This window comes from Eretmochelys imbricata, chromosome 14 (genome assembly GCF_965152235.1).
Source record: "Eretmochelys imbricata isolate rEreImb1 chromosome 14, rEreImb1.hap1, whole genome shotgun sequence".
In the NCBI taxonomy this organism is placed as follows: Eukaryota; Metazoa; Chordata; order Testudines; family Cheloniidae; genus Eretmochelys; species Eretmochelys imbricata.
Window position 1 is genome coordinate 23,118,449 of NC_135585.1, and position 144,179 is coordinate 23,262,627.

General features: G+C 46.9%; 1 protein-coding gene across 3 annotated transcripts; it reads left to right on the plus strand.

The window, feature by feature from the left end:
• The first annotated feature begins 16,835 nt into the window (after positions 1-16,835).
• Positions 16,836-115,150, plus strand: PIK3R5 (phosphoinositide-3-kinase regulatory subunit 5). 3 transcript variants are annotated; one of them, XM_077833833.1, is made up of 19 exons: positions 16,836-16,955; positions 60,384-60,496; positions 77,039-77,139; positions 79,705-79,773; positions 81,284-81,422; positions 88,030-88,099; positions 90,587-90,761; positions 91,629-91,782; positions 93,006-93,089; positions 95,149-95,890; positions 96,458-96,611; positions 97,181-97,306; positions 97,979-98,107; positions 99,595-99,688; positions 101,544-101,620; positions 103,333-103,426; positions 107,583-107,665; positions 109,251-109,363; positions 114,686-115,150. In XM_077833833.1, the coding sequence occupies exons 2-19, from the start codon at positions 60,397-60,399 to the stop codon at positions 114,741-114,743; spliced, it is 2,562 nt and encodes an 853-aa protein (XP_077689959.1). In that variant the 5' UTR covers positions 16,836-16,955; positions 60,384-60,396; the 3' UTR covers positions 114,744-115,150. The 3 variants fall into 3 exon arrangements, with proteins under 3 accessions (XP_077689959.1, XP_077689957.1, XP_077689958.1); XM_077833831.1 differs by lacking the exon at positions 114,686-115,150 and adding an exon at positions 110,872-113,015; XM_077833832.1 differs by lacking the exons at positions 16,836-16,955; positions 114,686-115,150 and adding exons at positions 58,615-58,722; positions 110,872-113,015.
• Positions 115,151-144,179: the final 29,029 nt, after the last annotated feature.

Genomic DNA, 144,179 nt, shown 5'->3' on the forward strand with positions numbered 1-144,179 from the left:
AATTCAGTTCAATGCTAGTTCATTTGAATTTGAGACACTGATTGGGAGTTGAAAAGCAGGGAAGCTTGTTTTCTTCTTCCAATCTATTAATAAATATTAGGTGTGAGAGGATAAGATCTACTAGTTCTTAAACCTTCAAAGACATGTTTACCAGAAATAATCCATTAAACTCACTTAAATTCACTAACTACAGATAATACCTACAGATAATTCCTCCTTTGTTTAATACATCAGTTGGTTTTAAATACAAAACATTTTGATAAACTTTTTTTCCCTTGTGCATCCAGCACATTTAAGGTGGTTTTATTTAATAACAAAATTGAAATGATGTTTTTGCGCATTTTTAATTGGACTTGAATTTCCATTCAAATATAACTTGACACACATCACAAGTAAAAAATTAATCATCATGTAGTAAATACAAAATGCATCATTCACCATTTTCTAACATTAGAAAAATATAAAAAATAAGAATTTGAATACATTAAAGCTAAGCTATATAATTGCTTAAATAAAAGTTATTGGGATAGTTCACCCTCCTGGTTAACAAAAAGAAGCGCCAAATTTTAGTGTAAAGGCTGTGTATTTTGTTGCAAACCAACATGTGTTAATTGTTACCAATCAATTAAAACCACCTTTCTTTAGGAAAATAATTAAAAGGAAAGAATAAACAAACCAATTAAAATTGATGATATAAATCAAAGTTTCCTAATTGCTGATTTAAATGGCTTTGATTTAAATCAAACCATCCTGGTGATGGATCTCTATCTATGGTATTTATCTGGCTGCCACCACCATAGCTTTTGAGCACCTCACATTCTTTAATGTCTTTATCCTCACAGCACCCCTGGAAGTTCTGTACTCACCATCATACAGATGGGCAACTCAGCCACAGAGAGGCTAAGTAACTTGCCCAGGGCCATACAGGAAGTCTGTGATGGAGCAAGGACTTGAACTCAGGGCTTCCAAGTCTAGCTCCCTAACCACTAAGCTGTCCTGCCTCTCTTGAGTCAAGGGCTAGAGTAGACCTGAGCAATTAATAGATTTCCCCTAACTCATGGCTGAACTTGCTGAGTGTGTCCTGCATGTGATGGTGGCTGTGACTGTGACTCTAGCCAGGACCCTCACGGGTCACATGTTCTCACTGATATGCCAGCATGTGACGGTCTCCTGGCCAAGTCAGTCGGAAATGTGCTGGGCTTGCGGATGTCACTCTGCAGATCATACTGCAGGATGCTTCGCTGGGAGAATTACCTGTTTAGGGCCTGATCTTGTATGATGCTGAGCACCTTCCACTCTTGCTGAAGAAAACAGGAGTAGGGGCACTCAGAGACCCACAAGCAACTTTGCAGGATTGGATTCCTAAAGGGACATCTCATATTTTAGTCTACTGTATCTTTATAATGGTGTGGAATAAGATCTGGGGTGAAATCCTGGCCTCATTAAAGTCCATTGCAAAATTCTCATGGATTTCAGTGGGGCCAGGATTTCACGCCAGGATCCAATTATCCATTTAATCTTTTAAATTTCATCACTGAGAAATATAAAATTCAATGGAAACTCCCCAGTAAGAAAGAACAGCCACTGTTTAGGTCATATGCTGGAACCAGGCAGGCAGGCAGGCAGCTGTCTGTCTAGCAGAGCACACAGGTTACCAAAGAAACCTTCCCAGGGCTGGAATGATCAATCATTATGCAGTACACAAAGAAGGAATTAAGAAACATATCTAGAAGGAGCTGTGTTAACTGATCCATTGAAGCCACAGCAGGAGCAAAAAAACAAGTAAAAACTCGGCCAGATGGAAAAGGACAAAGTTAGTAATCTTATTTTCAAGCCTCTTTGGGTTTTTATAAGCTAGACAGTAAAAAGTAGGGCTGTCAAGTGATTAAAAACATTAATCACGATTAATCGCACTGTTAAACAATAATAGAATACCATTTATTTAAATATTTTGGATGTTTTCTACATTTTCAAATATATTGATTTTTGAATTGAATTGATATTTGAAATATATTGATCAAATATATTGATAATTACAGCACAGAATACAAAGTGTACAGTTCTCACTTTATATTTCTTTTTGATTACAAGTATTTGTACTGTAAAGAAACAAAACAAATAATATTTTTCAATTCACCTAATACAAGTACTGTAGTGAAATCTCTTTATCTGGAAAGTTGAACTTACAAATGTAGAATTATGTAAAAAAAATGCATTCAAAAATAAAACAATGTAAAACTTTAGAGCCTGCAAGTCCACTCAGTCCTACTTCTTGTTCAGCTACTTGCTCAGACAAACAAGATTCATATGTCCCTTCATGCTTCAACCACCATTCCAGGGGACATGTGTCCATGCTGATGACGGGTTCTGCTCAATAACAATCCAAAGCAGTGCGGACCGACACATGTTCATTTTCATCATCTGGGTCAGATGCCACCAGAAAAGGTTGATTTTATTTTTTGGTGGTTTGGATTCTGTAGTTTTCACATTGGAGCGTTGCTCTTTTAAGACCTCTGAAAGCATTTGCCACACTTCATCCCTCTCAGATTTTGGAAGGCACTTCAGATTTTTAAACCTTAGGTCAAGTGCTGTAGCTATCTTTTTAGAAATCTCACATTGGTACCTTTTTTGTGTTTTATCAAATCTGCAGTGAAAGTGTTCTTAAAATGAACAATATGTGCTGGGTCACCATCTGAGACAGCTATACTTGAAATATATGTCAGAAGATGGTTAAAATGCAGAGCAGAACACATGCAATTCTTCCCCAAGGAGTTCGGTCACAAATTTAATTAACGCATTATTTTTTTGACAAGAGCCATCAGGATGGACGCATGTCCTCTGGAATGGTGGCTGAAGCATGAAGGGGCATACGAATGTTTAGCATATCTGGCATGCAAATACCTTGCAATGCCAGCTACAAAAGTGCCATGCAAATGCCTGTTCTCATTTTCTGGTGACATTGTAACTAAGAAGAGGGCAGTATTTTGTCCCATAAATGTAAACAAACATGTTTGTCTTAGCAATTGGCTGAACAAGAAATAGGACTGAGTTGACTTGTAGGCTTTGAAGTTTTACATTGTTTTGTTTTTGAGTGCAGTTATGTAACAAAAAAATTCTACATTTGTAAGTTGCACTTTCGTGACAAAGAGATTGCACTACAGTTCTTATATGGGGTGAATTGAAAAATACTATTTCTTTTGTTTATCATTTTTACTGTGCAAATATTTGTAATCAAAAATAGTATACAAGTTGATTTCAGGTTTCAGAGTAACAGCCGTGTTAGTCTGTATTTGCAAAAAAGAAAAGGAGTACTTGTGGCACCTTAGAGACTAACCAATTTATTTGAGCATAAGCTTTCGTGAGCTACAACTCACTTCATCGGAAAGTGAGCTGTACTCACGAAAGCTTATGCTCAAATAAATTGGTTAGTCTCTAAGGTGCCACAAGTACTCCTTTTCTTTTTTTTAAGTTGATTTCAATTACAACACAGATTACAATATATATGAAAATGTAGAAAGACATACAAAATATTTTAAAAATTTCAATTAGTATTCTATGGTTTTACAGTGCACTTAAAACTGCGATTAATCGCGATTAATTTTTTTAACCTTGATAAATTTTTATGAGTTAATCGCATGAGTTAACTGTGATTGACAGCCCTAGTAAAAAGCATAGCCCTTAATTGTTAAATTCCCAGCATACACACAGAGAAGTTAGCTGAAAACATAAAACCCTCTAGCTGAAAGGGTGCAACATAACACAACTTTATTTCTGGAAATTCAATACAATAACATACAAGAACCCCAAAACAGAAAGAGACAAAGCAGGCTGCTCCCGAAGGCAGAGGGGCACAATTCACCTAATGTTGTTCTAGGCTGGGTGAAGCAGATTGACACTGATCATTGAACACTTTCCTCAGGGTCCCCTAGCCTGCAGGCAAGACCAGGGCACGCCTTGGAATTTAAAGTGGTAGCTTTTAACTCAGTTTACAACTCATCACATTAACAACTGTTTTAAGGAGTACACAGAGTTCTGTTTTGCTCAGAACTTCAGCACAAGGCAGCTCTTGTGATTTTTTTAAAAAATTTCTCCAATAAAACTGGGCTGTAATTGTTTTGTGAATTACATTATTACAGTGAGACAGCTTCCAGCGGGGATGGTGGGCCTAAGAGCCACCATGATACCCCACCTGTCAGCCACATTAGTATGTATTATTAATCGTGTTTACTATGGTAGCACCTAAGAACCAACCAAGATTGCAGCCCCACTTTGCTAGCGGTGTATAAAGTCACAGTAGCAGACAGACCCAGGACAGGGGAAGGGGTCGAACACACCAGCAGAAAGAACAATGTGATGGCAGCAAACAGCATGTTAGTGCCGCAGTTATTTGTTTGTTTTGGGTGGTTTAGTTCAGAGGGGCTCAACTATAAAATAAAAGGGCAGGGGAGGGATCGGGGAGGAGAAGGTAAGAGTGCAGTGATGCTAAGGTGAAGATGTGGGGGAGGGAAGGCACTACTTGGGTACAATTTCCTCAGAGCTGGGAAGGCCTCCCCTGCAGTTCTGGATCCTGAAGATGCTGGGGAGAGGAGCGGGTCCCATTTCAACCTCTCCCCACCAGTGCAGCACTCCCGACTGCTTCTGAAGCTGTTCCCACAATAAGAGGCATGATTACATTCCCTGATCCTTAATGCTCCCTGGATAATGTACAACAAACTCACATGTCTCAGCAACCTGCATTACTGGCTACATCTGGCCTCTGCTATCTATAGTCTCTCATCTCCTTTCCATCCCACCATCAACCTCAGCCTGGACCAGTCCACTCAAGAGATTCACTTCCTGGGCACTACAGTGCAAATAAGTGATGGTCACATAAACACTACCCTATACCGGAAACCTACTGACCACTATACTTACCTACATGCCTCCAGCTTCTATCCAGGACACATCACACAATCCACTGTCTACAGCCAAGCCCTAAGATACAACTGAATTTGCTCCAATCCCTCAGACAGAAACAAACAGCTACAAGATCTTTATCAAGCATTCTTAAAACTACAATACCACCTGGGGAATGAGGAAACAGATTGACAAAGCGAGATGGGTACCCAGAAGTCACCTACTACAGGACAGACCCAACAAGGAAAATAACAGAACACCACTGGCCATCATGTACAGCCCGCAGCTAAAACCTCTCCAGCACATCAACGATCTACAACCTATCCTGGAAAATGATCCCTCACTCTGCCAGACCTTGGGAGGCAGGCCAGTCCTCGCTTACAGACAGTCCCCCAACCTGAAGCAAATACTCACCAGCAACTGCACACCACACCACAGAAACACTAACCCAGGAACCAATCTCTGTAACAAACTTCGTTGCCTACTCTGTCCCCATATCTACTCTAGTGACACCATCAGAGGACCCAGCCACATCAGCCACACCATCAGAGGCTCATTCACCTGCACATCTACTAATGTTATATATGCCATCGTGTGCAAGCAATTCCCCTCTGCCATGTACATTGGCCAAACCACACAGTCCCTACATAAAAGAATAAATGGACACAAATTGGACATCAGGAATGGTAGCATACAATAGCCAGTCAGAGAACACTTCAATCTTCCCGGACATTCTATAATAGATTTAAAAGTAGCCATACTTGAACAAAAAAACTTCAGAAACAGACTTCAAAGAGAAACAGCAGAACTAAAATTCATTTGCCAATTTAACACCATTAATTTGGGCTTGAATAGGGACTGGGAGTGGCTGGCTCACTAAAAAAGCAGCTTTGCCTCTTCTGGACTTGACATCTCCTCATCAGTTATTGGGAGTGGACTACATCCACCCTGATCGAATTGGCCCTGTCAACACTGGTTCTCCACTTGTGAGGTAACTCCCCTCTCTTCATGTGTCAGTATATAATGCCTGCATATGTAATTTTCATTCCATGCATCTGAAGAAGTGGTGTTTTACCTATGAAAGCTTATGCCCAAATAAATCTGTTAGTCTTTAAAGTGCCACCAGACTCCTTGTTGTTTTTGTGAATACAGACTAACACAGCTACCCCCTGATATAGTCTCTAGTGCAGGGGCGGGCAAACTTTTTGGCCTGAGGGCCACGTCGGGTTTAGGAAATTGTACGGAGGGCTGGTTAGGGGAGGCGGTCGTGGCCCGGCCCTCACCTCCTATCCACCTGCCCCCGCCCTGGGACTTCTGCCCTATCCAACCCCCCCTGTTTCCCGATGGCCCCCCCGGGACCTCTGCCCCATCCACACACCTCCGCTCCCTGTCCCCTGACTGCCCCCGGATCCCCACCCCATCCAACCCCCCCTCTCCTTCCTGACTGTCCCCCCCGGGACCCCTGCCCCATCCAACCGCCCCTTCTCCCTGTCCCCTGACTGCCCCCGGAACCCCTGCCCCTGACTGCCCCCTGCCACTCCATCCAACCCCCTGCTCCTTCCTGACTGCCCCCCCGGGACCCCTGCCCCCATTCAACCCCCTGTTCCCGCCACACCCGCGCCCTCTGACCACCACCCCGAACTCCCCTGCCCTCTATCCAACCCCCCACCCCCACGGCTCCCTGCCCCCAACCGCGCTGCCGGGAGCACCGGTGGCTGGTGGCTCTACAACCACACCGCCCGGCTGGAGCCGGGCCACCCCCCCACGGCCACCACGCAGCACAGAGACCGGGTCCGGCTGGGCTCTGCACCTGCGCTGCCCCAGGAGCTCCCAGCCCCGCCGCCCAGAGCATTGCGCCGGCGGCGAGGTGAGGTGAGGCTTCAGGGGAAGGGGGACAGCGGGGTAGGAGCTGGGGACTAGCCTCCCCAGCCAGGAGCTCAGGGGCTGGGCCAGATGGGGCCCATGGGCTGTAGTTTGCCCACCTCTGCTCTAGTGTGAGCTCTGTACTGCAAGGTGCAGTACCACCCTCTGCCACATGGGGGACACCTGGTCTCTGGAGAAGGCAGTTGCAGTAGGAGCAGGCTCAGAGCAAGGATTCCAAACGAATCCAGATTAACTCCTCCAAGGCAGGCATGGGACCCCTTCCCTTCCGTGCTCCTGCTTCTTTAGGTCCATCAGCAAGCAGGGGCAGTTCTGAGCTCTGTGTCGCCTGGCAGGGCCCTTGAGTGGAAGGGGAGATATTTCTCAGCCTTAGGGAGATGTCAACATGTGGTGTGGGTGTGGGTTTGAGCAGGGGGTGGGGTTCCGGCCAGCCCTGGCACCCTGCACACACACTCAGCTGCGATGACGGCCAGGGAGCAGGCTGGTGCAATGACTAGACAGCAGGTCTGAGAGCACCTGTGGGGTGGTCTGCAAGCCTAACCCTGGTCTGACCTGGACGGTGCTTGACCATATCAGCTCTATGCCTGCAGCTCCTCATACTCTGCTGGCTGCTTCTCCACATGAGTCTGGAGTCAGTCCTTAATATGCTGTTTTATGCATTTGGGTGCTTCTGCTATACTTGCTTTCATAACACTGACATAGCAGTACCTGTCTCCCAGGACCATGTGTTTCCCTCCAGGAGAATAATAATACTGACACTATAGCACTTCCATTAATAGCCCCCAGAGTGCTTTACAAAGGAGAGGCAGGGGTCTCCATTTTACAGATGGGGAAAGTGAAGCACAGAGCAGTGAAATGACTCATCCAAAGCCTTCGCCACAGAAGGTCAGTGGCGGAGCCAGGAATAGGATGCAGGTTTCCTGTCGTCTGGTTCACTGTGCAGAAGACTGGGCCCATTGCTTGGTCCGTTTTACTACCCATCGGGAGTGGGCCAAGGTAGTGGATTAGATCATGTAAAAAAAGCCGTGGGAGGGGGAAGGACATACAACAATTATTGCAGTTGTTCCCAGCTCCTGGTGCACACATCAGTGCAGGCTCAGGCTTTATTGCTACCTTGAAGTTGAATCTCTGGGCTGGGCATCATGCTGCATGTTGCCCACTTCCCATTTGGCTGTGCACACTGTTTTCCTGATTGCAAGATAGGTGAGCTCACTCTTCATTACAGTGCAGAAGGTGCATAGCTGAATTGGAGGTGGGCACTGGCTGGTGCAGTCAAGTTCTTAATCTGGTGACAGGTGCAGTTACATATAAGAGTCAGGAACCTACTGGATAGCTGAGCTATAACTTGGCCTGGCTACTCTGCTGCTTAGCTTCCTCCCCACGATGGATGGCATCATACACACACAGCATGTAAAAGGTCCTAGTACTGCAACAACAGGCTCTTATGCAAATCCTCCAAGAGGGTGGTGGTTGTGAAATGAGCTTCCTCCTTACAGTTTGTAACATCGTCCGAAGTGAGCAGTGGAGGGACAGACTGGTAGTTGTGTTTATACCCCCCACCCTTCGCTTCTCCCACACCTACCCTGTCACCATCCAACTGATCCTGTAGGAGAGGATCTGCCGACTCTGCCATTGTAAATCCAGAGATACAGGAAAGGGGCTTGTGCCCTTTTTGATTCCGTTAGGGTATATAAAGAAGGCCTGAAAGCGATTTCTATAAAGAGTTTTTCTGTCTGCTTGTTTTTTGACCCCAGGAAAATCAAGTCTTTCCTTCCCTGTTTTTGCAGCAAGTATCCCTTGGAGGACACGGAGATGCGGATCTGGAGCCTCACAGCTCTTCATGGACCAGGCCGGGGTGAGCGTCTTTTAGTTAAATGGATGTTCAAAAAACCTCAAACCAAAGAACTCTAAACAGTCTGAATACAAAAGTCTCACTCACCTTGTGTCTATGATACCACCATCTTGCCACTTCTCCAGTTGTCCATAGAGTACTCTAGGGAAAATGACGTTGACAAGACCTGAATTCTAATGTTAATAAAACAACTAGACAAAACCCCTTTTTATTCCCCATAAAGAAAAAAAAACAGTTTCTTTTCATTTGGAAGGACTGAGGGCCTGATCCAATGCCTATTGAAATCGATGGTAGCCAGTCCATTGACATCAATGGGCTATGAAGCTGTCACTTATACCTTGATTGTAACCACTGTGCTCTCAGCTGAAACCTAGGTTACAAACGCTGTGGTACAGGATCAAATTTAATTTATTGTGCAAATTTGCAAACACTCTACTCAGTCATTCAGGCCCTGATTCAGGAGTCCATCCCTGTTCATCAAAGTACTTAAGCATGGGCTTTAGTGATTTGCGGAATAGGGAGGGATGTAAGCCTGCAGAATAACATCTTCAAAAGCAACTGTGAGATTTAGGAGCTTAAATCCCATTTGCAAAAGTCACGTTATCAATTTTACTGGTGCTAAATGGGGCCTGCTTAACTTGGAGGATGAGAAACTACAAATAGAAGGTGGGGCAATTGGAGTAGATGGATTTTTGTTAATGTTCCTTTAACTGGAAAAGAACTTTTATTTAAGCTCAAATGAAGGTCACTTTAAGGGAAATGTTTACAGCCTGCTTGTCTGTCATGCAGCTCGGTCCCTTTGCATATTCCAGAATGATTTGTTTAGATAAGGAAAATGTTGTTTATGCAAATCCCTTTCTGCAACTAAAGGTTGCTTAGGGTCTTTGAGGTCTTTGTGTGGGTGGCAAGTGTATTGAAGCAAATGATCTGTCCTAGCTCATTCTGTATTGCAGAATCCCTACGAACGTATGTTATATAGATGAGAGGCAACATTTTCAAAAGATCCTAAGTAAAAATATTGCTCGGGCATGCAGGAGTGAAATCAGGAAGGCCAAATCACACCTGGAGTTGCAGCTAGCAAGAGATGTTAAGAGTAACAAGAAGGGTTTCTTCAGGTATGTTAGCAACAAGAAGAAAGTCAAGGAAAGTATGGGCCCCTTACTGAATGAGGGAGGCAACCTAGTGACAGAGGATGTGGAAAAAGCTAATGTACTCAATGCTTTTTTTGCCTCTGTCTTCACAAACAAGGTCAGCTCCCAGACTACTGCACTGGGCAGCACAGCATGGGGAGGAGGTGACCAGCCCTCTGTGGAGAAAGAAGTGGTTCAGGACTATTTAGAAAAGCTGGACGTGCACAAGTCCATGGGGCCAGATGCGCTGCATCCGAGAGTGCTAAAGGAGTTGGCGGATGTGATTGCAGAGCTATTGGCCATTATCTTTGAAAACTCATGGCGATCGGGGGAGGTCCCAGACGACTGGAAAAAGGCTAATGTAGTGCCCATCTTTAAAAAGGGAAGAAGGAGGATCCTGGGAACTACAGGCCAGTCCGCCTCACCTCAGTCCCTGGAAAAATCATGGAGCAGGTCCTCAAGGAATCAATTCTGAAGCACTTAGGGGAGAGGAAAGTGATCAGGAACAGTCAGCATGGATTCACCAAGGGCAAGTCACGCCTGACTAATCTAATTGCCTTCTATGATGAGATAACTGGCTCTGTGGATGAAGGGAAAGCAGTGGACTTGTTGTTCCTTGACTTTAGCAAAGCTTTTGACACGGTCTCCCACAGTATTCTTGCCAGCAAGTTAAAGAAGTATGGGCTGGATGAATGGACTATAAGGTGGATAGAAAGCTGGCTAGATTGTCGGGCTCAACGGGTAGTGATCAATGGCTCCATGTCTAGTTGGCAGCTGGTATCAAGTGGAGTGCCCCAAGGGTCGGTCCTGGGGCCGGTTTTGTTCAATATCTTCATAAATGATCTGGAGGATGGCATGGATTGCACCCTCAGCAAGTTTGCAGATGACACTAAACTGGGAGGAGAGGTAAATACGCTGGAGGGTAGGGATAGGATGCAGAGGGACCTAGACAAATTGGAGGATTGGGCCAAAAGAAATCTGATGAAGTTCGACAAGGACAAGTGCAGAGTCCTGCACTTAGGACGGAAGAATCCCATGCACCACTACAGACTAGGGACCGAATGGCTCGGCAGCAGTTCTGCAGAAAAGGACCTTAGGGTTACAGTGGATGAGAAGCTGGATATGAGTCAACAGTGTGCCCTTGTTGCCAAGAAGGCCAATGGCATTTTGGGCTGTATAAGTAGGGGCATTGCCAGCAGATGGAGGGGCGTGATCGTTCTCCTCTATTCGACACTGGTGAGGCCTCATCTGGAGTACTGTGTCCAGTTTTGGGCCCCACACTACAAGAAGGATGTGGAAAAATTGGGAAGAGTCCAGCGGAGGGCAACAAAATGATTAGGGGACTGGAACACATGACTTATGAGGAGAGGCTGAGAGAATTGCGATTGTTTAGTCTACGAAAGAGAAGAATGAGGGGGGATTTGATAGCTGCTTTCAACTACCTGAAAGGGGGTTCCAAAGAGGATGGCTCTAGACTGTTCTCAGTGGTAGCAGATGACAGAACAAGGAGTAATGGTCTCAAGTTGCATTGGGGGAGATTTAGGTTGGATATTAGGAAAAACTTTTTCACTAGGAGGGTGGTGAAACACTGGAATGAGTTACCTAGGGAGGTGGTGGAATCTCCTTCCTTAGAAGTTTTTAAGGTCAGGCTTGACAAAGCCCTGGCTGGGATGATTTAGTTGGGGATTGGTCCTGCTTTGAGCAGGGGTTTGGACTAGATGACCTCCTGAGGTCCCTTCCAACTCTGATATTCTATGATTCAGGAGCCTAAGTACCATTTTCAAAAGCGACTTAAGAGCCTGAGTTCAGTGAAACTTAGTCCAATGAGATTTAGGCTTCTAAGTGTCGAAGTCACTTCTGAAAATTGGATCTAGGCTCCTGGGTCACTTAGGACCTTACCCCAGTCTTAATTACTTTCTGCCAAGCCTCGGATCTTTTACTTCCATGTCCCTCACTGTAGGGGAGATGTTACCCTCTGTGGCTGACAGTTCTGCAAATACCCACTTGCATGAGGAACAGCACAATCCTATGGCCATAGCCCCAGAGTGGGAGATGGTGAGACTTTGAACAAGTGTCTGCATCTTAGCTTCCCTCTCAAGAAAACTGGGCTAAAGCTGTTTACTCTCCACTGTCAGGTTCTTTGCTGTCTGCAGAGCAGAAGCCCTCTACAGGTGTTCGGTCTGAGCAGGGTAGCTCCTTATCGCTGGGATGGGTCACATAAGACCAGCCAGAGTTGGACACGATATGGTCACCAGGTTCAGCCTAGTTCTCCATCTTACTCAGTGTCCATTCAAAGCTCACAGTGGATTTCCCCGAGTGGGGGAATTTGAAAAAGGAAGCAGACAGCAGCCTGCAGTCGTGATTCTGGCTGTCCCCTCCCCTCACAGTCCTGTTGTCTCCAAAGGCTGCATTTGTGTCACTGGTAGAGCTGGGCAGGAAATAGCTTTCACGTCCCAAGAACATTTTTGAGATTTTAAGAAAATCCCCTTCCACGGTAAGACCTTTGGCTATTTTCACAGGGCCCTCACCTGAGCTGTGGGGGAAATCGCTGCTCCATTGCCTACTTCATTATGTGTACAAAGCTCCAACAGAGAGATTGAGAGTTTTGAGACCCAGCCCACAATAGCCCCGTGGTTAGGGGACTCACCTTGGAGAGTGAGACCTGGCTTCAAGGCGCTGCTGCAGATCAGGCAGAGCAGGGATGTGAGTCTAGGTCTCCCACAGCCCAAGTGACTGCCCTGACTACGGGGTTATTGGCTATCAAAACTGGTCCGTTCCTGTGAAAAGTTTCCATTTGACCATATCAGCTTTTTCTGATAGAAAAAAATGTTTCATAGAAAAATTCCTGAGCAGCTCTAATCATTCCCCTGTGATTCAGCTTTCTCTAGAAGGGAAGGAGCTAGCCACCAGCAGCCTCCTCCTCTGAGATCTCTGCTACAGTCAAGCCAGATGGGAGATGCCACCTTGTGTGTGTCTTCTTTATAATTCTTGTCAGTGCACACCGCAGCAGACTCCCCAGCCGTACATGTGCTATGGTATTATACCTCCCTGCTCTTTCTCCACATCCTTCCTTCAGATCTGAGCCCCTTGAACCAATACCCATGTTTGGTAATTTCCTCAAGCTCACATACACACAAGGAAGCAAAACACACAGGTTAAAATACATATAGTATGTCGGGTTGGGAGGTTGGAGTGTATTCAGAGATCATTTTGCAATGCACACAAATGGTACGTGATCGCAATTCTTTGCAGATTCAAAGCTATTCCCTAGACATTGCCTGATCGGTTTTGATTAGAGATGGGCCTGAACTGAAACCTCAGATCCAGATCCCTCTGAATTCAGGAGTAGGGGGAGGTCAGATTTGAATTCCTAGATCTGAACCTGGCCCCATGGTTTTGGTCACTGACCACACCCCAAACCAAAAAGGCCCTGGGTAACAGTTCCAGTTTGGATGTGGCTTAAGACGGCAGAAATCTTAGGGGAATGAATGATGAGATTTCAGCATCATTGAATTGTCCCCAAGTCCTGGCCTGACCCTCTTCCATATCTGGACAAGCCCTCCCGCCACCTCCCAGCCCCTAGCTAGCTTTTCCAATCTGTTTCTAAAGAGCCAAGTCAAAAAGGCAGTTACACTCTCAGGGTATGTCTACACTGCAATTAAAAACCTGCTGCTGGCCCGTGCCAGTTGACTCAGGCTTGTGGGGCTCAGCTATTTAACTGTGGTGTAGACATGTAGGCTTGGGCTGGAGTCTGTGTGGTGAGAGGGTCCCAGAGCTCAGGCTGCAGCCTGAGCCAGAACAAATGTCTACACTGCAATTAAACAGCCCCTTAGCACGAGCTCCGCGAACCTCAGTCAGCTGGCATGGGCCAGCCATGGGTATCTAATTGCAGAAAAGATATACCCCCAGACTCCGATCCTGCAATGAGCTCAGTGCAAGCAAACCTCTGCACCCATTCCATGCAGCGCTGACATCAACAAAGCTCTGCTCAGTCTCAGGGATTTGCCCCCTTGGAGCACATTACATGACCGGGGCTTTAGCTTTTGAAAACAGCCTGGTAGACCTTTGTCACCAAGGTTTCAAATAAGTGTATTTGTATGCACTGTTGTTCATGCAGAATCATCACAGGATGTCGCCTGGCTCTGCAGAGTTGCATGGGGCCAGATTTTTAAAGCACTCCATGCTGGTCCAATCTGCTCTCATTGCAGTTTTGCCCATGATTCCAGTGAGCGCAAAGCTAGGCCAGTGCTGACCATGGTGGTAAACACACCAGCACCCTGTATACACTAGAGTTTCCACTGTTGTTTTCACTGGTGGAGATTTCTTGCAAATTGCCATGTAGACTCAGCCTTAGGGCTAGAGCACCCCTCCCCACACATCACTCCTTCAGTGTTCCATGGGGTAAAGTTTTTCCCTACATGAACTGTAGCAATCATTTGCCGTTGTACTGTTCTGGAGACTGCATGAACCAGAGGTGGCAGAACCCAAGGGCTCCAGAATCCCATTTCATTGACACATCACTGTCTGGAAGTTGAAGCTAGGTAAATTCGGACTGGAAAGTACCGATTTTGAATAGCAAGGGTAATTAATCATTGGAACAATTTACCAATGGCTGAGGTGGAGTCTCCATCATTTTAAAACCAGATTGGATGTTTCTCTGAAAGATCTGGTCTAGTTCAAACAGGAATTAACTCAGGGAAGTCTTATGGCCTGTGTTATGCTGGAGGTCAGACTAGATGACCGCAATGGTCTCTTCTGGCCTTAGAATCTATGACTATGAGTCACATGTGTTTATTTCAAGTGTAATCAATGTGTAATCAATGAAGGGGGGATTTTTTTCTCTCTCCCTTTCGGCTTCTTTTGAAATTCACTGGAATCTCACACAGAAACTAGCGTCTATTTCAGCCTTCGAGTTTCTTTCGGATCTTGCCACACGAACGACCTGCGGTCGCTTTCTTAAGAAAAACCAAAACCGCAAGGAAACCCAATGCAAAATCCCTAGTTATTAAACACCTTGCTAGCTGTGGCCTCCTATGACCCAGTCACTGTGCAGCAGCAACAGGAACATGTTTCTTGCATGATGGCAGAGAGGGGGGGGAAATAGGACGTATGCCCCTTTCCTCCACTCCTAATGCCCCTGTTTGTAGTTGAGAGGATGGCAGCGGTCTCTGAAGACTGAAGATCATAGAATCATACAATCGTAGGACTGGAAGGGACCCTGAGAGGTCATCTAGTCCAGCCGTCTGCACTCATGGCAGGACTATGTAATAACTAGACCATCCCTGACAGGTGTTTGTCTAACCTGTTCTTAAAAACCTCCAATGACGGAGATGGGGGAGGTGGTCAATTGGCTGCTTAAGACGCTGGACAGGAGATAAGAAGAAGGCTCCTGGCCCGCCACTCCAGAGAAAGGGCTTAAAGCAACCTGGGTGTGGGAAGGATTGGAACTGGGGAGCAAGAGAGGTCTGCAGAGTAGGCCTAGGCTGATCCCTGATGATATTTTTCAATGTGGGGGTCTGAAAGTTAAGCTTCCCGAATATGAATATTGTCTGAATCAGAATAATGCAGCATCTGCCCATCTCTGTCATGCAGCATTTCTATATCAATGACATAGACAGTGGCCTTGTACAGTGTGGCACAGCTGGCCTCTCCAGCATGATGTCAGCAGGTGATGGTGCATCTGCTCAGCCCTCCAGTGTGAAAATCCCTCACCACAGAAACCCACTTAACTTCATCTCTGCACTGTTTGGGGAGTGCCTGTAAAGTTCTTCAGTGTTTCTTCAATAACCTGGATTGGCCATTTATCCCTCTACTCTTTCAATCCCTCTCCTGGACCGGGCCCATCCTGTGTTCATGCATTCAGAGCTTGGCATTTCAAGGTGGGCTAATTCTAGTGCACTTGTTTCTATTAGGTTGTACAGTACTCCAGGCACTTTGACCAGGGGCAAGATTGGCTGTATGCCTACAATTAATGATGAACTGAAATATACATTAATTATTATTATTATTATTATATGTGTTTGTAGTGGGTGAGAGGTATGAAATATGGCCACTGCAAGAACCAGACATTTGCTTTTTTTGGATTTGTGGTGCTTTTATATTAATAGCCAAAGAGTTGCAGAGTCCGAAAGAAACAATTAGCCAGAGAGACCAGCATTCTAGGATCTAGGGAGGAGAAAAAGAGATTATATGAAATGCTGAACAAGGCAGGAAAAATAGATACATGGATGTGTATGGAGATAGACAAACACAAAGAAAGAGGGGGCTGTATGGGATAGACAAACAGACAGGATAGATAGATGCGTATGGGGACACACAGATGTGTATATGAACAATTAGATAAAGTATGAGGACAGACAGAGTGGTGTGTATGGGGATAAACAGATGTGTGTGTGGACAGAAGACAGAGCGGGGTGTATGGGGACGGACAGACAGAGCTGTGTGTATGAGGACAGACAGATGTGTGTGTGGACAGACAGAGTGGTGTGTATGAGGATAGACAGCAAGAGGTGTCTGGGGACAGACAGAAGGAGCTGTGTGTATGAGGATAGATGTGTATGGGGAAGGACAGACAGAGCTGTGTGTATGAGGACAGACAGATGTGTGTGTGGACAGACAGAGCGGTGTATATGAGGACAGACAGCTAGAGGTGTCTGGGGACAGACAGAAGGAGCAGCATGTATGGGGGTAGATGGGTCTGGGGAGAGACAGACAGAGCGGTGTGTATGAGGACAGATGTGTCTGGGGACAGACAGACAGCGGTGTGTATGAGGATAGATGTGTATGAAGACAGACAGAAGGAGCAGCGTGTATGGGGGTAGATGGGTCTGGGGACAGACAGACAGAGCGGTGTGTATGAGGACAGATGTGGCTGGGGACAGCCAGACACGGGTGTTCTCTCTCCCCAGCGCTGGCTCCTTGACGCCCCGTGCCGTGCCGTGCCGGTCCGGGCTCGGCTGCGCTGCAGGGCAGAGGCAGAGGCAGAGGCAGCCGCTCAGCCCCGCCCCGCCCGCGGCCCGCCCCCGCCCAGCGCGTCCCGGTCCCTCGCTGGTGCAGCCCAGCGGCGGCTACGTTGCCTCGGCTCCATCCCGGCCATGGAAGCGGCTCGCTGCGGAGACCCAGCCCGGCGCCGCGGGCTGTAGCGCTGCCGCGGGACCCAGGATGGGCAGTGAGCCCCGGCGGGAGCTGCCCTGCAGGTGGGTGAGCGGAGCCGGGCTGGGGCTGGACGCCGGGGGGCGAGCGGAGGCCGGCTGGCGGAGCCGGGCTGCAGGGGGGCGGCTGGGGCATCGGTGGGGCTGGCGTCCCGGCAGGGCGGCGGGAGCCGGGGGAGGGGGGCCCCGAGCGGGGAGGCAGCAGCTGCCCCTGCCCGGGCATTTCCCCTCAGCCCGGATGCGGATGGGTGCTGCCCACCCCCGAGCCTGTTAGCACCCTGCAGCCGGGCCGAGGGCGCCGTGCGTGGGGTGGGGTCTGACTCCCAGGCTGGGTGAGGTCTCGCCTGTTGACAGGAGCGATGGGGAAAGGCCCCGGGTGGTGCGATACAGAGGTGAGTCATTTCTGAAGCTTGTTTTTCTACCGGAGCCTGGGTGGGTGTGAAAAGTTCCTGGGCTGTTTATGGGCCATCCCAGGTGTGGGACCCGGTTTGGGGGGGATGTCCCAGCTCAGCCCTGCCGGCGGGCGGGGAAATTCCAGGGGCTCTCCAGCCTGTCATTGCAGTGGCTGGATTTTTGAGCCTGTGTCTCTGCTGCCCCAGGTGGGAGAGCAAGCAGTGACCTGCTCCCCCCACTGCAGGAGGATGTTAAACAGTGGCCTGTTATGGCAGGATTGAATGCACTGGCTCTCCCAGGCCTGGAGTCCTGGAAATAACTGGAGAGGATTTGGGACCACATGCTTTTGATCAGTCCTAATCCATGTGTGATTTGTGAGAGGGGAGCCGCCTTCCCCTCCGAAGCAGCAGGGATTGAGAGGAGATGGGGGTAGGCACTAACGTGGAGACAGAATCCATCAAAAAACGCCACATAGGGAATGGAATGTGGTTCTGGACTCTGCCCAGATGGACACAGGAGTAAATCATACTCCTAGGAACATAGAATCTAGAAGCAGACAAGACCCACCAGGTCTTTTACATCCACGTGGCTCTCAGTTTGGGATTGTTCCCTGAGGAGCTTCATCCAATCTAGTGTAAATCTGGGCACCGTCCCTTCACCTTTCTCAGCGGCAGGAATTCCCCCAGTCGAATGGAGACTAATGAGCCACTCTCCTTTAGTGCGTCAGTCTCCCGTCCCTAGTTAAACTTCACCGCAAGGATCATTTTGCTATGCAGCTGCAACTGGCTGGAGCTTGGATCCAGGCTGGTGCCCGTTTTGCTCTCGCTTGTCCTGACCACCTCCGAGAAAGGCTTAATGCAGATGTTATAAAGGAGGGAAAAGACTCAGTTGATTGAACTAGCTGCAGCGTACGAGATATACAGAAACAACCTCTCAGGCGTTATCTGCACTAGCATGTTTGTTCAAATTGCACACTATTACTAGCACTTGTTCAGCTTCACTGGCTGATTGTCTGTAGCACTGTGTCCCACTGTCACTACCAACAGTCATGGTGCAACAGCAAGAGATGAAAGTTGGGGTTGCCTGCATTGCTGTGTCATGGTATCTCTGGTAGTGCTAAGCAGCAACAGTGTTATTGTTCAGTAGTGAGTTTTTTAAATAATATGTTTGTATATTCTGCAAGCTTCTATTTAGGAAAATGAAAAATGCCATAAAAAACATTTTGGGGGGAAAAGACACTATTTCAGTCTTTCACTTTTTTATAGTAATACTGAGGTGGCTCTGAAAACTGGTGCAGAAATTTGAATACTAACAATTCCAGAGCATGAAGCAGATGTGTGAATTTCAGATCAGAGTTTGTAATGAGAAATTTGGAAGGGAGGAGGATAAAAGGTAAAAATATAAAGGAGATTTATATTTGGCGCCTTCCGAGCCACATATGATAATCTTCAGAAGTTTGAGAGCTGGGCACACCTGCCAGGTCTCAGAGCTTCTGAAGCCACGAGCCCTGACAGGTGCCTCCTATGGGGCTGAAGCCCCCTAGACTCCCCTCCCTGATGGGCAGAAGCCCCTCTCCCCTCCATCCCCCCTTGCCCAGGAGTGCTCAAATTACAGCCAGCTGGATAAGTATAGCTCCTGGATCTGTGCTATACAATCCATAGGTGCCCTGCTCTTTATGACGGAGGAGAAGTGGTGTGGAATCACAACAGGTCCAAGCGTGCAATGCTCTATCTTGGTCCAAGTGTTCAGGCCCCTTTGTATGCCTGGCTACGCAGCCTCCATGGATTGTGCCTGTGAATTAAAGATGAAGGCAGCTGCTATCTGCGTCACTTCATGTAAACTTGATGCAGCCTTTGGGCTCCTGGTGAGATGCCAACGCAGCCTGTCAGTTGGGCAGAGTTTGGACATCCCTGATGTGATGGGAGGGGACAGCAAACACGTTGGAGCAGGGTCCTGAAGTTCTTAGCAAGCAACCAAAGAGAGAGGCTACATGGGAGGCAGGGACAGAAGCAAAACGAAACTATGTTGTGGCTTCTTCTACTTAACTTTATAAATAAAAATTCATGTTATGTGATGAAAAAGAAGAACTGAATCTAGATGAAAGCGTCAGAGGAAAATTACCACACTCTGCTCTCAGAAGAGCCTGGCTTTAACAAGTGCAGCGGAGTGCTTGCGGCTTTGAATAAACGAGCAAACTCTGTAGCTGTAATTGCACCACCGGTGTAGCTCCGCTAGTGGAAGAAACACTGTGGACACTAGCGTAGACAAGACTGGGTCATCTTTGTCGTTGTGTCAGCTCAGTGACAGGAGTGCTTGCAGCGTTTGTATGGTACAGCCACAGATCAAGTGGGGCTAGGTTTCAACTTCTATATTTATTTAATAAAGTGGACATTTACCCACCCCTAATGTGTGGGGTGCATAATTTATATCTTGGGGTTTTCCTTGTAAACTTTCAAGTGGATGCCCAGACGTGGGACGATGTGCAAGGCATATTGGGGCAAGCCCTGCAAGAGCATTTTCAAGTGTGTGCCTGGAGCAGTGTAAATTCTGTTGACTTTTAAGCTCTGGTCCTCTTCAAATGCTTCAGAGCTCTGTTTTTCCATTATCTGGAATAGGTGCGAGGATTGGATCAGGTTCCTTTAGAAACAGGGGCTCCCCCACTGGCTTAGCTCCACGGGTTGATGTGTGTTTTTCATCGCTAGCTGAAACTTTGATGCCCAGTTGTGTGGTTTATAGAGCTGTTTAGCTGGGGAGATTTCAGGGTTGGACATTTCGTCCTGATGGTTCTGGTAAATAGTACTGCTCATTGATACAGTTGCTGATCTCCTGCTTTTTCTTCTCTCTTAAAGAAGATTACCTCTCCCCTTCCTCAGGAGGCCCTGGATGGTGGTGATCTTCCATTGCCAAACAGAGTCCATCAATGCCACTCTTAGCTTGATGTGCAGCGCTCCTTCCCCATCCAGGAACTGAGAAAACTCTCTTTGCAGCCCTGACATCCTTTACTAGTCCAGTGACTGAGGGGGCTGGGCCTGGGGCTCTTAAATGTACGAAAGTGTGATGAGTTAGCTCTAGAATCCCCAGGCTGCTCTACTAGCTACTTCCTGAAACCACACCAAATAACATGCACTTCATGGTTGCTGCAGGGCTGTGTGTTTTTGGTCAGTATGCTTCTGCATTGCGCACTGAGCTGCTGCTCAGGTGAATGGGCGGTAGTTAGCAGCATTCTTGCCTTGCGTACTGTGCACGCCACGCAATAGTGAAATGCTTAAAGATACACAAGGGCTGTTGCACGGGCAACTTGGTGTCATCATCGTGCTGTGCTGTTGCCCCCTCTGTGAGGTGTCCCAGTAGGGTGGACACGACCTTCCCTCTCCTGGTCACGGGCCTAGTTGGTGGGGAAAAATCCATTTTTATTGTCCTTCTGGGGAGGAGAGCAAATGCAGTTTCCAAACTCACTTCCCGTTATAGACACCAAAAGGGGGCTTTTGTGTGTTGATGATCTTGTCTTTGGCTGCCAATTAACCCAGCATGAGAACTTGTCTCCCTAATGATGCTTCCATGGGACTCCTCGGGTGTTTTAATTGCAAAGATTTGAGCAGCTAGCAAGCGATGAACATGGAACGTACGCTGTGCAGTAGCTAAAAGACACAGTTCTTTGGCAAGCCTTCATTAGGAAATAAGGACGCTGGCAGGAATGCTTCCGAGATGCAATTTTCTTAATGAAAGCTACTGAATAGGGAGCCTCATGGGGAAGAACAGGCTCTTGCAGGGCGCTGCCAATTGCGCCTCTGTAGTGTTAATTTTGTATTTCCTCTTCATTGTTTCTAATACCCTCTTGGAAGCTTGCAGATAAACACTTTGTTTTCCTACTAATTGTGTCCTGTTTGGCAAGTAGTGGTTATAACACATGTTTTTTGGACTACATGAACTCCTAGGTTGTTAGTCTTTGATTTCAGGCTTTGCCATTTAAAAGGCAGCTTACATTTGCAGTAAGATGATCCCTATCATTAATATCACCATCTCTCAATGATCTCCCCATAGAGATTCGACAGGCAAAAGCATGGCTGACTTTTAAAATATATTTATGAGAACTGTAGCTGGAGCTTTCATGTGTGAAATTGATGCAGTACCCCTGTGAAAAGTGGTTTTGTAAAAAATGGATGGTCATGTTTGTGTCTTGATTGTTTTTGTGCCCAGTGTGCTACATTTTCAAGAAAGGTGGCTTATCTAAATGACAGCCCTGAAATCTCTCCCAGAATCTGAGAGTTAAGCTGGGTTCTGCCTTTCATGCCTCATGACCTGTAATAAAGATTCAAATTCTTCTCTGGGGCAGTTGGGCAACCTCACTGTTTGCATTGCATGCACACCTGTAACTAATTGGTTAGCTATGCTCCAGTTACAGGGATGATCAATTTATGCACAAGAAGGAATAAACTCCAGCATGGTCTTTCTTTCCCAGTTGTGCTGGTTCTGCAGGGGAACAAGGGGTAAAAGCAGAACACGTGTATTTTTGCCACTAACGAGGGCATATGTCATATTTTTGAGTTAAATAGGAAAATAGCATATGTTACTTGGCTAACTACTTATAGGCTATCCTCACTGTAGATCCACAGAGGGAAAGCTCTGTTGAGATGCTGCTGTCTGTTTGACACAGTTCTCAGCTGTCCTTGTATTAGGAAGGATGTAACTTTCTTCCAGTTTTCCGTATCTTTTTTTTAATTTTTATTTTTTGATCAAACATGCTTCTCCCAAAGTTCTTTCTTTCTAACTGGTATCTTGATGAGTTTGTACATCCCTTAACCTATTCCTTCAGCCACTGATGGTGTGTCTATTTAAACCATATCCTTGAGTCAGAGGCTATGCCACAAACAAGTTCTCATCCTTTCAGGTGGCATTTCCTTTTTCTCATTGTTTCTGGCAATCTGTATAAGTGAACCTGCACATGTGTTTCTTCACTAGCAGTGCCTTTGTGTTGCTAAACTTGGCAAATAATGGCTCAGTGTGAACTGAGGAAGACTGAGCTCCTTAATACAAGAGGGAGCATGATCTATTTAGGTAATGAAGTTGCAGTTCTTGGGTTAAGATAGGACTGCAATTCTGATTGAACATATTATAGCACTATAAATCTTGCCTTTTTAACACAAGGAGGCTGCCATCCTGCATTGGATCTGTGCAAATGGACCCCGCACAGAATGCTCTAGACATTATGTAGGGCTCTCCTTGGGACTGGCCACGTAGATCCAGTTGAAAGATCGGGCTTAAATTGCTGCTGAGACACTCGAGAGTCCATAGGAGATTCTCTACCAGGTTAAATTCATTTTAAGGTGGGTACAGTCTGGGTCGCTATTGTTGCTGGGTGAAAGGCAAAAGAAACAGTAGTCTGAAGAAACCACAGAGGCACAGTGGGCTCCAAATAACTCGTTGAACGCAGCATGCGGGGCCCAGTTACTCAGACACACGGCAGCTCTGGCTGAGTTTTTTTTTTTAGTAGAAGATAGTGGGCTCACTAAGTATCGATATCAGTTTGGAGTAGGTGGTAACCCTTTAAATAAAGTACCTTTTATAAAAGTTTTGGGAGTGCTGGTGGTGATTGCAAAAATAGGTAACATCGCAGTCCCTAAAATTCCTCCCCTACAGTGAACTATTTAGTGAGCCTATTCAGCCTCCCATCACCCCTGTGAGATAGGGAAATGCTGTTATCCCCACTGTACAGATGAGGGACTTTGGCAAAAGAGAGACTTAAGGGTATCTCTATGCTGCAATCAGAGGTGTGACTGCAGCACGCGTGCGTGTACCTGAGCCAGCTTGGCTCTAGCTAGCTCCACTGACCATAGCAAGGAAGCTGCGGCCGCATGGGCTGCATAAGCCCATCCAGGACTCTGGGTGTGTACTCAAGCAGCTGGCTCGTGTTGCTACAGCTTCGCGGCTGTTGTTACTTGAGCTAGCTAGCTGGGTATGTCTACATGTGCTGCAGTCACACCTCTGGCTGCAGTGGAGACAGAACCGAAGTGGCTTGGCCAGGTCACGCAGGAAGCCTGTAACAGAAGAGGGACCTGAACCCAGGTCTGGCAAGTCCTAGCACCCTGGGACATCCTTCCTCTCTTCAAGTGTGTGCTGGGATCTGCTCGTCTAGAAGACATTGCAGGACTGGAGCTTTGGTGGATAAATATGTTTCATTCCCTAGCTGCTCCTTGTATTATGATAATGTACAATCCAAGAAAGCAGACCTGGGCTTGTGTAGACTCCTTTTATTCTTGTATTCTCTTGTTCCAGAGAATGCTGAAGGTGAGACACAGAGAATTCCTTGATTCTTTTGGTATTGTGGAACTGGCTTGCATGGGTGGGTAACTGGATGGATGCTGGACATTAAAACCCATCCCATCTTTAGAAATTAGCAAGACCATGCTAACCCTAGCCCAGCTCCAGGTCAGAAGGTGGAGTGGTCTTCAGCTGCAGCCTGGAGAGATGTTGCTGTCAGATCCATAGTTGCATGCAATTTTGCAGGATAAATTGGGTTTAAACCCCTTTGTGAGCCATGAAAACAAATGTGGATCAGAATCACACTTTTACTCTGTGCTGGGGGAACTTCTGAAAAATGTCTCACTGTTGCTAACAGTGGCTTAGCCAAAGGTCAGAAGTGATAGGAACCCTAGCATAGATGAGGTTTCGGCTTTTGACATGGCTTTCAGTACCACTCAGTTTAACCTTGCTAGGAGTAAATCTAAATGATTGAGAACAATGAGGTCAGCAGCTGAAACAGTGTCCGTATTACCAATTAGGGCTCCCTCTCAGTGGGAAATGTTTACGCAAAGGGAGTTTTAGAAACAGGGCCTTAGGGTAAAGATTTAATTTGTTTTTTGTTTGTTTTTTTGGTTTTCTATTCCGTTTCAAGCAAATCTGTTTAGTACCTTAGGAGTTAAAAAACAACATTCAGGAACATTAGGGCTGGGGTTTTTTCCTGACCCTTCTGTCCTGCAGTGTCTTTGTTTCACCACTAGAAAACTTAAGCAGACACAAATTGTATGTGTAAGCTAGTTTTTAAAAATAACTCTATTGGGCAAAGTCATCACTCCATATTCATATATGGACTTCACCAAAAAGAGGCAATGCAGAGTAGTGGGTAGAGCACTGGCACATGGGAGACATGGGTTCTATTCCCCACCCCACTATGTGATGTTGGGCAAGTCATTTAACCGTCCTCTGTTTTTTACCATCTGACCTCCTTGTCTGTCTTGTCCTTTTAGACTGTAGTCTCTTTGGGACAGGGAATGTCTCTTATTATACATATGTACAGCACCCAGCACAATGGGGCCCTGATCTCAACTGGGTCTCGAGGTGCAAACAGTACAGCCAATTGGCAGGAAGGGAAATGACTTACCATGTTATCTTTTATGTGCAAATCTCTGGGGCTTTTAAGACAGGAGCACTTTGGAGAGAGAAATGAAGCTGGATGGCCAGTGGAGCAGTGAGATAATGGGAGGGGGGTGATTACATGGTATTGCAGTATCACTGTATTCACTTATTCCTGGTACAAACCTACATGATGGGACCACCCACATGTACCTTTCACATGTTAAAACTCTGGTTTTCCCTTAATGCTCTGTCCTGGTGGAGCTGTTGCCATGTGTCCTTTCTTCTGCCCTCTCCTTTTATCTTTCCTTTGTGGCTGCTGTGGGTATCCATTCATGACTCCTTGAAGCTGGGCAGAACTTGGGCATGTGGCTGGGCACAGTGCCACAAGTGCAGGGAAGCAAAGCTTGATCCGGGGAGCTTGCTTTCTGAGCCTGTCCCCCAGGGGAGCTGCTTCTGGGCTGGATGTTTTGAGGCCATCATGGGAAGTAGCTTCATGGGCAGTGGGTTATAATAGGACAGGGAAGGCTAAGCCTTCCCGAGTGCAACCACCGCCAGACACCTGGGCCGTGTGGCCACGCCTCTTCCCCTCCCTGCTCTGCCCCTTCCACAAGTCCCCCAGGACCCGCTTCTGCTGCCTGCCTGCCTGGTAACTTTTCCTCCACTACACCACCCCTCCTGCCCAGAGATCACCGCTGCATTCCTCCTTTCCCCGCTGGGGCAGGGTGTGTGAAGGGGGACGCAGCGAGCCAGTGGTGGATGGGGGTGCCTGGTGGGGGAATGAGGAGGTGGGTGGGAGAGGGGTCTCACGGTGGCTGGGGGGGTGAGGAGGGACCAGGCGAGTGCGGGGGTCTCTTGGTGGGACATGGCAAGTGGGGAGGGGACAGGGGTAGAGACGAGGTTGGAAGAGGTGGGGCAGGGAGCTAGCCTTCCCTAGGGGAAGCTTCACCTACCACCAATGAGTAGCTTGTTGGTATAGGCATATAATTCTTACCCAGTATTTGAGAGTGGTTCTGGGTTCAAATCCCCGACAAGCCTTTTCAAATGCCAGTTATTGTCTTGTGCCTTCAAGATAGGCTCTAGTTCGAACAAGAGTTATTTCAGAGAAGGTCTGTTGCCTGTGTTTAAACAGGAGCTCAGGCTAGATGGTTGCAGTGGTCCCTTAGACTCTGTGGGTAGTGCTTCTGGATTTAGACTTCATGAATGGGTTTGGGTCACTTTTTAAACATTTTCCCAGTAGGTCTGGGGCAGGCTCGGGGTCCTGCAGTGTTCCCCATTCCCGCTGCTCATGCTCCCCAGGTTAGGGAGTGTTGCTTTAGCAGGATAAGAAGGTAGGTTTTACAAAAGTGTCCAGGTGCTTTATATCAGGGGGTAGCCGTGTTAGCCTTTATCCATAAAAACAACAAGGAGTCTCGTGGCACCTTAAAGACTGACAGATTTATTTGAGCATAAGCTTTTGTGGGTAAAAACTCCACTTCTTCAGATGCATGGAGTGAAAATTACAGATGCAGGCATAAATATACTGGCACATGAAGAGAAGGGAGTTACCTCACAAGTGGAGAACCAGTGTTGACAGGGCCAATTCGATCAGGGTGCTTTATAACTTCCTTAACAATTCTTCCCTTTCCTCTGCCCTGTGAATAGCAATGGTGGAGTTTCCATTGCGTGCCAGTGACGGAATGCTCAATCCTACAAGTGAAACTATCAAACCCCACCACTATCTCAAGTTAAATCTTCCTCAGGCTTGATACTGAAGTTGTAGTTGAGAGTATCATACCAAATGAAACTAAGCTTCACTGTTATGATAAAGGCTGAGGTGGGTTTCTTTTTTTGTAATTGATGCCAGGAACATGTGCATTTTCTCTCTGAAAAGTGACTATGTACTGACCTTTATGTAATCATCGAGTCAGATACGTGTTTGTGTTTGGAGTCATTTCTGCTGTGAGGAAAACAAGCTGCCGCCCTCCCCAGTTAGCCTGGCATATCACACACCGCAATGGAGGAGTGAACTGGATTGTGTTCAGCAGGATGGTTACTGAGTTCAGTTATATCTGTGCAACTCCATAAAAGGCAGTGGGACTGCTCAGGTATTACTGAGAGCAATCTTTGTGAAGACAGGTGTTGCCAAGGACACATCTTATACTATGTGACTTTTTATTACCAGTGAAGATGCTTGAGAAAGGAAGAAATCAGCTTGAATCTCCGATCCTAGGCTTAATCTGCAGGACTGACCGTTAAAACATCTTTTGATTTGTAAATTGAGCACAGTTGATATAGAATTACTGGGCAATGAGAAACAAGGAGCACCATGATGTTGTTTTTAGAAAGTTAATTTTCAGAGTTGAGCTGCACTTCAGAAAGAAGAATTCCCAGCATATAGTGGTAGCTTTTAAGTAACCATAGATGAGACCTGTTAGGTCATAGTTTTTAAATTTCTTGAGCAATAGGGCTTCCATAGTTTCCTTTGGGAACTTATTTCAGAGACTAATAGATCTCCTTATTAAGATGTTAGAATGTTATGTCTATGCTATGAATCAATCTAAAGAGCTGAGATGTCTTTTTCTGACTGCCCTAAATTTTTGACACTTGTAACAGTTGGAAGGAATCCTCTAATAAAGTAACATGGGAGGGAATACCTTTTTCCTAGAAATGATAACTCGAATACAGAGCTGGGGAGAAAAACATATGTCCATTCTGCATTTAGCTGCTTTCTGACAAGATGCATGTTTTTTTCTTTTTGTTTTTATAAACAGTGAGTGCGTCTCCCATTTGAAGACTGCTCTGCGTTGCCTGTCTGGGAGATTAGCATGTGACATATCTTGATTTTTAGTAAGGCTTTTGACACAGTCCCACAAGACATTCTCATAAGCAAACAAGGGAAATGTGATCTAGATGAAATTACTGTAATGTGGGAGCAACACTAGTTGGAAAAAAAAACTTACTTGAGGAGTAGTTATCAATAGCTTGCTGTCAAACAGGGAGGATGTATCTTGTGAGGTCCAACAGGGGTCAGTCTTGGGCTCAATATTTTCATTTCCACTTATAAAATGTATGGATGACACCAAGCTGGGAGAGGTTGGAAGCTCTTTGGAGGACAAGATTAGGACTCAAAACAGGCTGGATATATTGGAGAGTTGGTTTGAAATGAACAAGAAGAAATTCAGTAAAGACAAATGCAAAGTACTACTTTTAGGAAGTGCAAAGAACTACATATAGGAAGGAAAAATCAAGTCCCCAAATACGAAATAGGGAATAACTGGCTGGACGGAGTAGCACTGCTGAAGAGGATCTGGAGGTTATAGTGGATCACAAATGTATTATGGTATGATGCAGTTGCGAAAAAAGCTAATGTTCTGGGGTATATTAATAGGCGTGTCGTATGTAAGACATGGGAGGTAATTGTCCCTCTCCTCTTGGCACTAGTGAGGGCTTAGCTGGAGTACTGTATCTAGGATTGGGCACACACTTTAGGAAAGATGAGGACAAATTGAAGAGAGTCCAGGGGAGAGCAACAAAAAATGATAAAAGGTTTAGAAACCCTGACATCTGAGGAAAAGTTAAAACAACTGGGCATGTTTAGTCTGGAGAAAAGAAGACTGAGAAGGGAACCTGACAAGTCTTCAGATATGTTCTGGGCTGTTATAAAGAGGATGATGTTCTCCATGTCCACAGAAGGTAGGAGAAGAAGTAATGGGTTTAATCTGCAGCAAGGAAGATTTTGGTTAAATATTAGGAAAAACTGTCTATCTCTAAGGGTAGCTAAGCTCTGGAATAGGCTCTGAGGGAGGCTGTGGAACCCCCATCACTGGAGGTTTTTAAGAACAGGCTGGACAAGCACCTGTCAGGGATGCTCTAGGTTTACATGTTCTTGCCTCAGTGCAGATGGACAGACTAGAGCAGGGGTTCTCCATCTTTTTTTTCTCCCTGTGCCCCCCCCCCCCCAACATGCTTTAAAAGCTCCAGGGCCTGGCAGAGGAGCCTCAGGGGATTCAGGGCTCTGATTTTTCTGCCTGAAACCAGCTGGGGGCTGTGGACCCCCGGTTGAGAACTACTGGACAAGATGACCCCTCCAGGTTCCTTCCAGACCAACATTTCTATGCTTCTATGTGGGATAGTTTACGCGGAGGAGAGTCTTGGAGGAGGATTTGGTCTGGTGGGCAAAGTACAGATTTGTTGCAGTCTGTGCTGGAGATGACTTGGTGGGGCAAAATTAGCATCATTCTTTCTCAGCATGATCAAAATCCTCCTTCGTCATTTTAGAGGGGTTGGGAGTGGAATTCCCCCCTATCTTTCTGTACATCAAAAACAAAAATAGAGCTTGCCCTGTGACAGTGCTAATACCAAGAAAGATGTTTTAAAAATAAGCCTGGAGGAAGTGATAGTTTGCACATCTCCTTTCCAACCATTCTGCAAACAGTTCTGTCCTGTCAGTACCACATTGTGTTGATTCCCCAAAGACTGCATGCAGATGTAGTCGCCCCATCTCAAAAAAGATATATTGGAAAAGGATCGGAAAAGGGCAACAAAAATGATTAGGGGTATGGAATGGCTTTTGTATGAGGGGAGATTAATAAGACGGACTTTTCAGCTTGGAAAAGAGACGACTAAGGGGGCATATGATAGAGGTCTATAAAATCATGACTGGTATGGAGAAAGTAAATAAGGAAGTGTTATTTGATCCTTCTTATAACACAAGAACTAGGGGTCACCAAATGAAATTAATAGGCAGCAGGTTTAAAACAAACAAAAGGAAGTATTTCTTCACACAACGCACAGTCAACCTGTGGAACTCATTGCCAGAGGATGTTGTGAAGGCCAAGACTATAACAGGGTTAAAAAAAGAACTAGATAAATTCAAGGAGGATAGGTCCATCAATGGCTGTTAACCAGGATGGGCAGGGGTGGTGTCCCTAGCCTCTGTTTGCCAGAAGCTGGGAGTGGGCGACAGGGGGTGGATCACTTGATGATTACCTGTTCTGTTCATTTCCTCTGGGGCACCTGGCATTGGCCACTGTCAGAAGACAGGACACTAGGCTAGAGAGACCTTTGGTCTGATCCAGTATGGCTGTTCTTATGTTCTTGCTGCTGGCATCTAAAGCTAGACCTGCTCTCTGTGAAATCTCATCATTCATGCTGCTTAGTTACTGTGGGGAGGATGTCTGCAGATACAGCTCCCCCCTGTGTTCCTATGTGCCCCTCCCAGGGGGCTGTGAGGTGGGGATCGAGCATTAATACCAAGTGCTCCGTGCATCCAGGTCACTTTCCCGACCTGGGCTGTGCTGTGAGGCGAAAATCAGGAGCTGCTGCTCTCTGCCCTCCCCTTACACAGTCAGGTGGAGAAAGTGACTGGGATGCAGGGAGCCCTGATATGGCTCCTCACTCCCCGCTCCCTCACAGCCCCTAGTGGGGACTTGGAGGAGCAGCATTGGAGAGGGTGAATGAGCAACAATGCTAGCTGCTCCATGCATCCAGGTTTGTTTCCCCAAGTGGGCACGGGGGTGCAGGGGTTCAGGGCAAAGGGGGCACAGTGCAGGGGATGGAACACAGGATGGGGCAGAGGTTAGGGGCGCAGGGGACACAGTGTAGGAGTTAGGGGTGAAGGGGGGCAGGGATTGGGGTGAATGGGGACAGGTGGGAGGGGGTTGGGGGCAGATGGGGAGTGCAGGAATTAGGGGTGGAGGGGGCAGAGTGCAGTGGTTAGGGGCACAGGAAGGGAGTGCAGGGAGCATAGTGTAGAGGTGAGGGGGCAGGGATTAGGGGCACAGTGCAGGGGCTAGGAATGCAGAAGGGGTGACCAGAGTTAGGGGTGCAGTAGGGGGGCACAGGGGTTGGGGAACCTGAGGAGTCCACGGGTGGCAGGGGCAATGGGGGGGAACCACACCCATGGGGGCGAGGGGCACAAAAATACAAGTTTACCCAGGACACCGTTTTCCCTAAGGCTGGCCCTGAGGGATAATACTGAGCAAGTCCGAAGAGTTGTAACGTAAATTACCATCACTGGGGAAAACATGCCTTGACACAGAGAGGTGGGGACAAATTGTGAGAGCAGCAAGGACCTCCGTGGCCTATAGAGCCAGGGGGCAAGTCATACGTATCACTAGATTTCTGAAAGTGATTTTTTTAAAAGATCTGAGTTTAACTCATTGTATTCCCATAAAACTGCTCTCATTTTATCTGCAGCGAATTCAAACATATCTGTTCAATAATTAGAGAGATTTATGCCACACTCTCTAGATCGTTGTGATAACATCACGTAAGTTCCTGTGTTTCACAACCTGCTCTATCAATTGACTCTGTGGGTAAGCTCCGCCCATCAGCATGATTTCTGCGTCTGTAGTAACTTGCCAAGTTGGAGTAGGGGGAGGAGATCAAAGGAGGGCAAAGCTGAATTGACCGGCGTAAACATGTGATTCGGGTGGGTGGGCAGAGGGCTGGGGAGGTTGGGCCCAGTAAAACTGTAACTGCCCTGCGTTTGGGGTGTTAGTTATGAATGGTGGAAAGGGCTTTAAGGGGGTGGAAAGGGCTTTCAGAACAGCTTTGTGCTGTTCTAAGGGGTGTGAGCGAGCATGCCCGAAACCAAAAGCAGAAGTCTAGAGTGGGAAGCTGTCTTGGGGGGATAAGAGGGGGAAAGTCACAGACCATACACAGCTCCCAACCCCTGCTCATGTTAAATGCCGTCCTGGTTTGTTCACTGCTTGATTTGCCCCTTCTCCTCCCACCATTTGCACACATCGTGAAAGGGAAAACCTGTCCCTGATGACTAGCGACCTGCCAGGACCAATGCCACACAGTGCATTGCTGGCCTAGCATGTTACAAGTACAAGGATCTCCTAGACACCACCAATTACCCCTTCATCCACTGCTCCCACCGTGTGGTTCTGTCACGCACCAATTCCCCATCAATTTAATATTGGGTACCCTGACGGTACCTAGCACCTGGGCATCTGGGTGCCAGGCAACCAGTGAGAAGCACTGATCCCACAAAGGGCTGGGCTTTTGTAGCATCCCCTTTCCCCAGGGATGTTTTCATGTATCCTTCCCTTGAGAGGAGAGATCCTCCCCCTCTTATGGTGTTTCCTCTCTTCTCTCCTGTTTGTCCCCACGTGGGTCTGTCGGAAGGAGATGTTGTTTCGAGAGAGGGGGGAATGTCTCTGTCAGACAGTTGTGTCAGTTTAATCTCCTCTGGAGGGGGTTCTGTAGCTAGGGGCCCTCTGCTGAGAATACAGCTGTTGCATCTCCAGCTCCCCTCCTCCAAAATGTGGGGGATCTAGCCCCATTCCCTCCTTCACACATGTAGGGTTCCAGCCCCACTTCCCCTGCCCTCCAGCCCCTCTTGGCCCCTTCCAATTTCTTCCTCCAAAATGAAAAATATACACTGGTGGCCCAAAGGCTCTGTCTGCAAGGAGGGCACCACGACCCCTGGAGCAGCTCTGCAGGTAAGAAACCCCACGGTGAGGTGCCAGCCCCACTACCCAGCTCTGCTACACAGACTGTTCACTTTGGAAAGGCTCGTGCTACTGTGATAGCACCTCTTGCATCAGCTGTGCCATGCGGCTATGAAAGGCACCAGGGGCCAGTCTCTGCTTTTTGATGTCTGGTGCAAACCCAGAGCTATTCCATGGAAGTAAAATCCCTTTGTTATTAAAGCAGGGGATTATCCCAGGTGTAACTGAGAGCAGAGTCTGGCCCCAGAACTGGAGTAGGATGCACTTTTCTTCTGACCCTTCCAGCTCAGTAGCTCCATTGCAAACAGAAATCTTTATCTCTGACTTTCAGTTCAGTCTTTAGGGGAGGCATCCTGTCCCACTTCTGAAGGGACTAAAAGCCCGAGAGCAAACTTCAGTGACTACTGAGTCTAATCAGCAGAATTATAATGCGAATGCTTCTGTCCATTTTATACTAGTGGTTTTTCTCTGAAATAACTAAAATGGTGCTGTGGTCACATTTTGCTAACTTTTGGTGCAACCCCACCTGCCTATCTCTAAACTTTCCCACCAAGAAGCAAATGTAAGCTGTTCTGTGAGGTCAGGGTTATAGTCTTAATAGCTTGGAGAGGTACTTAAAACAAGAGCAAAGAAGTACCCTGTTGCCCGTACAACCCTTGGGGAACTGAGTGAATTAGAGGGTTGCGGTATATTGAGCCTCTCTTTTTGATTCAGACCCTGCTTGTCATTGGCAATCTTAATGGTAGCCTCAATGGAGGTGTCAAGGATCGAATTAAAGATTGGACTACCTTTCTTTTCTAGAGAGGCTGGGTTGGGTGCTTAATAGCAGTAGATTGGTGTAACTTCATTGGGTTATATTGATTTATATCCATTGAAGATATGGGGTGAAATTCTGGTCTTATTGAAGTCTACAGGAGTTTGCCATTGAGTTCAGTGGAGCTAGGATTTCACCTATGGCCTGATGTCTCCAGGGTATACATCTATGATGGGGCCCATGGGGAGATGAAGTCCGTGCTGCCTGTTCTGCATCTGTTGGACTTTGTCAACCAGGATTGTCAATCCAGAACCTTTCATCAGCCCTAACGTCATATTTAATTTGGAATTTACTCACTCTTTAGTTTTGGCTACACTGTCAATCATCTAATGTAAGTTGTCCATGAAATGTCTATTAAAAATTGACTCTGAGTGATTATGAAGTACACATTCTTTATGATGAAAGTGGGAACAAGCTTGTTTTTTTTTTATGGTAGGAATCTGCATGTCGTACGCATCTTACTACCTGCCCGGTTCTTCGATTTCTAGACTGCTCTTCATTACAGGAGCTGGATGCGTCTTTACAAAGTTTACGCCTCACTTGCCCAAAAGTGAAGGTACAGTGGTACCCTTGGAGAACTCTAGCTGCTGTGGCCACCTACGGAAAGGTTGACTTCTGTTGTCATTTTTCACAAATCAAATTTTGCAGACAAAACAAGTTAAAGCCAAACCAGATGAATCTATCTTGCACTCTTGTGTTGTAGTGTTGGAGCGCCTCCCAATCTTTAATGTGTTTTATCCTCACAGCACCTCTGTGAGGTAGAGAAGTGCTGTTATTCCCTTTTTGCAGATCCAGACTTGAAGCACCGAGAGACTAAGGGCGGAATCCATGAAGGGACTTAGGCGAGGCAATGCGGGGTATTGCAGCACCTAACTTTTAGGTACCTAGAAAATCGTAGGAACAACACTGTGATCCGCCAAGCTGAGTTAAGTGCCTAGGCTCCCTGTAGGATGAATTGGGAGAGATAGGAGCCTAAGAATGCAATCCACAAAAGCCAGCATGCTGGGCAGGGAGCTGCCTAAGCCAGCCAATAAGAGATGCTGACAAGAGGGACCCCACCTAGGCCTTGCCCCTCTCTTGGAAACAGGTGCCTAAATCTGGGCTACCGGGAAACGTCTATCTCTGCTTGTGATTCATGAACTGGTGGAGAAGTGGAGGAGGAGGGATGCCTGGCTGCCTAAGTTACATGCAAGGCCTAAACCAAATGGGGCTGCAGCAGGAGAAGGAAGATCTCTCTTATAACCTTTAGCCTAGTGGATAGGGTACTCACCCAGGATGTGGGAGACCCCCCCATTCAAGTTCCCGCAACTGAGGGAGGGAAAAGGGATTTGAACATGGACTTCTCAGTTGAGTTCCCCAGACACGAGGCTATAGAGTCATTCCAACTCTTTCTCTGGCCTAAGTAATATTTAGATGTGCTATTGTTTAATTAAAATGGAACAACTTCAATAGGAGAGCTTGAGGGAGCCCCACATCAGAATTATTTTGTAGCCTCGTGGCTGGGGCACTCACCTGAGAGGTGGCAGATCCCTGATTAAATCCCTTCTCCCCTTCAGGTGCTGTTGGGACTTGAACCTGGGGTCTCCTCCAGCCTGATGAGTACCCTGTCCACTAGGCTAAAGGTTATAAGGGAGGGCCTCCCCAATCCTCCCCAGCTTTTTTGTGTGTACTCGTCTGAGGGGCTGGATCGGGTAGCCGTGCTCACAGGCTGCCTGCTGGATGGGGCCTCCACATGCAACTTAGGCAGCCGAACGCCTGTCTATCTGAGCGTGTGAAGTACTGTGGGGATTAGTTGGGAGACAGGTGCCCAGGTGCCTAGAGGGAGGCTGCTGTGTGCCTGTCGAGGGGAAAAACTTAGGTGCTGAGTGAGTGTAGGCACCTACAGGTTTAGCTGGCAGCTGAGAGGAGTTTGTGGTTTGCAGTGTTGATGTACCTTCATGGATCCCACCCTAAGTGATTTGCCAGAGGTCCCAGAGAGAGCCTGTAACAGAGCAGGAAATCGAACCTGGGTCTCCCAAGACCTAGGGTGACTCCCTGAGCACTGGACCATCTTTGCTCCCTAAATATCTTGCATCATATCCTTACACTTCGCTATGTTCTGGCTGTGGTGGGATGGCAGGTGCCCTTATGTAGCCGTACCACCAGTCCTGGAGAACTCAGAACAGATGTTAACAGCTTCCCAACCAATTTTAACTGCACTCATGGGGCATTGGGTGACAATATATGATGCATAGTGTATATTAGATAACTGGCTCCCAGGACATTCAGGGCTTTAAAGATTTTTCACCAGCACCTTGACTGGTGCCCAGAAATGAACAGGAAGCCTTTGCAGAGACTTTAGCATAGATGGTGAGAATCTAGGGGCATTCATGGGTCCAGAAGAAGACGAAAGCTGTAAATCACTGTGGTAAAAGGTGTATGTATATGCCCACAATAGATAATGTAGATGCAGCCGTGACCCTTCAAACTGACTCCCTACCAACAAGCAGTACTCCTTAAACAATCTGGGTTGAGCTGTAAAGAGTTCACTTACATCTGGATTCTTATCTTGGTCAGGCACTCAGTGAGTGAGTAGTGACACCAGAGCCTGGGTAGCCGAAAAAGATGCATAAAGCTGGCTGTCAGCACATGGGTGACCATGCAGTCCACAGTTATTTATCATCTCCCGTAATGGCTTCACGTACACATTGAACAGAGGGGAGGTCACAAAATGGAACCCTGCAGAACCTCAAATTGGGGGCTTCTTGGGGTGGAAAGAGCCCGCTGGGGAGCCACTCGGTCCATCTTGGAAGATCCATCTTATTCAGTGGGAACAAATGTTTCAAAAGAGGCTCCTCAGAATATCAGACAAAGGTGTAACAGGATCCAATGGCTGGAAGTTGAGGCTAGACCATTTCAGACTGGAACTAAGGCATACATTTTTAACGGTGGGTGGAACTAACCATTGGAACAATTTACAAAGGGCTGGGTGGATTCTCCATCACTGGCAATTTTAAAATCTAGATGGGATGTTTTTCTAAAAGAGCTGCTCAAGAATGATTATGGGGGACTTCTATGGCCTATGTCATACAGGAGGTCAGACTAGATGATCACTTGGCCTTGGAATCTCTGAATCTGTCTATGAATCAAAAGCTAATAAAAGCTGCATATATCCTTACCTTTGTCTGCTGTTGGTAGCTCATAAGCAGTTATTGATATCAATGCCATCTACCCTCCTGATACTGATATGGGTCAAGAAAATGCCTCTCAAACTTTACCCAAAGAAGGGAGTGTCAAGACAGGGCATTGGCATCATGGCAGGGTCATTAAAGATGGCTTCTTGAGCAAGGGTCTTACTGTAGCTTATGTAAGTGGGACTGGCCGTCACAGGGACACACTTATCAGTAATAGACACCTAATATCTCCACTGGCCTTAATCAGCCATGAAGAACTGGCTCCATTACCCAGGGGGTCAGATGCACACTTTCAATTCTGAGAGACTACATGTATCAGTCGTCAGAGTATGTGGAGCCATTGCAACTGAAATACAGATTAATACTAATACGTAACACTAGCAATTTCATGTACAGGCACAGAAGCCTTCGGATGTTAACAAGACCATTTTGGCCTTTTCCTTCAGCAGCCCTCAGATCCACAATTAGATTTGTTTCAGAAGTGCCAGATGATTGTTCTGAAAAGCTGGAAGTGTGTTTCCAGTGATAATGGAGGTGAAGCAGACTGTGTTCTCAGCATGTTCCTTGGGCATCCCGAACTCAGTGATAAAACCTTTGTTCCGCACCATGTATTCTGTACAGGTGGCAGGGACAGAAAATAAGTGTGCTGTGGGGAGGTGAGGGATCTGCCTGACTTAAGGCATTTTTTATGAGAACTCCTAACTTTCTAGCATCTTCAGTCCACGGGCAGATTCTCACACTTCCCAATTATGCAGTAGACTAAACGGTGTGAATTACAGGCATAGGTCTTTTGGCCTGTTGCTTGCTAATTAATACACTGTAATTCCCACACTGAAGAGTCATAGGGTGATTAGGAAATATTACCTCTAAAAATATTTAGACATGTTAATCTGGTGATGAAGCTACAACAGTAAATTCAAAGCAGGGAATATTTTGTGAATCAAACCTGACACAAAGCTCTTCTATAAAAAGGTTTCTTCTTGACGAATCCCCTTAGCAGGTTGGAGAGCAAGAAATTTTCCCTAGTAGGTACAGGGAATCTACCCATCTGTCTTTTTCGGACCTAAGCGATTCTGGTTGTGACGAAAGCCTTCTCAGTGTAACTGAGGCAGTGATACCTGCCTGAGTCTGCAGATAGCCTGAAACAGCAGCGAGACCTGAACTCTCTGCAAATCCTGGCCTCAGTGCATAGGCTGAGCAGAAGGACTGTGTCCTGGGGAATTCCTCTGGGTGTGGAGATAGAAAGAGTCTTTTCTTTAGGACCACCTTATGGCAGCCAATCTGCAACTGCTACTCTGATGTCAAGGTTGTAATAGCCTCTGCAGGGAAGGTGGTGGATCCCCCTGTCCCCAGTCCCCACTGCAACATGCAGGGAGCAAGGGGAAGCTGGATTTCTCTTAGTGCAAGGAGGGGATGTCCTTTGACTTCTTGGCTCTCCAAAACGTGCCCTATCTCTGTATGGTGCAACTACACTGATTCTATAAGGGTGGGAGTATCAATGGCTGTGGAGGAGGGATGGCATTTGTGTACATCGGGTGTTGGCTGTGAATCTCCTCTCCCCCTGTTTCTGTATCGGTTTCATTCTCCAAGCTTCTGCCAACCTTTGACAGGTTCCCTTGCCCCCCTTAAATCCTGCATCCCCTTTGGTAGCGAGTTGGATAATTCTCTTGGTGAGTAACCAGCTGGGTGATTTGCCTTTGCGATAATGTGGTTATTTCTTGGCTCTGAATAACTTGTGTGTGGTTTATTTTTCTCTCGAGTACTCACACACGCACTCTCTCTACATTTCCTGGTACTGTACAGACTAGACCAAAGTCCTTAGCTGTCAGTGACCACACGGATCAGCTGCGTAGTGCGAAGGGATGCCATACGTGCGTCTCAGCACTGGGAGGAGGGTGAAGTCATAGCTCAGAATAGGAAACTGCAGCAAAACTTCCTTCTGAATCCAGAGCGCTTCCCCTTTGGGGTGATCATACGAGAAGGTGAAGTAAGAGGATCTCTTCAGAAAATGCAGAAGTGTAGGATGCTGGTGGAAACCATCTTTAGCTAATGGGAGCTTCCTCTTCAGGCCCCAAAGCATTTGGGCCTTGGTACATGTGTTTATGAGGATGGATTCAGCCACACAGCTTGTGGCTTCCTCTTCAGACAGGAAGTCTATCGGTGTAAAATGAAAGATGCTGAGAGGAACTGGCTGTTTTCTCTGAAGAGTCTCTTTCCATCATGCTGTTGTGGCGACTGCTGGGAATTATTGGGAAAGCTCCTCACCTGCCACTTAACTGTGTCCTGAGTTGAAGTCTAGTCTGCTGTAGAGCGTAAACTCTTCAAGTTTATTCTGGACCCAAAATGGCAGCTCAGGTTGTGTCCATTGTTTCTCTTCTCCCTTGTCAAGGGGAGAGGGAGCGAATTGGCAGACCGCTGTTGCGCTACTTAGGATGTCAACAATTTGTTCATTATTGTTGCAACGGGGGAAAAGGCTGACATGTCAGGATTTCTTTTGTTGGAGTTTTCTTTGATGTAATTTGATTACTCAACTCTACGTTTTCTGAGCAGCAGATAAAAACAACACAGGGAAGTAGCATATGCAAATACATATCTGAAGCCAGAACATTCCAGATATGTGAGTGACATACCCAAAGTCACACAGCCAGTCATTGTCAAAACCAAGATTAGAATTTGGGTTTACTGATTCTGTAAGGTTTTTGTATGGTTTCCCACCCCAGCACAATGGAGCCGATGTGGTGCATAAGGTACATAGAAATGTAGGGCTGGAAGGGACCTCAAGAAGTCATCAAGTCCGGCCTATTGTACTGAGGCAGAACGAGGTAAACCTAGGCCATCACTGAGAGGTATTTGGCCAACCTGTCCTTAAATCTCCAGTGACAGGGATTCCACAACCTCCCTTGGAAGCCTGGTCCAGAGTTTACCTGCTCTTATTGTTAGAAAGTTTTACCTAGTCTCTAATCTAAGGCTTTGTCTACACTAGAATTTTTTTGGTCAGGATGTGAAACCCACTTCCCCCTCCCCATCTCCAACTGGACACAAATTTCACTGACAAAAGCACCGATGTGGACAGTGCTATGTTGGCGGGTGAGTGTCATGTAGTGTCATGCTTTGCCCTTATCTTTATTGAATTTCATCTTGTTGAATTCAGACCAGTTCTCCGATTTGTCAAAGTCACTTTGAATCCTGTCCTCCAAAGTGCTTGCAACCCCCCGCCCAGCTTTGTATCATCATCAAATTTTATAAGCATGCTCTCCATCCCATTATCCCAGTCATTAATGAAAATATTGAATAGTACCAGATGCAGAAAAGACCCTTGTGGGACCCCACTAGACACATCCTCCCAGTTTGGCAGTGAACAATGGATAACTAGTCATTAATACAGTCTTTCAACAGTTGTGCACCCGCTTTATAGTAATTTCATCCAGACCACATTTCCCTAGTTTCATTATGAGAATGTCATGTGGGACAGTGTCAAAAGCCTTACTAAAATCAAGATATATCACATCATTTGCTTTCCCCATCTGCTAGGCCGGTAAGCCTGTCAAAGAAGCAAATTAGGTTTGTTTGGCATGATTTGTTCTTGATTAATCCATGCTGGTTATTCCTGATAACCCAATTATCCTCTAGGTGCTTACAAATTGATAATTAATAATTTGGTCCAGTATCTTTCTAGGTACTGAAGGTAGGCTGACTAGACTATAATTGCCTGGGTCCTCTTTGTTCCCCTTTTTAAAGACAGGTACTATGTTTGCCCTTCTCCAGTCCTCTGGAACCTCACCCATCCTCCGTGAGTTCGCAAAGATAATTGCAAATAGTTCCGAGATTGCTTCAGTTGTTCCTTATGTACCCTACAATGAATTTCATCAGGCCCTGCTGACTCGAATACATCTAACTTATCTAAATATTCTTTAACCTGTTCTTTCCCTATGTTGGCTTCATTCCTTGCCCCTTGTTGTTGATATTAATTGTGTTTAGTGTGAGTCACCACTAACCTTTTTAGTGAAGACTGAAGCAAAATAGGCATTAACCACCTTAGCCTTTTTATGCCATCAGTCATTAGCTCTCCTTCCCTGCCAAGGAGGGACCTCCACTTTCCTTCATCTTTCTCTTGCTCCTAATGTATTTAAAGAACCTCGTCTTATTGTCTTTTATGTCCCTTCCTAGGTGTAACTCATTTTGTACCTTAGGTTTTCTGCTTTTGTCCCTACATGCTTGGGCTACTCGTTTGTACTCCTCCTTAGCAATTTGGCCATGGTTCCTCCTTTTGTAGGATTCCTTTTTATTTTCAGGTCATTAAAGAGCTCCTGATGGAGCCATATTGGCCTCTTACTAGTCTTCCTGTCTTTCCTTTCCATCTGGATAGTTGGTAGTTCTGCATTTAATATTGTCTCCTTGAGAAACTGCCAGCTCTCCTGAACACCTTTTTCCCTTTGATTTTCTTCCCATGGGACCTTACCTGCCCGCTGTCTGAGGCCATTGAAGCCTGCTTTATTTGAAGTCCATTTTCCTTATTCTGCTCCTCATTCCTTCCTTTCCTAAGAATCATGAAATGTATCTTCATCAAAACTGCCTTCCATCTTCAGATTCACAAGCAGTTACTGACCATTGGCCAGAATCAAGTCTAAAATGGCTGTTAGCCTGGTTACTTCCTCGACCTTCAGAACCCAACGGTTGTCCCCAACTTTTTGTCATGGGAAAATTGAGACACAGATGCAGTAAATGAGCTCCCTCAGGGTGAGCCTGAGGATTAGATTTGGCCTTGGAGTCCGGAGTTCCAGGTTTGCTAGTGACTTGTTGCGTCAATTGTGGGATGACAATGCTTACCTGCCCAGCAGCACCCTGTGTGCAAACATTGTCTTTAGAGCACCAAGGATTAAATTTAAGAGCCTTCTTTTTTGTTATATTAAGTGCCTCCTGCAGCTTGGAGGAAGAGAGCATGTCCCTGCCTAGTCATCAGTCATCCCTTCTTGTATCCTGGCTCTGTCTCCATCCGCAGAGCCGGGAGGGGTGTGACATACTATGGGTGTGTACAAAGGGGAAGAGAGACCTGGAGGGCCTGGGGAGGAGGAAGCATTTCCTAGAACTAGCAGGTGCAATCACAAAGGAACCTTTAGCTAGGCAGGGTGGTGTGGGGACCAGGAGATCCAGGTTCTATTCACAGTTCTGCCACTGTCCTGTTGTGAGGCCCTGGGCAAGTCACTTCCCCACTCTGTGCCTCTGTTTCCTCTTCCAGCCTTCATCTTGCTCTATTGCGACTGTAAGCACTTTGGGGTAGAGAGTCTCTCCCTGTGGCCAGGTTCATACTGAAAACTTTTGCTGGCCCATCCACACCAGTCGGGGCTGTGATGAGCTGCAGCTACATTGCTGTTCCAGCCTCCTGTGTTAAACTGGCAAAATTGCACTTTTGCTGGTATAGTTTATTTCACTTGAGGGAGCTGACATAAGCGATACCACTATCAACTGTGTCCCCAGTAGCAGCAGTTGGCCAGTATAGTGTACTGGCATAGTTATACCAGCAAAGCCTTCCAAACAAGTCTTCCAAGTCCTGATGTCTGTACACTGCCTAGCACAATGGGGCCCTGATCTCGGCTGGAACCTCCAGAGACTGCTGTAATCCATATAATAGTAATAGATTTCAAGGTATCAGTTCTCTCACTGCTGAATAGTCTCAGCTCAGTCGATGTTAAAACACTCTAGATTGGAGCCAATCCAGAAGAATTTTCAGCTTGATTTTTCCAAGTTCCTAATTTCAAAGCCATTGGTTTACTTTTGTTCAGTTGCTCCTCTTGTAGATTTCATGAGGTTTAAATACCAAGCCAAGACTTCAGGTTACAGCCCCTGAATCTCGCTGTCTGTGATAAACTCCAGTATGGTACTGTTGTATCAACTGACAGACTATCCCTCCACTTGAATTCGGGACTCCATCCCACTGTGTTTGTAAAGTTCAGCCTAATATTACCATGTCCTGTCTCTTGAGGGCTTAATTTCCCAGCCATATTGTTGTGTTAATTATAATGTTTTGTGCGGATCACAGACAGAGTTCCTGTAGAGGATGATGAGGGTTGCAAAGTGGCAGAGTAAGGATCTGTCTCTGTCTATCTAGGTTAGGGATCTCAAATTTGAATCACCAGGAGGGCCACATGAAGACTAGTCCATTGGCCTGAGGACGGCATCACTGACACCCTTTGCCCCCGGCCCTGCCCCCACTCCACCCCTTCCATGAGGCCCTGCCTCTTCCCAGCCCTTCCATGCCCCTATTCCAACCCCTTTCCCAAATCCCTGTCCCTGCCCCGCCTCTTCTCCGCCTCCTCCCCTGAGCACGTGGCTCCCCACTCCTCCCCCCTGGAAAGCGCTAAGCGCCTGGAGGTAGGCAGAGGAGCAGGGATGCGGTGTGCTGCGGGGAGTGGGGGGAGGGGAGCTTGGCGGCCTGCAGGAAATAACTCCGGGAAGGCAGGGGCACGGGGAGCTTGGCGGGCCGCAGGAAATAACCCAGCGGGCCGCGTGTTTGAGACCCTTGATCTAGGTACTTATATGGGCCCTATCACTACAGTATCTGAGCATCTAACAAACACTGAATTTAGCCTCATATGCTCCCAGGAAAGTATCTTTGACATTAATGTTCAGATGAGGAGTCGGGGCCAAGGGAAGTAAGTAACTCACCCAAGGTCAAACAGGTAGTCCAAGGCAGAGCTAGATTTGAACCCGGATCTTCTGAGTCCCAGCCCAGAGCAATAACCACACCACACCACCATCCTTTCCCTTGAAGAAGGCATTGTAACCATAATGCTGCATTCCGGTATTTTCAAACTTTAAGAGCAATTGTGAATGTCCTGCCTTTGGTGTTTTCTACTCCATACATCTGATGAAGTGGTTTATAGCCCACAAAAGCTTATGCCCAAATAAATTTGTTAGTCTCTAAGGTGCCACAAGGACTCCTTGTTGTTTTTGCTGATACAGACTAACACGGCTACCACTCTGAAACCTGCCTTTGGCAGGCTTTCTTTAACCAACAACTTTCTGTACAAAACTAGGATCTTAATGCTACTTTTAAAACAAGTCCTTTTTTCCCGTCACAGTTTGCATTTTGTTCGCTCCCCAGCCACAAGCAAAATGCAGCTGAACTGGGGTGCTGTGCCTATGATCTTGCCCACTTTAGCACAGCTTTATATAAGAGATAAGCAGATTTATGTGCTTGTGTTTTTAAAACACTAATCTGTTTTGTTTTTTCTAATTTTTTGCTGTTCCTGCGTGCTCTGTGCCAGGTTCCTAGCTCCCTTGGCTGGAGTTGAGGCCAGCCCATTGCCACAGCTAAATCTTTTATTTATCTATTTGGCAATAGTGGGCAAAATAGCTAGCAAACGAATTAAACTTTTCATTGCTCGTGAATTAGATTTCCCAAGCGGAAATGCGCAATCTCCAGGGGCAGGATCCTCAGCTGTTCCAAGTTGGGATAGCTCTGTGGACTTCAGGGGACCTGCTCTGTTTTACACCAGCTCAGGATCTGACCTTAGATAGCTTTGCATAGCTCTGCTTTCTTGGTTGAAGTGATCTGAGCTCTTTTGTGCATTTGAGTGTTTAACCTAATTATGCTACTTTAAAGCTTCAGTCACTGGTGTATACTGCTTCTGAGGTACCCCTGACAGGATGTCTTGGTTAAAACAAGTGGTTCTTGTGGGTTAGAAAAAACCTCTATGAAATATAGTTTGTTTGTCTTTTTTAAAAGAAGCTTTCAACAGATGCACCCTGCTCCTGTTAAGGTCAAAGCAGGGTCTTTATTCTCACTAAAAACAAGGTGGTATAAGAAAAAATAACGCTTCTCATCTGCTATTCTTGCACTGCTTTGCAAACCTTAACTATCAGAGCCTCCTAGCACCCCTGTGAGGCATGTAGGACATCACCATTTCACAGAGCAGTAAACTGAGGCACAGGGACATCACCTTAGGTTGTACAATGACTCACTAGCAGAGTCAGAAGTAGAAGCTAGGACTCTTGACTTTCAGTTCCCCCTTCTAGCCACTAGGCAACACCGTCTTACTGTAGTTATGACATCTGGACTGTACACTAGGTTGTTGGGGAGACAGGGTTTGGATTTTTGGTGGCTTTATCTCTCTCTCTGTGTCTTAGGTACTTATCTGGCCCCCATTACCATAGTCTTGGAGCACCTCAGTTTTTAATGTTTATTTTCCCAACACCCCTGAGAGCTATTGAAGCTCTGTTATTACCATTACCCCCACCCATTTTCCCAGATGGGGAACTGAGGCACAGAGACTCAGTGACTTGCCACTGACTTCTTGGGTGACCTTGAGCTGAGTGGTGAATTAAACTACATCTCCGGAGTCCCAGCCTAGAGCCCAAACCATTGGACCATGCTTCCTCTTTGATGAGCCACCAAGTCCAGTTGATCTCTCTTCGTGAGTGTCTTACAACATAACACTTTGGAGGATGAAAGAGAGAGCTGCTGTTCCATATGGTTGCCCAGGATTTCTCTGTAAGGGTTACATCTAAGCGCAGGCTAGATTCGCAAGGCGCTGTGTGTTGCCTTTGGACAAGTGGGCAGACAGGTCGCAGTATTCAACCCGGATCATTTTTGTAGTATCTGAACTTGATTGCCGTATTGTAACCCGGGACTGGAATTTCCTTGTAATGGCTGGCTGGTAATTGATCACAATAACAGGGAGAGCCTTTTCTTGCAGCTGAGATGTTGAGATTCACTCTTCACTTGCCTCAGGGATAAAACTGGAAGGAGCTTCCAAAGAGAGTAAGGGTAGCAATTCTTAAAAAACCAAACCAAGTTTAAATTTTAACTTTGCAGAAATGTCAGCAGTATAACAACAAGCAAGTGTGGTCTGCTATCTGCGTGAAGCATAATGAGTGTTAGATGCTCACAAGAAAGTGCACAATCCCTGGGCGGAGAGGTTAGTTAGGGGTGAAAGAGCAGTAGGAAGCCGGAGGACATATGTAGTAGAAGGTCTATGTAACAGAGAGGGGATGTGGCACATGGTGAGCATGTTGTATAGCCTTATAGGGGTTTTTGAGTAAGGTGATGCCCACCTGTGCTATTCTTCTGGAAGGTGTGTAGTGTTCCACTAACTTAGATAAGTCAGGCCAGATCCTGGGGCTGGTTTGCAGCCGTTTGATTTCCCAGGCTGCTAGTCTGGTTCTACCAAGGAGCAGCTTAGAGCAGCCTCAGGACTATGCTAAATTGTGCCAGCAAGAGTGGCCCCCATGGGTCTGGAGAGCAAAGGGGCTCCTGTCCTTGCCCCCTTTTCCAGGATTGTCTCTTCTGTGCCAGGAGCTGCAAGGTTGAGGATTGCATAGGCCTGGTTCTGTGCCACTAAAGGACTCCTCTATGTAGGGGGAATCCTTAGCTGGCCATTTACAGGAGCTTTAAGTCTGCTCTGCACTGCTGGGGTGTCTGAAAGGGGCTGAGGATCAAGCCTATAGGCTGAGATCCAAGACACCCTTAAAGGACCCTGATTTTCATAGGGTTGGGTCTCAGCACCCATAATCATTCGACCCTTGTGGAAACTTTTAGAGATAGACCCTAAAATGTGGCCTGGCCTGCTGTTGGGCCAGCCAGGCAGGATCTTCCAAGGAAATGACCACTCTGATATGTCCCCAAGGCTCTGTACGCAGCTTTGCCACCAGAGCAGATCAGGGACTTAGGGTAGTTGCTGTATGCAAGATTATTTATCAATAGTTGTTGTCCCCGTTTCCCCCCCCCCCCCCCCCAAAAAAAAAAAAAAATCCTGTAGTCACATTGTTCCTGCTGCTGACTCATTTTGAGGCATGTTTCTCTCTTCTCTGGCTGATACCAAGAACAATACCTTTGGTGATTAGAGGATAGTTAAATTTGTACTCATTAAGGATGACAGATGGGGACATTCTCCTAGCTGGTACCGCTACTGGAATGAGTTTTGCAGATGAATGGTTAGAAACTTACAAAAGATGTGGCAAAAGAAATTTACATGTAGCATAACATTTATCCTCTCAGAAAATGAAAGATCAGTTTTCTGCTGTAAGAGTAAACTGCTGTTTGATGCAAACTGCAGGTACTAAGGAGTTTCTTTGCTAAAAGGATTGGGAATTGTAGTAGCTAATTAGTTCAATCCCTATGCAATCTCATGGCTATTTGAAAAGTAGGGCGTGGGGCACACTAAGAACCCCAGGGTGGCTAGCTTTGTCGATTTCACTGAATTTTGTGATATTTGGTGTCTTTCTGGTAGCTCCAGCTCTTATCAGCCCCATGAATATGTGAGAATCTGACTTTTTTTCTTTTTAATGGAAGTTGAGATTCTAACCCTCCTGGCTGCAGAGAAAAGTTGGAAAACGTGACCCCTGAAGGTGCAAACACCAGAAGGCAAATCAGAAGACTAAATGTTGTTTGGCTTAAAATCTTTTTTTTTTTTTTTTTTTTCTTTTTGGAGTGGGGGCACACGGCAGTCACACGGCAGGCCCATTCTCCGACTCTCCTAGATGTTGTGTTACAAGACACGGTGGTGCTGGGATGCAGCACCTGAGCTCTTTAGCTTCTTTTGAGCACCCAAAAGTGTGTCTAGATGTGTCACTGAAATAAGAAACAGTCCCCGCTCCAAAGAGCGACCAGCTGAATTCAGACATGACCTGAGGAGGGAGGGTCATAGATCAATAAAAGAGGAGGAGGAGGAGGGGTAAGAGGAAGAACAAGAACCCGAAATCATGGTTTTATACCCTTATTGAAGCAGGAAGGATAGCCCAACAGGGCACTAGCCTGCGACGTGGTAGCCCCAGACTCTCTGAGTGGTCTGGAGCAGTTCCCCATCAATAAACTGGGGATACGAGCACTCCCCGACTTCCTACAAGGATAAATTTATTAAAGACTGAGAGGTGCTCAGATTATACAGTCTTAAAAAATGTCCCGTGATGTCCCTTTCCTATGTAAGTGGTTACAATGGCTAATTACCTTCACTAATGAAAATGTGCACCTTATTTCTGTCTGAATTTATCTAACCTCATCTGCCAGCCATTCGTCTGTTTACACCTTTGTCTGCTAGATTGAAGAGCCCTCTCTTAACGAATACAGGGGAGACCCCAGAGACATAGGGTCTTGCAAACAAGGGTGGGGAGTTGAAACATGGCTGCAGAAGAGGGACAGGACTGAGGCGATATCGGTATGTAGCTCCCAACAATTCTCAGGGTCTGGCACCCAACTGTGAGTTCTCAGAGTCCTACTCCTCTTCAGCAAGCTCATGTGAGAGACAGCTGGTGCGTAACTTAGCCCCATCTGTGTTTGTGGCGTGGTGTTTGTGGAAAGGTTTGCTTTTTCAGCAACTGGGTTACAGTTCTTGACGTGAAGGGCGGGCTCAGTCTGTAGCCCTTATTTGACCTGCCTGGAAAGGATTCTAAATGGTAGTCTGTCTGTCTGTCAGGGTATGGATTGGGTGGTGAGGGGGGTGGGACCATACACAAGAAGGACCTGGGGAAGAACACAAGTGACCTTTGATAGTACAGCATGTCTGTGGGAGTGAATAAAGGAGAAACCCTGCTGAACTGGGTCTGCCAGGGTGCTTCCAGCTTTCTCCAAACTGCTGGCTGTGCTCTAGGGGTAAGGCCCTTGGCACGGCCGACCTGACTGTGAAGATCCTGCCCCCAGGTGCCAATCAGGGTGTTTGCCTGTGCTCCTGCCTACAGAGGGAAGGTCCCAGTGATGGGCCCCCACAAATGGAACAAACAAAGCTCTTTTTGCCAGCAGCATCTTGCTGCAGCCTCTACGCTTGGCTGAAGTAACTGTAGTTTCCACCATTTCAGATCTGCCAAATTAGACACCAGGACTGGTTTGCATGTGTTGTCAGCAGTGCATCACCTGACAGCGCTGCAATGTTAAACTGAGAGCCTGGTGCAATGGAAGCTCTTGAGACAACAACAGAAGCATGTGATGGGCAAGAACAATAATAGCTGGCTGTTACAGTCTCTCTCTAGGGCATTTATTGTCACCGCACCCCTATGTTGTTATCCACATTTCACATGATAGCTGCAGTTGTAAGGATGGGTTGCTTTCCAGTAATGGGGGTGAAAAATCCTACAAACTCAGACATAGGAGAGCTGAACTGACGCGTCCCTAGTGAGACCCTCTTGCCTCATTGCTGATCTAGGGCCATGTTCATCCCTGGTGTAACTTCATGGACTTTTAATGGAGGCACATCAGAAGTGAATATGTCCCTTCAAATCCAAACGCTCCAGAGCAGCTGTTGTCTGCTCCAACACATTAAAAAAAACCCACACCTGTATGGTATTATGGCTTTTAGTTTTGATTTGAACTTAGTTTGTTTGAATGTCAAGGCTTCAGTTCTCTTATTAGTGAAGGGAAGTTGAAAACTCAGATGCATAATCTCTTCACCCTCTTCCATGCAAACCATGTATCACCATCACAACAATTCAATTTTTGGAACAAAGACAGAAAAAAGAGACAAAGCTAAAAACAGGAACTATTAGATAAACACTACTATGGGCTCTCTGCTTGTGAGGCGAGCTTCTTCCTGCCCTGAAACATCTGTCGAGGTAGCAGTAGCTCTCTTGGGAGCTGACAGGCTTGCGGAGTCCAGTTCTTCAGGTCTGCTGGCGTTCATTCTTGTAGTTACATCTTTCCCTCCAGCCACAAAGCCAGGTGGTTAAATGACTGAAAAGTTCTTCCATTCATGAGAAGTTTTAGGAGCATTATCTTAAGTATAGGCTTAAATATAACCCTTCAGCCTGTGTATAGGAGATGGTTAGGGTGCTAGCGGGGGACACCAGAGACCCAGGTCAGTTCCCTGCTCCTCTGCAGGCTTTTTGTGTGACCTTGGGCAAATCAATTAATCTCTTGCTGCCTCAGTTCCCCATCTGTACAGTTGGGATACTGCCCTACCTTGAAGGGATGTGATGAGGATCAGTCCATTAAAGACTGTGAGGCTCTCAGGTATGGGGCATCAGGTAAATACCAGAGACAGACATTCAGCTGTGACGTCTTGAATTCACTGTTACAAAAGAATTCTATGAAGTCTTCAGGCTTATGAGCCTGGTTTCTTTGTTAAGAGGAAGATAGGAAGATTAAGAAAGCAATCCTGGAGAAGAAAGAGACTTAAGAAACCAAGTGGGGGGGGGGAAGTACAACCATTATTATTTGTGTTACAGTAATGGCTAGAGACCCCAACCAAGATCGGTGGCAGCTAGGCACAGTACAAACAAAATGTGAGGCAGTCTCTGCCTCAAAGAATTTACAAACTAAACAGAGAAAGGAAATATCCCCAGTTTACAGATGGGGGACTTGAGGCACAAAGGGCCAGATGTCAGAGGCATTTAGGCACCTAATGGGATTTTCCAAAGCGTGTAGGTGCCAAACACCCATTGATTTCATTGCATCTTTAGATGCCTAAATACCTTTAAAAATCTGGCCCAGAGGCTAGAGTAAAAATTTCAAAATTGCATGTAGTGTACATACCCATGTAGCCCCCCAGCATGGGTATAAGTACCAGTGTAGACAGTGAGACATGGTTTCAGTAAGTAAAGACACGCATGAAGGATGTGGGTATGTACCTGAGTGCATACCCCACATGGCTCTCTGCTCGCCGAAGCTCTGCCTGTGTTTACGCTGCTGTTTCTATCAGTGTTGTGTCCCACTGCTGGAGCCTTTCCCTGCCTCAGGAATAGTCTCCGGCAGTGGGCAAAGGCTTGGGCAGCTCCCTGCTACTGGAGACTCTCGCAGTCTCCCCTTTGCCAGAGCCGTTCACTGCCACATGCAGCTATACAGCACAGTGTGGACACAGCGTGCTTTCACTGTGGCATGTAGCTGCACATATGCTACACGCCACCGCCAGTTGTGTGTAGGATAGACGTAGACTGAGTCTCATTGAAAGTCAATAAGATTTAGGCTCCTGCGTCACTTAGGTGCTTTTGAAGATATTACTCTACGTTATTTGCCCACGGCACTGGTTTGAGGCTCGCATAGCAATGCAGTGTGGACGTTCCAGCACAAGCTTGAAAAGAACAGGGCTGCAGGCACATGTCCCACAGGGCCGGGTTTACTATGCAATGTGGACATACCCACAGGGAGCCTGTAGCAGAGCTGGGAACTGAACTCGGTCTCTGTGCTTTATTGCTCACCCTGTCTAGTGTCACACAGGGAAACTGGCAAAGTCAGCCACTAAACCCAGATCTTCTGGGTCCCTGGAAACCACGTCAACTTCTTGGATATTTAATGTTGATAAGTATGTCTAGTTTTGGTTTTGCAGGTTGTGGTCCCTCCAATGCACAAACTCTAGCATTAAGCGACTGCTGCTGATGCAATTAATCTCCAGGGTGGAATTAGCGAAATCCTGTTAAATAATTCCTATTTTCAGCAGCGTGAAAAGCTTGGAGAGAGAAATTTATGTGGTGATGACATTTCTTAAGCAGCTCTCAGCTTCCTGTTGGCTTTCTCTTTTGATCCCCTTATCTGTAGGCACTTAGTGAAAGCTAAGCAGAAGAAGCTGGACCAGAGGGAGTTGGAGGAATAAACCACACATGACTAACACATTAAAAAGGGCCAGCACTTTGGTATCCAGAGCTGGAAAATTAGTCACCCAGGTTCAATGGTGTGTGTTTTTAAAATATTTATCTCCATCAGCTACTAACACTTCAGGAAGTTGCTCTTTCTTCTGTATTTCTGCTTAATAGGGAATATTTGCACTAGAATGTTCCGGCTCTTTTGCAGGTCAGTGCACTTGGCCAACCCTCTCTTTCACGATCACAATACGTGCCCCTCCTATGGAAGGGCATCGTTGATTTTTACTTCCAGGATACCTAGTGCTGAGCTCCAATATGTCCATAATGTTGAGTTTGAGACAATTCATAGTCCCTCCCTTTCCTTGTTCTTATACTGCAGTAATCCACATAGTGGTGCAACTTTCTGCCTTTACACTTCTACAGCACATTTCATCTAGATAGGTAGCAATGCTCTCTGCAGTTTGATGTAGAGTGTTCTATGGGGCTTAACTGTGGCTGGAAAAGTAATATGAAGTAGTAAAATCTAATACACCACTAGCTAAAAAGACATCCCATTGTCAGTATTCATGACAAACTGGAGAAGAGTAGAAGCATGGGTCTCTGTTTTGGATAATAGAAAGCAAGAATTATTGCAGGGTTATTCCATACTGTGCATGTGTGTGCGTGCTTTGTCCAGTTCAATCTTAAATGTCCCCAGTGATGGGACTTGGATTGCTTCCTTGGGGAGCATAATCACTAGCTGAAGAGCTGTTGCTGTTGGAAAGTTTTGCTTGTATTCTAAATGATTCATTTCTTTAAGATCTGTCCCATTATCCCCATATATATGTACACCCGCATCCCCTCACCCTGAACTACGTCATTCCTTTCCATACTTGGAATGGGATTCTTGTAGATGGCCACCCATGTTCCATTTTCTTAGGTGTTGCTTAACCAAGCCATACATCCTTGGCTCACTAAGGCCTGAGAGATGTTTAGCAGCCTAAATGTTCAACTGAAGTTAAGATATAGGCTTCATGCTCCATTTAGGAAGAAAGCATGAGTGAGTGGCACCTGCTGGCCTAATTGGGATGGAGATAGCAACCTGCTCTTAAACATCTCCTGTGGCCCTTGAAGTATGAAGTAGAATAGTAGTATGGAGATGTGTGATGCAGTGTGGTCTTGTGGCTAAGGCACTAGACTCTGGCTCAGGGTAGCTGGGTTCAATTCTTGGCTCTGCTGCAGAGTCCTGTGTGACCTTGACCAAGTCCATTAATCTCTCTGTGCCTCATTTTCCCCATCTGTAAAATGGGGATAATGATCCTTCCTTTTTGTCTCTCATCCATTTGGATCCTAACCTCTTTGGGGTAGGGACTTTCTTTTACTATGTGTATGTACAGCATCTGGTGCCATAGGGACCTCCTCTTGTGGATCGATAGGCACTACTCTGTTCAAATAATCATATCATCCTTGGTGTACAGATAGGAAAAGTGGAGCAGAGACGGTCACACAGTGAGGGCCCAGTACTGCTCCCACTGACTTCAGCAGGAGACGGGTGAAGTCCTGAAGAAGACCCAGGAGCTACTGATTTTCAGGCTTAGGCCCATGCTTCCTCTCCATGTCTGTGCTATTATTAGGGTTGCCAATTTTGGCTGATTGTATTCTTGGAGATTTCATCATGTGACATAATCTTTAATTCCTGGAGACTCCAGGCCACTCCTGGAGGATTGGCAACCCTAGCTATTATAAACAGACCAACTGGGGCCACACAGCCACTTGCGCACTTGGTTTTTACATGGTGAATCAAAACAAGTTCACACTTCTCTTATTTCTAGAGGGACTGTCACATGAGGCCGCCCGTGACCACTGTGACCTCACTCCTAGGCTATGTTAAGGGCTCGGTTTGTGACTGAGGCAATCCCTCCCCCTTTGGCTGTGGGCAAAGATCCTCTGATTCTGCGTCAGATGCTGGTTTCCCCCTTGAGGCCAGTGGTGATTCTCAGATCAGTGATGGATTTGAATACCCCATGTCCCCAGTGGGACTTGGCTTCCACCTGTCTGAGTGGAGAGAGTTGCTCCCAGTCGCATGCTTGGGCTTATATGCTGTTGTCTTCCAGCAGCCCCGCTGTGCAATCAGCTCACTTCCTACCCCAGCAGGCCAGGAACCGGTGACCCAATAAGGAAATAATGTTTACCGCCTGGGTGTTTGGATGGTTCACTTGCCTTTTGTGAGCGGATGTTTGTCAAACCTGTTGCCTTCTGGATCCTTTGATAAGCCACCTTCGCAGGGTTTGAACGAACTTCTTATCTTAGTCATCTCCCTGCCCTTTGATGCTCTGTGCGTACTTGAGCATAAACACAGAGGGTGACTGTGCCTGAGCTGTGAGGATCGTAAGAAATTGTGGGTTGCTCCCTGCTGTGCCCCGGATCCCACAAGAAACATCCTATGGCTCCTCAGTCTTTCTGCTCCGGGGCTCCACCCTTTGACACTGGTACTTAGGAACTGTGTGCACAGGAGGAGGAGGAGACCTTAGAAGCTGGGGGGCTAAGAATGGCAGAAACTAGGACTTCCTCTGTGATCTAAGGAAATACGTGGATTTCATAGAAGGAGTAAGTACCAGCTGTGCAGGGCTAGCTGCTTGTAGCATACATGTACACACACACATGGATGCTCTCCTTGCTTTCTAGACCTGTGCTCATGACACAAGGGACTGTGCTTATTCCCAAGAAGCCCACTGGAACTCCTCAGCGTCAGAAGAATTCGGGGCTGAAGTCAATACAGGCTTCAATCAAGGGAGGCTTTAGGGTTTTGTGTCTCTTAAGGAGTGATCACCAGCAATAGCTCTTACTAGGACATGACCTGCTCAGGCTGCAGTGAGCTGAGCTCATGACACCTTCCTGTGGACGGCTTGGTTTCTGATCCCTGAAGGCTGGCGCATGTGATGCCAGAGATGTGCCGCTATACTCACTTGCTTCTCTGCTGGTGCTGAGCTTCCAGATCTCTTTGTGGAAGGGGGCTTGGGTGAAGAGGATGATTTGTTGCACTACGTCTGCTTTTGTGCCACTCGGAGTGAGTGATCTGCTTGGACCTTTGTTCTGGTGACATTGGTTTATTCCTGCACCTGACCCCTGCCATCAGAGTGAAATGGGGAAGGCGGAGAGATGAGATGATGTCAAAGGGAAAAAACAAATTCCCTGTAGGGTCTAAATCACATGTGCCTGGTCCTGGCAAACCATTAGATATGATCTGGATGCTTTTGATTTCAAATTAAGTGATTGCCGCTGCAGCTCTTCTCCCACCCAGCACACCTGCATGGATTCCCCTGTATCCATGGTTTGGTTTGGTTTAGTTTCCGTCCTTTGGCTCAGATGACCCGAGCCCTTCCTCTCTCACTTGAGTTGAGGGCTGGGTGAGGAGTGACAGCACTGGAGGAGTGGAGTCCATGAATGAGACACAGGGCAGAGTAGCATTTGTAATCATGCCAGCACGTAGGTCTCCGCCCATCCGACTTCCCAGTGAAAGCGAGTATGTTTGCAAACCAGGCCTCTGGGCTGGGTGGGTTTTTTTCCATTTCCTGCTTTGGCATTGCAGCCAGCAGCCTCTGAACTAGCAGGGCAGGAAGAGCTACCGTCTTGCCTTGAATGTGCCCTGGGGGCTTTCTTGTGTGTCCTGGATGCTTGTATTAAAGACCTTGTTCCATGCCGTGGGTTTCCCCTCCACTGAAGGAGATGAAGGCACTCAGCGGGCCAGTTGCTTTTTGCACATGTGTCTTGGGGAGCTGTCGCTGGTTGTAACGGAAGGTGAAATCTCAGATTGTGACATGGCTGTTTGGGTTTCTTCTCTTGGCCTTTTGGTGGAAATGGAAGAGAGAGAGCATGAATGTAGCCAGGATGCGTAGGGCTGTACCCTCTCCAGATGTCTCGCTGGAATGGTCTGATCTGAAGAAGTGTGGGTTTGGGAATTGCCCCTTGTGGGACAGAAGTCTCTGTAGCCTAAGCAAAAGCAGCTGTGCTAACGGCTGCCGCTCCATTCGCTGCAGTGGAGTTGCTCTCATTCACAGCAGCTGAGGATCTGACCCTTAGGCTTGATTTCCTTCTTGCTTACACTTATCCAGTGGAGCAACTCCTAACCTCCCGACCCCACCACAGTGGAGGGGCTGAATCAGGCCCTGTGTATGTAGGACATGCTGTACATATCAGACACCTCTGAGTTAGTATAGGCTCTTTTCCTATAGTAAAGCCCACACGCATTTCAGTTACGTAGCATACCAGGTCCTATTCATGTAGGCTCTGTTTTGAACTGCTAGAGTGAGATTTCCAGAGTTTAAGCCTCCTTTCCATCCTTCCAATTCTGGGCCGCTCCAGGGACCAATGAGGCCTCTGGCATAACTTACACACCCCAAGGGGAGTGCCCAAGCTATGGCAGCCTTCCTGGCTTCCTCTGGGTAGCAGTGCCACCAGAATGCCCTCAGTGCTATGCATAGTAACTCTGCCCTGCCCTGTCAGCAGGCTGGTAGGGCTGCATAAATTGCCCTTACCCAAAGCCTGTGGCAGGGGGAATTCTCCCTTCACTGACCCTTCAACATTGCCGCAGTATAAAAGGGCTATAGCAAAGGGGTGAAGCCCTCGCCTAATGTTTAACCTGCGCGATCCCACCTAACTATTTCTGCAGGGCTTTCTGGCCTGGCTAATGCAGCTGAAACCCTCCGCTAATAACCTAAAGATGACCTCAAATTGCATGGTTTAGATCTAGAATTGGGTAGGAAATTGTTTTCCTAGCCCATGAGAATTTTCAAGATTTTGAGAATTTATCTGCCCTGCACCTGGGACAAAAAGTCGAAATCTCAGATTCTGTTTTGTGAACAGCTAGTCCAAAAATAATTTTGGAATGGGTCAGTCAATTTTCCTTTCAATTTTGGCCTTTTAAAAAAAATACACTTTTTTTTACTATAAATTAACTAATATTTTGAAACAAAAAGTTGTTTTGTACCAAAACTCACAACTCTTTGATTCAAAAAGTTTGATTTTTTTTTTTCAAATTGGGAAACTTGTCAAATCTGACTCTTTCCTGCTAGCCATTTTAGTGTCGACTAATCAATATTTTCTGATGGGAAAAAACCCCATTTAATCAGAAAATTCCCAATGAGCTCTATTCAAATCCAGCCTCCTCCTTAGTGGGGCTTAGCTCAGTTCTGGCTCTGCTTTGGGCCCGTCTAAGCTTGTATCCTCCACATCCCATCTCTTAAAAACCAAACTAAACGTAGCAAACATATATTTGGCACTCAAAAAAAGTGTACTGCAGTGAGAGACAACGTGGCTTTATTTTGTTGTTGCTGCTGTTAAAGGCATTTAAAATGCTGAGCAAAACTTGCTTTCTTTGAACTGATCACGCTACTTCTTTGTAATTCACATAGTTGGTGGACAATGATTCTTAACTTCCCTGTTGTCCTCTCGTTCTCAGTCACTTCCCCTTGATCAGTAAGAAGCGGCTTCATTAATGAATCAAGCTGTGCGGTGCCACTCATGGGCGGGGAAGAGAGAGGCTAGTTTCTCATTGTAGCATGTATAACAGTAGAAGTCTGTCCTATCTGATCAGCTATCAGTATGTACTATGGTGATGAGTTGCCCTAGAAATCTGTGTCTAGCAAGATTATCTGTCTCCTTTCAGAAGACACAGTGCCTCTTAATTATTCTAACTGTTCTGGGATTGGAGGAAAATGGCCTTTTGGTTAAAGCACAGGACTGGGAGTCAGAAGACCTGAGTGCTGTTCCCAGCTGTTGCAGATTCATTGTGTGATCCTGGGAAAATTACTTTAACCTCTCTGTACCTCAGTTGACCTCTCTGTAAAATGGGGCTGGTTGTGAGGTTTAGATCATTCATGCCTGTAAAGCATTTGGAGATCTTTAGGTGGAGGCTGCTATTGAAAAGCAAAGTTATTGTATGGGGCGATTTTACCCCCAAAAAGGGAGACGTGTCAGATGCTCCGTGGAGTCCACTGGGGACTTGACTGTTGATTTTACATGGAAGGCACCCAGAGACTACAATATTGGGCAGTGATATATAACCCTGACATCTAGTTCATCCAGCACATGCCCTGTTTGTACAGAATAATTGGGGCAGTTGGTCTGAGCCCTACCCTATTCCATATGCAAGTAAATTCTCTAAGGAGAGACATGGATTGCCTCGTTCCAGTGGGGTATTTGTACCCCCATTGCTGTCGCTTTCCCTCTCCTTCCTGTCTTGTGGGTGTGGCATCTCCAGATGCTAGTGTGTGGCGTGAATGGCAGTGACAAGCACTATTACTTTTTTATTTCCACACACAGCCTGTTCTGTGAAGGCTAGAAAAGACACAGCCAAGAGTCTTCTCTCCTGAATCTATTCGCTGTCTTGGTCTTTTTCTGGTGCTTTCCCTTCTTTTCCCTTCCCTGAAGAACAAATTCCAGAATTCAAGCCTCCCCCGAAAACTCCCCAGGTGCCTGTTGTCTTCTGCCAGATCTTGCACAGCCTTCAGTTAGTTGTTCTCAGGCTCTCTCTCTGGGACTCTGAGCCACAGCTGCAGGCCTTGTTACAGGCAGGAAAGCCCTTCCATTGTACCATGGCATGCTGCTCGGAAAGTTACAAAGCAGCACCAAGGCATGGCGATGGAGCTGGAGTAGGATTGATCCCAAAGCATCAGCCCTGCCAGTGCTTTGAAGTGCCACTGTGGGCAACTCACCCTGCATACTCTTAGCGCTCGCAGGCACGTGCACCTGAAGAACTCACCCCGGTGCACTAACGTGCTATCGCAGATTTCCAGAAGTGACTAACAGCGATTCGGGGTCTCTCCATTTTGTGGGGCTAAGCTTGAGACACATAAAAAGGGCCAAATTTCCAACGGGCAGGTGCTCAGCTCTTACCGAAAATCTGGTCCCTTTTAAGGTGTCTTAAGCTGGGCACCCTAAAAGGAGACACTCCAAATCACTGGATGCTCTTTAAAACCTTAGCCCCAGTCTTTGGCCTCCCCTTGCATTGGTGGGAGTAGGGAGGTGACATAGGGTATGTCTGCAGTGCAGTGGGAGGTGGGATTGCAGCCCATGTAGAGTTACCCAAGCTAGCTTTAAACTAGCTGGCATGAGTACCTATAGCGACGAAGCTGTGGCAGCTTGGGCTTCAGCACAGGCTACTGCCCAAGTAGGTGGGCTTGCACAGCCTGGGTCACTGTGGCTTCACTGCTCCAGCACTTGAGCTAGCTAGAATAAAGCTAGCTCAGATACATCTACTCCCTCTGCAGTGCAGGCAAACCCTTAGCAAGGCCGCTTGGAAAGTTTGACTTGCATTTTCCAGTACTGTCCCCTGTAACGTAATTTTGCACAGGTTGTGGGTCTGTTTGGTGGGGGGTGACGTGAGGGGGAATGAAATGTCGCTAGTTCACCATTCTGGACACATTCCAAAGTCCTTTTTCCATTAAATTTTCAACAGACTTTGTTGAATACGACAAGCCTTGGAGACGTGTGTGGTCACCACAGGCACATTAGGAAACTGACAGATGCATTTGTACTTTGTGGTTTGAAAATTACGGTAATAACTTTCCCTTCAGGTCCCAACGTCCATTTCCTATTTCAAAATCAAGGGGCATAAGGGAGGGAATTCTGCTGTTCTGGGACAGTGCGTGGCAGGTGGATCAAGAGTTCTCAACGGGCAAGAGGCATTTCCTAGTCTTTCTTTGTTGAACACTAGACTAACATTAGCCTTTCTTCAGATGACCCAGCTGTGTTCTCGAACAAGCTGACATAAAGGATTTTTGTGCCCTGTGGCAATGTGCTGGGTGATACATGAGTCATTGCCTTCTTAGTCACCGCTTTCCTTTTGACGCTTGCCACAAGTCATGAGTGAAATGCCAAGCGGATCGGAAGATGAGCACATACTCTCTGTCTGTTCACTTCAGACACTTTGTGGCAGAATCTCTTCTCCCTACACTGCCATAGCAGAGTCAGTCGGTGGGAGTATGCATGCTCGTTGACAGGAAACCAAAACAGTCCATGGTAGAGTCTGGTGCCAACATATTGAAGAAGCTCTTCACTTCCCAGTAAAGCAGAGTGCTTTCACCTGCCAGGCCAGTGCTTCAGTGCCACTTTTGCCTGGAGGGACCCACGTGTGGATTCTCTGAAGTGTGGATGAGGTAGGAATAGGGGCTTGATTCTCTGACTTGCCAAGTTCATTTTGCTCTGCTTAGGAGCCCAAGGCAGCTAGAGGCCTCCATCAGAGATCTTCCCCTGTGCGGGGCAACCTCCACCAGCATATAGCTGATGGTGTGGCTAGGCCAGCTCTGCCATGCCAGAACCCTGCCCACTGACGTGAGGGAGGTAGTGGGTGGGCAGGAAGGTGTAGGGTGGAGCACAGCTCTGTCATACTGGGTTCTCCACTGAATGTAAGCTGCTTTCAGTGGCTGTGAATTGAGGAGCCATGATCGCCGAGTTCTGCTTGGATACATTCGAGAATCAAGCCAAGAGAAATGCTGGAATGCCCCAGACTCAAGTTCAACCCTTCGAGGATCTTCTAGGATCCTAGTGTGTGTTGAGAATAAATAGGAGGCAGCTCCTGCTATCCAAAGGCAAAGGCTGCACTGGCTAAACCTTCCTCCCGGGAGACATGGATTTTAGATTAATATTTTTAATTGAGAGGCAAGGAAGCTCTGAGACCCCCCTGAGGCCTCTGGCTAGAGAGGGGAAGGTGCACACCCAGCATTAGCCATCTGGATGTTCAGCTCTGATTGCAGGGGAGGTGGCCTTAACTCAGTAGTCTCTTTATTATTTGTAATAGAAGGAGGTACATGATCACTGCCATGGTGCTTAATTGAAAAGGCTAGTTTTCTTACCACCAGTGTGTCCCCCACCGCTCCCTCGAATTGGATGTAATGCTGTAAGAAGGACGACGCCACGTCATGTGCGACTCATCGTGTGTTGGCCTGCCTACTGGGTTTGATCCCTGCACAGTAAGGGTGGAAGGGTATTTTCCATACAGTGAAATTGATGGTGAAATGTGCGTGCAATCTGCTATTTCAACATGGCTGTGACTATCCTGCATGACGAGGCACTCTATCCAAGAGCACAGACTCCATGACCATGTGTGTCCTGTGTTACGCCAATAGCCTCTTGGTCTTTGCCTTAAGTTGGCCAGTCAACAGCAGGGACTGGCTGGAGAAGGAGCAGATCCAGCTCCCCTTTGCAGACCCACAGGTTGTCTAAGGCTAGAAATATGATCCGTGAGGAGAGGCACTGTAGGATGAATCCATAGCCACTAACAGTGTCCATCACGGTCACTATTTAAATTACACGCCTGCACTGTGGGGTGGAAAGAACTCGGAACCATCTGCTCCCTTTACCATCTAAGCCACGAGGCTTCCTTAGCTGTCAGTTACGTCAAGGCTCTTTGCAGGCCTATAGCCACTAGACTTCATCATCATTGCAAACGCATGAGCGAGTCTTGCTCTCTCCAGCGGAGGGTAGTTGTGAGCATACGCACGTACTGCAGTTGTGGAGGATCTTACGCCCCCGGGTCACAACAAAGAGACCCTGCAGCTCCTCTTGATTGAGTTGCCCATGTCTCTTGTTTTGCTGACAGTTGGGAAGGTAGGGAAGACAGGCGATTGGCAGAGAAGATTACAAGGTAGCAATGATAGTATCTGAAAAGGTCGGGAAGAGACTCTTAACTGGCTGAAATGTCAAAGTGGATGTCCTTGCTTTTCAAGGCTTCGGAGAGTTCTTTTGTGTTCTCTGCTCAATAGAGTGCTCCTGGGTACGGCCTGGTGATGTTAACTCTTCTCTCTCTATCTCTATTTAGGAGATGATCTAAAATGCAGCACACAACTTGCACAGAGGACAGGATCCATCATGCACTGGAAAGATGTCTACATGGGCTGAGCAGAAGTGCAGCCTCCTCCACCACATGGACTGGTAGGTGACCCAATATTCATGGGCTTCCTGAAGGCCCACGGTATCCTCACCAAACCTTGTGGCATAAATGTCCTGGGATCCCTCCTGCCCTTTCTGTTGATATTTGTACATCTTGTCCTTTGCCTGGTAACGTTCTGCCCAAGCAGTGGGAAGGTAATATGGCTAGGAACTACCGCCCCATTCCTCTAGCGACTTCGGGGCTCACAACCACCTTCCCTTCAATATATGAGTTAGAGATGGGTCTGCTCTACTTACCCACTTGTGCCTGCCCAAGTTCTTCACCTAGCTGGAAAGATGTGCCAAGATGTTGAGAGATTCAAGTTAAGTTTAAGGTAGTGAGTAAACGTGCTATGGTGTATGCGAACTGGTCAGAGCACTGGCTGAAAAGGGTAGGAACCTCCATTCACCACATGGGATGACTCCTGTTCTTTGACTAGCTGGTGCGGTCTTGCTTTGGGGCAAATGCAGCTCAAACATATATTTCCGTGTGTGTGTGTGTGTGAGGGGGGGGTGTTCACTGGGGTTTTGGGACAAGGGGAACAATGAAACATGGTGGATGGCATTTTCCAAAGGACCCAGTGCTGGCCCAGCTCTGTCCATTAAAGTCAATGGTAAAGTTCCCATAGACTGCAGTGGGAACAGAGTTAGCTCAGTACTGAGTGCTCTGGCAATCCCACCTAGCATTCAGTGCTGGGGGGGTGTGACCAACATTCAGTTAACTGAGGGAGTGGGTGTTCTGTTAACCAGAGATTAAACGGTTCCATGGAACTGCAGTTACATCGTCTCATTAAAATATTCCCCCTCCCATGTCTGTCGTTTAGTCACGTCAGGCAGCATCACTGAAGACGTGGAGACTGCGTATAGAGTAAGGTATTAGTCTGTGTGAATAAGGACGTGAGAAACTCTCCCTGAATTTCTGTCTTGCTACTGGTACCTCTGTGCTTTACTCACCGGTCACTGCCGTTCAGGGACCGTTGGTCTTTGCTACCCTCATTTTCACGGTTTTATAACTTGGATACCAGTAACTCTGGATCGTGATCTGAGAGCCAGGTTTCAGCCTGGGATAACTACATTCATATCTTACCAAACTTTTTCCCTTTCCCCCAAGAGGACCAAAGTATACAACCCTTTCCCAGCCAGCTGGGTCAGGCATCTTTAAATCAGAGAATGGAAAAAGAATGGGTGTGTCTCAGCTTTGGGTGTGCTGTGTTGGTGTATGCAACTGTCACGGGTTGTTTTCAATGCCCGGCACCTTTATGTTTCTGGATGTCTGCTTGTCAGCATGCTATCAGGCAGTTGAATGCTGCACATGTTCGTGGAGACTTTAGATTCATAGGTTTCTAAGGCCAGATGGATCATAATGATTATCTAGTCTGACCTCTGCAAAACCCTGGCCCAAAACACTCACCCTGAAACTTTGGCATCAAGCCCATATCTTCGGTTTGAGCTATACCATATCTTTTAGAAAGGTATCTAATCTTGAATTAAAGACTTCAAGGGATGGAGAAACCATAGGCAAATTGGTGAATGACTCTTGTTTTTAAAAAGAAAAAGTGCCTAATTTCTAATCTGAATTTGTCTAGCTTCAGTTTACCACTATTGGATGTTGTCAAGCCTTTCTCTGCTAGATTAAAGATCAGTCTGTCAGAAATCTCTTCCCACGTAGATACTTGTAAGCTCTGATCAAGTCACCTTTTAACCTTCTCTTGGATAAACTACATAGATTGAGCTGCTTTAATGTCACACTGGAAGGCAGGTTTTCCCGGCCTTGAATCATTCTTGTACAGGTTGAACCTCTCGAGTCCGGCACCCTCGGGACCTGACCAATGCCGAACCAGAGAATTTCCCGAACCACAGGAGGTCAATACAGCGTGCCAGCGGGTCTCCATTGGCACAGGAAGTAGGATATGGGGGCTGTGGCAGCACCCCCAGGCTTTGTACCCAGTGTGGTCCGTGCCTGGTGACCCCGTTGCCGCCCCCCCCCCCACCAGGGGGCTCTGATGCCGGCCCTAGGCCCCAGCCTCTGGCCCCTCGCCTGGGGTCCTAGCTGCTGGCCCCAGGTCCTCCCACTCCCTCCCAGAGCTTGAACACCACGAATCAGCTGTTCACTGAGCTCCGGAAGCGCTGGGAGGGAGGAGGAGGAGTTAGTAAGTGCAGGGCCGCCAGCGCACAAGAGGCGTGGGGAGAGGGGGGAGCTTGCCGGGCCATGGATGTTGCCGGACCAGGGGAGTGCCGGATTAGAGAGGTTCAACCTGTAGCTCTTTTCTGAACGCTTTCCAATTTTTCAACATCCCATTTGAAGTTTGGACACAAGAACTGGGCATAGCATGACGTAGTGATCTCGCTAATGCTGTATACAGAGGTAATATCACCTCCCTACTTCTATTCAATATTCCCTTGCTTCTATATCCAGTGATCGCTTGCACCCTCTTAGCTACAGCATCATGCTGTGAGCTTATGTTCAAATAGTTATTTACCATGGCCGCTCGGTCATTTGGTGTCACTGAATTCCAGGATATAGACCCTCAGCTTGTAAATGCGGCCTACATTCTTTGTTCCTGATTGTATGGCCTTGCATTTGGCTGTATCTATTAAAACACATTGTTCAAATGACCCTGCCTTGCCAAGCAATCCAGATTGCTCTGTATAACTGACCTGTCCTCATCATTATTTACCACTCTATTTTTGTGCCCTCAGCAAATTTTGCTAGCATTGATTTTATATTTTCTTCCAATTCACAAATAAAAGATATTGAACTTAATTGGGCCAAGAACAGACCCCTGTGGGACCACACTAGAAACACCCCCATTCAGATAGATGATTCCCCATTTAAAATTACTTTTTTGAGATCGATCAGTTAACCGGTTTTTAATCCATTTAATTCAGGCTACATTTTTATCAGAATGTCACACATGTCTAAATGAAACCCCATCCAGAAGTATAAATCTATTATGTCAACACAGTTGCCTTTACCAGCCAAACTTGTGATCCCACAAAAAAATAACCAGTTTGACAAGTCTTATTTCCATAAAACTATGTTGATTGGCATTGATTTTATTCCCATGCCTTAATTCTTTACCAATTTTCATTCCATATAATTTTTTCCATTATTCTGGAGAGCGTTAGTATCTGACTAGCTGACCTATAGTTAACTGGACCCTCCTGGTTACCTTTTTAAAATAGTGATACAACATATGTTTTTTTCCCAGTCCTCTGGAACTTCCCCAGTGTCCCAAGATTTGTTAAAAATCACTCTTAATGGTTTCAAAGGCTCGTCAGCCAATTCTTTTGCTACTCCTTGTGGAAGCGATTAGTCATTCGCTAACATCCACAACTCTTTCACATCCTCCCTAGTTACTGATGGAATAGAAAGCATTTCATTATCACTGTGGTATATGAATTCACCATCCTGCTTCTTTCCAAATACAGACAAGAAATATTTATTGAATCACTTCTGCTTTTTCTGCATCATGAGTGACAATTTTACCATCCTTGTCTAGTATCAGACCTATACTATTGCAAAGAGTTTGTTTATTTCTGATATATATTTAAAGAATTCCTTCTTAACCTTAACCCTACTGGCCACAGTTTTGCATTGTTGCTTTTTGCATCCTTTATTAATTGGCTTTGCCAATTTGCTTTGGCTCTTTCTTGCTTTTGCTGTGTTCCTTAATCTGAAATAAATAACTGACTTGAAAGGAAAGCAGTTGCTGTTTGTGCTGGAAACATAGGTATACCTGATCCTGATTCTGTGATCACAGATAATTTTCTGCACATCTGCATATTTAATACTGTGATTTATTTTCCAGTACTATGCTTGCAAGCCTTTGCTCCATAGTGAGTGACTAATTGCTTCCAATGTTTCACCCTCCCCTACCAAAAAAAGATCTGACTTAAAAGTTGAGATTTGTGAAGTCAGCAAGAAGCAGGCACGTGAATTACAACTGTGCTCAGCATTTCAGAAGTAGGATATGCCTGTGGTAGGGATTGGGTCTGTGTACAGAGCCCAGCAGGAATCCCAAGTTGGTCAAGGAAAAGCTTCCCTGAGGTTGCAGGTTTATTTGCAGGTTTTCTGGAGCAATCAAATTGAAACAAATTGGCAGGGTGGTGAATTCATATACCACAGTGATAATGAAATGCTTTTTACATTCATATACCACAGTGATAATGAATGCTTTTTACATTCCCTCAATGCAGCTAAAGAGTCTTCAGACACAAAACAAAATTAAACCAAGGCAGCTCCCGTTTCCTGGCTCCTAGCTGGAAAAGCCCAGCTGTTCCCCTAAGGGTCAGAAAAGAGCTCACCTCTGGGAGCCCCTCCCAAGATGGGTCTTCGAACCCTTTTGGGAACCAGTGCTGGGAAATAGCTTCGTAAGACCCACGCCTAGGCGGGCCACTCAGCAAAGGTATTGAACATCTCATCACAACATCCAAGTGTCCTCTTAGCTCTACCTGTAGCACATATTAAACTCCCTGGACAGGAGAGATGTTAATACCCAGCTATAGATTGTTGGTTGGTGATCTAAGGAGGAAGAGTGGGTTGTGGTGAAAGCCCTGGCCTGAAAGACAGGAGATCCAGATTCAGTTCTCAGCTCAGCCACAGACTCCCTCTGATCTGGGCAAGTCACTTAACTCTGTCTCAGTTGTTATGAGAATAACAAAGCTGCTAATGAGAGTGTTGTACTATAGCGATTTAAATACCTGGCTAGATTGTAAATAATACCTGGGCATAGCATGAGCTGCAAATATGCTGCACGGGCCTGGACTAGGGTGTGGGGAAAATGCCTCCTTTTCTCATGCTTTAAGTGTATTGCCAATGCTAATTGGGGATGAGGGAATACAATTCAAACACAAATATAAACAAAATAAATAATGGAAACTGGAATCTTCCGCTCGTGTAAAGACTGGTTTGATTTTTGCAAATTTCCTGTGATGTGTCTACTGGCTTAGCATGGGGCTGCCCCTGGATACAGGGTTGCTGCCATTCTTTTGTTTAGTTGAAAGAAAAAAGCCCACAGAAATATTTGCCTTGTGGGGAGAAGTCGGAGATGTACCTAGAACTCAGTGGAACAAAAAACAAGGGAGGGGACTAGGACACATTTTAGGTATATGAACCCTGACAAGGAGTACAGTCTTCAAAAGCACTTAAGTCCCATTTTCCAAAGTGACTTAGACGTGTGGGAGCCTAAGTCCTTATTGACTTTCTTGATTTTTTTTCAGTGGGACTTAGACACATTTTGAAAATTTTGCCCAATGTTCCTTTAACTTGCAAGACTTTAAAGAGTCACACACACGGGCAAATTATTACAGTGAATTGATTTAGTCACAGTGAGATATCAAGTGCACAATGGAAACAAACTGAAAAAATAGACAAATGTTTTTCACCCTGGCAACCTGTGTCTGTTCTACTGATCCTGGGTGTGACTTGTACCAGCTGGCTCAGAGTCATGTGGCGAGTTTGGTTTATTTATTTTTTTTGAAGTTGACAGTTGTCCTTTTTAACAAGAAGCAAAGGGGAAGCGTTAACCACAGCTGCAGAATTCAGGAGGTAGCAGCCGCTGGAGGAGGCGTGTTGATGCCAAGTATTGCAGTGTAATTCTGAGAAAAGAAACCTTCAAGCCTCATCCTTCCTAGCCACCTCTCCTCTTCTCTGCCCCCCCCCCCATATTGGGCTGGCTGTTGCTCATTCGAGGTGTGATGTTGTAATCTTTGTTGACACTGAAGATCAAAGCAGAAACACTTCAAGGTGCTATTCTGCACATGCTTATGTAGTGTGATTCAGGAGCTAGTCCAAATTCAGTGTTTGTAATATTTATTTGTATTACCGTAGCACCTAGGAGTCCCGGTCATGGACTGGGAGCCAGTTGTGCTAGGTGCTGTACAAACAAACCAAAAATGATGGTCTCTGCCCCAAAGAGCTGCTGGTGAGTCTCTGTTTCCTGTTCTAAAGTGAGATTTCTCTGGGAGTGGCTGATCAGTCACATATTGTTGGACTTTCTTGTTAATTTCTTTGCTGCAAAAAACAGCTCGACCTATCCTGACGTGGTGTTGGAGGCAGCGTGGTCTGCTGGTTGGAGCATGGGACAGAGAGTCAGGAGAGCTGTGGTCTAATCCCACTTTTGCCACTGACTTGCTGTCCTTCAGCAAGTGGCTGATGACTTTGGCTTTTTTCAAAGATGCTGAGCTTGCGAACTACCATGGGACTCAAGAGCGTTCAGCACTTCTGAAGACAAGGCTGTTATCTGATCTGTCTCTGTTTTCTCAGAGGCAGAGTGAGGATGATACTGACTTATTTACCTGCCTACTAAACTTGCAAGGGTCTTGTGAGGATTAATTAATGTCTGTGAAGTAACTTGTACGTGTAGCGCACTCTAGAAGTGTCTGGTGGTGGTCACCTTTCAAGTCAAGCACCAGTGCTCTGACTGGGCCAATGTAGTTTGTGTGCTCTGGTTCCGAGCCTCTGATTTAGAAATCAATGAATGCAGCTCCCTGTGTGATGATCCCATTTTACAGATCAGGAAAATCGGGCTGAAAAGTTGACTTGCCCAGTACCCCGTGAGGTTGGTGGGAAGAGACCCTGGGAGTTCCTGGATGCCACCATGACCTGATGCTACTTTAATTTTGTAAGGAAGCATTGAGGGTGCAATAAAGCAGCAGAAGAGGCTGAGATTTTTAAATGACCTTTTCTCCCTGCAGTGCCTGCATCCTGTAGCAGATTATCTCCACTGGAGACAGTCCTAGCTGCTATGGGAGCTACTGCATCTGAATACTCTGGATTTGAGAATGAAATCAGCAAGAGATGCTTTGTAATGGACAGCTATGTATGGAACCCTACTGCTGCTCTGCGTTTGTCCCAGCACAGTGTGTGCAAGGAGGGAACAGAGCTACTGGGATACTCTTCTAGGCCTCACCACCTTCTTGCCTGTCTTAATTCTTTGTGTATGCCAGAGTGACTGCAATGCACCAGCTCAGTGTGCATGGGTGATGTTACCCTTTAATGACCTGCCCATAGACAGGCTATAGGACGTTCCACCTTTATTCCAAAAAGAAAAGGAGTACCAGTGGCACCTAAATAACCAATTTATTTGAGCATAAGCTTTCATGAGCTACAGCTCACTTCATCGGATGCTTATGAAAGCTTATGCTCAAATAAATTGGTTAGTCTCTAAGGTGCCACAAGTACTCCTTTTCTTTTTGCGAATACAGACTAACACGGCTGCTACTCTGAAACCACCTTTATTCCAACTTCCCTGTTTTGGGGTCTTCTATAGTTCAGGTGGCAGAGATGTGTGGTTTTGGAGCAGAAGGACTATGTGCAAGCTTATATGTAGCATCTGTTCTCTGGAGGCCCCTCCTCTGCTGTACCCCCATCCTCGTAGCTACTCCACTGCATGGGCAGTGTGGCTGATTCTGGCCGGGCAGCGGGGCTGTGAGCTCCTGCTGCTCTCAGCTGCATGGTAAGGGGGCGGGGAGCAGGGGGGAGGGATTGGATAACGGGCAGGGGTCCTGGGGGGCAGTCAGAGAACAGGGGGCAGTTGGATGGGGCAGAGGTTCTTGGGGTGGGGGCAGTCAGGGTACAGGGAGCAGGGGAGGTTGGATAGGGGTGGGGTCCCAGGGGAGCAGTTTGGGGCATGGGGTCCTGGGAGGGGGTGGTCAGGGGACAAGGAGCATGGGGGGTTGGATGGGTCTGGGGTTCTGAGGGGGGCAGACGGGGGGCAGATAGGGCGTGGGGGCCAGGCTATTTGGGGAGGCACAGCCTTCCTTACCCACCCCTCCATACAGTTTCGCACCCCGATGTGGCCCTCTGGCCAAAAAGTTTGCCCACCCCTGCTCTAAACTGCATTTTCATGCAGGTGTAACCTTGGTGAACCCAGTGTAATGCTTGTTAACGTGGAATGAGTCACTGTCCCCTCCCCACCCAGCTTGCGGATCCACACACAGTTGGCTAAACCTGCCAGCCTGTGAACTCTGTCCTTTAGCTCAAGCACTAGAGCCGCAAACAGAGGCAGCTAACAGAGGCCCAGAAGGAGTAGCTGCAGACTCTGTGGTTGGAGGTAGTGGGAGTTGGTGGGTGCTGTGTCTGGTCTGATTGTTTGTTCCCTGTATATGGGATGCATAGCTGGGCTGTGGGCCCCTGAGTAAGTAGGGCACCTTGCTAAAGGCTGCGAGAATCTAGCCCATGGAGCTTTGTTTGGGCAAGCTGTATGATGTCTCTGAGTGGTTAATCACTCTCTGGTGGTGAGGGGTGGGACTGAGCAGAGCTAAGGGAAGGCTTGGTATAAAAAGTCACTTGCTAGATGCACTCCAGTGCTGCGAACAGAGGCAGCTAATAGGGCAGTTTTGGAGGGAGTGTGAGAGGATTTTCTTCCAGGTTCAGCACTACATCTAATACCAAGATGGCCAGCGATGGAACAGTGCTATCATTTAAGAACATCTTACTAGAGGCACAAAAAACCACAATCGAGGAAGAAGGGCCATGCTGGGTAAAAGTCCAACCTGGGTTTATAGGGGAGGTGAAGTCAGCTATAAAAAAAACATTATAACAAAGGGAAGACAGGGGACATTGATGGTAGTGAATATAAATCAGATGTTAGGAATTGTAGAAAATTGATAAGGAAAGTGAGGGGACACAAGGATAAATCTATGTCTAGCAAAGTTAAGGACAATAAGAAGGAGATTTAAAAAATATATTAGTAACATAAAGAATCCTGGCAATGGTATCAGTCCATTACTAGATGGAAATGGTAGAATTATCAGTAATAATGCAGAAAAGGCAGAAGTGTTCAATAAATATTTCTATTCTGTATCTGGGGAAAAAACAGAGGAAGAAGTCTTAACATATGGTGATAACACTCTTTCTGTTTCACTAGTATCTTTGGAGGATGTTAAACAGAAGCTACAAAGCGTAGACGTTTTTCAATCAGAAGGTCCAGGTAACTTGTATCCAAGAGTTTTAAAAGAGCTAGTTGAGGAGCTCACTGGGCCATTCATGTGGATTTTCAATTAGTCTTGGAGCACTGGGGAAGTTCCAGAAGACTGGAGGAAAGCTAATGTTTTTCGTCTTTTTAAAAAGGGTATACGGGATGACCCAGCTAATTGTAGGCCTGTCAGTCTGACATCAGTCTGGAGCAAGATAATGGAGTGGCTAATACAGGACTCCATTAATAAAAAAATTACAGAAGGGTAATGTAATTAATGTAAATCTGTATGGGTTTATGGCAAATAGATCCTCTCAAACAAACTTGATATCTTTTTTTTTTTATGAGATTACAAGTTTGGTTGATAAATGTAATAGTGTTGAAATAATGTACATAAACTTCTGGTTTAACTTGGTACTGTACAATATTATGATTAAAAAACTAGAATGATATATCATATAAAATGATATAGAATGGCACACATTAAATGGATTAAAAACTGGCTAAGTAATTGGTCTCAAAATGTAATTGTAAAAGGGAATCATCATTGTGTGGGTATATTTCCAGTTGGGTTCCGCAGAGATCAGTTCTTGGCCTTATGCTATTTAACATTTTTATCAGTGACCTGATAAAATCATTCCTGATAAAGTTTGCAAACTGTGGGAGTGGTAAATAATGACGAGGATGGGTCACTAATACAGAACGATCTGGATTGCTTGGTAAACTGGGCGCAAGCAAACAATATGCATTTTAATACAGCTAAATGTATCCATCTAGGAACAAAGAATAGAGGCCATGCTTACAGGATGGGGGACTCTGTCCTCAAGCAGGGACCCTGAAAAAGATTTGGGGGTTGTGGTGGATAATCAGCTGAAAATGAACTCCCCGTGTGATGCTGAGGCCAAAAGAGCTAATGCAATTCTGGGATGCATAAACAGGGGAATCTTGAATAGTAATAGAGAGGTTTTTATCTTTCTATTTGGCACTGGTGTGATCACTGCTGGAATACCGTGTCCAGTTTTGGTGCCCACAATTCAAGAAGGATGTTGATAAATTGGAGAGGGTTCAGAAAAGAGCCATGAGAATGATTATAGGTTTAGAAAACCTGCCCTATAGTGTGAGAGACGCAAGGAGCTCAATCTACTTAGCTTAATGAAGAGAAGGTGGAGGGGTGACTTGATCACAGTCTATAAGTATCTATATGGGGAACAAATGTTTAAAAATGGCTCCTTAATCTAGCAGAGGAAGGTATAACACAATCCAATGGCTGGAAGTTGAAGCTAGGCAAATTGAGACTGGAAATGTGGCATAATTTTTTAACAGTGAGAATAATTAACCATCAGAAAAATTTACCAAGGGTCATGGTGGATTCTCCATCATTGACCATTTTAAAAGCAAGATTGGATGTTTTTTTTAAAAACTATGCTTTAGGAATTATTTTGGGGGCAGGTCTCTGGCCTGTGCTGTACAGGAGGTCAGACTAGATGATCACAATGGTCCTTTCTGGCCTTGGATTCTATGACTGGCGTGACCTATGCTTTTAGGTCCAGAGCCCCCAAGTTCACTCCCCAAAGAAAACACCTGGGGCTTGTTACACCAGGAATGGCAAAAAGCTGACTGAGAATAGTGGATTATAATGGGAGGATGTGGGGGCAAGAATTCAGCCTTAGCTTTAGCCAACAAGTTCATTAATGATGTGGCGATGGTGCAATGGTCACATGTGCTGGGTGCTTGTGGGCTTACTTTAAAGGCTTGTTCACAAGAGTTGCAAAAAGGGGCTGCTGTTGGCACGACTGGGATGTTTTGGCTACATGTTACAGTGGATACATCTCGAATTACAGGACACTGAAATGCTTTACGCTGTATTTCATAAAAATACCCTCTTGTCGCAGCAGAGCTGAGGTGTGCTTCGCTCTCCCTTCTCAGCAGACTGCATTGCACCCCAAGGTGACACCTGTAGAAGGAAGTGGAGTTTGTGACTAAATGTCCTGTTTGCTTTAAAGGTAGCCTATGATCTTCTGACCAATCCACATAGGCAGCATGTTCATGTCTAAATGTAGCCCTAGGGTGGGGTGACAGGGTTAGGGATCCGGGAGTCTCCGGCACTCATGTCAAGGCCCTGGATACTCGTAATGCAAAGCTGGTGTGGAAGTAACATGGTGACGGTGGTCGGAGTCAAGAATTCCTGCAAAGGCCTGGAACCCTTAACCCATGGTGATCACTGTTGGCCCAGTACTGCTTCACTGGGCCACGTTTTCCTGGCTTCCCGTGTCTGCGGATTTCAAAGCCGGAATGCTTTTGCTTAAATACATTTTAACAGGGACACAGCACTGCCCTGGCTTACCAAACTCTGGTAACCGAAGGCTGCGGATGTTTCATGGGGTTATGCTGGCCTAAGCTCTGCAGCAGCTGTCCCCTCTGCCTGAGTCATCTGCGTTCCTGCTGTAACGAGGAAACTCTGATTATCCAACCCTCTGATTTTAACCTGTATCAAACAAGTTCCACTCTATCTCATGGGGTGGGATTTAAATATTGCTTTGCTGCATCATCATGGGGTTGGCCCTGGGCACTGGGAGACCCTGTGATCACAAGAGTGGCCCATGTGATCTCAAGCCAGCTCTGCATCTGTGATACTTGCCTTAGGCCCACCCCTCATCCCTCCTTCCTCACCTTGCCTGTTATCTGTTTTCTAAGAGCTTGTCCTCTCTCTCCCTTTGGAAGGAGTCCAGCCCCCTCTCCCACATCTCATTCAGTCCAGAATAAAGCAGCCAGCCAGCACTGTGATTTCCTCCTCTCTTGCTAGTGATGAGAGGAAGGAAAGAGCATGCACCTTGTTGCGCTATTTGTACTTGTGGCTGTGCTCACACAGGAAATGGAGTTCTCCTCATCCGTCAATTTACCAAGGTGTATTCCAGTCTCCGTCGCTTTTGCAAATCCCACTTTGTTGCCTTGGGCTTTTCCCTTCTCCACAGTGAGGCAGCTGGTCTCAAAGGCATCTGTTCCAAACATCCTGATTTGCCTCAGCAATAGGCAAACCCGCCTGACCGCCTCTGCCCAAATCAGTCAAGCTGAAGGCAGAGGTAGTTTGCATCCAGATCAGTCCAGATCATGCCCAGCCCTTGCCCCGCCCTGTTGCTTTGCCAAAATCAGCCAGGTTCCCAGCAGCTCTGGGTCTCCCTGCTGGGACAGCTACTTTCTTGAAAATCTCATGTCCTGGGACTTTCCCAGGAAGGTACTGCAGTCTAGGGTGAGGCTGACAGAGGGAAACCCCACTGTGTGAAAGATCTGATTACAGCGACTTGCCAAAGCCCAGCAAAGAGAGTAATGAAGTTCAGGAAATGTGTAGTTCAAATCACATTGACTTCTGGGAGAAAAGCTGGTCAGAGGTACTGCTGAATGAAAAACTGAAACATTGCTGAATTAACTATTGAGTTGTTGGCCATGCCTCCCATTGTACACAGATTAGATCATAAACAATACCACATTGCTAAAGTTGTAAACAAACCAGGCAGAAGTCGGGCAATGCCAAAGGTAAGGTTACAAGTGCAACTTTATTTATCTTCCTAGTGGGTAGGACTTTTGCCCTGAAATCCCAATATTGTTGTTTCTGCCGGCCCCTTGCCCAATTCAGTGCTCGCTGAATGAGGCAGCTGTTCGGTATTTATTTGTCAATCACCTCTTAGATCAGAAAAGGGTAGCTGCACATGCTGTCAATCTCTCTGTCAGCCTCAGAGCTGATGGAAATGGATTGGAGCTGGTCAGAAATTTGGGCTTTTGCAAAACGCTTTTTCTTGACCCAACCTTCCCCCCCACCTATATCTTGGGCCTTCACAGTGTGGAGTCCTGCCCACCCAAAAGATGAAGCAACCTCCCTGAAATCCACAGCCTGAGGTGTCTTATCTCTGTTATCACATGGAATTTGTGCCTAAAAACAGGACAAACCTGTCTGGCTCCTCCAGTTACGGAACTTCAGTGATATAAGCATAACTGGGACACTGTATATTATAATGTGATTGTGCAGCCACATTAGTTAATGCATAATTGTCTTCCTTACTGGATATGCAGAACAACTCTCTTCCAGAATCCACATTATTATTCTTTATTTATTTATTAAATGTGTTTAACCGCTATAGGCTGTGAAGAAAACCTTCAAGATGTGACCCCTGGGTAATGATGTAGTACTACCCGTGCGAATCTTCTGAAACAATAGAGCTAAGAGCTGGGAACTGCCCCAATAATCTCAGTTTAGGGACGTTAACTCTGAAGGCTAATGAGATAATGTAGGCATTTCAAGTATTTCACTGCAGATCATTTTATTCAAAAGGTTTGAACGTTTGTCTGTCGGTTGTTGGAAGTGGCAGCAGATATTGCCGTGGGGAGCAATGGGACAGCTGGTTGCTATTCAGCTTAGTTGGGGGGTGGAACACAAGGAATTCAGACCTTCCCCCCTCCAAATTTGGAGTAACCTCTACCCAGAAAGGGGAGGGAAAGAGGAGCTGCATCTACCTCTCCAGTATCAAAAATCTTCCAACCTCCGCCCCCATTACCCAGCAACCTTTACAAAGCAGTCCAGTGTGTTCAGTGCAAAAATCTGCAGCCGCTGACAATCTAGAGGCAATGTCCAACTGAACTTGAATTGCAAATTAAATGAATATTGAGGGAGAAAGGGGTATTGGGAACTTAGCAAAGCAGTAAGGAGGAGAGGGCTTAGTGGAGCAAACAGTGGCATAATTCAGGGGTTCCTGCCACATAAGTTCCTCCTGCATAATGTGCCACATAGGACTTTGATTGTAACTTCATTGACAGCCAGCCAGTCAGAGTCCAGTTACACCCAGCGTGCCAATCTAAAACCTTCTTGCGCTGTCACATGTCACTTAGGGCATAAACCACCATCCCTGTCTATCCTGGGCTGCTCTTTGCTTGTCCTCCATGTTGTTAAGTCCCTGAAGTTTTTCCTCTCTGTCTGACACAAGGATTCTCTCAGTCGGCCTGTTTTCCATGTTCCCTACCCAGTGGCAGACGCTCTGGCTTCATTCTTAACATGAGCTATTTCCATCTATTCTGGGTATCTTTAGAGATAAGGGGTTGTTGAACACTCTGATGGATCTTGACATTTGTTATAAATTCATTCAAGTGAATACCTAGTATTTGTATTTAATACCTAAGGCACTGAGATGTCGGTATCTTTAGGAGGATTTCTAGCTTGCACGTAGGGTGACCAGATGTCCCGATTTTTGGGTCTTTTTCCTATATAGGCTCCTGTTACCCCCCACCCCCATCCCGATTTTTCACATTTGCTGTCTGGTCAACCTACTTGCACATCTGTATGTTAAAGTGGCAGTGACATTGGAGTTGAAGATTTGTAGTTTCGTCTTTAAAATTGGTAGATTTTTGACGACCAAATCTTGTTTAAACTGGTGAAGTGCCAGGTTGTGACATTTTCTTCCTGGACATCCCCACTGGCTTGCATGTTACTGCTGAAACATGTGAACTCTTACATTCCTTTGCCTTCTAATGTAACACGGGAGTTGGGAGTTGCTGGGGTTCTCATTAGATTTGTTTTTTCATAACTGATTTTTAAATCTGTCTTTCTTGTGCTGCTGGGCGTTCTTTGCTTACATATGGTTGGAGCTGTCATTTAGAAGAGCTATGTCGCCAGCAAAACCAAAATTTTCGAACCTACTATAGTTAAACCACATGAGGCTTGTATTGTATTCATCCACGCTTCTCGTCATGAGGTTAGTGGCAATGACAAACAGGAGAGATGAGAGAATGCATCCTTGTTCGACACCAGTGTTTTACATTAAACCATTTATTCAAGCTCTTCCCATAATTAAGACACGAGTGTCTGGTTTGGGTATCTAGACTAGTTCCGAAACAACAGGCTATTGAAGCATTACGATCAAGCTTTTCAAATTAAAATGAATAGGAACTGGACACCCTTTGGTGGCTTTGAAAATCTCAGCCTCCGAGCCCCTGTAGCAACTTGCAAAGGTTTTAGTTAGCACAATGACTGTGGAAGCTCTTTTATTCTGCACACCTGTTCTCTTGCTGTGTTCAGAATCGTGCTGACGTTAGAGCCCACAATAAGGTTTACTGCCATTTACATTGTAAAGCCAGTGCAGCTACTGGGGAGGGAGCTGCAGTTTTGTTTGGTTTGCACATTATTTACACAATTGTTTGTTCAGTTCCTATGGCAGCATCTTTCCTTCTAGGGACAGACATGCACAGCTTAAGCAGAGTAATAATACACCACAGCTGGGTCAAGGTGCCTGGCAATGATGCATGAGATAGAAAGAACCAGACTTGACTCTCAGACTTGCAGGGTGAGCTGGCAGTTATGGAAAAAATATCTTTTTCTTGCCTGCTGATCACACTTGTCCCAGAGATCCAGTAAATAAGGAGCCCGACTGTATAACTTTTCAGAATAACTTTTCAGAATAACTTTTCGGAGCAAGACTGCACTTTGAAATTCCATGAGTGTTTCTCAGTGGAATAGCTTTGCTAGTAACAACAGCTACCCTGCTCAGTGGCCCAGGTAGCAAAGCCAGCTGAATGTTAATGGTTCATGGTATGAGCAGGAGTGGGGAGGACTGGCTAGGGCTGTGAACTGACAACGAAGGAAGCAAGTGTCAGGAGATGTATTTTACTGGTGATGCAGTTTCAACTGGTCTGGATAGATGTGACCTTTTTCCGCTCCCTCAGTGGCTCATAAATCTTGCATCTTCTCCTTCAGAAATCATTTAATACCAGGGTAGAAATAAGTTGTGTACTCTGTGAAGATAGTTATCTGAGACCTGAGATGGCTTTCTAGGTCTCTTGGCTAAGATTAGTGGCAATATCCCTATATTGGAGGCATTCTCTGTCTGGACTCTTTCCTGAGCTCGCTCTCCGGGTCTTTTCTCTCTCTAACGTCTCTGTTCTCCTACTTGCTAGCTGCACAGGTGGGAAGGTGTGTGGTGATAACGGTGTGAGACTTGGAATTGAGGGACATTAAATACCTGGGTGACCACAGTAGGAGTTACTTGCCTCATTACCTTTGTACCATGTTCCCACAATCGCCATCAGGCCAAGTTCAAGTCCTGCAGGGTGCTCAGGGATCAGGGCCTGGAGCATTTAAAAAATCCTAAAGCTCCTGGATGAGGAGTGTGGGTGACACCACCGCTGCTCTGGTACAATGGAACTCTCTACCTCAAGGGTAAAGCTCATCTGTGCAGGAGACGGAGATTTCACGGAGTCAGTGCCAGACTGTGGAACAGACTCTTCCAGGAACTGAAGACCATCCCAAACATCCCAGCCATCCGCTCCAAGTGCACTTCCCTGACTTGCCTTCCCTGATATCACCAGGGAGCAGTGTGGACTCTGCCAAAACAATTCCCAATGAACCACATGTGACAGACATTAGTCACGTCAGTTAATGTGTGAATGGAAGGTGCTCAGATACTGTGTCAATGAGGGGAGGATAAGAACAGAATAGAATGAACATGCTGGGTTTCTTGCTCTCACTGACTCGAAGTGCTAGCCCCATACTCCCTGTGTTATCGGTTCCTTCTGGGCACCCCCACTGCCAGCTCTGGAGTTTCTGGTGTATTTGAAATGTGGTTTTCCTTTCTCTCTCTGATAGCTGGGCTGTGTCTGAACTGCTGGAGCCTGCAGGAGCTGGTCAGCCGAGATGCAGGAAACTACCTCATTCTCCTAGAGAAAATCCTGCAGAAAACCAAAGAGGTAAGGCCCTGCCAGCGAGAATGAAGGGTGCCCCAGCAGGGAGGAGGCTTGGGGCAATGGGTGCTTTGTTGTCATTAGGATGGAGTCTGGCAGGGGGTCCTGCTCTGAAGTCTGTAAAGAAGCCTCGTCCCCTATATAATTTGAATGCTATGTCTCTTGCTTTCCATGGAGGAAGGAAGCCTTTGAGCAGGAGGAAGTCAGAGTGTTATGCCCAGTGAAAGAGAAGCTGGTGTCTGGCCTGCAGGCTTGCTGGTCAATTGGCCGTGTTCTCTCTCAGCACCGGAGACGCCCAACTCTGCGTGTGGACCCCCAAATGTGAATCAGATTTGCCATGAGTTGGCCCCATTCCCGCTTGCCCCGCTCCAGTCAGCGTGCAAAAGTGTCAGCCCCTGTGCCCAAAATGATTTGAATTTTGCAGTTTTTAGCAGATATTATAATAGGGTTAATGACTGAGCATCAGTGCCTGGAGACAGTCGAGCTGGCCCAAGGTCAGACCTCTGGAGAGCAGCTTCTGGCATGTGGGAACTGCAGAGAAAAGGGATGTGATAGTGCACTGGGAAAAAGAGCAAGCCTGAACATCTGCACTTTGAATAGCATCACAAGACACAAGGAGAGGTTTCCTACTTCCTGAAGTGCTGCTATGTGCATGACCTCCAGTCCCACAATAGCGACCGCCTTCCTCCGCACTTGGGGACCAGCCCAGATTCCAGTCTCATTCTCCATTGTGTGCTGGCCATTGTGCAGGGGGAAGCCGGGGAAGGGAGATCCCAGCCATACAGTTCCAGGAGTCCTGGGCATGCATGTTTCTAGGGGCAGGGCTGCAGTTGGTTTGGTGTGCTAGGATTTATGAGGCTTGGCTTCCTGAGACCCTCCCTTGTTGCAAGCTTTTCTTTTTTTGCCTGTCCAATTCAGAAGGAATTGATTGCTTCCTGCTATTTTAATGGAAGCTTTGCCTCAGCTATTCTGGTTTGCTTTGCAACCAAAAATACATTTGGAACGTAGGGACTGAGCAAATGCTAGCATCTGTAGTAAGCAGCAGGCTGCTAGGGTTTGCTATGTCCAGCTAAGCATGGGAAGTGAAGGATCAGAGGTGCTGAACTGTTAACCTTCAATAAGTCCATCTTCTGATGTGAGGCCATCAGCTCTCCCAAGTTAAGTAGCCTCAAGACTTGGGTGGGAGACCTTAGCCTGGCAGAAGGTGGTGTTAGGGACTCTGGAGTTCAAGCGAGCAAATAATTCGCATGACAGTGTTGCCAACCCCCACAATTTTATCATGAGTCTGGCAATATTTGATGTTTTCCTTAAAGCCCTAGCTCCTAGATTCATGTGAGTAAGTGAGAATCTCAGCTTTCATTTTTGTAAAAAGTTTCTAGCCTTTCTAGTTAAGGAGAAAATCTTAAAAACATGACCCAAATGTACTTACCCTAAAGACTCAAACCAAAAGAACTAAAATGAACCAAAAATGTGTCTGTTGGGGTTTTTTTTTAGGCCTGATTCATGATTTTTAAATGGCTGGGGTAGGCAATATGGCAACTAATAAGTTGATTATTTTTTAATCTTTTCCCCCTTTTCTCCAGTCGTTCAGGAACACCTCATGCTATTCCTGTATGGATTCATAATTATTGGTGAATTTCCTCAGTGAATAATTCTTAGTCTGCAGATTGTCCATAATTAGCTTTGTTGCAAATTTCGCAATGTTGCCTAGTGATGTAAATCAGCTGGTGGTGTTTCTGTTATCTGGTTGCATGATTTACATTCAATACACAGCACACATTGCAACAAGTGTGAATAAAGTTCCGTTGCTCAGAAAATGTAAAGGGTCACAAACTTGGCTGGATATAAATTCCCTTTTGAATTTGAATAGTTGCAAAAATATTTTCCATTATTCACTCATGTGAATCTAGGATTGACTGGCACCAGCTAACCTATATTTTTAAACATGACTATCTTTGTCCTCGCTGGGCGCTAAGTAGCATTTAACAGAGTGTTAATTTAAAGATTGTAGTTAACACATTTTCTAATGACAGGTTTCAGAGTAACAGCCGTGTTAGTCTGTATTCGCAAAAAGAAAAGGAGTACTTGTGGCACCTTAGAGACTAACCAATTTATTCTAATGCGCCTCACTTTCCCGGTGTAGACAGAGCTTGGATGTGTTGTGCCAAAGGCCTAGTCTGTACTTACAAAGCTAGGCTGATGTAGCTGCATTGGTTTGGGATGTGAAAAACCCATGCTCCTGACAAGCGTTGGTACGCCAACCTAATCCCCAGTGCAGACGCGGCGTAGTTACGCCAACCTAAGGCCAGGTCTACACTACAGACACATCAGTATAAAAATGTCGCCCAGGGGTGTGAAAAGTCCTGTTGAATCCTGTGCAGTGCCTGTTGAAGTCAATGGGAATCTTAGCATCAATGTCATTGGGTGGGGTACTGGACAGACCCTATATGAGCAATTCTTGCGACTGGATGGTTTCCTACAAAGCTTCCTTCCATCTCCTGACAGCTTTTAGGTATTTCTGTGACCAAGTAGCACTGCTGATACTCCTCTTCTCGTGTGTATTTCCTGCAGGTCCAAGAGACATGCAACTATGACCTCCTCACTCCATTGGCTCTTCTCTTCTATTCTGCAGCTCTGTGTGTAAGTCCTAAATTTTTTTAACCAATTGTAACTTCAGCTTCAGGGACGGGCTGAGAATTGGAGCACTGGCCTAGCTGAAAGCAGAATAATGTCATTATATAAGACATAAGAACTGCCGTACTGGGTCCATCTAGCCCAGTTTCCTGCATCCGACAGTGGCCAGTACCAGAGCTTCAGGGGAGTGTACAAAACAGGTCAATTTTGGATAGTTCCATTCTGGCTTCTTTCCCAGCTTCTGGCAGTCAGAGGTTTAGGGTTGCCCTGTACATGGGATTACATCCCTGACCATCGTGGCTAATAGGCTTCCTCTCCTGCAGGAATTTATCTAGTTCTTTTTATAATCTAGTTATACTTTTGGGATATCCTCACCTGAAGTACTGTGCTCTGCCCTAGTCTTCTCATCTGAAAAAAGATCTAGCAGATGTGGAAAAGGATCAGAAACAAGCAACCAAATATCATAAGTCAGAGAGACTGAAAAGTTTGGGTCCATTTACTTTCAGAGAGGAGATAAATGAGAGGGGACGTGATAGAAGTATACAAAATAACCTGTGTATAGAAGTTGAATCTGCCCCATTTGCTCTTTCTCATAATTAATCAAACCAAGGGAACTTCTAATGAAACCCAAAGGCAATACATTTAAAACGGATAAAAGGAAATACTTTTTTTCAGGTTTCAGAGTAGCAGCCGTGTTAGTCTGTATTTGCAAAAAGAAAAGGAGTACTTGTGGCACCTTAGAGACTAACCAATTTATTTGAGCATAAGCTTTCGTGAGCTACAGCTCACTTCATCTGATGCATAAAAGTGGAAAATGCAGTGAGGATGTTTTTATATACACAGACCATGAAAAAATGGGTGTTTATCACTTCAAAAGGTTTTCTCCCCCCACCCCACTCTCCTGCTGGTAATAGCTTATCTAAAGTGATCACTCTCCTTGAACTCTGCAGTTCATTGCTCCAAGATCTCTGGGAGGCCAAGAACTAAGCAGGATTCATAAAAGGATTATGCATCTGAAAGGATGGGAACATCCATGGTTGCTAAGAGTATGTTCTCTTTAGTAAGAGAGAAACTCTCTTGCTTTGGCGCATAAGCCACTAACTGGTGGAGTTTAGGAAGAAACAACCCCAACAGGCAGGTTATTCTGTAGTTGCCCAGGGAAGGGTTTCTTGAACCTTCCTCAGAAGCATCCAGCACTAGCTACAGTCAGAGAGTGGACTGTACAACCTCTGGTCTGATCTAGACTGAGAGTTATTTTTATTATCCTCCCAGTGCCAGCCCAGATACCTGCTTTCCCATGTTGGTAGTGGCCGCTGAAACCTCCTTCTCTTTTATTTGGGCTATCGAGCAGCTCAGTTTGGGAGCCTAGTTTGGGACCTGGGAGGATCTGAATCCATCTGAGTGGTGTTGGGGGGCAGGGAGGGACCAAAGCCAAAGAGGAAGGACAGGCTTCCATGACTGTGTCCTTGACCCACCTTGGATTGTAATCCTCATGCTACTTCTTTTTCCCCTATAGACTCCTCACTTCCCACCAGACTCTGACCTGCTTCTGAAGGCCATTAGCACCTACCATACCTTCCTTACCTGGCCTATGCCCTACTGCAACATCTACCGGGAGCTACTGACCTTCATCAGCGATGAACTCAAGGCCCCAGGTAGGAATCCAAACAGTCCATCATTTTACAGATCCCTCTCACGCGTAGTCTTTGTGGTGTTGGGTGCAGCTAACTTAGCCTCAGAGGGTCTGAGTGAAGTATTTTGACCATTCTTCATGCCAAACCGGAAATGCTCACCGCGGTGGCCTGGTATGCACAATGTTCTCTCTGAAATTCTCTGAGTGTTGCTCCCATACACACACGTTGTGTTTAAACAAATCATGCAAAGCTCAGGACCAGCAGCCATGCAGCAAACTGTGGGTCCATTTGCTACCATCTGTTCTGTGTTTTCCAATACAGTTGTAAAGGGGCTTTTGTCATCTGGGAGGAGTGGGCTGAGACCGCTGAACTCATTTCACTGCTGCCCTAACACAGATTGGAAGCCAACTCTCCTCCAGAGGTGAAAAGCTGAATTGACATAGTTACGTTTCCAGGGTCATGTGTTTAGCATTAATGCTGTCACGTAAAGGAACCGCGTTGCATGGCACCGGACATGTCTCCATGAATGTTAAATTCAGATAGACAGGCTGATCTCGGTGGATTCATGAAGCGGATGAGAATTTCCACTGCAGCCTCTTTGTTCTGGGGGTATCTTTTGCATGGCAAACCAGCTCTGGTTGCTCCCTGCTGCTATTGCCACTAGCCCTAAACTTTGCTTTGTGAAGGAAAGTGACTCAGCAGGACAATTTGGTTATAACAGTGAATCCATTCATTCCCATCAAGGTGGCTTTAGTCTTTGAGTGTGCTGCTTTGTAAAAAATTTTCATACAGTACCCTGGAACTCCCAGCCACTGTTTTGTGGCTGAGGTGCTGTCTCTGTGTAATTGGACTTTGGGCTCAGCTGCAGGCAAGACCTGCAGCATGTACTCGTATCTGTCTTTACGCACTAGAATCGTCTTAATGAAGCTATGCTCGTGGATGGCCTATTGGTTCCAATTAAGCAGCTGTTTCAATTAAAAGAAAAGGTCATTTAAAAAGGGTCTTACACATGAGGATGGGATGCAGAGAATCATTTTTCTTCACTACTGTATTAGAACAGATTGTAGAATTTCACACCCATTTAACATCTGGTTAATCACCACATCACCCCTTGGCACCGTTTGATTGCTAATGCAGGATTAGATGAGCTCCAAGCAGGGTTAGGGGACGTGCTGTAGAAAACCTGTGTTGGCAACGGGCAGGCCATGTCTACATTAGACCTTACAGTGGCACAGCTCTTCCGTCGACATAATTAAACCACCCCCAACGAGTGGTGTTAGCTATGGCAGCAGGAGAAGCTCTCCTCTCTAGTGTGGACACGGCCTTAAGTCTGCACAGCAAAGTTTTACTGGCATAGCTGTGAATAAATCACACCCAGCGTAGCTATGATGGCAAAACCCCCAGTATAGAGAAGACAGAAGAGTGCATCTGGCAGTTTAGCTAATGTTGTTTGGGGAAGCGGTGTAGCTTCTGGCGGCAGAAGAACTCCTTCTGTCTGCCTCTGCTGCGTCTCCACTTGGAGACTCTGCCATCCTAGGTGGCTCTGTAGTGTAGGCGAGTCCAGAGGCACACATCATTGCTCATGCCCTATGTACTAGCGCAGACAGGGCCAAGAGGAGGCCCCGTACTCCAGAGCTGAAGCACTCTGGGAGGACAGTGGGGGAATACACTGTGTGCTTCTTAACTGTGACGTTACCCAGGGATCCAATTTCTGCTGGTGATGGTGACTGGCAACTGCAGGCTAATTATCAGCAAATTATCAGTATCAGCAAAGATTCTTCAGCTAGTGCCAAGGGGTTAAGTAGAGATTAACCAGGTGTTAAGTGGGGGTGAAATTTGAGGTTCCAGAAATGGGGGTGGATAGAAGATGCTTTCGAGGAAGCAAAAGGATTAAAAAAAAATTTTGTAACTGCCATCTAAACCACATCCCAGCTCAGAGCTGCCCTGGTACGGGCTGGGCCCTCAGGTCTTTGTCTGGGTTGTGGATATGATGTTAAGAATAGTGCACTGATTGTATTAAGTGAGGTGGCAAATGAGGCCCAGTAAGCAAGGGGGTCTGGAGACCTTTCACTGGTTGGAGCCAGTGTTCTCCAAACAGGGTTCCCAGTGAAGCAGCCCAGTGGCTGGGGTTGGCCCTGGTCTACACTACAGAGTCAGGTTGATGCAAGGCAGCTTACGTCCGTTTACCTTAAATCAGCCCCTCCTGGGTACTGCTGCAATGGTAAACCTGGCCTAGCATCCCCCACGTTTCCAAGGGGTCTCCGGCCATTCCCTCTCATCTGGCTGGGCCTGGTCTCTGAAATGGCAAAGCCACATAGAGCTGGGCTGCAATTCTGCAATGTCAGAACCAGGGATGGTTCAGAACTGGGTCCCATTTTATCCAGACCCCTAAAGTGAGGGCGAGCAGGTGGGAAATTGCTCTGGATTTGGCCAGAGAGAGACTGTGAAGGTCCCCAAAGAAAGCTACCTGGATCCGGCATTCTCGTCTTGACCAATCCGCCTACATCCCCTCTGCTGTGCACATCTCTGTGGCCCTGGTGTTTCCCACACTGCCTGTAATGAGAACGAAACTTCACAGAGCAGGCTGCACTGGCCAGGAGACCTGCTGGTCCCAGTAATGGGCACTGCTCCTATGAAAGAAAGTGACTGAGGACTCCGGAGGGATAAAAGGAAAAAGCATGAGGCCAGACAGTGACAGCTGGGAAATGGCACCAGCAAAACAGGGAAGTCTTCTGTAACTCAGTGCAGGCTGTTGGCCAGTTCCTGTTTGCTGCGGCGTGACGCTCGGTTGCGTGGGAGCAGTGATGGGATGCATTGCTCAATGCTAAATTCTGGCAAGGCAGGAAACTGCAGTATTCTCCAGGGGACAGTGTGCTTTGGGAATGCCTCTTTCTGGTTGACAGCTGGGCTGGGCTAGGCTACATGCTCCTGTCTAGAGAAGGTGTATTCTGACCCCGTTTAACGGCAGCACAAGTCCCAGTTTCATGTCGCGAAAGCCGCGGTGCTGGGATGGAGATTATGCTGATGTCACAGGGCTGCCTTTGCGTGGGGAGTGTGTAGGGGAACAAAGACATGCAGCAAGGCAGGGCTTAGTGAGAACCTTCTCCTCACAATGACGAGTTCTATTTTAAAATGTCAATTTGACATGTCCTCCCCCACCAGTCACCTTCTTCATCTTCTGGGCTATGGAGTTAACCCCTCAAAGCCTGCCTCTTCCATGCTGCCAGCCGGATGAAAGCTGCTGAGTGGTGTGTGCAGTATCCAAAGGGTTAATGTTTCCCCCTCTGAACTGTGCGGCGCCCACCAGGAAACTGGGTTTGCTGTGATGACAAATCTAGTTTCTTTCGTTAACGGGGGTCTTTCCTGCCCCCTTGACCGGCAGGCGCCGGGGACGTGGTGCCAGTGAGAGGCAGACTGCAGTGTGAGGTTCAGACTGGGATGTTTGGCCTGCAGACCTGACCCCCAGGCAGGGGGAGGAGATGTTGGGGTGGTTTGTTTTCCTACCACTATGGCAGCTCCATGCACTTACGCATCCGCAGCATCGCAGGGGAATGCGGCAGTGCAATACGAAACAGGAGAAAGTGTTTGGAAATCAGTCCCAGGGTTAGACCCGGTCCTGATAAAGAGCCTTCCATCTGAACCAGGTTTGGGTGCACTTTGTCCTCTGGGCTGCAGCTTTGTGCTGAAACCAGGAAAGGAATTGTGTCTACACAGCAGATGGGAACCGTCCAGTATCTGTAGTGTGGATGGGCCCTAGAAGTACCATGTGGTTGGTATGGTGGTGCTATCGATGATGCTGTCCCTGAACTTCCCTGGAATCTCCCAGCCTCATCTCCGTGGTCTGTTATCGCTGTGACACCAGTTCAGGAAGCTTGTTTTAAACACAACTGCAAACCCCTGGGAGATCCCCAGGAGCCTTCACTGCATCCTGCTCTCATCATGACACCATTGTGCCCAAGAATAACGTGGCTGGGGGCTTGGAGCCAAATTTCTCTTTACACTGTATGAGGAGGCAGATGGTTTGACAGCCATGGAAACAGACAAAGCACAGGGCAGTGCCAATGTGCCCTGATCGTGAGCTGGAAGGACCGTCTTCAGGGACCAGAGCCTCATTCTCTCTCCATGGCACATCCAGTCCTTGGCCTTTCCACTTTCAGTTCACACCAGTAACAGTGATAGCTTTGTGGAGATCACGCTTGTTCACTGGAAATCCAACCAAGACCTTATAGACTCATTCTGTTTGCCGGGCACTTCCGGAGCTGTTTGTGGTACAGTGTCACCATATTACTATCCAGATGCTTCAGCTTTCCTGGGAATCTTATGAGGTCAAAGCCAAGAGGTAAAGATTAACCGAGACAAAGCTGCTGTCAATATTTACCGAGAGTTCAATAAACCTTGGTATTGTCTGAGAGCCTGGGTCGGTGTGGATTGTTCTGCAAAGCATGATCATTGAATGAATCGATAAACAAAATATCAGCTTGGATAGCACAGGCTGCCCCAGGAAACTGAGCGGAAAGGCACCACTCAATCAGGGGATGCTGCTGCAGGGGCTTTATGAGGCCCATGTCTGGTAGCCGCTTGGTGTCCTGGCTGAAATGGATTTGGTAGGTCTCAGTCCACTTCCCAGGAGCCAAAAATTCAGATGGACAAAGCTGTCATCACCCTTGAGGCTCATTGGGGGTGGCCAGGCATGGGCATTCCACATGGACTGAACGCCCGTCGGGTGATCCTGGTTCGGGGGGAAGCTGTGTGGGGGAGGGGAAGCTTGCACGACTGCTGCCTGCATGGCAACTTGTTCTGTGGACAGATAAAAAGCCTATGCCCAGGCCTGAGAACGCAGGCTGGTACATGCTGAATTTGCACATGCAACCTGAGAAGACTTTAGAAGTCATGTTGCGGAACGGGGGGGATGGGATGCAGATAAGAGAGAAGTTTGTCCCCTCCCCGCCCCCCCAGCACCTGGGACCCCAGTTCCTAAAGCACGTTACAGACGCTGAATGAAATAGATGAGAGAAAATCACTGCAAAGTCTTCTCCATCTAGTGAGGCCTTGTGGATGTCCTGGGGAAGCGGGTAGTTGCTGGTTACAGTTCAATAGTGTGAATTTTAGTGGCGTAGGAAAACTTTCCCTGTTTGTTTTCCCCCGTGACTGGTCCTATTAAAGCCAATGGAATTGCCTCACCGGAATGGACAACGTCCTGCCCACAGCAGTGACCCATGTCAGAGGCGTCAGAGACAGGACTGTACCCTGGTATAAAGCCCCTTATTTTATCCTGGTTCCCTGCTGCTGATCAGCTGGTGTCCTGAAGCCTGGGGATCAAGAGCTCGTCTCCTTTAATTCTTCCTCGCCTGACTGTGGAGGTTGCTTTTGGGAGTCAAGTGGCCAAGTCCCTCCATGGCACTTTAGAGACTCGGTGAACAGTGAAACCCACTGACCTTGGTATCTGACTGTTCTGCACCAGCCTAGAGACTGTTCATGACAACGATATGCAGAGCTGCTCAGCACTGCTGGACTGAACGTGGCTTCTCGTGGACTGGTGCAGGCTAGAGCATAGACGGTGCAATGGGGTGAGATTGGTGAACTGCATGGTCATGTGACCCTGATGGCCTCGGCAGCCACCCGGCTGAGGCCACACATCTTACGCCTTAGCAGTGACTCACCTTCCTGGTCCCTGTCTGCTCAGCTGAAGGGGATCCTGGGACACTGTAAATGAAAACTGGACAGAACAGTAGAAAACAGCAGGGCATGGTCTGGCACTGGCAGAGGGATGCGACCTACTGGGTTTTCTCTGTTGTGTGCTTCGTGTATGCCCTTGCTCCCTGCCCCTGCTATCCATCACATTCCCTTGCTTTCTCTTGTTAGCTGAACATAGTTTAGACTTGCCTTCAGATCTCCCTGGAGTTGCTCCGGCTTCATAGCCCCCTCCTCCCTGCATCTGCTTCCGGCTCTTCTGCTTGCCAACCTGCCTTTCAGATCTTGTGTCCTCATCTTTTCCCAACACGCCCTTGCACTCTGCCCCTGTGATTTCTCCCTCAGCCTCCTGCTTGCCACCTCCATCGCTCCTGTCTCATGCTCACCTCACACCCAGCTCACTGCTCTGACTGCCATATGCCTCACACTTCTCCTCCCTGCTCTGTGTGAGCTCCCCAACCTGCTCCATGCTTACGGTTGACCTTGTCTCCATCTCCTTTGGTTTCTGTCCCATCACTCCAGCCTCTTGCCCACATTATCTGGTCCTGACCACCCCTCCGTTCCCTCTCCATAGCTCTCGCACAGTTGAAGTAGGGCCGGTAACTCACCGCCAGCATAATGTCTCCTATCACTTTGCCATAGGCTTTGTTCCCACCCCCCATGCCTACCTAGGTACTATTGGCTCCACCTGGAGTGTTGGGTGATGCTCTGAATGCAAGTTACCTCTCAGGCCTTGTCTAGATGAGGCCTGAAGATGTGAAGTTAGCGTGTGGTAGCTAATGCGTTTTAAAAGATCAGGCGCCCTCCTGATCTTTACCTTGGCCAGTTCAGCAAATGTTAAAAAGACACACTTGATGCCAGTAGTTTACTGGCTTGTCTTGCTCCCATATGATCCAAGTTGCTGCAGTCAGTGAATTGCTTCTCTCTTTCCCCACAGGGATTTCGTACCAAAGGCTGGTGAGGGCGGAGCAGGGACTGTCCATGAAGAGTTGCCAGAGCTCCACTGTGTGAGTGCTGCTGTGGGGAGGTGGAGGGGATCGATGGGGGCGGCTTTGTGTGGTCTGGCAGCTGGTCTCCCTGGAACCCCCACTGCTCTTTCCATAGTGCTCATAATCAAGGGGCAGATGCCAAGCTAGGGCAAGCGGCCCCTAGAAAGTCACCCAAGATGCAGCTGTGGCTGTGTATGGGTTCGGGGGAGAAGGGGCAGTGGAGAACAGCACTGAACTAATGGTCAAGGCATATGGTAAAGTGGAAATACCAGCATTCCCAAAGTGGCCGTCCTGGGCCCTCTCCAGTTCTCAGTGTGTGCGTGTGTGTTTGCTGTTGCCCCATGGTGGGAAATGCATGGTCTTGAAAAGAACAGGATGGTGAAAAGAAGGAGCTGATCTGTGGCTGTCGCCCGGAGAATGTTTGATCCGATCTCTATGCGAGTTGGAGAGCAGAAAAGATCCAAAGTGACATGCATTAGCCAGAAGAGGTGGGGGGCAAAGATTGGAGGGAGGGGAACAGCTTCACCCCATCCCAGGCAGGAAGTTTGACAGGGTTCATGCTTGATCAATAAAAGTGCCATCTCTTGACAAATAAGCAAGCCAGCACGGAGCCCGGAGTATGTGACTGAGACAGAGAAGGGGGAGGGGGCCTTATCTGGGCCTTCGATCCCTTCCTCCCCACGCTATCACCCTCATCTGTAAATATGAAAGTGTGAATGCAGAGCTGATCTCTCCCTAGCCTGCTATTAACAACAGCCGCTGGCTCAGCCATCGCTAAGGTTCCCCTGCTGTGAGCATTTTTTATTTCAGGCTTGTCGGCATGCAGTTGTACTGCTTTAAATATACAAGTGTGTTCAAATGGTACAGCAGCTCGCCTCCCAGTGAGGATGCAGTGATAAAAGCATAAAGGTGCTTTATACCAGGCTGGCTATCCCTGTATGGGAAAGGGACTAAGTTATACTGGTATTTGGTGTGTTAATACCAGTGTAACCACATTCACACTAGCAGCTGTACCAGTATAACTGTGTAGGTAAAAAAGAAAAAAATCATACCCCCTAACCCACATATTTCTACCAGTACAAAATCTGTGTATAGACCAGGCCTGGGCATTATACAAAGCCTGTGCCCATTGCCTGAGCCTGTGGGCCTACTGAGGCCCCGGTCCTGCAAACTCTGCAGCATGTGCTCAGTTTTAAGCAAGTCCTGTTGATTACACCGGGACTGCTCACCTGCTTAAAGTTAATCACCTGCTTAAGCACTTTGCTGGACCAAGGCCTTAGCAATTAACATGCAGTTAGAGGATGCTGTTAGTATGGAGAAGAAACTCCATTGCCGTGCTTAAGGAGTGCCTCTCTTCCCCACTGCTCTGCCTCAGGCTGTGCGCCGTGTCCTGAAGGTTAACCTCTGCCTCTGGTGGCCTAGCCAGGAGCCCAATTCCAGGAGCAGGGGCCTTCCTCTGAGACCACCCACCCCAGGTGTTTAAATCTAGGGACTCTTAGTTTGAGCACCTTGGTCAATCTCTACAGCAGCAACTGGACACTGGGATAGAGACGGGTCTTGTATGGTCTATATCCTGTCATGCCATGGATACGTTCAGTCACACCTGGAAACTAGCAAGGATCTGGTGCATCTGCCAAGATCTCATGTGGGCCCAGTAGCCAACCCCATTAACCAAGATGCTGTCTCAAGGGCAAGTTTGGTTTCCTTCTCTTACTCCCTCGCCCTTTCTGTCCTTCCCCAATCGTGTGTGATCTGTCTCATTTAGACTGCAGGCTGTTTGGGGGAGGGACCCGGTGTCTGTCTGATGGAAGGGCCATAGCGCTGTGTGCAATCACAACCGTCTAGATTTGCACCGCTGTCAACATAGACTTCCTGCTCTGTGCCCAGCCTGTACATTGGTAAAACAGCCCATGGCCTGACACAATTGGCAGATTGTGCTGATGGGAAGCCCAGGAACCAGAGAGCTGGGGCTGGTCTGCCAAGCACCGACAGAGCAAAGCTGGTCTTTAGAGGCCATTGCTGACAGTCCATGAGCGGGAGGACTGGGCAGTGCTGTGTGTGTACAGTAAACTGGGATAATGAGGTGAAGGGCTTCTCTCAGGCTCCATGTTCCTGTAATGTGGAAGGATTTCACCATCTGGTGGGTGGAATAGTTTGGAATTGATCAAATGCCACACAAAGCTCCCAAGTCCCTCTGCTCTCCAGGTCGTGCTAACAGTGCAACTGTTATTTATTATTCGAGCATAAGCTTTCGTGAGCAACAGCTCACTCACGAAAGCTTATGCTCAAATAAATTTGTTAGTCTCTAAGGTGCCACAAGTCCTCCTTTTCTTTTTGCAGATACAGACTAACACGGCTGCTACTCTGAAACCTGTTATTATTTATTCTATCTATTCCCATGTCAGGGTCCAGTTTGCAAGGTGCTGTTTAATTAACCCTGGAGCTGCAGTGAGTAGAGTTGATTTTATCTTACGCTCACTAACCACCATCCCATGTTGCCCTTAGCACGGTTCTGCTGCTCAACCCCTCTGAGGTTCAGAGCGAATATCTGTCTGTCGCCAGGAAGATGAGCACCGCGGAGCACAGCCAGCACAGAACCTTCGTCATGCTAATTGGACACATCTACCAGGCCACTTTTGGGACCAAGTGCGATATGGGCAGCTTACAGCGCATTCTGAAGGTAGAGAGACTCCTGCGTTCTGCATGGAGGCCTTTAAACAAGAGCAATTCTATCCCTGGCATACAGGGTGATTTTTCTGTGTGCTGTTTAGCAGTGGTCTTCTCCATCCCAGAGATGGCTGCAGTTCCATGCTGACCCTTGTGCAATTCACGGATCAGTTTGGTTGCACAGTGCTTCTGGGGATGCTGCATGAATGTAAATTGTCTTGTGAGTTGCAAGGGGGAGGTGAGATCTCGCAGCAGTTCAATTCAGAAGGTAGAAACAACTACTCGTTCCCATAATTTTACAACGAAACAATGGGAAATGGCGATGAATAGAGCTCATTGCGTTGTCAATCAAAAGTTTAAAACAAAAGAAAACGCGGTTTCAACAACGATTTCTCAAGGAAAAAATGTGTTGTCATACTTTCTTTTTTGTTTAATTATATTTAGATTGAAATGTTTAAAAGTACTTTTTGAAACTTTTTTGTGGTTGGGGGCGGGGGGGAAGTCCCACTTTTTTCTCACTACTTTACTCCTTTGCCCTGCCCTGCCCTGCCCTACCCTGCCTTTTCATTTTTTTAACCCACTGGAAAAAAGGGGGCAGAAGGAAAAGAAGGAGGGAGGGAAGAGAAGAGACCAAAGTGAACAAAAGTTCCCATTTTCTTGTTTTTTAAAATAGTTTAAATTTCCCCCCCAAACAAAAAAAATAGATTTTTTTTAATGAAATTCAAACATTTTTTCCCAGAATTTTTTATGGGGGTTGGGGGGAGAAGGGTGTTTCACTTAGCTCTGGCCAGGATTCTTTTTCTAGAAGAAATGGGTTATGCTTCATGAAGAGAGACCCACATGTAGACAAGCTGTCTCTGAATCTCTGTGCTCTCTTTAGTCCAGGACCTTAGAAGAGCTCTCAGAGATCCATTCTCGCACCACAGAAGCTCAGGAGCTGGCAGCTGTTACCAGCGACCCTGTCGCAGCCAGGGAACAGCTGGAGTCCATGCTGCAGGACATTGCGGCTGAAGCAGGTTTCCCTAAGATCACAGGTATGAGAGTGAGTGGGGTTGTTCTAATTTATACAATGTTCTACTTTTCTTTCTCTAGCCTGGCCTGTCATATACGTTAGCTGCTCTATTTTGAGAGATCAGGAGTGAATGCTATGAAGCATGAAATCCTTGACTGGACTACATTTCAAAAGTAGAACAAAAAATCTGTTCTGGCTCACTTCCTCATGATGAGCTGGTCTTTGAGGTCTTTTCTTGCTTATTTCTTTTTCTGCTCCAGAATCACAGCTTTTATTAAAAAAAAAAAAAAAAAAAAAAAAAAAGTCTCTAACCCTTATGGTTAGGAAGAAAACTTTCAAAACACAAACCGATTGTAACAATGACCACTGCCTGGGTCTGCAGACAGCCTGAAATTATAGCTCTGAGAGCTCGGAACTGCCCCATTCATCTCGGAGTATCAACCCGCATGCCTGGCAAGGATCGCTTTAAATGTCGACGTTGTGAACTTTTTCACTGCTGCCGAAAGCACTCACACAAGGAGAATGCCTGGCTGTATGGTGAAGGTCTGCGTGATCGGCTGTGAGCGATGGCTCATTGTGGTGTCATTACGGAGTGTGGCATGGATTGTGGGCGGAGTTTGGGAGTGCCATTCCAACCTGATCTCTGGCCCCAGCATGGCAGAGGGGTGGAATGGAGCACAAAGCGGCATCTTAGCCCCACTGAGTGGGGACAGAGTCCAAGGAGCCCCCCAGATGAGCTTGGCAGAGGCTGTTTTGTTTAACACGTGCTCTGTCTGTGGTGAGAAGATTCTCATGTTGTCCTACATGGGTGGAGTTCACTTTGTGGGAGGAGCTAGTGAGAATTCACTACTTCCTCCTCTCCCACATTCATCCCTGGCTGTTAGGATGAATTGCTGGTGGCATCACTTGCTGGAGAGGAGGGGGTGGGGGCTCACAAGTGGAAGAGAGGCCTTGATGCTGGGACTTTTCACTTCAGTCTATGCTTGCCTGAGCTGACTTAAACTGGCGCTGAATACATTTAGGCTGGAAATGAAAGTTTCTAACCATCAGAGGAGAGAGGTTCTGTAATGGCCCTTCCAATAGGAGGGGAGGCGAACAATCTAAATGGTTTTGAGATGGAGCTAGGTAAACAGATTATGAGATGGAGGGGCCTGCAATAAATAGCAGGGGACTGGACTCAGTCACACAGGAGGTGCCTTCTCACTCTATGTTCCTAACTTGCCACTTGCTCTTCTCTCTTCTCAGGGATGGCCCAGTCGTGTAAACTTCACACAGTCCCCATCCCCGTTGCTCGATGCTACGCTTACAGCTGGGACAAGGATAATTTCGGTAAGGCTAAAACTCACCCACTGCTTGGCTGAGGAAGAACTCCCCTGGCCCCCATGGCACAGGCGTGCAAAGAGAGCTGCATTGTGGGGAGTTTGACTTCCTCGGAAGCACAGGGCCAGTGGCAGAGGCAGGATCCTAGACCAGAGAGGCTTTCGAGGCCCCATCTTGCAAACGCACACATGCTTTGTTTGAAATGCATTGAAGTCAATGGCGCTCCTCGCAGGATTAAAGTTAAGCATGTGTGTGGGTGTTTGCAGCACTGAGGCCTGGCTCAGCACTGATCTGGTACCTTCCTGTGTTCCTAGAATATAGATAATGTCAAGAGAAATAATGACCTTTGATATTGAAAATGTACGTTACTGGAACCTACCCAGTACTTCGATGGGACGTTCTCTGGGGCAGGGGCTGCCTTTTGGTTCTGAGTCAGTACAGCGCCCAGCACAATGGGGACCTGGTCTGTGACTGGGGCCCCAGGTACTACAACCATACAGACAATTAATAATAATGCAACTGTAACAGGGTGGCTTGCCCCTTTAATGGTCAGGGATCCTGTGGCCAGCCCTGGCTCGTTATCAGATTCAGCAGGGGAGAGGTCAGTGATTGCCATAAAGAGCTGAGAGGGCTCAGTGGCGGGGGCGGGGGCTGCAGGAAGGAAGTTGGCTCCTAGCAGGTCCTGGAGCAGTGGGGAGAGACACAAGTGGAAAGGCCCTGGGGTCCCTGCCGCCTGTTTTGGTCTGGGAAATAACTCTGTGTTGCTTGGCGAGTTTTGTGTTGAAATGAATAAACCACACCCCAAGGCAAGGGTCTGAAAGAGACCTAGGACGTGGCGTCGGTCGTTCCAGGGCTGGGCAGACAGGCCAGCTGTCCTACCGCAACTTTGCCAAATTGTAGCGGCCCGCTTGGGGGCAAGTTTAGCTCCCTTTGCGGAAGGCTACACTGGAGCTGGAGGTGCGAGTCCTAGTTTGAGGACTGTGCTAAAAACAGATGTGCGAGCCTCCACAGCCAGAGCATGAGTCCCGGGCCTGTCACCTAGGATGGGTACATACTCGGGGTGGCTAGCCCCTCGCACTGCAGTGGCCATGCTCTGTTTTTAGCATGCTAGCTCAATGAAAGCTAGTGTGGGTATGTCTCCCCGAGCTGGGAATTTCACCTCCAGCTCCAGTGTGGGCATACGCTTTGGGCAACAAAATATCGTGGGGGGGGGGGGGGGTTCCATTGCCCTCAGGATAGGGTCAGGTGAGCAGGGTTTTTTGTGCCTGGCCTGGTAATTTCCTCCCTCCTCGGCAATTTTGCAAGCGAAGCTGCTACTTCTCTTTTACTCCCAGTCCCTGCTTATGACAAATCTCTGTGTTTCTGTGCAGACTGTGCATTCAATGCCAGCCGGCCCCAACAAGCTACATCAATTCTGTCACTCTGGAAAACTGTTGGCCCACCTGTCCTCCCCTGGGCTTGTCTGTTTCATTCTTCTCACAGAGTACATTTTTGTCAGGGAGCCAGTGGCATTATCACTTTCTGACCTGGCTGGCTATCTTGATTAGTATTAAAATACGTTTTAATGGGGTGTGGCCATAAGTAGTAGAACTAGTTGACAATCCAAGTTGAAAGGAAGCAAAACAAATGTTAGTTTACTTTGGTGTTTGGAAACCCAAAGGAAACAAAAACTTCCATTTGAAAGAAAACTGACTTTTGTTTCAAACTTTTTTTGCATAAAAAATTTCATTGAAATCGAACCGTTTTCATGAAAGTGTTTTTAGTTTTTGACAAAATCGCTTTTTCCCCCCACCAAATCCACTTGTTTCGGTCAAAAAACATTGACAACCTCTGACAAGATGAGTTCTGGGCACAAGTGCGTTTGGTATTCGTGTGGGACGGCTTCAGAAAGGAGGTGGTAGAAGTTCCACCACTGGGGTCATACGAGGCTGGACAAAGTACTGGAGAACACACTGTAGAGGATAATCCCTCACTGGCCCTCGGGTTGATGGGCTGGGAGGCCCGATATGCCCCTCTCATCTCCCATGTTGTGTTGTTTAGGACTCTGTGCTGGCTCTTATTCTTTCAGATATCCTCAGAGACGTACTCAACAAGGAGTGCGATGTTCTCAAGCCAGTGCTCTTGGAGGATGAGGAGGAAGAGGAGACGGAAATTGATGGCTGTTCTCCACAAAGAGACTCGCTCCTTTCCTCCATCTCGGCGGTTTCCAAGGACTCTGTGTACTCAGAGTTATCAGAGGAGGCATCGAAACATTCGCGGATGTCTCTCTTCACCACTTCCAAGGACTCCATTTCGGAGCTGTCAGTGGTCTCCAGAAGGTCCTTTAAGTCCTTTGTGTCTAGCCTCAAGGACTGCATGGACAGTGGCTATGCCGAAGACAGCGACGAGAGCTCTCTCGATCTGGTGGGGAGGCTGGACCTGAAAGAGGAGACGACACTTCACAAGCAGAGGCAGAGACTGGCCAGCAAAATCTGCAAGCTGTTCAAGAGCAAAAGCCAGCTGGTCTTGCGGAGAGACGTAAGGGACTATCCTGACACTGGTTCGCTCTCCCTACCTCTGCGCCGGGCCGAGAGCCTGTGCAACCCAGAGGCCAAGCACCACATCCCAGCACGCTCCCGGAGGGCTCTTTCCTTGCCCCAGCACGTGCTGAGTCAGCGGCTCCCACAGCACCACACAGCGCAGAACGTGTGCGTCCAGCGCAGGCCCTTCCTGAGCTACGACGAGGACACCAAGGTCTCCACGTTGCGCGTCGTGGTCTTCGGCTCAGACCGCATCTCAGGGAAAGTGGCCCGGGCGTACAGGAACCTTAGGTGAGTGGGATGGCACCAGGGGAACCCGGCTCCCATTCCTTGTGTGTATTTACCCAGCCCTCCCACCGCACGGCACCTTACGGAGTCCAAGGGCCAGAGCCTCCGGTGATATCAATAGATGTAGCTCTATTGATGTCCATGAAAGGTGGGCCCAGATCCTCTGGCTATGCCCTGGTGTAGACTGTGCTGTGAGGTGATGATGGCGGATTGGCTTCCCACTCTGTTAGCCTCCAGGACTGAGGCCTGGTGACGAACCCTTCACCACACTCGGTGCTGTCCCTTCGTGGTGCACGTGGCAGTGTCTCGTGCTGTGGTGTTGTGCAGAGCCCCTTGTGCAACGCACTGTGCGAACATCCGACAGAAGGACGGTCCCTGCCCCAGAGAGCTTACGAGCTAAGTAAAGAGTGTTGGGCTGCCCCTGCACTGTTTCCCTCACCACGCGCACGACTGTTTGTGTGGGGGTGGGGACGGCGCGCGCACGCCTTACCTACCTGACACTAGCCACACCTCGCTCGTGCTGACGCAGTGGGCTCTCTGCAGTGCTCTCCTTCTCTCTCCCTGTTCTAGACTACAAGAAATCGATTGCCCATTACTGACAAGGTACTTCAAGCTGCAGTTTTTCTACATCCCGGTGAAGAGGAGCTGCCTTACCTCATCTGCACCACTGACACATGCTCCTCCTTCTCCAGGAGATCCTCACCTGAGAGCCTCAGGGCAAACGGTACGTGCTGTGTCTCCCGTCGGACCAGCTCCTAGTATAGAGACCTGCCTGCGTCACACAAGCAGCACCACGCTTGGCCCTCACTGGTTCCCCTTGTGGCTGGCTCGGCAGAGAGGCCAAGTACTGAATAGACCAAGTGCGCCTGAGGCTGGCAGGGAGGGAAGCTTGTCCTGTCCCTGTCTGTTCTGTAGGTGGCCTGCCCTCTTGATGGCCAACAGTGCAATACCTTCTGCCAGCTCAAAATTCACTTGCAGTAAGAAAAATAAATGAAATCAACCGGCCCAGGATGGTATGTCTACACTGCAACTGGACACCTGTGGCTGGCTCGTGTCTGCTGATTTGGTTCTTGGGCTACAGGGATGTTTAACTGCAATGTGGATGTTCAGGCCCGAGCTCTGGGACCCTCCTGGGGTCCCAGAACCTGGGCTCCAACCTGAGCCTGAGCGTCTACACCACAGTGAAACAGCCGCGTAGCCTGAGCCCCATGCACCCGAGTCAGCTGACATGGGCCAGCCGCAGGTGTTTAATTGCAGTGTAGACATCTCCTGAGTGACTCTGTCTGGTTTCAGGAACCCAGCTCAGCTGGGGCACAAAGCAGCACCAACGAAATCTCCCACTACATTGGGATGTTGGACCCATGGTACGAGCGCAACGTTCTTGGGCTGATTAACTTGCCCACGGATGTCCTGTGTCAGGTATGTTCGGGAGCTCAGGAGGAAATGAGCTTGGCTTTGGGTCCTTACCCCACTGCCCCTTTCCATGTGTTGGCATGGGGGCGAGAGGAGGGTCTCTCCCCTTCATCTGGAGTATCCACCATCAGCTGCTAGTGTTGGACCAGCTGGGTCTGCTCCAGGATGGGTCTAGTTTTGAGCTGTCCTGCAAGATCCAGGTTGGGAGCCAGCTTGAGGCTCTCCTGGGGCTGAACATTGCCTGCCTCTGGGGAGTGGCTGGTTCCAGCCTGACCCACCCCGTTGCTCTGCCTCTTCTGTGAGTCTGTTCACAGGACAATGCACAGGAGGCCAGTGTCCCCATCCCCCCTGCTGTGCATTAGGAGACTAACTGGCCAATAGGGAAACATAGGGGGAAACTCCGGGGCAAGAATCGTGTTCTCGCTGTTACTCCCCACACTGGTCATCCCCTGGGCGCCATTCTCAGCAGAGAGGCCGAGAAGGCTGACCTGGTCCCAGCAGGGTAGGGTGGAGGTATGTCAGTGGGGGAACTCGCCCGGCCACAGCACCTGTTCGGAGGGTTTTAGTCTCCAGGGCTGCGACTCCAGTACCTTTCCCCAGCACCCACGACCTCCCAGCCCTGTGCTGAACAGCAGGAGGAGAGCGGGTTTCCATTTCACCTCCTTGTGTCTATGCCAGCAATCTGCCAAACCCGAGGTGGAGCCTACGGAGGAGTCCAGGGAGCAGCTGCCCATCCTGGCTGACATGGTGCTTTACTACTGCCGGTTTGCTACTCGCCCGGTGCTGCTGCAGCTCTACCAGACAGAGGTACGCAGGGCTGGGCCTTTCCATCCCACCTTGCACATGGGGTTTGTGAGGACTTCTGTCTCTGCATAGATCAACTAAGGACTCCAGTACCAACCTCTACGAGACAAAGGTCTCTTCAGGACTGATACGTCCATGATGCTCAAGGGTTCGGCCAGTTCCTCCCCCGACCTGGCTATTGTGGGCCGGTGAGACTGTGCTTCCAGGGGCGTGCACAGGAATTTAAATTTGCATGCTTTTGGAGGGGCACATTAAACACACACAAATGAAAGGTTTGCGTGACCCCTGCCATTTCTCGGGACACCTCTGGCAGGGACACCCAGCTGCGAGGAGGCAGCAGAAGCTCCCCCTGCAGGGGGTGCTCCCCATGTCCCTTCAATCCCGGCAAGGAGGAAGCAGCAAAGCAGCTGGCTGCAGGGTCCTTCCCCGACCCCTACAACTGCAGCCTGCTGCTTCTCCTTCCCTGCTGCTGGAGTCCCAGCGCTGCTGCCTGCTCTGCAGATGCCTGCAGAGGCAAGTCAGGGGCTGCAGGCAGAGGAAACACATGGGACTCCAACAGCAGGGAAGGAGAAGCAGCAGGCTGCAGCTGTAGCGGTGTGGGGAGGAGGAGCTCAGCCATCAGCCGCCCTGATGCTTCCTCCCTCACCGGGCTTCGGGAACACACAGAGATTTTGGGGGGCGGCAGTGCCCCTGCTTGCCCCCCCCCCTTGTGCATGCCCCTGTGTGCTTCCATTAGTCAAGTCCATCTCCTTCTGCTTTATCACCATGGTAGTAGAGCCTGGTATGCAATTGCCCCTTCCTGCATTCGCTAATGGCTCATGATGGACTGATGCCCCTCCTGATCCTGGTGATGGAGCTGGTGTAGGAGGCTTCTGGGGGATAACGCTCCGCGGGAACTTCTATTAACCAACAGCGACCTCCAGAGAAACCAATCTGCTGCTGTTGTAGAATGCAGTGGTTCTCAGCACCCTGGGGACGGTTGAAGTGTAGTTCAGATCACACCATAAAGTCTCCAAACTCTCCACTCTGCTCTCTCCCGATACCCTGGTCCCTAAGAGAGGATGGGTGTCCCATAGACAACTTCTCATTTAACTTGTCTTTCTTTCCCCATACACGTATGGCTCTCACCAGTGCTAACAATTACACACACGCTTTGCTTTCTGAAATCCCTGCGAGGAGCCTGTTCTCCAAAGCCTGCTCTGTCCAGCATGCAGAGATTGAGAGGAAGGTTCTTGTCATCCTGGTGCTCTCATAACAAGGTGTTGGGCGTGGGTTGCATATGTAGGTAGTGATGGTAACAGGCATTTATCAGAGTAGGAATGCTGCTGTCGGGTTGCTGTGACTTGCACTGCTAGGATTTTCTAGCTTGAGGGGTTCTCTCTCCTTGCACTCCTTCATTTGAAGGCAGTGTGCTATTAGGAATATGCCCGGCTCCCTCATAGTGCAGTGCATTCATAGTGCATCTCTCTCTTCTCTCCCTCCCCCGACAGCTAACCTTCATTGGAGGTGAGAAGAAGACTGAAGTCTTCATTCAATCCCTCGAACTGGGCCACTCGGCTGCCACGCGGGCCATCAGGGCATCGGGTAGGTATCAGATCTGGACACAGATGTTTCCTTGCCTTCCTAAAGTCTCATGCATCACAGGTTCTGTAGTGATACGATGGCAGCTTTAGAAATCGGGGCACAAATAGATTTGATGGTGAATGCTTAATAACTAGCTCCTTAGGGGAGCTAGAAAAACCAGATGAACTGCACAGAGAAATCGGATCCACAGTTGGGTTGGATTGCAGATGGCTGGGGAGAGTGTTGCTCCAATAAACTCTGTGGTTGGGAGCTGGGATATAGCAAGGGATTTTTACAAACCTGGAAACTAAAGCATCATGAAGCCTACATTTTCCCTTCTGTAACAGTCTTTATGATTTCTGTTTCTCAAGGAAATTTTTTGTTACTTTTCCCTTGATCCAAAGTTAATTTATTTTAGCATAGCTAAAAACAGGTCCTTTCCCCTTCATCAGGTCCTGGCATAGTGTCTTGGAAACCAGCACATCCTTTTTCTTTCTTTTTCTTGGCGGGGTCTTTACTCAAAATTTCTCTTTCTGTCTTGATACTTCAGTTATAAAACCTCTTGGTTATACTCTTGTAAGCCTTAATTGGGCAAAGGAAAGAAACGGATAGATTCATAGAGCTTTTAAAACAGGAAATATTGTTTAGTAGAAAACAGCTACAGCCACAGACACACAAGCAGGCATCCACACAGCTTCAGTTCCAATTTTGTCTCACTTGTTTACCAGAGACCACATTCTGTTTGGAGCTCTGTGCAGCACACAGAGACTCTAGTGGCTAAATTATATACTGCAAGAAAACACATTATTAATTTTTTTCTTTTGGCACTGAATCCTTTTCTGTGCTCTGACTTCCTCTTGCTGTCTCCAAGCAGAATTTACAAAGTGCTCTCCATTGAACTAGTTGCCCCTATTTCCATAATATGGACAGGTTATGCTTCAATAGTGAAACCCATCAACCATTTTCATCTTTAAACACTTAAGGCATAATTTTGAACTGGGTTTTGATTATGCAGTTTTGCACCCACCCTTTTGCACCTGTAATAATTTTGTCTGGAAAAAGCATCAGTGAACTTCAGACACAAAATTTAAAGCCCAATTTATGATGGGTACACATCTGCAAAAAAAAGAAAGAAAGAGCCCAGCTGGTAAACCAGCCCTTTACAGCTTTGTATTTTCCCGAAAGACCCAACACTTACCCAACAGCACCTGCTAATTTAATTTAATTTCTTTTCATTCTGTGGAGAGGTCTCCAGCTGCTTATTGTGTTTTATGCTGAAAATCCCCTATGAGCTTATTCATGTGGGGCAGCTTTTAAGCTAACTTTAGTTTTTCTTTTTGCTCCTCTGTCACATTCCAATAAAACAAGTGGCAGGCAGTGTAACAAACAGGTTAACACTGATCCCCTTTTCGTTGCTTGGCTATCACAGGTCTACTGAAGAGCATGTTTTGACACAGAAATGATTTCTGGAAACGGGACTGGGTGTCTGGCCTGGGACGGAATAGTAGAGCCCCATAAGACCAGGGTTTGAGAACTGATGACGGTCTGAAGTAAAGTATTTGGTGGTCTTAGCTCTGTTCTTAATAGGCAGCAGTTTTTAGCAGCCAAACCACCAGTCGCAACAGGAGGGGTGATTGGTCTTTCCTCTGAACTTGTTCACTCATCTGCCTCATTCTGCTTTGTAGCAAGCTGAGATACTCTAAGGCCACTTGTTCTGCTGTCATCAGGATGCATGACTTGAGAGAGAGCGAGAAGCTGAACTCCTCAGAAACGGGGCAGCTTTTCCTAAGAGGAGAGGGACTGGTGTGAACATGTATTGAAGGGCGGGGAGAGAAAAGGCTGTTGTGTGACTTTAGCTTCTGTTTGTATTACAAAGGTCCAGGCAGCAAAAGGCTGGGAATAGACGGCGACAGAGAAGCAATCCCTCTAACACTACAAATCGTCCACAGCAAGGTAACTGAGTGGTAGTCCGATGGGGACAGAGGCTGCAGGAACTTCTTCAGCATTGTGTAGACCTCCACTGAGTCAGAGATTTTAATAGGGTATATGAAGGAAATCTCTTTAAGTGGAGAGGAAATAAACACAACTCAGAGCTAAAATAGGCATGTTTAGTCTGAAGAAGAGACAGCTGAGGGGGGACCCGATATCAGTCTTCAAAGGGCTGTTCTAAAGACAACAAAGAGAAAGTGATCAAATGTTCTCCATGTCCACCAGGGCAGGACACGACATGATTGGCATCGTTTGCAGCAAGGGAGATTTAGTTTAGATATTAAGAAAAATTTCTAACTTTAAGCACTGGATCAGCTACCCTAGGGAGGCTGTGGAATCCTTGTCATTGGAGGTTTTTAAGAACAGATTGGACAAACACCTGTCTAGGATAGTCTAGCTTTGGTCCTGCCTCAGCGTTAGGGGATGGACGAGATGACCTCTTGAGGTCCCTTCCAGCCCTACATTTCTGTGATTAGGAGAGTGTGTTTATATCAGTTGATGGGGAAGGGGGAGAATATCTTGTGATTCAGGGTGGAAGCTGATCTTTCCTCTCTGTGGAGTAGGGAAGGAATCCCTCATACCATATTGCCGAACAACCAGGTGCCTCATGGGGCGTTTTGCCTTCAGGTACAGGTCATGCATGGAGAGGGAGATCTGACAGGCTACCATGTCTGGGAACCCAGTTACAACATGAATATGTTTTGAAGTGTAGACAGGACTTTAACCTTAATACTGAGCTGTGGTGCAGCCCTGGAGAGTCTGTGCTGTAACCAGGTCTCCAGACATTCTTCCACTTGTAATGCAGAGAGGTTCTTTATGGCCACGTTGCCTGATAAGGGGGATTCTTTGAGTTAATTGATTCTCCCTGTTGGGCCCTTTCTGAAAGGGATTGGTGGCTATTTAAATGACAAGAATTTAATCGCCAAGAGGAAAAATTAATTACAGATCTCTGCTCATATCTCACCCACGTCTCCTCCACGTGTTTGTTTCTGGAACATGAAGGGAACCTCATCTGAGACGGAAAGAAACCAAAATGCGGCGATGTGTGAGGCTATGAATTTCTGAAGGATAGTGGCAGTTTGCACTCTTCTGTCACTTGACAAACACTAATAGTGTTTGCTGCATTTCAACAGATCCAGCAAATTTCTTTGACCTGTGCTTGACATTAAGCTCATGAGTTGGCTTCAATGATCTAGTCTGGTGCTTACAGTTAAATGTGTACTTAAATGCTTTGCTGGATCACAGCCTAAATAAGCTGAAAGCACTTTGGCTCCCTGTCCTCTACTTTCTGCTTCATTTATTGGCATAACCAATGGTGGCCTCCAAGTGAGCAGGAAGTGTGATAGGCCGTATATAAATACTGGCTCTTCTTTCATGCTGGTGGATTTCCTTACTAAAGTAGTAAAAATCCTGAGAACAATCTCCACCTACTTATGACAGTACCCGATTCAGTACCCTGTTCACCTATAGAGCATTAACCTACTATTGGAATGGATGGGCAGCTTGGGCATCTGGTAGTTTGAGCAAGTACATTTAACTGGTGCTAAAGGTCCCAGGACCATCCATCTCAGTGTAAATCCAGTTCTGAGCTATATCAGCCAGAAGGTCAGAGATGAGCAGAGCAGTATCAGGGTGGAATGTGACCCGTCTCTCTCACTTTTGCCTGGTCTCTGCAGACAGCAATCAGTGGAAGGAGCCACTGGAATGATGTTGAAAAGGTCTGCACCTCTGTCAACCTCAGCAAGACCTGTAAGAAGTACGAAGAAATAGGTGAGTTCTGGTGCCCTTAAACCTTTACACAGGGGCAGTGGGAGAGGATGGAAAGTGGACAGCGGTGGTGCTTCTGGCATGGGGAGGAGTGTGTGTGTCATGCAGGAGAAGATATTAGCGATGCCTTCTGTGCTTCGGGGCAAAACAAGCCATGCCATCCTGATTCAGGTCCCCTCCACCTTTAAGGCCATCTTCGGGGATGAAAGGGCACTTCGCTCTGTTCACTGCCCTAGCCTTCCCCCAAAGGGTGCCACGTGGCTCTGTGATATGAACGTCTCTCCATTAGGAACTGGATTGAGACCAGCAACTCCTCTCGTGCAGGCAGTAGAACAGCCATCAGAGGGTGGCGATCTTCAGTCTGTGCTGACCCGATCTGGGATGAAATGGGTCACAGAGGTGAAAGCTTCTCTGTCACATTAACAAACCTCAGAGCCAGGGCTTAAATGTTGTTTCCAAAACTGTTCTGCATGGTGGACAGATGCACACGGGATAAACATACCACACGCCTAGGACAGGCACCAAAGGCCAGGAATAGGACATTGTATAGGATCGGCATTGATTTCCCTAAGCAGTTTTTTTCTGCATGTTTTGTTGGTTGAAATGTTGGGCTGAGAATCATTACATTAGTTCCTTAGTAAGAGCCCTGGATTCAGACCCTTGCCTAGCTGGCAGGAAGAGCCCGTGGAAACCTGGGGAGAGGTTGCAGGTCTGGTGGCTAAAGCACTCGATCCGAAGCTCTGCCCTGCCCTGGAAGAACTTTGTGTAGGGTCCTTGGAATGAACTAGCCCTCTGCTGTGTCCGGAGAGAGGCCCAGGGCTGGCTGAAGGACTGCCGGGTGCAGATGTTGCGGGGGTGAAATCTGCCTAGTAGCCATCTCCTCGCCATCCCTGCCTCGCTCGATCTGAAGGGACCTGACCCATGTCTGAGAAGGAGCCATTCAGTGACACAGTCCAGAGCCTGGCACACTGCCTGTCACTCAGATGGGCTGCCAGAGGGGAAAATGGGACCATCATGGGAACTGCCAAATTAGCAGAGGGGCGCGGTGTCCCTGAATGTAGGTTTTTCTGTGACCTTCCTGTGCAGTCTAACATTCCTCCCTTTCATGGCAGCAGCCCTACAGCAATGGGGTGGCCTGTGCCTGTTCCACTTTACTTCCAGGTGTCCCGGCTCATGCTGTGGCTGGTGCCAGCAGGCCCATTCCAAGATGAAGGTGCTCTTGGTGTTGCTGTTCAGTTCCCCTTGTGCGGCTGTTCATCCCAGCCCACGTAAGGGACAGGCAGCCTAGCGGACTTGGTGCTGTGTTGCTGAACTGTTCCTCCGATATGGGTCAGGTCCCTTCAGGCCAAGGCTCAGACTCCATGTTACCGAAGCAGCTTTTTTGCCCTGGGAACACGAAAGTGTTGCTGATGCAGGGGGAAAAAATATAGAACACACCAAGCGTGGGATCTGCCCTGCTGCTTACGGCAGCTAATTAGGGGGTTGAGCAGTATCGCTTCCACAAGAGCTGTAGCGGAGACTCGCTATGTCGGGACCATTGGACAGCCTGTCTGACCTGTTCAGTGCAGGGTACGAAATGTAACGTACTGGGGATTATAACACTCAGCTCTGTCCTGTTTTCAAACCGAGATGGAATGGTAAATCCATCTGTACCTTACACTGACAATAGCTAGCCTGTAAAACTCACTGAGAGAGGATGCTGAAGCCAGAGTTGAGCAGGATTCAAACTGTATCGAATCTGGATCTCTCCAATAAATAATATGAATAGTAACATCATGGCTGTAGAAGCAACAGTCTGCTGTCTAGGGCTAGGGAGAACCTCCCCTGTGGAAGTTTGCATAACGTTCTCCTCTCCAGAATTTCTTGTGCCGTTCTTTGAAGCAGCTGGCACTAGCCACTGTTGAAGACAGCACGTTGGACTTGGACCAGTAGTCTGACCTAGTATAGCAATTCCCATTAGGCAGAGCTGTGCTCTGGTTTGCCAAAGGTGGAGATGGGGCCTGGTCCAATCAACCCAGAGCTCTGGGGGTGTTTGAAATCCAGAGCATCTCTGATCTTTTGCCAAGAGCTGGGCTTGTGACCTTGGGTGAACCCAGTCTGAGTTTTGGGGTTGTTCCAAACATGAGTCCTGGTGAGTTTGCCCTGGTTTGGGGTTTCTTTGCCAAAGATGACTAGAGCAGGAACTGGCTGCGGTAGAGAAGTGGCCATTGGAGGCTGCACAGCCCCTACCTAGAAGCACCAAAGAACATAATGCTCTTGTAGGTGCAACATGAGAACCAGGGAGATGTGCACTTAAGCTTTTATCTGTCTGTCCTGCCATCCTTAGCAGCTGACCCTCTCCAGTAGAGTTAATAACTGAACTCACAGTAGGCCAGTGCTCTCATTCCTCGGTGCTCCCCCACGGCAGTTGGGTCTGTGTGTTTGTTTTGTTGGTTACATTTCTTCCTTTCTCTAGATCCCCTGGTAGTACAATGTGCCCTGAGCCACCCTGTTAAATGTTTCAGCGCTGTAGTCTTCTTAATGAGAGGTTATGGTTCTTCTTTTGCTTGAACGCAGCACTGCTTCGGCAGGTGGAACAGATTCACTTGAGAAGATCTCGTATTATTCCCAAAAAGAAAAGGAGGACTTGTGGCATCTTAGAGACTAACACATTTATTTGAGCATAAGCTTTCGTGAGCTACAGCTCACTTCATCGGATGCATCACTTTTGCGGATACAGACTGACATGGCTGCTACTCTGAAACCTTGTATTATTCTGTTTCACTGAAATGCTCCATGTGATGCGCCCTGGCACACATAAATTTGCTATAAAGGCAGCAGTTGGGACCAACCATTCAGATGGAGCAATAGCCAATGAACTGGAGCTTCTCGGAGCCTCTCTATCTAAAACTCTTCCATCAGCTCAGACACCTCCCTCCCTCCCCCTGGAAAAGCTGAAGTGTTGCTATCGCTTAGTTTTTGTTCACCACCACGTTGCAGGCTGCAGATATTGCAATGCTGTATATTTCTGTTCTATTTCTGGAGCTTAACTCTCTGATCTGTCTGCAAGCTGAGTTCATTCTGGGTGTCTTTCGATAGGCTATGCGATGTCTAGGGAGAGGTTTTCCCATCACACTCGAATTCCCTACATGCCACAGAAATCTGGGATTATCTTTCACATTCACTGGTCTGGCCACAGGATGTCACTGCAGCTCCAGACACCAGCTGCTCACAAAATAGCTGAAAGGTGTCAGGCCTTTAGCGAAGACATGGAAGTTTTTAGGTCGCTTGGCCTGCACCAGCTATGGAGGGAGCTAGAATTTGTTCCAGCCAATGTTGCAATTGTCGCTTTTGTAGATCCAATTTTTTTTAGCCCCTAATGAAGTTAATTGGCTTTCAGGTAATGTCTGTAAAGCTGGATCATGTTTGAAGCTGGATAATGCTAAGTATTTCTGCCTTCTTTTCTGGTTTTCTCGCTCTCTCTGTCTGTGTGTGGGGGGATGTGCAGGGGGAGGCTGGAAGGAACATCTGTTTGATTTAGCTCAGGCTGTATAGCTGGAGGCTGTTGTATGTGGCAGCAGAGCAATCTCTCGTTTTGTGCTCTTTATTCAAAGTTAGATAATTAACTCTGTAGAGCTGGGATTTGGGATCTTGTGGCTCACAACAGTCCTGGAATGCTGTGGTGTCTAGCTGGGGATTTCCAATACAAACAAACAATAACAATAATAATAATACTAAGCTCCTGTAATAATCTCCCTTTCAAACAGTCAGGTGGCATTTTAAGGCTCCAGGTTTGTATTGGGACCCCTGGCCTGGCCCATTCAAAGGGGTTATCAGACTGAGGGTAGCCCTCCGACTATCTGATATGGGCTAACTTCTACACGGCTTTGAGTTGCAGGACTGGTGACCTGTGCTCGTGCAATATCCATCCTGATAGCATGACGGATCCTTGTTAGAGATACTTGATGGAGAATGGGGTCAAGAGATCCCTTCGTGACTCTCCCCCCTCCCCTCCCTTCAGAGACTCTGAACTTGGCTACTTGCCACTGGCCAAGCAAAGCCGGAGGCTACTCCTTCGGGAGCATGGCAGTTCTATGCCTTGGGTGCCAGAGAGACCATTTCATTTAAAATCCAAATCCTTTCGAATAGCCCAAGCAAACCTCCCTCTCTTCTGTTCCAGACTCGAAAACGGAGTGTCTGACTTTAACCATAACCGAGGTCGTCAAGAGGCAAAACTCCAAGTCAAAGAAAAGCTTCAATCAGGTAAGTTGGATTTGCCGTATTTGTATCCTCGTTTAGGCTGGTAAGGAGAGAGTAACTGTGGCTCGTTCGCTGTCAGGGGAGGAGAAGGTTTGAGAGCTTCGGAGCGGCCAGTAACTTGTGCCCAGATTCCATCACAGTTGCCATCTCCATGAACTCTAGGGCCCTCACTTCCAGATTGGCAGAAAGGCGCTGTGTGTGCCTAGCCGTGGCCTGTATTCGCTGTGCAGCCGCAGTTGAGTCTCGCGGCTTAGGGAGTCCTGCTTGTGGTTGCACCAGCACAATGAGAACTAGGATGCCAAGTGGCAGAGGGAAAAACCCAGGCAAAGCTGCAGCTGGAAGAGTTCCCTGTTGTGTACCTAGGGCTGTATCAGCACCTGGACGTCAGACTGGCAGATGAGTCCTGTCAGCACAGCAGGTGTTCAGGGAGCAGTGCACTGCTGGATCCTGCCAGCTTGGGTATCGAAGCTTGTTGGGAAACTGTAGGGAATAACTGCTCTGTGTGATGGCTGACGACTTCGTCTGTGAGCAGCCGTGTGTTGGAGGACTGGGATTTGGTGCTGCCTCTGGCAGATGTGGCCTGAGCACCTCACAGCTCCTGTTGAAGTCCATGGAAGCTAGCGAGTATTCAGCACATTTGAGAATAGCTCACGTATGCAAGGCAAGGGTGCCTTATTGTGGGGCCCCCTCTCTGAAAATCTTGGCCACTGTATTTTAAAACCAATCTGTTACTTTAGCAGCCCAGATGGGAGACTCTGAGCCCTCTGTGCCTCTAGCACCCAAATCCAGCTGTATAAATAGATAGATGTATAAATCTTGCTTTCAGAGCGTGTTCCAAGGCAGGGTAGGTTCCTCTGTGTTAGCATGTGAGGACAGCAGTTTAAATCCCAGATGAGGCCCTTGCTCGTAACTGCGGGCTCTAGAGCTAAGAGAATGAGCTGCTACCACTTGAGCTAAAGGACAACGTCCCCCAGCAGTCAGCTTAACAGACCTGTATCCTCAGTGGACTGGACGCACACTGTTACGCCAACATGGGCACCCAGTCTAGCTCCTTATTTTAGAGTAAGGACGACAAATGTCTCCCTGCATATGTGAACGTTCAGGGCGAGTCTCTTACCCCGTGAAATCCTCCCTCTTGAATTGCCTCATAGCCCGGCCCCTCTTCAGGCCAAGCCCTGACACTAAGGTTATGTCTACATTTGGAGCTGGGGCTGAGAGTCCCAGCTCGCACAGACATACTCGGGTTAGCTCTCATCGTGGTTCAGCTAGGGTAGCAGGGTCCACAGTGAGCAGTGGCATGGGCTAGCCACCCCGAGTGCATACCTACTGGTTTCAGGCAGGTTTGTATTTGGCACAGCAAGCCCGTGACACTGCTCACTGCTGCCTGAGCTACCGTGGCTACACTGCTAGCTCGAGGAGAACTAGCCCAAGTACATCTAGGCAAGCTTTAGGTGTAGACATACCCTAAAAGGCGCAGCATATAGTGAATGGGATCCTGGCCCCTGGCTGCACGTGCCACAAAGCCAAGCTGTGCTGGCTGGAGAATGTTTTGAGCCTGACTCATGGTGTTTCTCTCTGTCTCTCGCAGCAGATCAGCGTGTCCCAGATAAAAGCAGACAAGGTCCAGATCATTGGAGTCAACTGTTCCTTCGCCGTGTGCCTGGATCAGGATGAGCAAAAAATCCTGCAGAGCGTCACAAGGTAGGAAATGTCCAGTATGTCTCTCTGCGGCTGTGTCCAGCATTCCTCTGGGGACAAGTGCTGTAGGTAAGGCACCCCCAATGAGTCATGTGAGCCCTGAGGGGACTAGCCCCCTAGACCCAAATGTGCTGCTTAGGCTTCTGAACCCGTGTGGACTGTCTGTGGCCAATGCTCCAGTAAACATGCATTCAAGGGGCTAGATGGCCTAAATGGGGCTCTGCACTGCATAGCAACGCTGCAGGTCATGCAGGCAGGAGCCATGATGCCATTCAGATCACACAACAGCCATGTGCAGATGTGGGTACAACTAATACAGCCAAGCAGGAGCGGAACCTCAGTCCTCTGTCCCAAGATGGATTCAGCACCAAGGTGCCCTGCTGTTACCAACAGGTCTCAGTCCTTATGCTGCCCCTCTCCAATTCTGCTCCAGGCTGGAACCACTGGGAGGTTGAACTTTTACCGAGAGGTTGAAGGTTTGAAATAAGATCTCCAGTTCCTAACATTCAGTCACCCACCTAGGGGTACAATGCAGTCAAGGAGCTCCAAGCAGAAAGAGATCTTCCAGCAAGACTAATCAGTCAACCAGGGGAATTCAAGGCACAATAAATACTGTGACTAGTGACTGTGCTGAGCATATAAACAGAGCAGACGGCTTCCAAACCTTGCAAGGATTCTGCCCTGGTATTGGGACGCTCATCCCAGATAGTCCACATGCCTTTCAGTGGGGAGGTTGTGGGGGGAAGGGGAAAAGACAAATGACTGTCTGTCCATGAGTATAGCCTAGGGTATCATCTCCAGTGGGGTATCTCTCCTCCTCAGAGAGGACCAAGCTGTATTACCAGGGATGAGATCAGACATGACACAGAGCACTGCATTTTCACTTGGGCTCAATACAGGGGTAACTGGGTGAAATTCTCTGGCCTGTGTTAGGCAGGAGGTCAGCATAGATGATTGAATGGTCCCTTCTGGACTTGGAATCTATGAACATTTAAATGGACTGTAAGCAGTGTTGTAACTGTGTCAGTCCCAGGATATTAGAGAGACAAGGTGGCTGAGGTAATAGCTTTTACTGCACCAATTTCTGTTGCTGAGAGAGACAAGCTTTTGAGCTACTCAGAACTCTTCCTCAGTTACTTATGCCCCTGCTCTTCTCTTAATCCTTTTATTGCTGCAGGATCCAAAGGAGATCATTTAAAACTTTGATACAGAGAATGCAAAAGAAAGAGTTCCACACTTAAATTCAGGAAATGCAAAAGTTTTGTCTTGTATTTTTTTTTTTAGGGTGTACATTTTCAGAAGTGCCTGTTGATTTTGGATGCTCCACTTCTGGGTCCCCAGTCTGAGCAATCTTAAAGGGGTTGGTTGGTCAGGTGCTCAGCACTTCAGCAAATCAGGCCCCCCTCTGAGGGTGCATGTGGTCCCTGTAACTTGAATTCCATGGCGTGCGTTCTTACTGCACTCCAAGCCTGTACCAGCCCTGTGATTTCCATTGCTCATTTTATCTGCAGGTGCGAGGTCTCCGCATGCTACAAACCCAGGGACGGTGAACCCTGCACACTGAGGACATCCTCTTTGGATCACCTCCCCCAAGACCAGCCTGAGTTTTGTTCTCTTCTGTGCTTGCCCATTGCCACCTTCAGCGGAGCACTGCCATAGAAGAACCAGCAAGGCCAGGGCATAACGTCCCAGGCCCCATGCCGCCTCAGACCAGACATGCCTCCAGCCGATCCTGATAGTTGCAAAAGCTGCCCCTGGAAGAGGAAATTTATTGCACTCCCTTGGGTCAGGGAACTAGAGCTTCCTGCTCCTAACTGTCTTGCAACGTGAAGCATTAGCACAATGGATGAGCTACCCCTGGCCTGTGTTTAGCATGCCCTTGAGAAATGGAGGGGTCACTTCAAAGCTCTGGTAGCTGTCGCAGTTCATGCCCTCTGGGAGGGAAGTGGGTTCCTTGTCATCTCCAGATGGCGCTGCAGCGGGGTGGGGCAAGGAGGGGAGTGCCACTTTCCTGATCAGCTGTACTTGGAGTGAACTTGCAACCAGTGTAGATACTGGAAAGGCTGCGATAGGCGGTTTTGGGGACACAAAAAGATAACGAGTCACCTTAAACAGCTGGAGAGTTTCAAACTAACCTCCAGACAATGTCCTGATGATGCTTCACCCAAAGCAAATTTGAAGATCTCTGTTAATGTTACAAATTCTTTGGGGTCAGGGGACAAGTTTACTCTGAATTATTTGGGGACTTATTTGTCCTACAGGCACAAAGATGAGGGCTGCATTTAGGGCAAGGAGGAGCTGAAGGCGGCTTGCAGACCATGGCTTGGGTGCCAGTGATCTAGTGCAATAAGCGATTTCTGGGCATACATTGATCTATGCACCGTGTTACAGTCACTGTAAAGCTAGGTCACCAGAGCGATCAACCTCTGCGTCCTGCTAAGTCTCTGAAAGCACAAGCTCCCCTGTTCAGTTAATGCTCCCATGGCCAGCTTACCTGCACTGAATGCTGGGTGAGAAACACCCTGGAGAGGTGAATGTATGGTGCCAATGGCATTGCACTCACAGTTCTGGGAGCAGGGGAGGTGAGTACTAGGGAGGCCATGGTATTGAGCCAGGCTAAGTTTAAACGTACCAGAGAGAACAGTTTTGCTGCAGAAGGCCCTGGAGCCAAAAACACTAGTGACACAGCGGTTATAGGACTTTGAGCCCCCTGGGAGAACCCCTCTCTCCAGCAGGAGACAGTTAACTCCCTTCTTTCTTGTTAAAAGGCTCCAGGAAGGTGCAATAGCTGTGCGTGCAATGTGACCACAGAAGCAATGGGAGTTGGAACAGCCTTGTTTGCTACTCTTCACCACAAGGCTATTTATTAGTGTTGGTTGGCTTACTGCCCTGTTACTAACACGCCAAAGCCCGCATGCCTCTACTGCCTTACATGGGTGCAGGCGGTTCCGAACGCCCGGGTGGGCTCAGCTACCAGCTAAAATGCCCTTTTGCCAGGCCAGGAGGGAATCGCTGCACCTTATCCTGTTACAACAGTGTAATCTGTGATCTTGGCTAAGTAGATCTCGCCCTGTTAACATTGTAAACACTGATGCTTTCGCTGGCCACACAAAAATATTGGAGAGCAGAATTGCCCTGTGATAAAGAAAAACAAGCGCAAAACTCTAGGAATGTATAACCCCATTAAGGATTTTGGGCCTGCAATGCTTTTTTTTAAATGATAGAAACTCATTTCAGGATGAACTGTATATATGTTGGACATCAGCAAGTTTGTGTGTCTGTGATAATTTGTAAAATATTGTTCAAAGAACTTTTAAGAAAGCTGTAAAATATTAAATATTGATTTATTTCAAGAGCAGTGTGAGTGCAGAGTTTGTGTAATCAATAAAATGTGGTGAGTGCCAAGCAATTCCTGACCATGAAAGGGGAATGATGTGAGGCATTGGAGCTGTACCCTTTCAAATGCAGTGATGGCTGTAGCTGGGTCGTTTGCAGGGGTTGAACCCCCATGGCTCCTGAATCTAAAAAGAATTAACCTCTACAGCTTGAGCTGAAGTACTGGACATATTACCTCAAGGACAGTGATAGGCTCATAAACATATATAGTCCAGCCACTAGAGGGAAGTGAAGACTCACACTGCGTTAATTTGAAAAAAGAAAAGGAAAGCTTATGCTCAAATAAATTTGTTAGTCTCTAAGGTGCCACAAGTACTCCTTTTCTTTTTGCGAATACAGACTAACACAGCTGCTACTCTGAAACTTGTGTTAATTTGAGTTACATATGCTTTTCCATAAAAAGAGTGACTGTATACAGTCAGTCTAAAATAGCTTTCCATCGGATAGAGGAAAAAGAACAAAAGTAAAGTCTCCACAAGAGAGCACAGTGTATGTGTAATACACATACACTGTAATACACTGCAGCCACTCTTGCACTGTTCTTGTTTTCAAGATAAATAAGGGATATTTTTTTCAAGGGCTGTAAGTCGTGCTGCCCTATGACCACACATAAAATTACACCAGGTTGCAATGTGCTACATCCAAGCAAGAGGAGGTGTTACCCCTTACAGAAAAAAATACTTACATAGAGTAAGAGGCTTTAATAACCTTCTGGTAAGATTAGGACAACTCCTATGTCTCTAGGATATCTTTTCTTTTCACCTAGCAAATGTTGCATTCTGGCCTGTGCTTTTCTAGCCCATACTCACCCTCCCGCCGCCCCACAAAAAAACCACAAAAAAGGAAATAGCCTCCCCCCAATATTAAATGAGTCTTTAAAAAATAATTTTAACTAGTTGTTTCAAGTGTACCCATGCCCCTTTGTGTTCCCTTTCTGGGGATATTCAAGAAAACCAGATGTTTAGCTGAAGTGTCTGAAGGAACTGACAAATTCCAGTGAATAAGCTCGGAAAAAATGCAATCTCCTTGTGAATAGCTTGAGCAAAGAGAAGGTGACAGCTTTATATATAAACAATCTTTTAGGAATTAGCTGCTGAGCACTATTTTAATTCTGATCAGAGCTGGTTGAAAATTTTAGCAATTTTTAATTAAAATGGCTTTTGAAGGAAACAAATACTTCCACTTTTTTTAACATTTTTTAAAAATGAATTGAATTTTTTTCAGTTTATTTTAAAAACATTTCCCCATCTTTCTCCCTTTTTAAGGGAGAGAAAGGAAAGATGAGGAAAAAAGAAACAACATTTTTTTTTAAATCTAAACCAACATGGAACACTTTTGTTCACCTTTTTTTTTAAAAAAACAAAATGAAAAATTCTTGTTTCATTTATAACTTTCCAGGGAAAATATCTGCTATTTGTCAGCCTGGACTAATTCTGATCCTCTAAGTCTTGGTCTACAAAAGGTTTCTGGGGAGGGCAGCCTTATTCCGTCCACCATGGTAGGACACTTTACCACTCCAGGCCAGTAGCACGTACTTGGGAATCATTGTAGAACAAAGCATTGCAGTGTATGTTTGCTGGCGTTCAAACAACATCCGTTCTTTATCTCTCTGTGTTATCCTCAGGAGAGTGATATCATTCATGGTCACCTGGTTGAAATAGGGTGTTTTTCTTAAGGAGACATTCAGAGGTGCCCGTTCCTGCTGGGCTGTTTGCCTGTAGCTGAACAGAAATGTTCCCCGCTGTTAGCCACGGGGAGGGGGGAGGTGCTAGCTACGCGGTGGGGGGAGGCAAAATGCAACCTTGGAACGAAAGCCCATGTGCTATGTATGTAATGTTAACAGCAAGGTTTACCGTGAAAGAGTGTACCTATTGTTCTATAAAATGTGTCTTTTTAAATACCACTGTACCTTTTTTTTTTCTTCACCAGCTGCATGTGTTTCAAGGATCACAGGATCTTCTCCTTCCCAGAGGCTAGTGAAGATTAGAAGGCAGAAAAAACGCACTCGCGATGAAATGTTCTCTGATGAAATGTTCTCTCTAAAATCTTACTGTCCTCCCACACTGACAGAGCACAGACGAATGCGTGGAGGCAGACAATGTCAGAGTGCAGGAAAGCACAAAATGACCGGGAGGAGAGGTGGCGGGCTGAAGCTGAAAGGTGGCGGCAGCGTGATGAGAGGAGGCAGGAGTCAATGCTGAGGCTGCTAGAGGATCAAACTAATATGCTCCAGCATATGGTAGAGCTGCAGGAAAGGCAGCAGGAGCACAGACTGCTGCTACAGCCCCTGTGTAACCAACCACCCTCCTCCCCAAGTTCCAAAGCCTCCTCACCCAGACGCCCAAGAACGCGGTAGGGAGGCCTCCGGCCTCCTAGCCACTCCACCCCAGAGGATTGCCCAAGCAACAGAAGGTTGGCATTCAATAAGATTTAAAGTTTTAAACTTTTAAAGTGCTGTGTGGCCTTGTCCTTCCCTCCTCCACCACCCCTCCTGGTGCTTCTCTCCTCCACCACCCCTCCTGGGCTACCTTGGTAGTTATCCCCCTATTTGTGTGATGAATTAATAAAGAATGCATGAATGTGAAGCAACAATGACTTTATTGCCTCTGACAGCGGTGATCGAAGGGAGGAGGAGAGGGTGGTTAGCTTACAGGGAAGTAGAGTGAACCAAGGGGTGGGGGGTTTCATCAAGGAGAAACAAACAGAACTTTCACACTGTAGCCTGTCCAGTCATGAAACTGGTTTTTAAAGCTTCTCTGATGCGTACTGCGCCCTCCTGTGCTCTTCTAACCGCCCTGGTGTCTGGCTGTGTGTAACCAGCAGCCAGGCGATTTGCCTCAACCTCCCACCCCGCCATAAACGTCTCCCCCTTACTCTCACAGATATTGTGGAGTGCACAGCAAGCAGTAATAACAGTGGGAATATTGGTTTCGCTGAGATCTAACCGCGTCAGCATGCTTTTAAATGTCCAAATGCACATTCTACCACCATTCTGCACTTGCTCAGCCTGTAGTTGAACAGCTCCTGACTACTGTCCAGGCTGCCTGTGTACGGCTTCATGAGCCATGGCATTAAGGGGTAGGCTGGGTCCCCAAGGATAACTATAGGCATTTCAACATCCCCAACAGTTATTTTCTGGTCTGGGAATAAAGTCCCTTCCTGCAGCTTTTGAAACAGACCAGAGTTCCTGAAGATGCGAGCGTCATGTACCTTTCCCGGCCATCCCACGTTTGATGTTGGTGAAACGTCCCTTGTGATCCACCAGAGCTTGCAGCACTATTGAAAAGTACCCCTTGCGGTTTATGTACTCAGCGGCTTGGTGCTCCGGTGCCAAGATAGGGATATGGGTTCCGTCTATGGCCCCACCACAGTTAGGGAATCCCATTGCAGCAAAGCCATCCACTATGACCTGCACATTTCCCAGGGTCACTACCCTTGATATCAGCAGATCTTTGATTGCGTTGGCTACTTGCATCACAGCAGTCCCCTCAGTAGATTTGCCCACTCCAAATTGATTCCCGACTGACCGGTAGCTGTCTGGCATTGCAAGCTTCCACAGGGCTATCACCACTCGCTTCTCAACTGTGAGGGCTGCTCTCATCTTGGTATTCTTGCACCTCTGGGCAGGGGAAAGCAAGTCACAAAGTTCCATGAAAGTGCCCTTATGCATGCAAAAGTTTCGCAGCCCCTGGGAATCATCCCAGACCCACAACACTATATGGTCCCACCAGTCTGTGCTTGTTTCCCAAGCCCAGAATCGGCGTTCCACCACATGAACCTGCCCCATTAGCACCATGATGCCCACATTGCCAGGGCCCGTGCTTTGAGAGAAGTCTGTGTCCATGTCCTCATCACTCTCGTCACCGTGCTGACGTCGCCTACTCGCCCGGTTTTGCTTTGCCAGGTTCTGGTGCTGCATATACTGCTGGATAATGCGTGTGGTGTTTAATGTGCTCCTAACTGCCAAAGTGATCTGAGCTGGCTCCATGCTTGCCGTGGTATGGCATCTGCACAGAAAAAAGGCACGGAACGATTGTCTGCCATTGCTCTGACGGAGGGAGGGGTAACTGACGACATGCCTTACAGGGTTGGCTTACAGGGAATTAAAATCAACAAAGTGGGAGGCTTTGCAAGAAACAGAATGGCCCCCTCAAGGATAGAACTCAAAACCTAAAGGATAGAACTCACAACTGGGTTTAGCAGGCCATTGATTTCACGGAGGGAGGGAGGAGAAAATGAATACAAAGCAAATCTGGTCCATTTCTTGTTTTGATCCACTTCATCTATCTTTATACATCTTGCTGGCAGCAGACTGTGCAGTACGACCACTAGCTTTCGTCATATCCTGGGTGCTCGGCAGAAGACGGTGCAGTATGACTGCTGGCCATCGTCTTCTGCTGGCTGCAGATTAAAAGACAGTGCACTGCCGGTAGGACTGAATCGCCATGAGACGAAACTTAAAAGGGAAATGACCTGGCTGAGTCACTCCCATGTTTGCCCAGGCACCCCGACCTCATCGAGGTTGGATAAAAGAGCACCCAGGACTACATCGACGACGGCTACCACTCATACTGCACTGTCTGCTGCCAAAAGGCAATAAACTGCTGCTGCGTAGCAATGCAGTACCGTGTCTGCCAGCACCCAGGAGACATACGGTGACTGTGAGCTGAGCGGGCTCCATGCTTGCCGTGGTAGGGCGTCTGCACAGGTAACTCAAGAAAACAGGCGCAAAACGATTGTCTGCCCTTGCTTTCATGGAAGGAGGGAGGGAAGGGGGGCCTGACGATATGTACCCAGAACCACCCGTGACAATGTTTTAGCCCCATCGGGCATTGGGAGTTCTACCCAGAATTCCAATGGGCGGCGGAGACTGCGGGACCTGTGGGATAGCTACCCACAGTGCACCGCTCCGGAAGTCGACGGTAGCCTCGGTACTGTGGACACACTCCACTGACTACATGCACTTAGAGCATTTGTGTGGGGACACATGCAATCGACTGTGTAAAAACGCTTTCTACAAAACCGACTTCTATAAATTCGACCCCATTTCGTAGTGTAGACATACCCTAAGCACAGTTAGATTCCTTGGGGATTTAGGAACATTTGCCATTAAAAGGACTAATGCAAGGTCTACACTAGAAAATTCCTGTATAGCTACACCAGCAAACCCTCCTATTGTAAGTGCAGCTTATACCAGTAAGGGAGTGCTTTTTGCCAGTATAGTTTATGTCAGTTCCTACACCAGGATAAAAAACTTTTATAGTTCTATAACTGCATCTACACTAGAAATTTCTGCCTGTATAGTAATGTATCAAAAAGATACATATATCACACTCCTAACCCACAAAAATTTCTGTTGCAGACTTGGCCTGAATTCCCTGCACTTCTTTGAAAATCTCAACTTCTTTGTTTCTGCTGCTTAGTGGAACTGAACCCCATAAACTTCCTCAAATTTGTGCCATGGCTGAGTCATCCATTACTTTTCTTTCAGCCCATACACCTGAATGGCATTTGTAAACCAGGATTTGTCTAACTGGCGACTCCAGTACCTTCAAACCACACACGATCCTTCCTACAAGGAAACAGCAACCTAATTATACCTATAAAAGCATATTGTAGCCCTGCCAGTTGGCTAGCAAGAAGAAATTACTTTAACACACAAGTGGGTACCATTACACCCATCATTCAGAGTAGGCTGAAAAACAGGAACTTTGAGGGCTTGTGTACGCAGGGAAAATTACGAGCATAATGGGTATAACTGGTATAATTATATAGCTCTGCCGGTAACTTTCCCTTTGTAAACAAGCCCGTAAGCCACAAAGTTCCAGGAAAACTTGGCTAAATAATAATTTTAAAACCCCCAAATCTTTGGCCCTGGGACAGAATCCCTTGGTGAATGAAGTTCATATTAGTACCTGTACCTTAGTACAGCTTCATTTCCCTCTCCAGCTCACAGCCCATCACCATTTAGAAATAGATGTAATACTCCTTCTGTTGTGCCCAGTGTACTGTTCAAAACCATGTAAAACTTCAGCTGTATAAAAGCCCTTGCCAAGGGTCCACTTGCCCTTTTAACACATGGGGTGCAGACTATGGGAGGGATGGGTTGCAGTTTTTAACCAGAACAATGTGGGGAAGCCTTGGCATTGGAAGGGTTTGCCTTCTGTTCTGCAAGCTCAGCTCAGTCATAGCACCTGTGGGCATCTCATCAGCTCTTATAGCTAAGCAGGGATCTGCCAGGTCAGGATTTGGATAAGTGAACCTGGGGAAACCAAGATGGGACAGGAGGTGTTTGTCATGTTGTTCAGGTGACGGAGCAACGTGCATAAAAGGATGTTGTCAGGGTTTTCCACCATCCAGGTTAATGGTAATTGGCTCAGTGGTGGGTAGTTCTTGTTGCCCACTTGTTTGTTCAATGTAATGTTTCCAGTCACTTCCTCTTGCTAGGTAAGTTGTTCTTGTAAGTGACAACGTCAAAGTGTCCTCTGTACTTTCTTTCTGCTTCCTTGTAGACAAGATGGTTTGTGGTTTTAAGATACAATGGGCGACATTCAAGTAAATTCTGCCTATTAGAGGGAGCGAAGGAGATGGTGCTCCAGCCATGGTATTAATTTGACAGGGCTAATCCCCAGAATTACGTTTTATGGAGCTGAGTTTTGCTGCTTTTCATGGAATAATGTATTGGAATTGTTTGCAGATATTTAATCAGCTCTAAACTGTAAGGACCATTATCAGAAGCATGACCCAGCACTTCCAGACATGTTAAATGTTTAATTGTTTGTGTTTACAGGATTAGAATTAACTAGATCTTAATAGAACCATAGAATATCAGGGTTGGAAGGGACCTCAGGAGGTCATCTAGTCCAACCCCCTGCTCAAAGCAGGACCAAGCCCCAATTTTTGCCCCACATCCCTAAATGGCCCCCTTAAGGATTGAACTCACAACCCTGGGTTTAGCAGGCCAATGCTCAAACCACTGAGCTATCCCTCCCCCCAATTAATGCATAATTGGTACAAATAATTCATAAACCCATGACATAACGTCACCTTTTTATTGTGTGCTCCATTTGTCATTTTCTCAAATTATTTGTTTGAAATTAAAGATACTGAGAAATTCCTGGGAATAATTCTTATCTGTAACTAGAGCTGGGTGGAACAAAAAAAAAATTATTAAAAAAATGCAGATTTGGCAACACTGAAACATTTTGTGAATTCATGTCGGTTTCACTGAATTGTTTTGGTTAAAAAAAAAAACAGAAAAAAAATTAAACATTGCATTTTGACACTGTTGCGATGAAAGCTTTAGATTTATTTTGTTTGAAATGCCTTAGTTTTGAAATTTCCTTTAATTTTATTTTAAAAATAACAATGTTACCAAAAGGCTCAAAATTAAAATGGTTTTACATTTTTCAGGATTCACAGTGACCCAAAAAGTCCATTGTTCACACAGATCTCTCCATCACCCATTCGCAACCCCTTTGCAGTGGTGAGCATTCAATAGGTGAAGCTGGAGCTGTTCTGATGGAGTCTACTGCTCATGAGGAGCCTGACCCTGCAGTGGCAAACCCCGTACTGATGGACCCAATGGAAGGATTGGGGCCATGCTTGGTTCTGGAAGAACATAACTATCGAATCAGGTTTCCTGTGTGAATACTCATGATTAGAAATTCAGCATTTGCTTTCCCCGAATATTCTCAGGTATTCACTGTTCCTCTCAGTAAATACAAAAAGTAAAGGAGTACTTGTGGCACCTTAGAGACTAACCAATTTATTTGAGCATGAGCTTTTGTGAGCCACAGCTCACTTCATCAGATGCATACTGTGGAAACTGCATTTTCCACAGTATGCATCTGATGAAGTGAGCTGTGGCTCACGAAAGCTCATGCTCAAATAAATTGGTTAGTCTCTAAGGTGCCACAAGTACTCCTTTACTTTTTGCGAATACAGACTAACACGGCTGTTACTCTGAAACCTGTCAGTAAATACACTCACTGGAAATCTATGTGAAAAGCACAGGGTGGGAGCACGGATGGAACAAAATAATTGAAACGTTCACACTATCATGGAACACTTTTTTTCAATATTTGCCCACGTCTGGAATGACCCCAGACTAGCACTTGGCATAGTAAGACACTCCCTGCTGAAGGTGGACTGATGCTACCAATCTTTTCCTCATAGACCATCAAACAGTCCTCAGAGGGGAATGATTTTTTTTGGCTACTACTAGACTAGCTCAATTGTAATAGTGGACCTGGTCAGGAGTCATAGCTCGCGACATCCATTCCTGTTGTAAACAATCTACAGGTTGCTGTAGCATTAAAAGAATCCACTGGAACCTTTGCCTTTCACTGGCATATCCTCATGATCAAGGCTGCAAGTCTGTCACAGATGTCACAGAAATCACGGATTCCGGGACCTCCGTGACTTCTGCAGCGGCCACTGCGGCTGGCCCAGGGGGTGCCTGATCAGTCTTGCGCTGCCACGCCCCCGCAGCAACAGCGGGGGTCCCAAGCTGTGCACCCCCCCCCACACACACACACAGCAGCAGAGGTCCTGGGCCACATGCCACCCACCCCCCCAGCAGCAGGGGTCCCGGGTTGCATGCTGCCATCCCCTCCCAGAGCACCCGCGGTGCCCTTGGGCCACCCCCCTGAGCACCCATGGCACCCCTGGGCGGCCCCCTCCCCCAGAGCACCCATGATTTAGTCCGGGGTATATAGTACAAGTCATGGACAGGTCACGGGCTGTGAATTTTTGTTTACTGCCCGTGACCTGTCCATGACTTTTACAAAAAATACCTGTGACTAAAACATAGACTTAGTCATGAGAACTGAAAAACTCTCATGAACTTTAGCCTCTGTAAAAAAAAAAAAAAGGAGGACTTGTGGCACCTTAGAGACTAACCAATTTATTTGAGCATAAGCTTTCGTGAGCTACAGCTCACTTCATCAGATGCATTCAGTCCACTGAATCCGATGAAGTGAGCTGTAGCTCACGAAAGCTTATGCTCAAATAAATTGGTTAGTCTCTAAGGTGCTACAAGTCCTCCCTTTCTTTTTGCGAATACAGACGAACACGGCTGCTACTCTTTAGCCTCTGTGTAACTTTGGACAGTGTATGCCGAGACGTCATGTCACAGTGAAAAGAGGTGATAGTCCCACTCCAGATAACCCTCGTGTAACTGCTTTACTACTTGTATTCCAGTAGTCCCTGAGGTCCCACTGCAAGCATATAGCAAGAGAGAGTCCCTGCCCTGTACGGCGAGATCCACAAAGGGACTCAGGCATCACAATGCCTAGTTCATAGGAGCCCTGCTACCTAGTGGACTCCTCAGCCCCGAGTGAGGCACCCAAGGCGTGGGGAGAGAGAGGTGCCTACGACAGGGATTCTCAGAAGGCAGCATGCTGAGCGGGGAGCTGCCTGGGCTGGCCAGGAGTGAAATACAGAGGAAAAGGGCGGAGCTCAGGCCCAGATGGTGGAAGGTAGGTAGGCACCTAACTACTGTTGATCTGAGCCGTAGGCACTTGGCTGACAGGCAAGAGGCAGGTGTCTATCTCTGCCCAGGAGTCTCAGCCATGAGCCCGCTCCTGGAGTGAGAGTGAAGGACCCCTCCCCCATGCTCCCTAGCCCAGTGCCTAAGGCACTCACCTGGGACATGGGAGCCCCACATTCAAAGCCTTGTTCGGCCTCATGTGGGGCAGAGTTTTGAATTCATGTCTCCCGCTTTGCAGGTGAGTGCCCGAACCAGTTGGTGGGTCTCTGTGTCTCACCTGGTGAAGCTGTGCCACTTTGTATAAATAAATATTCATGGGGGGGGGGGTGGAATAAGAGAGATTCTATAGCTCAGTGGTTAGGGTACTGATGTGGGAGAGTTGAGTTCAAGTCCCTACTCCCCTGACTGTGTAATTCAGATACATGGATTGGACGTGCAGGCTGATATATAACACACATCAGCCAGGAGGCTGCCTTTGCCTTCCGAACAGGTCTGTGCTCCCTTTCACACTTCATTCCTATCCTCTTCCCACTTTAGATTAGGGGTACATTTACCAATAGTTGAAAAGATTAATCGATGTTTAGAAGCAAGCTACAGCCACAGAGTAGTATGTAATAAAGATGGTTATAACATAAGCAACCTGTTGGACTCTGTAACAATTGATCAAATCTCTGTCTTGTATTAGCCCTTTGGACACTGTCAAGGTTCCTCCCCCACTCTGAACTCTAGGGTACAGATGTGGGAACCTGCATGAAAAACCTCCTAAGCTTATCTTTACCAGCTTAGGTCAAAACTTCCCCAAGGTACAAAATATTCCCCCCGTTGTCCTTGGACTAGCCGCTACCACCACCAAACTAATACTGGTTACTGGGGAAGAGCTGTTTGGACGCGTCTTTCCCCCCAAAATACTTCCCAAAACCCTGCACCCCACTTCCTGGACAAGGTTTGGTAAAAAGCCTCACCAATTTGCCTAGGTGACTACAGACCCAGACCCTTGGATCTTAAGAACAATGAACAATCCTCCCAACACTTGCACCCCCCCTTTCCTGGGAAATGTTGGATAAAAAGCCTCACCAATTTGCATAGGTGACCACAGACCCAAACCCTTGGATCTGAGAACAATGAAAAAGCATTCAGTTTTTTACAAGAAGACTTTTAATAAAAAATAGAAGTAAATAGAAATAGAGAAATGCCCCCTGTAAAATCAGGATGGTAGATATCTTACAGGGTAATTAGATTCAAAAACATAGAGAACCCCTCTAGGCAAAACCTTAAGTTACAAAAAAGATACACAGACAGAAATAGTTATTCTATTCAGCACAATTCTTTTCTCAGCCATTTAAAGAAATCATAATTAACACATACCTAGCTAGATTACTTACTAAAAGTTCTAAGACTCCATTCCTGGTCTATCCCCTGCAGAAACCAGCATATAGACAGACACAGACCCTTTGTTTCTCTCCCTCCTCCCAGCTTTTGAAAGTATCTTGTCTCCTCATTGGTCATTTTGGTCAGGTGCCAGCGAGGTTACCTTTAGCTTCTTAACCCTTTACAGGTGAGAGGAGCTTTCCCTTGGCCAGGAGGGATTTCAAAGGGGTTTACCCTTCCCTTTATATTTATGACAGACACTATTTATAAATGTACCCCTAATAAAGTGTGATCCACATTCCCTTCGCTCATGCCCTCATCCTCCACAAAACACAAAAAGCCAGAAAAGCAAATGACCTGAATTACTAAGGAAAAAATTTAACAAATAAAAATCCAAACAGCCTTGTAAAATGACGGATTACCCTGTCACAAGCTGCTGTCATTCAGTTTCAGAAACACTGGTTCTTTAACATCATTAGTGCCTTTTAAGTACAGCTAGTGAGCCACTTTCATTTTGACACCTTTCAGCCTTTCCACACTCTACCCCCGGGTTTGTTTTTTTTTTGGGGGTGGGGGTGGGGAGGGAAGGGAGAGAGAGTTTGTAAACAACACAGCATGTTACAGAGGTGTGTGATGTGAGGCTGAACACTCACTCAGCACCCCTGGTGCAGCTCACTATACCTCTGTAAGAGAGACATCACCAAAGAATTAGTATGTCCTGCTATGCATGTTAGTTTGTCCCATATGACCAGTGGTGAGGAGATGCCCTTGATAGCCAGTGAGTGAAGTTGGTTGAAAAATTTAAAAAAAAAAAAAAAAATTGCGAAGTTGATTTTGTTGCACTGGGCTTGAAAAGAACCTTTTGTCTTTGACTTCCTGATTTTTTGTGTGTGAATTTTTTTAAATATTTTTTTTCATTTCTCCTTTTCTTACTTTCCACTGTTGTCTTTTCTTTTTTCCTTCTCCCATCATTAATTCTCTCTCCCCTCATGCTTGCAAATGACTGGGAAACTAGAAAAGAGGGGGAATAAAAAGGAAAACTGGGACATGAAAAAGTTAAAATAAATTGCAAAACTTTTGCAAAATACCTTTGAAAAACAAACTAATTTTTGCCAAAAAAATTAGATTTTTTTTATATAGCCATAATTGAACAAAAATGTGTCTGTAAAATGGTGACTGGGTCACCCAGTGACATATTGGAGTGAGCGCCTTCAGAGATGGTCATTGATGGGAAACGTGTCAAAAGGGGATTCTTCACAAGACTGATATGAATGGAAACAAAAGAGTATGGGAGATTTCCCCAGGTTATGTGCGAGCCTATACTCTTGCCTTTACTAGAAGCAACTATGGGCCCTGCAATGTATGTTCCACTGTCACGAGAGCCCTTCAGCTGATGCAACAGAATTCCCTTTGATTCCAATGGAAGAAGGATTTGACCTGAAGAAAGGTAGATCAAATAATTTAAAACTAGATCTGGGAGCTATTCCTGTCTCTGCCACTGGCCTGTTGGGTGACCTTGGGCAAGTCATTTCACTGCACTGTAACTCAGTTTCCCCATTTGTAAAATGGGGATAAAAATATTGACCTCCTCTCTAAAGTGCTTTGAGATCTACTGATTAAAAACACTAAATAAGAGCTAGGTATAATTGTTTATTGATAAACACAGCAGGCAACAATCTTAAGGGGATGTAACTGGCACAAGGGACAGCATTATGGATGCAATTTGCCTGACGAATCAGGCACGTGCAGGAATCTATCTATGTTTAAGCAATGAACTTATGCTTTCTTAGTCTTATAAATCAGGCTGGAAATTCACGCAGTATCTCTAAAGTGCTGGTGACTCCGAGTCTGAAAACTGACTGTAAAATGGCCCTTCCAACACAGGTAAGCCACTCCCTGGGTGTCTCTTGAGCTGACTTACTTTAAATGAACAAGTTTTTTGCATATTTTATCTCTTGCAGAACCGGTTGGAGAGCAAGTTGGATTTGACTCCACTCCAAAATCACCACCTACGTACCACAAGCAGAGTCTTTATTCCCAGTGAAAAGGATTCTAGGTGGAGTTTGCAGTGAGGGCACTTGAAAAATATGGTCCTTGATTTATGTAAGCATATCTGGAGAGCAGACCCAAGAACCACACAAGGTCCTTTCTGCTTCTCAGTCGAGAGCTCCCACTTTAAGGAAGTTATTGCCAAGACCTGTACTCTTCTTCTTTGAGCTACTTAATCTCCTCTCATTTGTGGTTCGTTAATTGGAGATGATTGCGTGTTATCAAACGTGACTGAATTCACCAGGGCTGGGAATATTGGAGATTAAAGTAAAAAGCTTTAAAGCAGGGGTGGGGAACCTTTCTTCTATCAGGAGCCATTAACCCACAGCAAAAATCAGGTGCGAACCACACACAGCCCCGTGGGGGCTGCCGAGGCTCAGGGCTTCCCGAGGCTCTGGGGAGGGGCCGGAAATGAGTGGTCCAGGAGGGGGCTCCAGGCTGGGGCAGGGGATTGGGATGCAGGAGGGGCTGGGGCTGGGGCTAAGGGGTTTGGAGTGTGGGAGCAGGCTCAGGGCTGGGGCAGGGAGTTGGGGCCAGGCACTTAATTGGGGCCAGGCACTTGGGGTGCACCATCTGAGAGGGATTTAGGGTTCAGAAGGGGGCTCTGGGTTGGGGCAGGGGGTTGGTGTGCAGGATGGGGTTCCAACCAGGGGCAGAGGGTTCGGGGTGCAGACTCTGGCTGGGCGGTGCTTACCTAAGGCAGCTCCCAGTTGGTAGTGTAGTGGGGTTAAGGCAGGCTTCCTGCCTGCCCTGGCTCTGCACTGCTCCCGGCAGCGGCCACCATGTCCGGCCCTTAGGCGGAGGCATGGCCAAGCGGCTCTGCCCTCGCACCCACAGGCACTGCCCCCACAGTTCGTGGCCAATGGCAGTTGTAGAGTGGGGGCAGGGACAGCACATGGAGCTTCCCTGATCGCACCTGCACCTAGGGCCGGTCGCTTCCTGGCGCTGCGCGGAGCCGACTGGACTTTTAAGGGCCTGGCAAACCTAGCTTCCTTCCGCAGCAGCGTGAGCCAGCGCTCATGGCTCCAGCCCCACAGAGGGGTGCCGAGGCTTGCAGATTCTGGCCCGCAGTGCGGAAACTTGCCACAGGCTGGATGAAATTAAGTAGCGGACTAGATCCGGCCTGTGGGCCATAGGTTCCCCACCCTTGCTTTAAAGGCCTTGCTGGTTCCTTTACCAGAAATCCTGTACCTGGTATCTTCCTCTTTGGATCAATCCCTATCAATTCATTTGGATTGCCCCTCTTTTGATTGGCCTGTAGGCAAGCAGCCATGTTTCCTGCTTTTAATTCTTGTACATTCAGTTTTCAAAGGACATGATGTTTTCACTCACCTCAGTGTGAGTGATGTGACTGGAGTCCCATGCTCTTCTCAGAGCTAGCGCTAGGCAGGATTTTTTTTGCCTGAAAAAGAAATTCAGCAGAACATTTTTCACTGTTTGTTGTTTTCATTTATTTATTTTATTTTTGGGGGTGGGGCTTTAAAAAAAACACACACAACCTTCCACAATCCAGAAACGTTTCATTTTTCAGTAAATGAAAAGCAACGTTTTTGGTTTTTGATCAAACTGGACATTTTTCTTGAAAGTAATCTTCTGTTGAAAAAATGTTACAGTGGAGACTGCCAGAAACTGGGTGTGGATAACAAAGGATGGATCACTTGATAATTGCCCTGTTTTGTTCATTCCCTCTGAAGCCTCTGGGACTGGCCACTGCTGGAAGAGAGGATACTGGGTTACCTGGACCATTGGTCTGACCCAGTATGACCATTCTTATGTTCTTATGTAAAATTTTCAACCTGTTCTACTCAGAATTGTTTCTCCTATCTTGGCCAATCCGCACTCATATACAGGAAACCAGGCTGGATGTCTGCTTTAAGACTGACGAGCCATGACATTTTTAGTAAGGCATGCAATTCTACACTTGCATGCATGGTGAGACCTCACATGTGACTACTGTATGTGCGAGGTCAACGTGTGGAGAGCACCATTTTGTGTGGAGAACACACTGTGTGGAGGGTGGTTTGGCTATGAATATCCATGTGGCTGATCTTGTCCTACCACTTAATATGGAGCAGCTGACGAAGACGATGGGAATTGCAAACATCAATCTATTGCCCTTCAGCCTTCTTCTGAACCTGTTTCACTTGTGACATAAACGATATCACAATCATGCACAGCTACAATCTACTTGCTTGGATACCACTGTCAAGATGAAAGATGTAGCAATCAAGGGAGTTTTCTACACTTCAGGGCATAAGGACTAGCGAGTACCCTCTTCACAGCATCTAACATATGGCTTCCTCAGGGAAAAGGGACTCAAATCCCTGTTTTCACCTATCTCCAATGGAATGTCCTGAGTTAATAGCCCTGAAGACCCACGTTTTTTAGCTCTTCACCTGACCAGGTAAGGCACAGCTCCTTCCTCCCTGCCCCAGAAGGACAACCTCACAGGGGGAGAATCTCCATTTGCCTTTCACTCCTTGGCTTCTCTGCTGATGCTGCCAATCAAAAGCCAGTTATATCAATGCTATCTTCAGTGGTGGTGGTTGTGATGGAGAACCACCTCCTCATTTCATCCAACAGCCCCACAGGAGCCACCTGTGCAAAGCTCCTCTCTGAGGGAGTGCAAGTGCATAGTGTAAATTAATGCCTGATGTAGAATATGGTTCCCCAAAGGGTTTCAAAGATTCTCTGGCCAGAAGGGACCATTGTGATCATCTGGTCTGAGCTCCTGCATCACACGGGTCAGTGAACTTCCTCAAAATAATTCCTCGAGCAGATCTTTTAGAAAAACATCCAATCTTGATCTAAAATTTGGCAGTGATAGAGACTCACTAGGACCCCTGGTAAATTGTTGCAATGGTTAATTACTTTCACCATTAAAAATGAACACCCTATTTCCAGTCTGAATTTGTCTAGCTTCAACTTCCAGCTGTTGGATTGTGTCAGACCTTTCTCTGCTAGATTCATGAGCCCATTATCAAATATTTGTTCCCCATGTAGATACTTCTAGACTGTAATCATCACCCCTTAATCTTCTCTTTGTTAAACTTTTAATTAGATTAACCCTATCACTATAAGACATTTTTTTAATCCTTTAATCATTCTTGGCTTTTCTCTGAACCCTCTCCAATTTAACAACATCCTTCCTGAATTGTGGGCATCTCACTGGATATGGGATTCCTGCAGCAGTCACACCAATGCCAAATACAGATGTAAATTAATGTCTCTACTCTTACACAAGATTCCCACGCTATACATCCCAGCTCTTTTGGTCACAGTGCCACACTGGGAGCTCATGTTCAGCTGACTATCCACCACGATCCCCAAAACTTGTTCAGAGTCCCTGCTTCCCAGGATAGAGTCCCCCATCCTGTAAGCATGGCCTGTATTCTTTATTCCTAGAGGTACACATTTACATTCAGCCATATTAAAACGCATATTGTTTGCTTGGGCACCCAGTTTACCAAGTGAGCCGGAGGGATCTATGCAGCCTCTTGGGGCTGAGGAGAAGGTGAGAATGCCATGGAGAGCTACTCCTCTCCTTTTCTCTCCAAAACACCACAGAGCCTGATTCCCACAGCGCTCTTGGAGAAGGGCTTCCATGTGGTCAGATGAAGCATTAGGGGTGGTGGAGGGGGACACATATCCCAACGAGGTGGCAGATGGTGTGAGGGGAAATGCGAGCCTCAGTGACAACCCCTGTGCTATTTAGGATCCTGTGAGCAGAGCTCTGGTGCTCCGGACCAGCCCTCTGTGGACAGGAGCAGAGGTGAACGTGGGCTGGTACAAGCCGGTACGGTGTACTGGTAAGAAAGTGGCTGCCGGTCCACAGCCGACGTTAAAACGCTGCTGTGGCAGCGCTTTAAGCACCGTCCCGGCAGGGCCGCTGACGGGGTGGAGGGGCAAAAGGGACAGCTGCCCCTTTATATCGCCGCTGGAGCCCCGGGCGGCGCAGCGCTGAAGGGCTGGCTGCGGGAGTCTGGCCTCAGCCCTGCCCCTTCTGCCCAAGGCCCCGCCCCTTCCCGGAGCCCAGAGCCGCCACCCCCTCTCCCCCTCATTGCCTGGCCGCCCTGCATAGGTAAGTCCTTTCAGCTACTTTCACCCCTGGATAGGAGGGTCATTTTCCTCAGTATGAGGCAGACCCAGAAAATTGGTCCATTTTCCAGGCTGCAAAATTGTCTCTTTACCCAGCTTCCCCTCCCCCACACCTCTCCCAAGCCCATATTTCCCAGAAATGCGACAAAACCAAGAATCTTAACTCAAATCTCCTTGAATTTCAGGTGGCTGAGGGAGGAACAGGGGATAAATTCAAAGCCCTGGCTCCAAAATGGCTGCTGAGATCTTGGGGCTTGATCCAGCTTCCCTTCAAGTCAGTAGAAAAACTCCCATTGACTTGACTGGTGCAAGACGAAGGCTTTGGTCTAGGCTATTTTCCGGTTCTGGACTGGATGCAGCCCACGTCTTCCAGGAAGCGCTGTTCATGCCGCATCTTTTCCTCCCTCAAGCTCCTTCAGCTCTCATCACGAAATCAGTGAGCTGGGGGGCCTGTTATTAAAGTAGTCACATAGTCACAACATGCAGGTAGGGGAAACCAAACGCCCCACGAGTGGCAGCTGAAGCACAAATGTGATTCCAGGAAGAATTTCCCCTGGGACAGGAGCCCTTCTTACTTTACCGCATGTGGGGGAGGGTGTGGGTGGGCATGGGTGGTGTGGGGGTGGGTGCGTGTGAGTGTGCTTATGACCAAAACAGGAACTGAGCTCCTACAAGCAGTAGAGAGAGGGAAGGTTCAGTGGATTTCACTCTGGCTTCTGGCCTTATTTGCTGTTAGGGCTTTTGACAACAGATCCTGGTTGCTGCAAGTCTCAGCGCAGCTGTAAACACTCCTGGTGCAGTACTGCTGCTAAGGGAGGCTCTGAGTCAGCTGCGAAGGGCACTGCGTTAAGGGCTGACTGGGAGGAGGAACAGGGTGTGCACCTCACAGCAAACAATCTGCAATCAGCATAGCTGGGAACCAGGGAACTGGAACAGCAAGGCTGGTTTCTAAGCAGGGCAGGATCTAGCAAAGCTGTAGCATGCATGCTGTCAGGAGAGGTGTTATTGTTGGCAAAATCACAGCGCCTCATGTCTTCAATGTCTATCACGGCAGAAAAAGTACAGCACGCTGCTCTAGAGCAGGAAATCCCCGTTCTGTTTGACATATTCCCCTTTAGTTTGAACTAATGTCAGAGGAGAGCTCTTCACCTGTGCCTGAGCTGTGTGGAGATATTTCTAACGAATGAGGTTAAATAAAACCACCGCCAGGATCCCCCCACGGATTGATACCGGGCCCCCAGGATCCCCGAGCAACACACACACATGCTGATGGGTGCGTGCGAAGTATTGCATCTGACACCATGATGTCGAAGCGTGGGGCCCCCCAAAGTGCGGGTCCTGGAGTGGTCGCCCCGATTCGCCCTACCTAAGGGATGGCTCTGCCCTCAGCCTTGGAGACTTGACTTTTGTTCTTTCTTGCTTTCTTAATCTAAACTAAAGGTAATTCAGCCTGCTTTTGCTTTGTGTCATAGCAAAGCCTTTCACCTCTGGGTTGCCAGTTCCAATCCAGCTCAGGTGGGCAGTGAGTCCGAGTTGTCTAGGAGCTGTTTGTTGCACTGTATGAAATGATTTTGATGACCTTTAGCCCAATTCTCAGGAGAAAAATGTCCATCTTAAAACCCAGCATGCAACTGGCGCCAATGGGCAGTCTCATCGGAGAGGCCAGGGAGGGGCTAATTCCTTCCACTTGGTGCTGTGTGTCACCTGCCATAGAAAAAATATTAAGCTAAACACATAATGTGGAGGCTTAGACTGAAATCCATTAGTTTTAGTGAACAGAAATCTATGGTATGCAGAGGTGTCACCCCCCTCCAGGAAATGCTCCCAAGCAAGAGATACATGGCTTCCTTAATCTAAGTAGATTTCATAGTGGAAGAAGCTTGGGGATTGACAGGAATAGGGATGGTAAAATTCAGGGTGGGAGAGGCATCAAAGACCAGAACAGCTGATGGCTACAGCAACATATATAGGTCCTGCAGTGTTCCACAGGAACTATCTGCAAGCCAGGGTTGTCAGTGTCAGAGTGTGAGCTGGCAGATAGGGAATGCTGAGTTCCTTCAGACTGTAAAATGCCAAAATTTGCCACTTCAGATCTGTAAGGAAGAAATGCAGGCCTGACCTCTGCTGCTCATGAGGAAGCTGATTTGAACCCTTCAGCAAGGGGGAAATCTGCCGGCAGGTTAGCTCAAGCGATAAGCTCTGCTTCCGCATTCTGAGCCCACAGCAGTCTCCAGCACCATAGCAGTGCTGAGCTACAACATGTAACCAAAGGGTGAGCAAAAATGAGTCAGAAATGCACACATGGAATGGAGCTGTTGTGTCAATAACAAAGGAAACTGGTGAGATGACTCAGTGTCCTCCTCCTCTTCTGACTGAGCTCCTTGAGCAGCCAACTGATCCTTGGACAGTAAATAACGGGGTGGATGAAAGTTCAGAAACTGGAAATTGTGGGTGAAAAGGGAACTCCAAAGGTATCAGGAATGAAAGGGGCCAGGGTACGTCTTGTCAGAGGCTCGAGCCTTGAAATCTGCTGAGTGAGATTTAATGAATCGGCAAGTACATTTGAAGGAATCACAGAAATGTAGGGCTAGAAGGGACCTCAAGAAGTTATCAACTCCAGCCCCCTGCACTGAGGCACGACCAAGTAGCCCTAGACCATCCTTGACAGGTGTTTGTCCAACCTATCCTCAAAACGTCCAATGATGGGTGGAACAATGCTGGTTCTGGCGGGACCCAACTGAGAGTGCCAATTCAGGACAAATTGCTTAAAGCAGGGCAGTTACAGCCCAAGCCTGGGGTTTCTGTGCACACCAAGGCAAACCAAACCAGCCAAACAGAGAAGACTTTGGTTTTACCGCACTGGCTAACCACAAGTCACACAAGCAATTCCCTGAGACACCCCAGTTTCCCAGTATCCCCACCAGTGCCACTTATTATGGGGACAAATGGTTATGAAAACCAATACCCCAGTAAAAGAAAAAAGGTTCTCTCGATCCCAAAGGACCAAGCCCCAGACCCAGGTCAATAACCCACAAATCACGCTGTTGCCAATCCTTTAGAATCTAAAATCTACAGGTTTATTCATAAAAGGAAAAGATATAGATGAGAGCTAGAATTGGTTAACTGGAATCAATTACATACAGTAATGGCAAAGTTCTTGATTCAGGCTTGCAGCAGGGATGGAATAAACTGCAGGTTCAAATCAAGTCTCTGGAGTACATCCACAGTTGGGACGGGTCTTTCAGTCCTTGGTTCAAAGCTTCAGTGTAGCAAAGTCCCTCCAGAGGTCAGAAGCAGGATTGAAGACAAGATGGAGGAGCTGCAGCAGCTTTTTATATTCTCTTGCCATGTGGTCTTTCTTTCTTGGTTCCAAAGACAAGCTGTCCCTCACACGGCCTGGAAAAACCTCAGAGCTCTGTCCATAGGCAAGTCCCTGCACACCTTGCTGAGTCCCAAGGTGTGTCTGCCTTCTCTCAGTGGGTCAGTTGTATAGCTGATGGTCCTTAATGGGCAGGCTAGGAAGAGCTGACATCAACTTGTCTGGGGTGTCACCCAGAAGCATAGCATAAGTTTGAAATACAGACAGTATAGAGCCAATATTCATAACTTCAACTACAAAAATGATACACACATATAGACAGCATAATCATAATCAATGAACCATAACCTTGTCTTAGACACCTCATTTGACCCCCTTTATATAAGATTTGGTGCCATTACAGGACCTTGGTTGCAACGATGATCTATATGGTCCCAGATTATGTCAATAACGTCACAATGGGGACTCCACAACCTCCCTTGCAGCCTATTCCAGAGTGTAACTATCCTTAGCATTAGAAAAATTTTCCTAATATTAACCAAAATCGCCCTTGCTGCAGATTAAGCCCATTACTACTTGTCTTACCTTCAGTGGACATGGAGAACAATTGAGCACCATCCTCTTTTACAGCCATTCTTTGCATATTTGAAGACTGTTTTCAGGTCCCCACCTCAGTGTTCTTTTTTCAAAACTAAACATGTCCAGTTGTTTTAATCTTTCCTCACAGGTCAGGTTTTGTAAACCTTTTATCCCTTTTGTTGTTCTCCTCTGGACTCTCTCCAATTTATCCACATCTTTCCTGAAGTGTGGTGCTCAGAACTGGACACAATACTCACCAGTGCCGGGTAGAGTGGGACATTTACCTCCCGTGTCATACATACAATTCTCCTGTTAATACACCCTAGAACAATATTAGTCTTTTTTGCAACAGCATTGTGTTGTTGAGTCATATTCCATTTGCAATCCACTATAATCCGCAGATCCTTTTCAGCAGTACTACTGCCTAGCCAGTTATTCCCAATTTTGTAGGTGTGAATTTGAGTTTTCCTTCCTAAGTGTTACACTTTGCACTTCTCTTTTTTGAATTTCATCTTATTGATTCCAAACAATTGTCTAATTTGTCCAGGTGGTTTTGAATTTTAATCCTGTCCTCCAAAATTCTTGCAATCCCTCCCAGCTTGTTGTCATCTGCAAATTTTATAAGTGCACTCCAAGTGATTAATGAAAATATTGAATAGTAATGGACCCACGACTGACCCCTGAAGGGCCCCTCAACCATCCTAGGTGGACAGCAAACCATTGAAAATTACTCTTTGAGAATGGTCTTTCAACAGTTGTGCACCCACTGTATAGTAATTTAATCTAGACCCCATTTCCCTATGTTTGTTTATGAGAATGTCATGTGGGACTATGTCAAAAGCCTTACTAAAATCAAGATATATCATTTCTACAGGATATATAATTTCTACAGCTTCCCCTCCCCGTCCCTTCCACTAGGCCACTAAGCCTGTGAAAGAACGAAATTAAGTTAGTTTGGCATGATTTGTTCTTGACAAATCAATGCTGGCTATTCTTTATAAACCAATTATCCTCCAAGTGCTTACAAATTGATTGTCCCAGTATCTTTCCAGGTATCAAAGTTAGGCTGACTGGCCTATAATTGGCCAGGTCCTCCTTTCCCCGCTTTTTAAAGATAGGTACTAGGTTTGCCCTTCTCCTGTTCTCTGGGACCTCACCCATCCTTCATGAATTTGCAAAGACAATTGCTAACAGTTCAGAGATTGCTTCAACTAGTTCCTTAAGTACCCTAGGGTGAATTTCATCACATCCTGCTGACTTGGCTACATCCAATTTATCTAAATATTCTTTAACCAGCTTGTTCCCTACTTCTGTTCCTTCCACCTTGCTGTTAATATTAATTGTGCTGAGTATCTGGCCACCATTAACAGTTTTAGCGAAGATAATGAAGCAAAATAGGCATTAAACACCTCAGCCTTCTTGATATCATCAGTTTTTAGCTCTCCTTCACAGCTAAGTAGAGCATGTACACTTTTATCTTTCTCTTGCTCCTAATGTATTTACAGAACCTCTTCTTATTACCTTTTATGTCCCTTGTGTTGTATCTTAGCCTTTCTCATTTGACCCCATCTGCTTTGCACTATTCTTTTGTACTTATCCTTAACAATTTGTCCACGTTTGCACTTTTTGATCTTCAGGTCATTAAAAAGCCCTTAATGGAGCCATACTGGCCTCCTACTATTCTTCCCATCTTTCCTTTACATAAGGATAGCTTACAGAGTTGTGCCTCTAATATTGTTTCCTTGAGAAACTGCCAACTCTCCTGAACTCCTTTATCCTGTAGATTTTCTTCCCATGGGACCTTACCTGCCAGCTCTCTGAGTTAAAGTTTGCTTTTTTGATGTCCATTGTCTTTATTCTGCTGCTCTCACTTCTTCCTTTCCTTAGAATTATGAAACCTCTCACTTAATTATCACTTTCACCCAAATTGCCTTCCATCTTCACATTTTTGCAACCAATTCCTCCTGTTGGTCAGAATCAAGTGTAAAATGGCTGCCCTTTTGGCTACTTCCGCCATTTTCTGAAACAAAAAGTTGTCCCCAACACATTCCAAAACTTACTGGAAATTTTATATTTTGCTGTATTACTTTTCCAACAGAAGTTTGGGTAGTTAAAGTTCCCCATTACTACCACGCCTTGTGTTTTGGCTCTTTCTGTGAAAAGAATGGGTTGTTGGCTTTGAATCAACCAGCGTGGGGGCTAACACATCAAAAATAAAGCCAGTGAGTCTGATTCTCAGCTCCATTTTGCACCAGCATTTGGGTAACAAATGATTTATTCACTAAAGTGTTTGCAAATAGTGTAAGTCTTGGTGGAGACAGGTACTGCATGAAATATTGCTGTATTTATGGAAAGATGACGGGATCGTTAAACAGTGACACAGCAGTTCCCAAAACCTGAGGCCAGAGACCTGGCATCCTAAATATAGTTATTCCCATGACACTGACTAGGGTGCATGACTTTATCCTTTGCAGACAGGAGCGCAAAAGCATAAGCAATAATTAAAATTGCTTGGGGGATTGTCAGTGACAGTAGTGAAAAAAGTGTTAGAGACTTTGCACTAATGCGGGTTATACATCGAGAAGGGCCAGGGTACATGAAAGCACTGTTTGCAAACAGCAATGCACAGGTACACATAGAGAATAGATTGGGAGTGAAAGCATGGCCAGAAAATGATAGCAGTAAATTTCAATCCATGCCCTTGACAGACAATTTGTGTGGTTGTATATATAATTTTCTTCTAAACACCCCTACCTAAGTGACTGGCACTCAGACAATTAAATGAACTAGGCAAGAATCAGAACACAGTTTTATAAAGTGGACCATGCACGTCCACACACAATTACTTGGTGTTAATGTGACAAGCTAATGTGTAAGACAGCCCATAAACCTAACCTTTGTCTTCCTCCCTCAGTCAGGAAGGAAACCATCTATTTTTAACTCTGGAGTCCACTGTATATAACCAAATATATTACACTTTCTAGAGCAAATGAGGACAGAACAAAATATAACATGGAGTGCTGTTCCATTGACCTGCTCATCATCTGACAGCTCTGCCTTCTTTCCCCATTCCATCCTCTTCCTGAGAAAATCAAAGCTTCAGTGGCTGGTTTGGTCACTTAAGTCATCCAGTCAAAGAACAACAAAAATACCATGTGAGTTAGGAGAACAATCATTCATCTCTAGCCATGAATCCTGATCAGCAAATAATCACGTTGCCTATTTCACAAGGCAGGAATCTATTGTATAAATGAGCCAGTGAATAATCATGAATAATGACCATGAAAGCTGTGTCCTTTTTTGTGGTTACTTGGCAAGCAGAAGAATGTGCTAAATTAACCAGATAAACTATTAGCTACAAAAAATTGAACCAGATCTAGAAGAAACTGTTTTTTATTTATTTGTTTAGATGTGTCACCTAGCAACAATCATCCCATGCTCTTGGGCACTCTTACAAAATGTCAAATTCATATCATACATGTTTATAGTCCACACAGACATCATGAACTGCTCCACCCATGCATTTCATTGTACTTGGCACCAAACCACTGATCAGTAAGATCACTGATAGATAAAGCAAGTCCTGTCTCCATCAACCTGAATATTAAGTAACTTCATGCTATACCACTTACATGGGTTAAAACAACAAACTCCAGCCAGCTTAACTCACAGAACTCTGGTGCCATATGTTTTTAGTAAGGCTGTCAGGCAATAAAATTTTTTTATCTCAATTAATCGCGCGATTAAAAAAAATAATCATGTAATTAATCGTGCTGTTAATAATAGAATACCATTTATTTAAATATTTTTGGATGTTTTCTACATTTTCAAATATATTGATTTCAGTTACAACGCAGAATACAAAATTTACAGTGCACACTTTATATTTATTTTTTATACAAATATTTGCACTTCAAAAAAATAAAAGAAATAGTATTTTTCAATTCCCCCATTACAAATACTGTAGTGCAATCTCTTTAGCATGAAAGTTGAACTTACAAATGTAGAATTATGTACAAAAAAAACCTGCCTTCAGAAATAAAACAATGTAAAACTTTAGAGTCTACAAGTCCACACAGTCCTACTTCTTGTTCAGCCAATTTCTCAGACAAACAAGTTTGTTTACATTTGCAGGAGATAACGCTGCCCGCTTCTTGTTTACAATGTCACCTGAAAGTGGGAACAGGTGTTCACATGGCAGTGTCGTAGCTGGTGCCGCAAGATACTTACATGCCAGATGCGCTAAAGATTCATATGTCCCTTCATGCTTCAACCACCATTCCAGAGGACATGCATCCATGCTGATGATGGGTTCTGCTCGATAACGATTCAAAACCGTGCGGACCAATGCATGTTCATTTTCAACATCTGAGTCAGATGCCACCAGCAGAAGGCTGATTTTCTTTTTTTGGTGGTTCAGGTTCTGTAGTTTCTGCATCGGAGTGTTGCTCTTTTAAGACATCTGAAAGCATGCTTCACAACTCATCCCTTTCAGATTTTGGAAGGCATGTCAGATTCTTAAACCTTGGGTCGAGTGCTATATGTATCCTTAGAAATCTCACATTGGTGTCTTCTTTGCATTTTGTCAAATCTGCAGTGAAAGTGTTAAAATGAACATGTGATGGGTCATCATCCAAGACTGCTATACCATGAACTATATGGCAGAATGCAGGCAAAACAGAGCAGAAGGCATACAATTCTCCCCCAAGGAGTTCATTCGCAAATTTAATTAACACATTATTTTTTTAATGAGCATCATCAGCATGGAAGCATGTCCTCTGGAATGGTGTCCAAAGCATGAAGGGGCATACGAATATTTAGCATATCTGGCATGTACATACCTTGCAAGGCTGGCTACAAAAGTACCACGCGAATGCCTGGTGATGTCCTGCTCTGTAGACCAGCTGTTTCTGCACTAGCCTGAGTGTTTAAAAGGGCTCAGGATGTAACCTGTGGAGTGGATGCATCACAGTAGGCTAGTATCACCGTGACAAGAGCGTGAATAAGTGTGGCAAGGTCAGCATCCAAAAAATCCTCGTCACACTCATCTTACTCATCATGCGTTGCCTAGGGAGGTGGTGGAATCTCCTTCCTTAGAAGTTTTTAAGGTCAGGCTTGACAAAGCCCTGGCTGGGATGATTTAATTGGGGATTGGTCCTGCTTTTGAGCAGGGGGTTGGACTAGATGACCTCCTGAAGTCCTTCCAACCCTGATATTCTATGATTCTATGATTCTACCCCAGCATGGGCAGGAAAAAGGGCTCCTATCTATGGCTGACGCTTGGGCATCTAACAAAGTTAGGTGGTCCAGTTCACCCTTCTCCCCCTGAGTTATAAATCTGTATCCCCGTTGGGAGTTGCATTCCCTCAGTCAGGCATGCTGACTGAATATTTGCCAGCCCTTCTGGATGCTTCCCACAATCTACCAACAAGACCTCAGTCATCCCTACTGAGCTTCAGCTAGCTCTAGTGTCAAGCAGACTCTGCATATCTGCACCACTGCAGCAGCCAGCTTGGGTGAACTGGACACTCAGACTTGATGTTATCCACAGTACCTGGCATAGCTCAGATATACATTGAACCAGGGGGAAAGGCAGGTGAGTAGCTGCCCATAATTACTCACTGGTCACCTCTCAATTCATGCTGAAATATCTCGCCAGAGCAGGCTGTGTGGATAATGTTCCTGCTGCCAAGTCTTTGGCTGTACATGCAAAATCAGGGGCCTCGTCCCTTAACAAATCATGGATGGTGATAGCTTGACTCACCACTGATCAGGATTGCTGTCTGCCTGCAGCCAGTGTTCCTGGAATTACCTGGCCAATCCTACATCATCCTACCTCAGTCATAAAATCCCAGGGAAGCCTAGGAAGCCTGGGAGCTGGACTTCATGCAATACAGTGAGCTGGACTTCATGCAATACAACTAAACAGCTAGGACACCAAGTCCCTGGTTCACACTCTGGGTGGAGCGTGAGCTATACAGGGAATGGTTCCTTCTGACATCACAGTATAAGCAGGAGAGGACTGACTATCAAGTAATTGTATCTCAGGCTGGAGTGTTCTCCCATGGTGAGACAATGTGACTGAGAGTCAAGATTTGCGGAGTCTGTTCCTAGCTTTGCCACGGATTTGCCGTGTGACCTTGGGCATATCAGTTCCCTTCCTGGTGCCTCAGTTTCCCTGTCTGTGAAATGAGGGCAGTACTGATCTTCCTGTGAAGAAGAATGAATCATAGAATCATAGATATCAAGGTCAGAAGGGACCATTATGATCATCTAGTCTGACCTGCACAATGCAGGCCACAGAATCTCACCCACCCACTAATGCAATAAACCTCTCACCTATGTCTGAGCTACTGAAGTCCTCAAATCATGGTTTAAAGACTTCAAGGTGCAGAGAGTCCTCCAGCAAGTGACCCGTGCCCCACGCTGCAGGGGAAGGCAAAAAACCCCCAGGGCCTCTGCCAGTCTGCCCTGGGGGAAAATTCCTTCCCGATCCCAAATATGGCGATCAACTAAACCCTGAACATGTGGGCAAGACTCACCAGCCAGACATCCAGACACTTCAATGCTTGTGAAGTGCTCTGAGACCTGCCAGGGATGAAAGGCCCTATAGAAATGCACAGTGGCACTGTTATCAGAAGAAATGCAAAGCTAGACTGCAGAGTTGGAAAAGTAGCCATGCATTAGCCAGATGCCTCCCTGTCGCTCTTAGCAACATTGTTTATGTGTGTGCCCTGTATATTTAGCAAGGCTTGTTTTTCTCAGACACTGCCTCCTAGCAGGCTGGCATCATGACAGAAGTTCCATGCATGGTTTCTTGGTGGGGTGAGCCAACACACGCCACCCCGCTGGAGCTGTGGCTGAGGTGGTAATGCCAGCTAAGTGACTCATGCCACTTACTGTTAGTTTTGGCTCACCCCAAGTTTTATACAGTCTCCACCTGACCTGAACATTCATTTGTTTTCTGAAGAGTAGAAAAGTCTCGCAATGCTCGGCCCTTCCTCTCCCACCCCGGGCCCTGCGAGATTGCCAAGGAGATCGCGAACAACAAGGCTCTCTCCTTGGGAGACATCTTTCATCAAAGCGGAAGTCATCTTGAAATAACACAGGCACTTCCCTTTTTACTGAGACTTTTTCAGACTTTGAAGCATGCAACACGGCCCCTAGAAAGCCAGCAGCTGGATTAGGTTGCCTGGCTGCACAATCAGAGCAGGCAAGGAGATGGCTTGTCAAGAACTGCGCCCTGCTGCCTTTGTTTGGGATGGGACCTCAGGTGCACATGACACTGGCAGATTGCCCCAGTGGCTGTTCTAGAAGAAGTAGGTAGCATTCGTCTATCATATAGCAGGCTGCTGCTGAATGCATAGCTTTGGTTGCACTGAAATGGTAGTCTTGTCATATTCCTGTTGCTTTCTCAGCTCTTTCGGAGGGGGTCTGCCTCTTAGATCAGTGCATCATTCAATAGGTGGTTCTCTTATCAGGTCCTTGACTGGAAACTTTTTTGGAAGGGTGGGCGGGGGATCCACAAAAATGACATTGTGTCGCTAATGTGTGCTTGTCACATTTGGGATTGTTGCAGATTTTAGAAATTAGAAATCTGGGGGGGATGTGAGATAGAGAGAAAACTCTGTCCCTGGTAAAAAAAAAAAAAAAGGCCCTGGAAATTGTCCTAACAGGATATACATGGTTTCCTTTTTCTAAGTGAATTTCATGCTGGGGCTAGGTGGGGGACTGCCAGCCCTGGAGAATGAAACTCCCTGCTTATCCACAGAGCTGGAACATCACAGGCAGCAGCAGTGTGAGCTTCCCCCACGCTTCCCAGTCATTGCGCTTGAGCCATGACCTGAAGTGACCGCCCCTTGGGCCAGTGGCTATTTCAGTCTGTGCAGCCCATTCAGTGGTCTCTGCTATAACTGCTAACAAGGGGGACAGCTGGTATTTTTTGTGCTGTGGATGCACAGTGCTGCTGACACCCACCAGATCATTGCACACAGGCCCCTGAAACAGCTGACAGATAGTAACCATTTGCAATTTCTTCCCACCACGGCTGGAGTTTGATCAGTGAATTCCAATGAAATTATTCTCACCACAAAGTTTCTTGTATCTCATCAATATCTCTTATTCATTTATAACCTTTATAAAACTGACTCCCAACCTGCACCTTCTGCTCTCAGCGAGTCGAAAGGGTCACATGCCCTCATCATCACTACCGTAATCCTCTCTTCGCCAACTCAGCCCGCTGATTGAGTCTCCTCTTAATTTCTGTCTGTCAGTTCTTGGGAGTGTATCTCACTCTGCAGTGTGTGCAGTGCCTCGCACGCTGGGGCCCTGATCCCTCAATGAGGGCCTGCAAACACTGTGGATAGCACAACTAATAAATAATGATAATAATGATAAAGAGATGGATAGAAGAAAATCAGTAAAGTCCTTCCGGGATAGAAACTGAGAAGGGCCTGTGTTCAGTGTTCAAACGTAATGAAACAGAGAGCTAAGATGGTGCAACATTCAGCTTTTATTCCTTCTACCAGATGTACTGTCCTCTCTCATCAAGCATTTTCTGACAGTTGAGGGCTCTGAGTTCCAAGAGGTTATTCTATGCATAAGCACACTATCATACTATAATGTCCTCTGTCATCGGCAGTTAGAGGTTCCCTGAAATTTGACCCTAAATGCTGACCCTGAATTTCTTTGGTGGCATTCACTCATCCCTAATGCACAAATATTATTGCAAGCTAATAATTAATAGGGAGGGGAGACTGAACCATTTTTAATTATGTCTGTGGAAAGGTATTTTATAATCCCTATGCAGCTTGACGTATCGAACCTTAAATCTGTGAAATGTTGCTTTCCCCCTCAAAGCAAGTCCCTTAAAGCAAGTCACGGTATTGCACACCCTTGTATGGAGTCAAGTATCAGGGGGTAGCTGTATCCACAAAAACAACAAAGAATTCGGTGACACCTTAAAGAGTAACAGATTTATTTGGGCATAAGCTTTTGTGAGTAAAAAACCCACTTCTTCAGATGCATGGAGTGAAAATTATATATGCAGGCATTATATACTGACACATGAAGAGAGGGGAGTTACCTCACAGGTGGAGAACCAGTGTTGACAGGGCCAATTCGATCAGGGTGGATGTAGTCCACTCCCAATAATTGATGAGGAGGTGTCAAGTCCAGGAGAGGCCAAGCTGCTTTTGTAGTGAGCCAGCCACTCCCAGTCCCTATTCAAGCCCAAATTAATGGTGTTAAATTTGCAAATGAATTTTAGTTCTGCAGTTTCTCTTTGAAGTCTGTTTCTGAAGTTTATTTGTTCAAGTATGGCTACTTTTAAATCTGTTATAGAATGTCCAGGAAGATTGAAGCGTTCTCCGACTGGCTTTTGTATGTTACCATTCCTGATGTCCGATATGTGTCCATTTATTCTTTTACATAGAGACTGTCTGGTTGGGCCAATGTACATGGCAGAGGGGCATTGCTTGCACATGATAGCATATATAACATTAGTAGATGTGCAGGTGAATGAGTCCCTGATGGTGTGGCTGGTGTGATTGGATCCTCTGATGGTGTCGCTACAGTAGATATGGGGACAGAGTAGGCAACGAAGTTTGTTACAGAGATTGGTTCCTGGGTTAGTGTTTCTGTGGCGTGGTGTGCAGTTGCTGGTGAGTATTTGCTTCAGGTTGGGGGGCTGTCTGTAAGCGAGGACTGGCCTGTCTCCCAAGGTCTGGGAGAGTGAGGGATCGTTTTCCAGGATAGGTTGTAGATCCTTGATGATGTGCTGGAGAGGTTTTAGCTGGGGGCTGTATGTGATGGCCAGTGGTGTTCTGTTATTTTCCTTGTTGGGTCTGTCCTGTAGTAGGTGACTTCTGGGTACCCATCTCGCTCTGTCAACCTGTTTCCTCACTTCCCCAGGTGGTATTGTAGTTTTAAGAATGCTAGATAAAGATCTTGTAAGTGTTAGTCTCTGTCTGAGGGATTGGAGCAAATTCGGTTGTATTTTAGGGCTTGGCTGTAGACAATAGATCATGTGATGTGTACTGGATGAAAGCTGGAGGCATGTAGGTAAGTATAGTGGTCAATAGGTTTCTGGTATAGGGTGGTGTTTATGTGACCATCACTTATTTGCACTGTAGTGTCCAGGAAGTGGATCTCTTGTGTGGACTGGTCCAGACTGAGGTTGATGGTGGGGCAGAAATTGTTGAAATCCAGGTGGAATTCTTCAAGGGCCTCCTTCCCTTGGGTCCATACGATGAAGATGTCATCAATGTAGCGCAAGTAGAGGAGGGGCACTAGGGGACGAGAGCTGAGGAAGCGTTGTTCTAAGTCATCCATAAAAATGTTGGCATACTGTGGGGCCATGCGGGTACCCATAGTAGTGCCACTGACTTGAAGGTATAAATTGTCCCCAAATCTGAAATGGTTGTGGGTGAGGACAAAGCACAAAGCTCAGCCACCAGGTGTGCCGTGGCCTCATCGGGGATACTGTTCCTGACAGTTTGTATGGAGAATCCCTGCAA

Excerpts from the sequence above, each read along its gene's own strand:
- PIK3R5 (XM_077833831.1), top strand. The coding sequence starts at position 60,397 with ATGCAGCACACAACTTGCACAGAGGACAGGATCCATCATGCACTGGAA. Across the intron at positions 81,423-88,029 it reads CGATGAACTCAAGGCCCCAG|GGATTTCGTACCAAAGGCTG; the intron begins GTAGGAATCCAA and ends CTTTCCCCACAG. Across the intron at positions 96,612-97,180 it reads TGAGAGCCTCAGGGCAAACG|GAACCCAGCTCAGCTGGGGC; the intron begins GTACGTGCTGTG and ends GTCTGGTTTCAG.